The 135238-nt window shown below is 43.1% G+C and overlaps 6 protein-coding genes and 1 pseudogene across 11 annotated transcripts; 3 read left to right on the plus strand and 4 right to left on the minus strand.

The window, feature by feature from the left end:
* The first annotated feature begins 309 nt into the window (after positions 1-309).
* On the plus strand, positions 310-11897 carry LOC109901475 (serine/threonine-protein kinase MAK-like). The gene is made up of 5 exons (XM_020497473.2): positions 310-423; positions 9155-9300; positions 9487-9625; positions 9832-9939; positions 10110-11897. The coding sequence occupies exons 2-5, from the start codon at positions 9155-9157 to the stop codon at positions 11319-11321; spliced, it is 1605 nt and encodes a 534-aa protein (XP_020353062.2). The 5' UTR covers positions 310-423; the 3' UTR covers positions 11322-11897.
* A 2894-nt stretch (positions 11898-14791) lies between these two features.
* On the minus strand, positions 14792-17585 carry LOC109901748 (uncharacterized; annotated as a pseudogene).
* A 4357-nt stretch (positions 17586-21942) lies between these two features.
* On the minus strand, positions 21943-48410 carry si:dkey-199f5.8 (beta-1,4-galactosyltransferase 3). The gene is made up of 7 exons (XM_020498198.2): positions 48047-48410; positions 30223-31546; positions 29454-29689; positions 26198-26385; positions 25849-25971; positions 25560-25664; positions 21943-25336 (listed from the first exon to the last, which is right to left on the minus strand). Exons 2-7 carry the CDS (start codon positions 30509-30511, stop codon positions 25099-25101), a joined length of 1179 nt encoding a protein of 392 aa, XP_020353787.1. The 5' UTR covers positions 30512-31546; positions 48047-48410; the 3' UTR covers positions 21943-25098.
* Positions 48411-49779: 1369 nt separating this feature from the next.
* Positions 49780-63408, minus strand: psmc4 (proteasome 26S subunit, ATPase 4). Its single transcript, XM_031786655.1, has 10 exons — positions 63287-63408; positions 62399-62497; positions 58952-59138; positions 56897-57043; positions 56537-56740; positions 56215-56382; positions 51350-51426; positions 50928-51096; positions 50453-50508; positions 49780-50239 (listed from the first exon to the last, which is right to left on the minus strand). The coding sequence occupies exons 1-10, from the start codon at positions 63320-63322 to the stop codon at positions 50126-50128; spliced, it is 1257 nt and encodes a 418-aa protein (XP_031642515.1). The 5' UTR covers positions 63323-63408; the 3' UTR covers positions 49780-50125.
* A 9384-nt stretch (positions 63409-72792) lies between these two features.
* On the plus strand, positions 72793-94590 carry scn1ba (sodium channel, voltage-gated, type I, beta a). 2 transcript variants are annotated; one of them, XM_031786660.1, is made up of 6 exons: positions 72793-74580; positions 82776-82942; positions 85569-85806; positions 90299-90440; positions 90629-90700; positions 90985-94590. In XM_031786660.1, exons 1-5 carry the CDS (start codon positions 74529-74531, stop codon positions 90693-90695), a joined length of 666 nt encoding a protein of 221 aa, XP_031642520.1. In that variant the 5' UTR covers positions 72793-74528; the 3' UTR covers positions 90696-90700; positions 90985-94590. The 2 variants fall into 2 exon arrangements, with proteins under 2 accessions (XP_031642520.1, XP_020353061.1); XM_020497472.2 differs by lacking the exon at positions 90629-90700.
* Positions 93740-129881, minus strand: LOC109902109 (protein Aster-A). 5 transcript variants are annotated; one of them, XM_031786656.1, is made up of 22 exons: positions 129592-129881; positions 128793-128985; positions 124411-125556; positions 115905-116121; positions 112890-112910; positions 111960-112044; positions 111736-111839; positions 111296-111391; positions 108112-108192; positions 107677-107795; positions 106990-107299; positions 106258-106414; positions 105194-105340; positions 102512-102633; positions 101962-102104; positions 101301-101404; positions 99801-100019; positions 99436-99514; positions 99014-99025; positions 98600-98707; positions 96477-96597; positions 93740-96346 (listed from the first exon to the last, which is right to left on the minus strand). In XM_031786656.1, exons 3-22 carry the CDS (start codon positions 124884-124886, stop codon positions 96245-96247), a joined length of 2823 nt encoding a protein of 940 aa, XP_031642516.1. In that variant the 5' UTR covers positions 124887-125556; positions 128793-128985; positions 129592-129881; the 3' UTR covers positions 93740-96244. The 5 variants fall into 5 exon arrangements, with proteins under 5 accessions (XP_031642516.1, XP_020353782.1, XP_031642517.1 ...); XM_020498193.2 differs by lacking the exon at positions 99014-99025 and having other exon boundaries at positions 129592-129880; XM_031786657.1 differs by lacking the exons at positions 128793-128985; positions 129592-129881 and adding an exon at positions 127488-127596.
* A 1477-nt stretch (positions 129882-131358) lies between these two features.
* si:ch211-225p5.8 (sodium channel subunit beta-1) lies at positions 131359-134796 on the plus strand. Its single transcript, XM_031786661.1, has 7 exons — positions 131359-131596; positions 131736-131796; positions 132137-132303; positions 132584-132821; positions 133226-133400; positions 133634-133688; positions 133911-134796. The coding sequence occupies exons 2-6, from the start codon at positions 131751-131753 to the stop codon at positions 133677-133679; spliced, it is 672 nt and encodes a 223-aa protein (XP_031642521.1). The 5' UTR covers positions 131359-131596; positions 131736-131750; the 3' UTR covers positions 133680-133688; positions 133911-134796.
* Positions 134797-135238: the final 442 nt, after the last annotated feature.

Here is a 135238-nt window from a genome sequence, read left to right on the forward strand (position 1 = left end):
TTGTGCGCCGCCTTATGGGACTCCCAATCACAGCCGGTTGTTATACAGCCTGGATTCGAACCAGGGTGTCTGTAGTGACGTCTCTAGCACTGAGATGCAGTGCCTTAGACCGCTGCGCCACTCAATTTATTGATTATAGAGGCTTAATTTGAACTTTGTTGTCTGGCTTCTACATATAACCACAGTTTTGTCAGTACAAATCAGATGTACTCACTCCCCATTCATCCTATACAAACATGCGCCTGGCACATTTTCTCTATGAATGACAGACCACATTCTCTGTCATTTCCAAAGAAATGGGCATGACTACTTTAGGGGTGGGGCAGAGGAGATGTAAAAAACACAGACAGCTGTGATCTCTTATGTTTAAACCTGACGCACCAAGACAGCAGCCATTCCTGAACTAAACTGACAGAGGTTGAGGTAAGGATATTTTAATAGAATTTGATCTTAAAGTCCAGGTAGCAGATAATGGACATCTGGTGCTGTATATTAATTTAACTTATATAGCTACATGGGTTTAAACTAGAAATATTCTTTGTTAGCTTACAATTGTACAATTTATACACCAAGCATATAGAAACCACAGACTGCTGGAAAGCCCCAAACGCAAGATTGTAATTTCTATGACTCACACATTGTTGGAACATATTGCCTGTAGCCTACTGTACATGGTAACCTGGTACGTACCAATTGGCACATATGGAAAACGGCTGTGAGGATTTTCCTAAAATATTCACAACATAATACAATTACAATCTTTATATAATAAAAAATATAATTTCATCAATAACATGTGGGAAACCATATTTGAGTAAACATTAGCAATCCAGCAGCAGATAAAACAGAAAGTGAATTCTCTCCTCCATCTCTCCCAAGTTTTAGCTTGCAGCTATCATTGTCTAGGGTTTAAGATATTTACTAGCCCATACCAGTGACAAACTTATCTATGTTATCGGCATATGGCAGTACACAAACAAAATCTAGCTCACTTATTTTGGCAGTTAGAAAGAAATAGCCGCAAATTCATTCAGAAATAGAGGAAGTGGATAGCTAGCTATAGCAAGCTAACGTTATCTGCTGCCTCTTCAACAATAAGCAACTGTGCCTATATTGATCCTAAGATCAAAAAATAAACTTTTCTATGGACCAAAATGCACAATTGACCCCTTCAAAGAAAGCATGGCCCCGAGGCTTCTCCAAAATGCCACCCAATCCGCGATCTGATCCATGGACGAAGCATCGTATTTCAGTTTAGCCCGCACTCAGCATGCCACATAGAACGACCAAATAACCGCAACCGCAAACACCTTGAAAACAACTTTTTCCCATATTTAGATGGAAGACCTGAGCTAAATGCCGTAGCTTCTCAATAATGATATAGACGCCCAATTCACCTGCCTCATTTTGAATCCCACTTTGTATAAGTTTTCATTGACTGTGTGACGCTGACCACAGGGCATTGTAGGATTGTTTCAAAGTTAGAGCAGATTTGGATAACAGAAACAACTTTTAGAACAGCATTACAATATTTGAACAATTGATTTTAGAGTTTGTAATTTGGGATTGTTTTTGGGGGGTGCTTTAAGTGACTCTTATATATGCATTTCTGGCATTAAGAAATAGGTGCTACACTGTCTATAAGATTATACTAACTGTATTTGATTAACTTCCCACTTATAACACATTAAAATAATCAACTTTTCTTTTGTAAAATAGAACAAAGGAGATGTTGTGTGTTGTATCAGTATCCAATTAAATGTATGTCATGTATAGAGGATTGCAAATGTTATTGCTCTATTCTAGAGGTGTCAATGTAATTTTCCAAATGTGGCCATTTCTGTGAAGCCAATGTCAAGAGAGCTGCACATTGCTTGAGGAAAAAAGGACATTTTCAAATTCTGCGTATTTACATGCTCAAAGTTGAGCAATTTCCTCTTTGTTGGAATAGTATGAGCTCTGAATTTAGTATTCGAATGTGTTGTCATTCCCAACATCAAATATTTTCATATAATTTTAGTATTGGGAATTAGGGGACAAATTATATCTGATGGCAGGCCACGAATGGTCACTGAAAGGTATCTACCTCTCTTGATATACTAATGTCTCTCCCTCAGACAGCTTTGCTCCTATTCATCATCTCTGACTTTTACATTTCTAATTCCTACTCTTGCTTTTTCTTGCTGTGACTATTGCTCTGTATCTTTCTGTGTCTCTGTGTCTAATCTATATTGATACTATGTGTCACGCCCTGACCATAGAGAGCTGTTTATTCTCTGTTGGTTGGGGCGTGATAGTGACTAGGGTGGGTCATCTAGGTGAGTAATGTTTTATGTTGGCCTGGTATGGTTCCCAATCAGAGACAGCTGTTTACCATCTCTGATTGGGGATCATATTTAGGTAGCCATTCTCCTCATCGTGTTTGTGGGATCTTCTCTACAGTTATTTGCCTGTGTGCACACCAGTAGCTTCACGTTTTGTTTGTGCTTTATTGTTTTTGTTTGAGTTTCGGTTTCCGTTTATTAAAATATGTGCAATCATTATAATGAACGTGACACTATGCCAATGAATGACAAATGGTTGACTCACAACACAGCATGTGACTTTGTAGTTTGACAACATTTGACTGTGCTGGCATAAATAGGGTACTGTACTATCAGGGATCTGGGAATTCCTCAATTAGTGTTGTTTGGTTTTGAATGGTTTAGAATACCAGGTTAGATTTTCAACAGAACGTCCACCTTACTATGTGAGAAACTGTATGTGTAATTCTTCTGATCTACAGTTGCAACACTGTTTGCTTTAGTTTGTAGTCAACAGACACACCCTTCTCACCCACTTCATTATCATCTTTTGTTTGGAATTCTCTCTTTGTCTTTGTAACTTTGTGAAAATTGACTCTGTAGGGTGTACTTACCGCAGAGCACCATCTGTTTGGAGCCCCACCAGTTTCGCAAAATTACCTGTTTTGCATGTTATTTTGGCATTAATACATGTCACATATCAGTTTGCAAACAATGTAAAAAAAAAAATCACTGAGTTAATAAAGCCACATACAAACATGGTCTCTTTTTGCTTTCTTGAGTAAGGCAGCTCCAAAATGCAGGTGTTTCAGCTTAGCTCAGTGCTTTCAGTGGTGGTGGGGCAGCTAGCGGAAAATAAGGCGAGTACGGGTTGGTAATGTTCTCTAGTTGCGTTGTGATTGGCTCAGTGTTCTGTCACTCATGGGTACACTACATAACCGCAAAATCTACGGGGAGAGCTCAAAATTCAAGGTGCTTGGGTGCTGCCATAGAGTTATATTAGAGGTGGCCATCCAAGAAGGGTCAAGGTTGTTAGCAGTTGATGTTATTCTTCAATACCACAAACTCCAAAGCAAATCAGGGGGAGAAAAGTAGGTTTATTTGAGAAGGACAAATCTTAGACGTTATGTTGAGCGTTAGATGTTCAGTCTCCCTTGTCCTCAGCTTTTCTCCACAGAACAAAGGAACACACACACACACACACACACCCCCCCCACCCTAGCCTGGGGATGACCAATCAGAAGTCCTTGCAGTACAACTGGGACAATAGCCAAATAACAAGTATCCTGCCCCAGACTCAATGTTGTACAGAACGTCGCACACGTAGCTCTGAGTTCAGGAGTGGCATTCCACAGATTCTAAACAGCTGTTGAACTGAAACCCAACTCCTATTTACAATTCCCTGTTGACCATTAGTACTCTAGTTTTAGTCCTCTCATCCTCTGCGTTGTGTATTTATCTTCAAAATATTCTTATAAGGTCATTGGCCACAGATAAAATTACATCAAATCCCGTTATATCTACAGTAGCTTTGGACTGATCATGTCAACATCATACTTTCAAAAATAGCAGTCATCATTATGTATCAATTATGAAGAGACATTATAGATAAAACATATCGGAGCTTATTGGCCATTGGACATAAACATTACACAACAAGTTTGAAATCGCAAATTCAACATTGAGTAGTTTGGAAGGAATCAGTAGCTAACTGCAAGCATTGCAAAGCAATCACTAGCCTTCTATTCAGTGGAGTGGATGTGTGGTCCAAGTCTGGGTTTAATGGCTTATTTTCCAAGCTTAAAAGGATAAACATTCAACATTTGCCATGCTGTCAATCCAGAGATCAAGACAACTGGGAACTCTGACTGAGAAAATTAGTTTTGAATGGTCATCCAACTCGGATTTCCAAGTCGGGAACTCAAGCTTCAACCTGAAGATCACTAACGGGATGATTCAACATTTTTTCTCCAGTTGTCTTGAAATCCATAGAATGCCAGACTTTGATGACAAAGTTTATGACAAAATTTACCCACGAAGGACCGCCGTGCCACCTTCCACTTCAAGTTAGCACAAGAACGTAAATTCAAAAATGTCTTGTAATCTGCTACATAAATTATGTTATATGCCAGGGAGATATGTATACTGTAGCTAAGAAAGTAATACTAAGTGTATGTTGTGTAGTAAGCTGTAAGTAGCCCATGTGCCTCACCCTAATAATTTGGTCCCTGTTCCCCTCATAATTTAGCCTAATGTTCTGACTTGGTGGTGCACATGTAGCCTTTAACCTGTTTTTTGATAAATGTTATCATTGAACATTGTAAGAGCTTTCATTGTCTGCTTATATGCCCCCTTTATTTATCCTACGGTTCTGACTTGGTGTACAGGGAGAATACTGTAAGAATGGTTCATGTTCTGAAATCTGGTGCTGTACATTTCAAAAGTGCTGAACAAATAGTTATATTGACAACGTCCGGCCAGGCTCGCTCATTAATGTCTTAATCGAAATTACAGATGGCCTCTTATCCACTCTTCATCCCCTTATGCCATAGCGTGTACATCTCAATTGTCAGTAGAAACCATATTTGTTTAAGCAAGTCATCCATATCAGGTATGTTTTTTAAAAGGCAGTGAATGAGGTTGAATTAACTGTTTCTCTGCCAGTCAAGGCTCCGCTGATAGCCATGTGTAGCGGTGGTAAGGTGTTGGGACTGTAGTTGGGACAACTTTATGTAGGCCCTAACAGTTTGTGGGCACCGTTTGTCACCGTTATAGTCCAATTAATGTATTGTTTAGTTGTGTAGTGGATTTGCTGGCATCCATCTAAAATAAATTTGGGGAGTTTGCCCCACCAAGATTTACATGCTAAAATCGCCACTGCAAAAATAGTATATGCCTCGCACACTTTCTCTGTGTATGACAGACTGACCACATTCTCTGTCATTTCCCGAGAAAGGGGCATGATTACTTTAGAGGTCGCACTGAGGAGAGGTTAAAAAAACACCCAGCTGTGTAATTTTATGTTTACACCGGACACAGCAAGACAGCAGCCATACCTGAACTAAACTGACAGAGATAAGGATAATTGAATAGGATTTGATCTTAAATTCCAGGTAGCAGATAATGGACCTTATCTGACATTAATGTAGTTGGTGCTGTATATTAATTTAACTAAAATAAATGGGTTCCTACTTGAAAAATGATTTATTAGTTTACAGGTTATGCAACCCGCATATAAAAATTGTAATTGTTATGACTCACACATTAGAATAACATATTGCCTGTAGCCTACTGTACATGGTAACCTGGTACACACCATGTGGCACTTCCTTTCACTTAGTTATGGAAAACAGCAGGTTTTTTTTTCCTCCAAAATATTCACAACATGTTGACACAATTACAATCTTATTTCAGCAATAACATGTGGAAAAACATTTGCGTGAACGCTATCAAGCCAACAGCAGACGAAACAGAAAGTGAATTCTCTCCTCCCTCTCTCCCCAGTTTTAGCATGCGGATAACACTGTCTAGCTGGTTAGGTTTAAGATATTTATTTCCCATGTATAACAAGCATGAAGTTAATCAATGTTGCTTTTGTAAAATAGAACAAAGGAGATTTTGTGTGTTGTATCAGTATCCAATGAACTCAGGTTAGTGGCATCTTAATTGGGGAGGACAGGTTTGTGGTAATGGCTGGAGTGGAATGGGGGAAGGGTATCAAGTACATCAAACACATGTCATTCCATTCACTCCATTCAATCCATTATTATGAGCCATCTTCCCCTCAGCAGCCTCCACTGAATTAAATGTATGTCATGTAAAGAGGATTGAACAAGTTAATGCTCCATTTTAGAGGGGTCAATGTAATTTGCCAAATGTGGCCATTTCTGTAAAAGCTAATGTTAGGAAAACTGCACATTGCGGGAAATAAATGGCATTTTCATATTCTGCATGTTCATAGTTGAACGATTACCTCTTTGTTTGAATACTGTAGCGTAAGCTCTGAATTCATTATTGTAATATGTTGTCATTCCCAACATGATTTAAAAAAAAATCATTGTAGTGTTGAGAACAGAAGTAGGGGCCACATTATATCTGATGGCAGGCCACAAATGGTCACTGAAAGGTTCCAAAATCATGGGCATTAACATGAAGTTAGTACCCCCTTTGCTGCTATAACAACCTCCACTCTTCTGGGAAGGCTTTCCACTAGATGTTGAAACATTGCTGCGTGGACTTGCTGCCATTCAGCCACAAATAATAGAAGGTCAGCATCCCGGAGTCGCCTCTTCACTGTTGACGTTGAGACTGGTGTTTTGCGTGTACTATTTAATGAAGCTGCCAGTTGGGGACTTGTGAATCATCTGTTTCTCAAACTAGATACTTTAATGTACTTGTCCTTTTGCTCAGTTGTGCACAGGGACCTCCCACTCCTCTTTCTATTCTGGTTAGAGCCAGTTTGCGCTGTTCTGTGAAGGGAGTAGTACACATCATTGTACAAGATCTTCAGTTTCTTGGCAATTTCTCACATGGAATAGCCTTCATTTTTCAGAACAAGAATAGACTGATGAGTTTCAGAAGAATGTTTCTGGACATTTTGATCCTGTAATCGACCCCACAAATGCTGATGCTCCAGATACTCAACTAGTCTAAAGAAGGCCAGTTTTATTGCTTCTTTAATCAGGACAACAGTTTTCAGCTATGCTAACATAATTGAAAAAGGGTTTTCTAATGATCAATTAGCCTTTTAAAATGCTAAACTTGGATTAGCTAACACAAGGTGCCATTGGAACACAGGAGTGATGGATGCTGATAATGGACCTCTGCACACCTATGTAGATATAGAAAATCAGCTGTTTCCAGCTACAATAGTCATTTACAACATTAACAATGTCTACACTGTATTTCTGGTCAACTGAATGTTATTTCAATGGACAAAAAATGCAGCTTTTCTTTCAAAAACAAGGACAGTTCTAATTGACCCCAACATTTTGAATGGTAGTGTAAGTATTCAGACCCTTTAGTCAGTACTTTGTTGAAGCACGTTTGGCAGCGATTACAGCCTTGAGTATTATTGGGTATGATGCTACAAGCTTGGCACACCTGTATTTGGGGAGTTTCTCCCATTCTTCTCTGCAGATCCTCTCAGGCTCTGTCAGGTTGTATGCAGAGTGTTGCTGCACAGCTATTTTTAGGTCTCTCCAGAGATGTTCGATCAGGTTCAAGTCCGGGTTCTGGCTGGACCACTCAAGAACATTCAGCGAGTTGTACCGAAACCATTCTTGCATTGTCTTGGCTGCGTGCTTAGGGTCATTGTTCTGTTGGAAAGTGAACCTTCACCCCTGTCTGAGGTCCTGAGTGCTCTGGAGTAGGTTTTCATCAAGGATCTCTCTTTACTTTGCTCTGTTCATCTTTCCCTCGATCCTGACTAGTCGCCCAGTCCCTGCCGTTGAATATCATCCCCACAGCATGATGCTACCACCATCATGCTTCACTGTAGGGATGGTGCCAGGTTTCCTCGCTTGGCAATCAGGCCAAAGAGTTCAATCATGGTTTCATCAGACCAGAAAATCTTGTTTCTCATGGTCTGAGAGTCTTTAGGTTGCCTTTTGGCAAACTCCATGCGGGCTGTCAAGTGCCTTTTACTGAGGAGTGGCCTCCGTCTGGCCACTCTACCATAAAGGCCTGTTGCAGAGATGGTTGTCCTTCTGGAAGGTTCTCCTATCTCCACAGAGGAACTCTGGAGCTCTGTCAGAGTGACCATCAGGTTCTTGGTCACCTCTCTGACCAAGGCCCTTCTCCCCCAGTTGCTCAGTTTGGCCGGGCGGCGAGTCTTGGTGGTTCCAAACGTCTTCCATTTAAGAATGATGGAGGCCGCTGTGTTCTTTGGGACCTTCAATGCTTTAGGAATGTTTTGGTACCCTTCCACAGATCTGTGCCTCAAAACATGCCTGTCTATGAGTTCTACGGACAATTCCTTTGACCTCATGGCTTGGTTTTTGCTCTGACGTGCAATGCCAACTTATATAGTCAGGTGTGTACCTTTCCAAATCATGTCCAATCAATTGAATTTACCACAAGTGGTCTCCAATCAAGTTGTAGAAACATCTCAAGGATGATCGATGAAAACAGGATGCACCTGAGCTCAATTTTAAGTCTCATAGCAAAGGGTCTGAATACTTATGTAAATAAGGTATTTATTTTTTCTACATTTGCAAAGATTTCTCCAAACCTGTTTTTACTTTGTCATTATGGGGTATTGTGTGTAGATTGCTGAGGATTTGTATTTGTTTAATCCATTTTAGAATACGGCTGTAATGTAACAAAATGTGGAAAAAGTCAAGGGGTCTGAATACTTTCCAAAGGCACTGTATTGCTACTATGCCAACGACACATAACACAGCATGTGACTTTTTTGTTCCTGTGTAGAGTTTGACAACATTTGACTGTGCTGGCATAAATAGTGCTAACAGGGATTTAGGAATGCCTCAGAGTTGGTTGTTTTTTTATGGATTAGAATACCAGTATGATTTTCAACAGATTTTCCACCTTACTATATGATACACTGTCCGTAGAATTCCTCTGTTCTACAGTTTCAGCACTGTTTGCTTTCATTTGTAGTCAACATGCACATCCTTCTCTCCCACTTCATTATCCTTTTCTGTTTGGAATTCTCCCTTTGTAACTTTGAGAGAAGTGACTCTGTAGGGTGTACTTACCGCTACTTACCCTAACAATAGTAATATGATAAAATGTTATGCAGAGGTGAATGCTTTTGTTGTTTTTGGTCACAATGTTTAACATTTCTATTGGATGTTGACCTCACTGCCCACTCCCCACCAAACCCCTAGATGGCGTACTCCACCCAAACTCTTGCTGCTGGCAGCTTTGGGAAGGTATACAAGGAGAAGTACAATGACACCTGGGCTGCAATCAAGAAGGTGCCACAACACTTAATCAATAGGAGAGACCTGGAGAGAGAGTGTCAAGTATACAAGTGAGTGTGACAGACACTGTGCTATCATGGTATGTTGCTAAAAGGTGATGACGTCAGAGATGGTGTTGATGAGGGCACTGATGAAAAGTGCATTACAGAAGTGCTTGGTTTAACTGTAGTCCAATGCCTCTCATAACCCTTTCTCTCCGTTTTCTTTCACACCCCCTCTGTGACCTGGGACACCAGAAAGGCAATTCATCCTAACATAGTGAAGCTTCTGGGTAATCCAACACTCAAGGACTCTAAGTGGATCATCCCCATGGAGTTCATCTTTGGAGAGGAACTGGAGACAACCATCTTCAAATCACAAAAATCAAAAATACAGGTAGGTCTATGGATCCCACTGCTGCCACAAAACACACATGTGACAGTGTTGATGAAAGTTCACATAGCAAAACGTTTGTCTGAAATATCTGATTTAACAAGTATCTATGCCTACAGGATTTTCAGGGGGCCTTCCCAACTTTATTAAAACATTTCTATGTGCAAGTTAACTCATCGGTTGATAATCAAAGCCTTTATTCCCCACAGTTGACTCCATCTATAAAGGCCACCATCATCACAGGCATGTGTGAAGGACTGCTTCACCTACACAGCAAAGATATTGTCCATCAGGACCTCAAGCCCGAGAACATCATGGTGAGAAAGGCAATAAAGTTGTTTTTGTTGTTCTGATGTTGATCATTAATGATGCAAGACTTTAGAAGCAGTTGTCCATCTGTTGTTTATCACTATCACATTATCACTGTAAATAAATAGACTAGATATAAAACTATATTTCTCCACCCCTCTCAAATGATCTCTTCCAGGTAGAGCATGATTCTCACAGAGCTGTGATCATTGATATGGGACTGGCCAAATTCTTCCGCAATGGCCTAAATTCTGCCATGGATATGGGCAATGAGGCCTACTCTCCACCTGAGGTCCTGCAGAGGAGGGGCCAGAGAGATCAGCGCTCGGACGTGTGGGCTATGGGTAAAATCATTACCGAACTTTATGCCAGAGTCAGGCTGTACACCCCCAGTGTCTGTCCAACTAAGATCCAGGAGATCCTCAGTCTCCAAGGCCAGCAGTACTGTAATGCTGTCTGTAGGATGGTGCAGAGAGACCCCACAGTGCGGGCCACCATGGCCGGAATCATGCCGGAGATACAAAGGGCAGGGATAGATAGCGGTGGTGGCAACACCGGGGGGGGGGAAAGAGGACATCTTCTGACACCCTTTCCTCACACTCAGGTAAAAGACACCTTGCCACATCCTCAAGCTCCTGTACAGCACTCACTTTCTCCATCGAGATTTGAGTGTGCAGCTTTTCCAAAGCCTGAGGTCAAGACAACACTAAGTCCTCAAGCTCCTGTACAGCGTTCACCATCTCCATCGAGATTTGAGCGCAATGCTTTACCACGGTCTGAGGCCAAGCCACTAGTGGGGCCTCCTGCGCGAGCGCCTTCTCCATCGAGATGGGAGCGTACAGTTTCTCCAAAGCCTGAGGTCAAGACGCTAGTGCGAGCTCCTGTGCGAGCGCCTTCTCCATCGAGATGGGAGCGTACAGCTTCTCCAAAGCCTGAGGTCAAGACGCTAGTGCGGGCTCCTGTGCGAGCACCTTCTCCATCGAGATGGGAGCGTACAGCTTCTCCAAAGCCTGAGGTCAAGACGCTAGTGCGAGCTCCTGTGCGAGCACCTTCTCCATCGAGATGGGAGCGTACAGCTTCTCCAAAGCCTGAGGTCAAGACGCTAGTGCGAGCTCCTGTGCGAGCACCTTCTCCATCGAGATGGGAGCGTACAGCTTCTCCAAAGCCTGAGGTCAAGACGCTAGTGCGAGCTCCTGTGCGAGCACCTTCTCCATCGAGATGGGAGCGTGCAGCCTTGCCAAAGACTGAGTTGAAGTTTGAGGTGAAGACAACACTGCAACCACAACCCATACAGCGTTCACCTTCCCCGTCAAGATGGGAGCGAGCAGCCTTGCCAAAGCCTGAGGTCAAGAACTCACCAACTCCCCTTCCAAAAGGTAGACCATGGTAATACTCTGGTTCCATCAGGCATAGCTCAACCCAATCAAAATGTCATGAAACAGCTTCTCTACGAAGAGGCCTTGAAGGGTCTCCCATGCCCACTCCCAACAACAGGCGCGGTGCGAATCCGCCGTTATGAGCAAAGGAATGGGAAAGTGGAGACTTGGGAGCAAAAGGAGGTGGAGACTGAAGGAGGGAGGATAGTCAAGTTTGAGGATGTGAAGTTTAACAAGAAGTCGTAAGTAGGTTATTGACAGTTTGTGAAATAGTAGGGAGTTGATTTGACTCTGCTTCTCCAGAGCAACAACAATAAAAGTTGTATTGCACTATTAAGAAGGAAACCTGAGGTTGAGTAAGCATTCATGAATGATGTTGAAGGACTATATCACTTTACAGTATTGCTACAATGTTGCACATCTGGTTAGGTGCCAGTTTGCAGAGGAAACTGGAGTCAAATAACTATCTGTGAATGTTTCTGAAATCTCATCCCTCTTGCAAATCAGTTTTATCTTTAGCTTGATATCATTCATTTGACTGTGAACATAGTAAAAAACAATTAAGAATTAAAGTCATCTTTTCACAAATATATGCTGTGTTATCGAGATGGTGGAAAAATTGCAAGATTATGTTATAATACTTTTATTGCATCAAATGGTTGTTTTATGCAACAGAATAGAGTATTCTTAACTATTGTGTGTGTGTGTTCTACTGAGGATGTACCTCTGGGAGATAACACTGACAGGAGATTTACCATGTCTTTTGGGTGATAAAACCTAAAGAGCATTCCAGAGCACGAGTTAATGTTTCTGTTCTATATGGTACCAGGGAGAGATGGTTCCAGTTTGGAGTCGGAGGGCCAGACTCTCTATACAATGAAAATGGCCTCTTTTCAAGACTTTGTCAACCAAGCTGTGTTCAGCTCCAGACAGGGTATCCCACTCACAGTTCATCCACTTCATCCCGTCAGAAGGAACTTCAACACAGGTGTTTGAGTAATAATTTTTTGGGTATTAATCACTGTATTAAGGCCAGTCTAGACTGTGCAGACTTCATTGAGAGAGGATAATTTAAATCAGAAATACAGTATCACATTGTCCTTGACAATGCATTGCGGTGAGCTCGATCTTCTGGTGCAGGCACCCTGGACAGTATATCCACATCACAATGAAGTGAAAGTCAAGTTATACATCAACTGAAGCAAACTAAAGAGCACACATACAGACATGATAACACAATATCATGATTTGATTATAAGTCACTGCATGAACTGTTAAAGGGCACATGGTGCATATCAGTGGTGGTCGTGCCATTTTAGATCAGGGAAGACGTTATTTTTATTGCTATTACAGCATATTGAATGACTGTCATTCATATTCCATTCACCCAGCTCAATGTAATATCAATAGGTTTAGGCTACTACATGATAATAAAATGTTCCCTATAGCCATCATGAGGTTGCTACAACTTAGACTACGAATAATAGTTTACAATATAGGTGCACACAGGCCGAGAGAACATTTTGTTTAATCAAGGTGACAGAAAGTGACACATTCAATACCACCTTGCACACTCTTGCATGCATCTAGGTGATCGAGGGTGTAATCATAAGTCCAAACAGTTTCAAACGAGAGTTTCTAATGGACAAATTCAGGTATTTTTATTCAAATTTTGTTCCATTTGCTTCCGTTTAAGAATCGGCGAAATGAATACACCCCTGATCACCAGCAAACACGGTTTACTTTCATATCCGCCACATACAAACGGCATGATCACTTTGCTCATTGTATGATTCTATCTCGCATCTACGCACTCTCTTCCTCTCAACCTTTTCCTTTGCTTGTGGACTTCATTGTGACCAGGCAAAATAATATTTCCAAGTTAAACCTTCATACCATAATCACTAACCACTATACTCAGCCTACATCGTTGTGTCACCATATTAGCTAACATCATAGTCAACGTAGCTACTAGAACTAACGTGTTAGAAACCCACTAGATTCATGCAGTACAGCAAGCAGTTTAGTAGTTACACCGATGGGCCCGGTGACAATAAATCAATCCAGTGTTGCATAGCCATAGCCAGCTAACTAACATAGCATTCCTCTCTGTTTAACACAGGTGTTTGAGTAGGCTAAACTAGCTATCTGTATTCACTAGCTAAGTAAGTGAAAGTGGGAAAAAAATATATTAATCTCTCTTGCTTTTCCTTCATTTTTGACAAAATTATTTTGTTAACTGTTCAACAATTGTCATTCTCTCTCTTTGTCAACTACTCACCACATTGTATGCACTGCAGTGCTAGCTGTAGCTTATAGATTCAGTACTATACTTATTCTCTGATCCTTTGATTGGGTGGACATGTCAGTTTATGCTGCAAGAGCTCTGATATGTTGGATAACGTCCTCCAGAAGTTGTCATCTTTGGAAGGGGCTAAAAACCATGAGCCTCCTAGGTTTTGTATTGAAGTCAATGTACAGAGGAGGATGGAAACTAGCTGTCCTCCGGCTATACCATGGTGCTACCCCAGAGAGTGCTGTTGAGGCTACTGTAGGCCTTCATTCTCAAACAGTGTTTTAATCAATTATTTGGTGACGTGAATATATTTAGTAAACTTTTATCTAAAAATAACAACTTTAATGTTCCACTATTAAACATTTTCTGAAATTCACTGAGGAGGATGGTCCTCTCCTTCCTCTGAAGAGACTCCACTGGTGCGTATAGCGTATGTCTAATTAATTGGTACACAAACACTATAGCATGCTTCAGCATTTTCAAATGTGAATTCATAGTGGTCTATGTGTGGTTTTCTATACATTCCTCTCATCTAATACAAATCTAACCAAATAAATTTTTTATTGTCATACGCTTCGTAAACAACAGGTGTAGACTAACAGTGAAAGTCTTACTTACGAGCCCTTCCCAACAATTCAGAATACAATAAAACAATTAAAATTATTATAGAAAAAATTAACATGAGAAATAAATACAAAATTAGCAATGATAGCTTGGATATATACATTGCGTACCAGTTCCGAGGCGATGTGCAGGGGTACGAGGAAATTGAGGTAGATATGTACATAGAGGTAGGTGTAAAGTGACTAGGCAACAGGATAGAGTGTGTAAGTGTGTGGCAAATGTGTGTACGTATTATGTGTGAGTGTGCATATGTGTGTGTGTATATATGTGTTGAAGTGTCAGAGTAAGTACAGTACCAGACACGGCAGTTGGAAACAAAAATCTCAAATTTGGACTCATCAGACCAAAGGACAGATTTCCACCGGTCTAATGTCCATTGCTCGTGTTTCTTGGCCAAAGAAAGTCTCTTTTTCTTATTGGTGTCATATAGTAGTGGTTTCTTTGCAGCAATTCGACCATGAAGGCCTGGTTCAAGTAGTCTCCTCTGAACAGTTGATGTTAAGATGTGTCTGTTACTTGAACTCTGTGAAACATTTATTTGGGCTGCAAGTTCTGAGGTGCAGGTTTTTTTTCTTTTGGAAAAGTTTTATTGGCACAATTCCTTTAAAAACAGCTCATACATTTTTTACATAATTTATACACATAAAAACGGCAACAAAGCATAAAACACAGCATTTGAAAGTTACATTTAAATTTGTTAAAAAGTACATGTTGTTAAAACCAATGAAAACAACCATGAATAAAAGTACTTTCCTTGTAAAAACATCAAATCTGCAAAAGCCATTTAAAATGTGTACTAATGATCTAACAAAGCTAAAACATTTTTAAGACATGAAAAACATGTTAAAAAGCCACTTTGTTAAAAAGCTGTCTTCAGTCCCTTGTACAGGAGCGGGGTGAGTCTTTATCAAGCTCACCTCATCCTGCTCTTCTGAATAGATTATCGTCCCGTCCTTCGGGGCCCAGAGGAGATCCCTCCCCTAGGCGCATCGCCTTAGGCGCCGCAGCGCTGTCAGGCCGTGGCCGCCGGGACCTAGGGTGTTGTGGGGGACCCTTCGCCTGGGTTTGAGGCCCCCTTCCTTCCGTACCACCCCAGGGCTTCCGTGGCTACCATGGCCACTGCCTGGGGGGTGGTCTCTACATTTTTCGCTACCAGCAGGTTACGGGAGGACCACAGTGCTTCCTTCAGGCACGTGTGGGTGGGCCAGAGCTTGGTGAAGGTCTTCGATGGAATGGGCCTTCGGCCCACCCCATACAGCACGAGCTGAGGTGTTAGGTCCTCCCCTGCTGGCAGACACGAGGTGATCAGGGGGCCTGCTTCCTTCCACAGGTCCCTGGCGGCTCTGCACTCCCAGAGCATGTGCCTCACCGACTCTTCTTGGCCGCAGCCTGGTCGGGGGCACGCGGATGTCCTCGCCATGCCCCGTGAGTGCATAACGGCCCTGACCGGGAGGATCTCGTGGGCGACCATCCAGGACAGGTCACGATGCCGATTCAGGAGAGCAGGATGGGCCACGTTGCGCCAAACCGTTGTGGGCTCACCTATAGCGAGCCCGCGCACTGGACATACTGGTTCCCGATCCTGCACGAGAGAGAAGAGAGCGGTGTTTTGTTAAGACCGTGACTGTTTCTTTTTCTAGTTTAAAATGTCTTAAAAACTTCTGGAGCTGGACGTAGGGCGGGGGTAGCAGGAAAGAGACTGGGGCTCGCAGGTCGACTGGGATCAGCCTCAGAGTCCTGAGGTAAGATCCCAGCAAGAACCGTGCGAGGGCCTGAGTCTTGTTGTTGACCGGGGAGGTGGCAAGAGTCAGATGTAACGCTGTGTAGCGGCTTCCCAGGAACAAGTAGAGGTCAGGCAAGCCTTTCCCCCCCTTGGACCTGGGCCTCTTGACCACCTCCCTCCTCAGCCTCTCCCACTTGCCTCCCCACAGGAAGTAAAAAAGCATTCGCTCCAGGTCTAAAATACTCCTTCGAGGGGGGATAAAAACAGAACTGATTAATAAAAGCACAGGCAAAATCACAGAATCACTGATTAAAACCTTGCCCTCAAAAGTCAGCTGTCGTAGTCCCCAAAAACCCAGTCTCTGTCTTACAGTCCCCAGGATTCCACTCCAGTTACCGCTCCCTCCTCCCCCCGGTCAAACTTTATCCCCAGTACCCTTATGTCCGTCAGTTTAACTGTCAGAGGTAGTCTGGTCAAGTCTGGGTCTACCCATGGTCCGAAGAATTGGGCCTCTGTCTTGTCTCTGTTCAGTCTCGCCCCAGAGTCCTGTCGACGGATAAAAGGTCGGTACATAAAATGTTGACGTCGTCCATGTAAAAGACGCACTTGGCGGTCATCCCCCCACTCCCCGGGATACCCACCCCACTGATCCCTTGATCCCTTCTCAAGACCTGTGCCAGTGGTTCAATACAGGCCACGAACAGAAGAGGAGATAACGGACAGCCCTGATGGACGCCGCAGTGTACTCCCACTGCTTTTGACAGATGCCCATTTACAAGGATTTTGCTGGTGATGTCCCCGTACAGCAGTCCCACCCAAGCTAAGAAGCTGTCCGGGAAACCCATTTTTTGCAGTACCTTAAAGAGGTACTGGTGCGAGACCCGATCAAAGGCTTTTTCCAAATCTAAATTTAGGACTACCAGCCGCATGTTTCTGTCTCTCGCATAACAGATGGCGTCTCGGATCAGTATCAGGCTGTCCGTGATCTTCCTTCCGGGCACGGCACAGGTAACTCTGATGAACTTATCTTATCCTCTGCAGCAGAGGTAACGGAGTCTTCCATTCCTGTGGCGGTCCTCATGAGAGCCGGTTTCATCATAGTGCCTGATGGTTTTTGCGACTGCACTTGAAGAAATGTTCAAATGTTCCGTATTGACTTCCCTTCATGTCTTAAAGTAATGATGGACTGTTGGTTCTCTTTGCTTATTGAGCAGTTCTTGCCATAATATGGACTTGGTCTTTTGTTATTTGTGTGTGTCATCAGTATGCGTGTGTGGGCGTATTTAGTGTGTTTGTGTGTGTTGGGGTGGTAGTGTAAGTATGTGTGATTATGTGGGTAGAGTCCAGCGTGTGTGTGCATAGAATCAATGCAAGAGAGTTAGTGCAAAAGGGGTCAATGCAAGTAGTCTGGGTAGCCATTTGATTAGCTATTAAGCCGTCTTGTTTAGCAGTCTTTGGGCTTGGGGTTAGAAGCTGTTCAGGGTCCTGTTGGTTCCAGACTTGGTATACTGGTACCACTATTTTGAAGTAACAGAGAGAGCAGTCTATGGCTTGGGTGGCTGGAGTCTTACCATTTTTGGGGCATTCCTCTGACACAGTCTGGTATGGCTGGCAGGGAAGCTCAGCCCCAGTCATGTACTGGGCCGTACTCACCGTCCTCTGTAGCGCCTTCCAGTTGGGTGCCTTGCAGTTGCCATATAAAGCCGTGATGCAGCCAGTCAAGATGCACTCAATGTTTCAGTTGTAGAACATTTTGAGGATCTGTGGGCATCTGTCTAACGTCAGATCTGGCATAGTAGGATTCGATCTTAGTCCTAAATTGACGCTTTACCTGTTTGATGGCTCATCGGAGGTCATAGCGGGATTTCTTATAAGCGTCCGGATTAGTGCCTTTAGCTCAGTGCGGATGTTGCTTGTAATCTATTTTTGCTGGTTGGGGATTGTATGTACAGTCACTGTGGGGATGATGTCATTGACACACTTATTAATGAACCTGGTGACTGATGTGGTAAATTCCTCAATGTTATGTTAGCAAATTTGTTGAAAATGAAATACAGAAAAATCGAATTTACATAATTATTCACACCCCTGAGTCAATACTTTGTAGAAGCACCTTTGGAGGCGATTACAGCTGAGTGTTTTTTGGGGAAAGTCTTCATGAGGTTTGCACACCTGGATTGTACGATATTTTCCCATTATTTTTTAAATTCTTCAATAACTATACTAAAAGGAAACTAGTATATACTACCGTAATGAATGTAGTGTTTTTGTGGATTGTAGTATACTGTAATATTTACTGTAGCGTTTTTGCGGACTGTAATACACTAATGTTTACTGGAGTGTTTTTGTGGACTGTAGTATTAACTGGACAGTTTTTCAGACATTAATGTAATATTTACTATACTGTTTTTGTTTTATTATCTTTGACATACGGTGCCTTCGGAAAGTATTCAGATCCCTTGACTTTTTTACTCTAAAATTGATTAAATAGTTTCATGTCATGGCTTTAGAAGATTCTGATAGGCTAATTGACATAATTGAGTCAAATGGAGGAGTACCTAAGGATGTATTTCAAGGCCTACCTTCAAACTCAGTGCCTCTTTGCTTGACGTCATGTGAAAATCAAAAGAAATCAGCCAAGACCTCAGAAAAAAATTGTAGACCTCCACAAGTCTGGTTCATCCTTGGGAGCAATTTCCAAACGCCTGAAGGTACCACGTTCATCTGTACAAACAATAGTACGCAAGTATAAACACCATTGAACCACGCAGCCGTCATACCGCTCAGGAAGGAGACGCGTTCTGTCTCCTAGAGATTAATGTAATTTGGTGTGAAAAGTGCAAATCAATCCCAGAACAACAGCAAAGGACCTTGTGAAGATGCTGGAGGAAGCAGGTACAAAAGTAGCTATATCCACAGTAAAACGAGTCCTATATCGACATAACCCGAAAGGCCGCTCAGCAAGGAAGAAGCAACTGCTCCAAAACCGCCATAAAAATTGCCAGACTAGTTTGCAACTGCACATGGGGACAAAGATCGTACTTTCTGGAAAAATGTCCTCTGGTCTGATGAAACAAAAATAGAACCGTTTGGCCATAATGACCATCGTTATGTTTGGCGGAAAAAAAGGGAGGCTTGCAAGCCGAAGAACACCATCCCAATCATGAAGCACGGGGGTGGCAGCATCATGGTGTGGGAGTGCTTTGCTGCAGGAGGGACTGGTGCACTTCACAAAATAGATGCCATCAAAGTTGTTGCAAAATGGCTTAAGGACAACAAAGTCAAGGTCTTGGAGAGGCCATCACAAAGCCCTGACCTCAATCCCATAGAAAATCTGTGGAGAGAACTGACAAAGCGTGTGCGAGCAAGGAGGCCTACAAACCTGCTCTGTCAGGAGGAATTGGCCAAAATTCACCCAACTTATTGTGGGGAGCTTGTGGAAAGCTACCCAAAACATTTGACCCAAGTTAAACAATTTAAAGGCAATGCTACCAAATACTAATTGAGTATGTGTAAACTTCTGACCCACTGGGAATGTAATGAAAGAAATAAAAGCTGAAATAAATCACTCTACTATTATTCTGACATTTCACATTCTTAAAATAAAGTGGTGATCCGAATAAAGTGGTGATCCTAACAGGGAATATTTAATTGGACTGAATGTCAGGAATTGTGAAAAACTGAGGTTAAATGTATTTGGCTAAGTTGTATGTAAACTTCCGACTTCAACTGTATGTATCGGGTTTTCATTTTTAATACTTTTGTAAAAACGTTAAAAAACCTGTTTACACTTTGTCATTATGGGGTATTGTGTGAACCCTGCTGAGGATTTTTTTTTAAATACATTTTAGAATAAGGCCGTAACGTAACAAAATGTGGAAAAAGTCAAGGGGTCTGAATTCTTTCCCAAGGGACTGTAGAAGTGGAGGCTTTCTGCTTCAGGAAACCTTCAGCAGAAATAGTAAAAACACCTTTTCTATAATCTGTAGCTATGTAGGACTGGGGTCTAAACAGATTGTTCAGCACTTTTATATAAACTGTAGGGAACACAATATATCATCTCTACTTGGTATGTTGGTTTCTCACATATGGGTGGCACAAATTGCGATATGGGGGAGGGGAATTGGCAGTGTATATGCAAATGAAATACTGTAGTTGAAAAAGTGTAGTGTTTTTGCAGACATTACTGTAGAATTGAATACAGTGCTTTTATAGTAAGTACTGCAGTATTTGATATAGTATTCTACAGCATTCTATAGTAAGTACTACACATGATTGAGGGATACTACAGTGTGTAGTATAGTATTGTACTGTATATTAGTTTATTATCGTATTCTATCGTAAGTACTATAGTCTTCTATCGCAAACTGTAGAATTTGTACATGTGGGTCGCTTCTTAAAAAGTATGGTCTGCAGATTATCATGAGGTATTCTAACTCAGGCGAACAAAAACTTGACTTTCATAACATTACAGATCGCGAACCAGCTGTTGTTAACAGAGACACTACCCAGCCTCCTGCCATCTTGCCCGGGTCTGCTCTCTGGTCTTGACGATGAAAAACCAGCGAGATGTATATTGTCCATGTCCTCGTTCAGCCACGACTCTGAGAAATATAGGATATTACCGTTTTCAGGTCCCGTTGATAGGAAACTCGAAATGAGCTCATCCAGTTTTTTATCCAGTGACTTCACAATTGCCAACAGAAAAGGGGAGGGATGTTACTGTTAGTTTCAGTTTTTGTTTCATCCTGCTTATTTTGGTGAAAGGTCCTCATTCATTATCTTGGAGAAGGATCATTACATATTCATGCCATACGATAATCAATTCATCTATTTAAATGTTGATCAAACCACTTGTGCGTGTGTGCATCCAATCCACTGTGTACCCATTCAGGCCTTACAGACCCCCTGACCAGAAGCAGACCTTTTCCCTATGTATGGATAGCTAATAAGATGGGAAACGCCACCTTCCTGGAGCCATGACCATATCGTGTACACATCCATATTATCCTTTCAGATCTAAAAGAGGTGTCTAGGGGTGGGAACAAAGGATGAGTCTCAAACCAACCCCTTGCCCTATTGCCTCCCCCAGATTAGAATGTAGCCTATCAGTGAGCAGTGGTGGATAATTCTTGACAAGTGGCAGAAGCTAAGGACTGGCTTGAACAGAGCGATTCTGAGCCACCCTTTGTATCAGTATCCATGACAACACCTATCTAGGTATGTGTTTATATTTTAGGGGGGGGGGGGGGGCGCTACTGGTTACATAAGGTTATGAGTGTTTGTGAAATAGTGATTTGACTGCTTCTCCAGAGGGTGGGCCACTCCCCTTAATCTGACATGTTTATGGAGAGGGGGCGAATATTATATGGGAGGTGGGATTAAGGAATCTAATCATTCTAATGTCCAGTGAAACGATACATATCCAAAAGTGACAATTTACCACTACAGTAGACAAAATAAAATAATTCAACAATAAATGCTTTCTTGCATTGGCAAGCAGGAAACATTGGAGTGAGTTAAAAGTTGAGTAAGGATTTAGGGATGATCTTGAAAGTACTATCACTTCTTCTAATGCTACATCATGTTACAGTATGGCTACAATGTTGCACATCTGGTTAGGTGACAGTGTACAGAGGCAATTGGAGTGAAAAAACTATCCGTTCTGGGAATCTTATTCCTCTTAAATCAGTTGCATCTTTAGCACCTGTACATCATGGATCTCTAACCCTGTTGCCCTTGTAAAAAGCATTTGTTTTGTATAATTTATGACAAGAAGTTGTTACTCTTAAGAATAAGTCACTTTCCACAAATAGATTGTGTTATATCCTCTTTACAACTAGCCTGGCTGACGCGACCCACGTGACTACACAGCGAAGAGCTGTGACCGAGAGCTGTGTTCGCCAGACTATTTACAATAGTGTACAAAATGGCCTCTTGCAAGACAGTTAACCAGAGCCATGTTCAGCAACAGAAATGGTAACACACTCAGTTTATCCACTTCACCAGTGTTTGACTCATCTTTTTGTTTATTAATCGTTGTATAAGGCCACTCTGGACTGTGCAGACTTCATTCAGAGAGGAGGAATTAAATCAGAAATACAGTATCACATTGTCCTTGTTACATTTTCAATGCCCTGCGGTGAGCTCCATCTCCTGGCGCAGTCACCTTGGACAGCATATCCACATCATAATGGAGTAAAAGTCAAGTTATACATCAACTGAAGCAAACTGAAGAGTACAAATAGACATCATATGACATAACAAACCACTGCATGAAGTGTTAAAAAGTACATGGTGCATGTAGCATACGTCTTACGAATCACTACACAAGCATACACTGTAGCATGCTTCAGGAGACTCCAATGTGAAGTCATGTCAGTGGTCTGTGTGTGGTTCTCTGTACATCCCACTCATCTAATACAGGGTCTGTGTGTCATGCATAATCAGGCTTCATATGGAGTAGAAAAGGTAAAGACAGCCTACATAGTGAAGGTCATCCAAGAGATTCCTAGATCAGATAGTAGCACACACACACACAAAACTCAGCATACCCGGAGTAAGTGGAATCCCATCTATTCCCATGTCAGCATGCATCCGCCAGCACAACTATCAGGCGTCCAATGCTTTCTCTCTAAGCCATCTTTGGTTTCAGCCAAGTGGCACGAGTCCTCTATGTGATGCACACACAGAGGTTCAATTCCCAGTAGGGATCTAGGTTAAACAATCATATTGGTCAGGGGGTCGAGACTGTGTGCAAAGAGGAAAGTCAGAGGACAAGCCATGCAGTGAGGAGGACATTGCACTGGGGAATTCTAGGGGTGACAGATTTTAGACAGCACAAAATGAAAGAATGGCTAGTGGGGTAATGCTGTAAATGCTAACCCAGTGTACCTATATCAATCTTTAAATCAGTGGTTCAGCAGAATCAGTACAACCAATGAGTGTACTACACAGTCTACAGGCATCAGTTCAAACCTTTCAGCCAATTTAGAGTATGGAGATAGATCCCAAGTCTCTGACTATGGAGAGTCCACTAGGACTTGAATCCCTCAGTTTTAAGCTACATTGACAATCATAAGAAACCAACATAAAAGCTCCATAAGGTAATGAACAATAACATAAAACACAAATGGAAAAGACAAACCACCATTCTGATGTGAATATAGCCAGCCCACCTGAAGGTAGTGCATTGACCATTTCACCCGCACCTATTCTATTTGACACAAGGCAAAATGCAACCCCACATCAATGCAATCTAGGGGTTGAAGGAGATAACTGGAGAAAAGACACATTCTGATTGTAGCGATAAGATGAAACCCAACCATACCAAAAAGCTGTGCCCGAACTGTGAACCTACTGTGAGAAAATCCTTCAATAAATCAGCCTGATATTCAGGGCCTGTATTGTGCATGTGCCTCAGACTAGGTGTTCTGATCTAGGATCATGGTTGCCTTTAAGGTCATAATGATTTTGATATGAACACAGAGAACCTGATCTTAGATCTGCACTCCTACTCAGACGATTTATGAAGATTGGGCCCAGGGGGTGACTACCATGCTAACTGCAAACAGCACATACCCCTGTCAATATTCAGGAGAGCAGCTTCACTTCGTATAATATTCAACTGTAAAATCAGTTACATATGGGTCGTTCCGAAATTAGTGCCAGTTACAAATATTAAAAGCCTGTTATATTAAGTGAAGTGCCCTTTAATACTGACCACATGGGAACCTTTTATAAATCTGATTTAATGTGAATAAAGACCATTTAAACTGCCAGATTTCAGCATTTTGACATTTCCCTCTAAGCATCCTGTGACTTCTAGGAAGATTTTAACACACTTAATTTGAAAGCCCTAGTTATTTTGTTGCTTTGACAAAGTCATTTCTGAAGAGTTCATTATTTCATGTGATTAGTGATTCATTTTAAAGTAAAAAAAACGAAAAACGAACTGAACTCTCGTTTAATATGGTGAAATTCCTTTGTATGGTTCTACTCTTTTTGGAATTTTCTGGTGTTTTTTTTTGTGGAAAACAGAGCCGGTTGAACATAACATAATGTTTGAACAATTTAATTTGCATTAAATTGCCCCTCCCTGTTGCACACACACAACAAGCTTCCATTTCCTCTGTCACAAGGGGATTTATGGCTGATTTAACCCTGTTACGGTCAACCCTGTTACTTACTATGGTCATTTATTTCATTTAACCTCAAGATGGGAAAACGTGTTTTGAACATGTGCTTTTTATGGCAGATTGTTAAAATTGGGTGAAACAAGTTTTACACTACTCAAAAAAGGCACCTAATTGGCAGAAAGACCCATATGCTATTGCAATATCAGTAGCATAAAATGTTTTTTCATTTATTTATTCTATCCCCTAATCTCGCTATCTATCACTAGAAACCGTTTCCATTCATAACTCTCAACCTGAAGTTCTACTAAAAAGGAAAAATAGAACAAGACAGGTGTTCTAAGGCAACGGGGGTTTTCGGCAGCGATATAAAAACTCATAGAGTCCGTCTTTTTTCCTCTCCTCTACCATAAGTCCCTTTCATAGAGTCAAAGTCAGTGGAGTGGTGAGATATAGCTGGAAAATCAGAACTAGGGTGGAGAATGCTACAGTAATTCATTCAGACAGACACTGACAGACAAAGCCTCGGCCCACAGATTCTATCTAGGCAGTGGAGAGCATTGGTCTTCAAGTTCAGAGTCTCTGCTATACTATTGATAAAGTTTCAGTTGAGAATGCTGATTGGATCAGAGGAAGGAACAGAAGGAAAAGGCATGGCCTCTAGTCCAATAGGGGGAGCCACCCACCTCTCCCGACGAAGTCAGTTAAGAACTCATTCTTATTTACAATGATGGCCTAGGAACAGTGGGTTAACTGTCTTGATCAGGGGCAGAACAACATATTTTTACCTTGTCAGCTCGGGGATTCGATCTAGCAACCTTTCGGTTACTGGCCCAACACTCTAACTACTAGGCTACCTGCCACCTGTAGGCATTGATATCAGTTGAAGGGTGAAGGCAAAGAAAGGAGCGCTTTAAGGGCCCAGGGCCCCTCTGTCACATCCCTGCTCCCAGGCACAAGTTAGGAGGGGAGAGTTGGCGGCAGGAGGGTGGGGGATGGGAGTGGAGTCCAAGTCAGTGGTTCTGTTGGAGCTTGGTTAGAGGTTTGGCGGGAGCTTCGACCGGCGGCTTTGCTGGGGCTTTGGCAAGGATCTTGGGGGACGGAGCCGTGGCATGCAGGCCTGCCTCTGTGCCGATGTGCACAGTGATGTTGGTGTAGAGGGGGAAGTAGTCACGTGACAGCACCTCATACTCCACCGTGTTCATGCCGTCCAGCTTCCACGTCTGACGCGTCTTGGCCAGCATGTTGAACCTAGGGGGAGGAAGGGAGAGGTTAGTGATGGACTATGGGTTTATACAACAGACCTCGGTCTTATTCGACAGAGGGCAACATTCAGAGGTAGCAGATGGAAATGTACAGATAGGCAGCATATTCTATTTAAAAGAATCTGAACTTGTCACCCTACTGAATGGACCCCAGCCATACACAAACACATGCATGCAATGCACACACGTGTGTCAGTCCTGTACCATACCTCCTGGGGTTCACGTCGTTTCCCTTGTCCAGCTTGTGTTTGATCATCTTGTATCGGCCCACCTTCACCGATGGACGAGAGATGAACATCCCTCCTAGGGATACTCTGAGAATGGGAGAGAGGGATCGGAAAGGAATTTTAATTGAGTTATTATAAATTCTAAATAATAGGGTTATTCAGTGTCTTTAAATTGTATCATTTTGTTAGACAGAACAAACCACAATGGGTCCATAGCTCAATGAATTGGCTCAATGCTCCACCCCCAAAACTCCCAAGGACCCCCTCTCACCTGACTCCAATGTCATCGTCCTCTCCTCCCCAGCCCCAGTAGTTGTTGGGGAAGCCGTTCATCTTCAGGTAGTGCAGTGGAGACAACGCTGACACCCCTCCAAAATACATCTTGTATGGCAGCCTAGGAGAATGACAGCAGATTCAAATAAAAATGAAGGATCAGATAAGGAACAAGTGAAATCAGAAATGAGTGAAGCCACACAATGAAAGAACTAGAGTATTCACAATTAAAATGGAATACATTGTGTTGAATAAACTTGTGAAAATCCAAGAGAGACTTACAGTGAAAATAGGAACTAATAAACCATGAGGGGAAAAAGAAGCCAAAATAAAGAGAATAGACTGACTTGTATCCAAACTTGTCCATGGCGATGGCGGTGTGCTTGGGGTTGGCGTCGCACATGTAGGTGTTGCGGTCGTCCTCAGGGATGAGGTCCACATCATGGAAGAACAGGCAGTCCCAGTCCTCCTCCCGCATGGCCTCTCGGAACCCAACGTTCATCAGCTTGGCCCGGTTAAATGTGTAGTTACCAGCCTAAAGAGGGACAACAGACAGTTATTTATTTTTAGAGACCCTTATGCCAGCAACAACCGAAAAATATTCAATCTTGACATGGTTTCTATACAAATAACAATAGGTTATTCAATATGAACGTTCAGTATTTCCCCTAGGATTTTTTTTAGCAGCGGTGGCAAGGGTAGCGGGGTGCATTGCTGCAAGTGGTAGCGCAATGACATGCTAGCTGTTCCCATAGACTTCCAGTCATTGAGCTAATGACTATCCATTTAAAAGCTCATCTCAGCAGAATGATAGCTAGATAAAGATATACATGGCAAAAAGTATGTGGACACCTGCTTGTCAAACATTATACAATCATGGGCATTAATATGGAGTTGGTCATCCCTTTGCTGCTATAACAGCCTCCACTCTTCTGGGAAGGCTTTCCTCTAGATGTTGGAACATTACTGCGGGGACTTCCTTCCATTCAGCCACAAGAGCATTAGTTAGGTCGGGCACTGATATTGGGCGATTAAGGCCTGGCTCGCAGTCGACATTCCAATTCAATGTTTGATGGGTTTGAGGTCAGGGCTCTGTGCAGGCCAGTCAAGTTCTTCCACACTGATTTCAACAAACCATCTCTGTATGGACCTCGTTTTGTGCACAGGGGCATTGTCATGCTGAAACAGGAAAAGGCCTTCCCCAAACGGTTGCCAATTAAGAAGAATTCCCTTCACTGGAACTAAGGGGCCTAGCCCAAACCATGAAAAACATCCCCAGACCATTATTCCTCCTCCACCAAACTTTACAGTTGGCACTATGCATTAGGGGTCAGGTAGCAACCGCCAAACCCAGATTCGTCCATCAGACTGCCAGATGGTGAAGAGTGATTCATCACTCCAGAGAACGCGTTTCCACTGCTCTATAGATGATGAACTGATTTGTTGGAAAGGTGGCATCCTATGACGGTGCCACATTGAAAGTCACTGTGCTCTTCAGTACAGGCAATTCTACTGCCAATGTTTGTCTATGGAGATTGCATGGCTGTGTGCGCAATATTATTTCATCTGTCAGCAATGGGTGTGGCTGAAATAGGCAAATTCACATCGAAGGGTTCTCCACATACTTTTGACCATTTGGTGCATAAATCATATTTGGGCCCCCGCTGCTAAATGAATATAGGGTAAACACTGACGACGGTGGTTCCATACATGACAATACATTGACATAGTGTCCATACAAAAATAATGGGTAATGGGGTTAACCCGTTAAATATATGGAGTGTGCGACTTCATTTTTATACAGTTTACTCTCTGTTACTGGTCTCGTAAAGCTGACCCTAGGCAACACAGGTCTGGTTACAATGTCTCTGTTGGCATAGAGGAACTACGTCACTGCCTAGGTTACTACTTTATCTGCTTGAATAAAGCCACTGCAAAAAGTTTTGCCTGCAAACTTTGGTTTTGAATCGCACCGTGGATCGCATTAGTGGAAACAAAGACTGGTCTCAGGGCTGGTTGTAGCTACATATTTTCAAGTCACGTCAGGGACAATTTTTACATTTTAGCTAACCTGCTACGTTAATAATGCTCCTAACCTGCTATGAAAAGTCACTTCCTCTTGTCAAACCCAGCAGACCTGCCCTGAGAGCAGTGAAATGATCCACTAATGATATACAGCGCTCTGGCATGTCTGCATCGTGATTTGTTGGGGGGAGTGTCCGGAAGTATATATTTTTTCCCCTTATCGACAGGCATTGAATTACTAGTTCCTCTATGCCAGAAGAGTCCATAATTGAAACCAGACCCTAGTCACCTGCAACTATTCAACATGGAAATGAATTGTGTCGTCCTCATACAATGAAATCAATAGTCTGATCATTTACAGTACAACGGATCACCTGTAAATCGATACAATAGTACAGCATACTCAAATGGTTTAATAATATTCACAAAATTAGGATTTAAAACATCTCAAGAGGATTACACCTAATCCATGACAAGATATGACATTTGAGAGCATCACTGAGGTCAATAGAATGAGTAGTATTTGTCCCTGTGGTTCAGTATGTGTGCACGTGTGTGTGTGTGTGTGTGTGTGTGTGTGTGTGTGTGTGTGTGTGTGTGTGTGTGTGTGTGTGTGTGTGTGTGAGAAAAACTATGACAGCTGAAGACATGCAGATGCTTGAACTGCTACTAGCCTGCATTATCTTGTTTGAGCTGAGTGCAATCTGGCACTGGTTATGCAAAAATACTGCACACATGCAGAGTCATGAATAAATGCTTTAGACATGATGCTGTAACATCTTTCTAATGACAAATGCCTTAGCGTCTCAAAATTAAGCTGGCTCTAACTTGGTAGAGGTTGGCTTGGCATTCATATGTTGCAGGTAAACAACAAGCAGGCAGTGACAACTTGACTAACAGTGTGAGGGTAAGACAACGTGCATGTTTAATGTGTAAGCAAAGTTGTTAAGAAGATTAAATCTTTCAACCACAAGGCTGTGTGTGATTCCATGGTTAGGACACCAGAGCGTGGTTTTGATCTAGGCTGAATGTATACTTGGCCTCACCACTACAGCTAGAAGGTAGTCCAATTGAATATGTTTGTATTGTAGGAAGTGTAAAGAACATCTTCATACGGATAGGCTGTGTTACAGATTGCACAATCAATTGATAACATTCATGTTGTCTTTAAAAACAGCAATCAGCAGTTGAAACAATAGTGTTTTTCACAAACCCATTTCGGTAAAAGGCTGAAGGATGGGGCTAGAGAAGTGTGTAACCACTCCAATTCATAGAGGTATGGATGCAAGGACTGACCATTCATGACAAAGTTTTAACCATGTTTTGAGGCTGAACAGTGTTTGTTTACATTTACTTTGTTTACAAACATTGGAGTAAACCAAGCTTATATTTTCGGTTCTCATGGAGTGTGCCAGTTGAACTAAGCTCATGAGGTATTTATAAGTTATATTGTTCCAAGAATCAAAATGGGTACATCTTCATTTATACACCAAAAAATGTATGTAGCAACTGAAGATTGCCCCTTTAAAAATTAACCTTCTAAGTGTGTGTGTGGCTGCACATATTCATATACACCACCTGGTGGATGACGTAGATGCCGTAATTGAGCTGCTGTCGCTGTAGGAATGGGTGAAGGTAGTAGAGGAGGAACTTCAGGTGGTGCTCCCGGTTTCTGTGGGGAATTATTATGGCGGTGCGGTGCCGCGCCTCACAGTCAGGCGGCCTGTAGCGCCCCCCACGGACCACCAAAGGATTCTTCCGCGCCACTTGGGCCAGTGTCAACCCGGAGGGGAAGATGACGTGGATTGGTCCACCTGAAAAGAGAAACGGGGTGAGAGGAAGCCAGATGTCATAACGGCATTTTATTGCTATACCTATATCAGCCAAGGTTCCACCATATCATGTCTACTTCTGGTAACTATCCCAGAAATCCTAGTTGAAGGCCTCCCGGAATCACAACAGAATAAGCAGGAAATACAGAATTCTCCAACCAGGATTTGGCTGATCTGGTCAGATCAGTAGCTAACTAGCAAGGACAGTGGCATGTGTGGAATTATTTGGAAATTCCCTTCCACAACAAACCAACTGAGGCTTTCTGACTGCCCACATTTCACATGACGTTTTCTGGCACACTAATCAAGTATCTGAGCCACTTTATTTTTACGAGAAAGTATTGTTCTTGCGTACATTATAAAAATAAAAAAACATTCCCTTTTCAGTTTCATTCTGAAGAGGGAATGAAGTAAGAGATACAGGGGGAGGGCTGGATAACTGAAGACAGTGGCTGGTGAACTCAAGAGAAATAAGATGGGGCTGCCAGTTCTAGGACTTGTGTGTGTGAACTCACCTATCAGGGGAGACGTCTTGGGGCAGTAGGGCATGTCCTCGCCCCTGCTGTGGTGGGCCTTGGCCAGGAGGGACAAGTTGGCGTAGACGTCACCGCCCGTGTGATTGCTTGCGTGGAGAGAGCCGGCACCGAACGTCCCCGTCGCAGTGGTCTCCAGCTTGCGGAAAATCCTGATGAAGTATGACACTCGCTTGTGGTAGCCCTCGCGGGACAGCAGCGCCATGACAACCAGCTGGACACCCAGAAACATGAACAGGTAGCGCCATTTTGACTGTAGCCACGTCGCCATGTCACCGGCTGTGTCACAACAAAGGACCTTGGAGAGCGGTTTGGTGATATGTTTGGCTTCGTTAGTCTTAGCAACCTACACTAGAGGAACGCTGTGGTTGGGTGAAATACGGGGTGGGATTGTCAAGTTGGTACGGGGGTGTATGTTTTTACTGTAAACCCGTGTGCACTGTCAGTACTGTGCAACTGTATGATATGACAAGTGCAACAGGCAATGGGTGCAGAGGTGTATGAATGAAAAGTGCAAAATCCTTGAAATGTTTCTTATAGATATTATTTTCAGATATTGGAGTGTAATATGAAGTTAGATCAAGTTTATAGTAAAAGCACAGTGAGAAACCAAGAAAGGCACTTTGGTTTAGCTGATCACTGGAGAAGCAAAAAAAGGAGGCAAAAAAATATCCTGAATAAAAATGTTTTTATTTCAACCTCTTGTCCCACCACAAGTTGAGATGTGTCAATCTCCAAAGTCTGCTGGTGGCCCTCTGGTTCATTGATGGCGTGTGGTGGCTATGCCAGCCCAACATCATGCTATTAAAATTCCATCAGTGTCCCAACCACCACCACAGCTCGTTTGTTTCCAGTAAAACGGCTGACTGGGTGCTGTTGTGCTGCCTTGTGTTCTCTAGCCGCTACTCTCATGGGGGCCCTCTAAAGAAAAAGCCACCAACAACAAAGGGAGGATAGGCAGCTGTGTAGGCCTCTATCTTTTACAGGGGATTATGGTTTCATTTGGCTTGACAAGGTTGGCTGCCTAGAGTGGTAGGAAGAGGGAGTGGACCAAAACCAGTACAGTGGGAGGAGTGGTCAGGGTCTGGCTGGGTCTGTGTGTGTGTGAATGTGTATGTATGTGTGTGTATTAAGGGGTGTGGGGACGGGGCAGACAGAGAGCAAAGAGAGAAAGGGGGCGGTCCGATGGCGACTGCGGCTATTGTCCCATTCTGACTGACGCACTGGGCTGAAAGACACTTCCAAGGGGAAGGGGTCCACCGGGCCTGACAGACAGGGGCTCGGACCAAATCACGAGAATGGTGCTCTGAAAGACAATGAGAGAGGTAGGTGGTTAAGAAGTTGTTACGATTTAAATCCTATAAAACAATCCATTCTTGCTGCTAGCATCTTTCCCAACTAGACTAACTGTTTACCACAAATGATGCACAGCCGGAACAAAACAGTTTGTTTGTTTTCAGCTAAACAGAGCCAGGAGGATTCAGGCATAACAGGGGCTCCAATACGGACGCCTTCGTCGACAGACCACTGAAAGCAACCGAGGAGCGGAAAGAAACATGCTCATAGAAACTGGAGGGTCGTTCTAGCGCTAGGTACTACTACTACGACGACTACCTCCTCAGACAGACCATAGAACGATCGTGGGTCGTTAAACGGTCCTGCTACTTGTGCTCACGTAATCCTCTGTCCTTGCGATGGCCGTTGGAGAATACCCGACACGCCGGCACTCATGGATCAATTAGCGCTCATTAAAGACGCCAGCCTCAGACTAACTCTAATCCTAATCCCACATGGAGAGCCCAGAAGAGATACAGAAAACAGGATGAGAGTCAACAGACAAGAGTGTGTGTGTGTGTATATATATATATATAATAATGATATATGTAGCAGGGTTTCTGATAGCTGGCTTTTGGCCGTAATAAAAAATTATAAATTGAAACACTGATAAATTAAATTACTGAATTGTTGTCGTACATCCCCCCCCCCCCCACACAAAAAAAGAACTTGGCATGCTCTTTAGCCTATTCATTGATGGTAAAACATTTGACCAGTCATGTTTATTGGTCTATGGGTTAACTTTCATAATTCGTAGAATTAAATTGTATCATACGCACAGCATACAGATACAGCCTTTTAGTGGAAAATCTGTTAAGTAGCACTTTTAAGCCCAATCATTGCACAAAATGTCTTAATGCAACCTGTTAAATAGTTTTTGGCCACAATTAAAAATATATATTTTATACACACACGGTCAAAAGTTTTAGAACACCTACTCATTCAATGGATAAAAAAAAGAAGTACATTGTAGAATAATAGTGAAGACATCAAAACTATGAACACATATAGAATCATGTAGTAACCCAAAAAAAGTGTTCAACGAATCTAAATCTATTTTATATTTGAGATTCTTCAAAGTAGCCACCTTTTGCCTTTATGACAGCTTTGCACACTCTTGGCATTCTCTCAACCAGCTTCACAACATTCTTCAAGGAGTTCCCACATATGCTGAGCACTTTTTGTCTGCTTTTCCTTCACTCTGCGGTCCGACTCAATCCCAAACCATCTCAATTTGGTTTAGGTAGGGAAATTGTGGAGGCCAGTTCATCTGATGAAGCACTCCATCACTCTCCTTGATAAAATAGCCCTTACAGCCTGGGAGGCGTGTTGTGTGTCATGTGTAATTGTCCTGTTGAAAAACAAATGATAGCTCGAACCAGATGGGATGGCATATCACTGCAGAATACTGTGGTAGCCATGCTGGTTAAATGTGCCTTGAATTCTAAATAAATCAGACTGTCACCAGCAAAGCACCACCACACCTCCACCTCCATGCTTCACGGTGGAAACCACAGATGCAGAGATCATCCGTTCACCCCCACCACGTCTCACAAAGACATGGCAGTTGAAACCTCCAATTACTCCAATTTGGACTCAGACCAAAAGGACAGATTTCCACCGGTCTAATGTCCATTGATCATGTTTCTTGGCCCAAGCAAGTCTCTTTCTTTTGGTATCCTTTAGTAATGGTCTCTTAGCTGCAATTCAACCATGAAGGCCCGTTTCAAGCAGTCTCCTCTGAACAGTTGATGTTGAGATGTGTGTGTTACTTGAACTCTGAAGCATTTATTAGGGCTGCAATTTCTGAGGCTGGTAAATCTAATGAACTTATCCTCTGCAGCAGAGGTAACTCTTGGTCTTCCATTCCTGTGGCGGTCCTCATGAGAGCCAGTTTCATCATAGCGCTTGGTTTTTGCGACTGCACTTCTTGAAGTACTTGAAATTGTCCGTATTGACTGACCTTCATGTTTTAAAGTAACGATGGACTGTCATTTCTCTTTGCTTATATGAGCTGTTGCCATGATATGAACTTGGTCTTTTACCAAATAGGGCCATCTTCTGTATACACCCCCAAACCTTGTCACAAAAACTGATTGGCTCAAATGCATTAAGGAAATAAATTCCACAACTTAAGGCACACCTGTTAACTGAAATGCATTGCAGGGGACTACCTCATCAAGCTGGTTGAGAGAATGCCCAGAGTGTATAAAGCTGTCAAGGCACAGGGTGGCTATTTGAAGAACATCAAATATATGTATATCTTTTTTGGTTACTACATGATTCCATATGTGCCATTCCATAGTTGATGTCTTCACTATTATTCACTACTGTTATTATACACTATTAGAAAATAGTAAAAATAAAGGGGCGTAAAAAAAAAAGATGATCAACTGGTAATTGAAGCTCGCTTCCCATTCAAATGCATAGGCAACGGAAGGCAGACCCCTCGACTTTCCAAATTCTATTACAGCATTATAAAAAAATAAAAATGGAATTCCCCCCCTAATTTCACACACAATACCCCATAAATGACAAAGTGAAAACAGGATTTAAAAAATGTTTGCAAAATATATAATAACTTATTTACATCAGTATTCAGACCCTTTACTTTGAGACTCGAAATTGAGCTCAGGTGCATCCTGTTTCCATTGTTTCCACCTGTGGTAAATTCAATTGATTGGACATGATTTGGAAAGGCACACATTTATATAAGGTCTCAGTTGTCAGTGCAAAACCTAAGCCATGAGGTCGAAGGATTTGTCCATCCACAGGTCAAAAAGTCTGCAGCATTGAAGGTCCCCAAGAACACTGTGGCCTCCATCATTCTTAAATGGAAGAAGTTTGGAATCACCAAGAAACACTTCCTAGAGATGGCCGCCCGAACAAACCGAGCAATCAGGGGAGAAGGGACATGGTCAGGTAGGTGGCCAAGAACCCAATGGTCACTGACAGAGCTCCTCTGAAGAACTCCACCAATCAGGCCTTTATGGTAGTGGCCAGACAGAAGCAGTGAAAAGGGCAAATGACAGCCCGCTTGGAGTTTGCCAAAAGGCATCTAAAAGACTCGAAGACCATGATAAGCAAGATTCTCTGGTCTGATGAAACCAAGATTGAACTCTTTGGGCTGAAAGCCAAGCGTCACGTCTGGAGGAAACCTGGCACCATCCCTATGGTGAAGCATGGTGGTGGCAGCATCATGCTGTGGGGATGTTTTTCAGCAGCAGGGACTGGGAGACTAGTCAGCGTCGAGGGACAGATGAACAGCGCAAAGTACAGAGAGAACCTTGATGAAAGAGTGGGGCGAAGGTTCACCTTCCAACAGGACAACGACCCTAAGCACACAGCCAAGACAACGCAGGAGTGGCTTCGGGACAAGTCTCTGAATGTCCAGCCAGAGCCCGGACTTGAACCCAATCAAACATCCTGGAGAAACCTGAAAATAATTTAGCTGTACAGTGATGCTCTCCATCCAACCTGACAGAGCTTGAGAAGATCTGCAGAGAAGAATGGGAGAAACTCCCCAAATACAGGTGTGCCAAGCGTGCAGTGTCATACCCGAGACTAATCACTACCAAAAGGTGCTTCAACAAAGTACTGAGTAAAGGGTCTGATGTAGTTGTCATATTTCAGTAATGTAACACATTTGCAATTTTTAAATTTTTAAATGTTTTTGCTTTGTTATTATGGGGTATTGTGTGTAGATTGAGGGGGGGGGGGGGGACAATTGAAATTGAATAAGGCTGTAATATCATAAAATGTGTAAAAGTGTAAAGGGGTCTGAATCCTTTCCGAATGCACCGTAATTGCTTGAATCCTGAACGTTTTACTACATATCAGGCATGTTTTAGCTTGCTTTAAAGTAGCCTAGACAAAATCTGACCATATCCGTGGAGGCAATTATTTTATACAGACATCCACATGCCATTGAAACTAGTAGCCTATTTCTCTCATGTGCTATTGGTCATCAACCTTGTTTCATTGTCTGGTAGCCAAATGCACAATCGCACGTTGTCTTGTGTGCATTGCTGCACTAATAATGTTAAAGGGGGGGGGGGGGGAATAGGTTTATACATTTTTTTAAACTAAAATGTTCTCATCCGTTGCATCAGATTCATTACTTTTTAACATTGTTCTATGTAGCCTAGGATTTAGGATCCATCATCCCACAACTGTCCCAGAGTCTGTTTGGGCTATTTCTTTCAGCAAGCTGACCAATGAAATAGGTCAACTTTTGTACTATGGTGGATGGTAGATGGAGCCTATATCAAAAGGCAGCACATCCATAAGTCTAGGGGAAGCTAAGCTTTCCTTAAATAAATATATTTAATTGCCAAAATTATGTAGCCTTATTACCATACTCCTCTCCAGAAATAAAATAATTCAAAATAGGCTACTAAAGTATGATTTGGCCACAGAGGATCATTAGCTGAACCGAGCCGTAAAAAAACCATTTGTAGGTCGTTTTAAAATCGCATCGCCTACAGTCGGAAGGAAAGGCAGCCCGCCCAATACCAAATAGATAATTTCAGATCAAATGTTTCATCATATGCTCCAAATACAGCAGGTGTAGGACTTCATCTTGAAATGATTACTCACGTGCCCTTAACCAACAATGCGGAGTTTCAAAAAAGTATGAAAAATGTGCTAACTAAAAGGAAAAATGATTGTTGAGTTGCGACAGTCAGTGAAAGGTAGGAGCCCAGCCAGGGATATCACAATATTTCAAAATACAAATTGAGGGAAAATAGCGTGGAAAGCAAATGGCTAATGCTGTAAAGACAATGAAAAGACTAAGCTGTTTTTTAGTTGAGCGAACAACAGTAGACCCATAGCCTAATCTTATTGGGACCAGTGGAGAGCATCAGCCATATCCCTGGTGAGTGTGCACCGTGCATATTCACTCTCATTGTTGGGTCACTGCCACTTAAGTTTTTGGTAAATCCTCCAGATGGATGTCATATTTATACACTGCTCAAAAAAATAAAGGGAACACTAAAATAACACATCCTAGATCTGAATGAATGAAATATTCTTATTAAATATTTTTTTCTTTACATAGTTGAATGTGCTGACAACAAAATCACACAAAAATGATCAATGGAAATCAAATTTATCAACCCATGGAGGTCTGGATTTGGAGTCATACTCAAACTTTGATGTAATGTCCTTAAAACAAGTCAAAATGAGGCTCAGTAGTGTGTGTGGCCTCCACGTGCCTGTATGACCTCCCTACAATGCCTGGGCATGCTCCTGATGAGGTGGCGGATGGTCTCCTGAGGGATCTCCTCCCAGACCTGGACTAAAGCATCCGCCAACTCCTGGACAGTCTGTGGTGCAACGTGGCGTTGGTGGATGGAGCGAGACATGAGGTCCCAGATGTGCTCAATTGGATTCCGGTCTGGGGAACGGGCGGGCCAGTCCATAGCATCAATGCCTTCCTCTTGCAGGAACTGCTGACACACTCCAGCCACATGAGGTCTAGCATTGTCTTGCATTAGGAGGAACCCAGGGCCAACCACACCAGCATATGGTCTCACAAGGGGTCTGAGGATCTCATCTCGGTACCTAATGGCAGTCAGGCTACCTGGAGGGCTGTGCGGCCCCCCAAAGAAATGCCACCCCACACCATGACTGACCCACCTCCAAACCGGTCATGCTGGAGGATGTTGCAGGCAGCAGAACGTTCTCCACGGCGTCTCCAGACTCTGTCACGTGCCCAGTGTGAACCTGCTTTCATCTGAAGAGCACAGGGCGCCAGTGGCGAATTTGCCAATCTTGGTGTTCTCTGGCAAATGCCAAACGTCCTGCACGGTGTTGGGCTGTAAGCACAACCCCCACCTGTGGACGTCGGGCCCTCATACCACCCTCATGGAGTCTGCTCAAACGGTCAGAAACAGACACATGCACATTTGTGGCCTGCTGGAGGTCATTTTGCAGGGCTCTGGCAGTGCTCCTACTGCTCCTCCTTGCACAAAGGCGGAGGTAGCGGTCCTGCTGCTGAGTTGTTGGCCTCCTCCAGGTCTCCCGATGTACTGGCCTGTCTCCTGGTAGCGCCTCCATGCTTTGGACACTACGCTGACAGACACAGCAAACCTTCTTGCCACAGCTCGCATTGATGTGCCATCCTGGATGATCTGCACTACCTGAGCCACTTGTGTGGGTTGTAGACTCCGTCTCATGCTACCACTAGAGTGAAAGCACCGCCAGCATTCAAAAGTGACCAAAACATCAGCCAGGAAGCATAGGAACTGAGAAGTGGTCTGTGGTCCCCACCTGCAGAACCACTCCCTTATTGGGGGTGTCTTGCTAATTGCCTATAATTTCCACCTGTTGTCTATTCCATTTGCACAACAGCATGTGAAATGTATTGTCAGTGTTGCTTCCTTAGTGGACAGTTTGGTTTCACAGAAGTGTGATTGACTTGGAGTTACAATGTGTTGTTTAAGTGTTCCCTTTATTTTTTTGAGCAGTGTATTTATATATAACATTAAAAAAATTCCCCAGGACCTTTCAAATAGTTAGTAAAAATCCAAATAACTTCACAGATCTTCATTGTAAAAGGGTTTACACGCTGTTTCCCATGCGTGTTCAGTGAACCATAAACAATCGATGAACATGCACCTGTGGAACGGTCATTAAGACAAGACCAGCTTTCAGAAGGTTGGCAAATAAGGTCACAATTATGAAAACTTAGGACACGAAAGAGGCCTTCCTACTGACTCTGAAAAACACCAAAAGAAAGATGCCCAGGGTCCCTGCTCATCCGCATGAACGTGCCTTAGGCATGCTGCAAGGACGCATGAGAACTGCAGATGTGGCCAGGGCAATAAATTTCCATGTCTGTACTGTGAGAGGCCTAAGACAGAACTATAGGGAGACCGGACGGACAGCTGATCATCCTCGAAATGGCAGACCACGTGTAACACCTGCACAGGATCGGTACATCCGAACATTGCACCTGCGGGACAGGTAAAGGATGGCAACAACTGCCCGAGTTACACCAGGAACGCACAATCCCTCAATCAGTGCTCAGACTGTCCGCAATAGGCTGTGAGAGGCTGGACTGAGGACTTGTAGGCCTGTTGTAAGGCAGGTCCTCACCAGACATCACCGGCAACAACGTCGCATATGGGCACGAATCCACTGTCGCTGGACCAGACAGGACTGTCAAAAAGTGCTCTTCACTGACGAGTCACAGTTGTTTTACCAGGGGTGATGGTCGGATTCGCGTTTATCGTCAAAGGAATGAGCGTTACACCGAGGCCTGTACTCTGGAGTGATTTGGAGGTAGAGGGTCCTTCATGGTTCGGGGAGGTGTGTCACAGCATCATCAGACTGAGCTTGTTGTCATTTGTGGCAATCTCAACGCTGTGCGTTACAGGGAAGACATCCGCCTCCCTCATGCGGTACCCTTCCTTGCAGGCTCATCCTGACATGACAATGCCATCAGCCATACTGCTCGTTCTGTGCGTGCTTTCCTGTAAGACAGGAATGTCAGTGTTCTGCCATGGCCAGCGAAGAGCCCGGATCTCAATCCCATTGAGCACGTCTGGGACCTGTTGGATCGGAGGGTGAGGGCTAGGTGCCTTGGTGGAAGTGGCCAGAACCGGCAAATCTGGTGCAGTCCATGAGGAGATGCACTGCAGTACTTAATGCAGCTGGTGGTCACACCAGATACTGACTGTTACTTTTGATTTTGACCCCCCCCCCCCTTCCCCTTTGTTCAGGGACACATTATTCAATTTCTATTAGTCACATGTCTGTGGAACTTGTTCAGTTTGTCTCTCAGTTGTTGAATCTTATGTTCATACAAATATTTACACATGTTAAGTTTGCTGAAAATAAAACGCAGTTGACAGTGAGATTTCTTTTTTTTTTTGCTGAGTGTGTATATATATATATATATATATATATATATATATATATATATATATATATATATTTCTGCTAATGTCTCCAGTCATATCAAGTGCATGAAATAGGTTTCCCATGCAAAAAAAAAAAAAAATTATCCGATATAGCTAAGGCCTCTACACCATACGCGCTCAGCCACACATTGAGCAGTCAGTTATATTATTAGCCTAAAGGACTATCCAGTCACATTACGAATAGTAGGCTATCTTACATAAGTCTGCAAATGCGATGACGCATGGAATGCTTTATTATGTTACATTTTGATGGTGAAAATGTGCTTCTCCAAACTTGAAACTCATGCTCTGCCTATGCATAAGCTAGTGATTTTTGTTAGTTTCTCATCTTATTGGCTGAGGAAAAGTAAATGTGGACAGTTATTCTAACATCTTCAAATTGCACGGTAAGGACACACGTCCTTGCATCCTCAATTAATATTCTCTGTTAAGATTATTATTAATATTACCATATTCTAAATATGAATGTCATTCTGAGCACCGTGGGTGGTCGCCCTAATCAGGTTAATGCATATGGGTTTGGTACATTTCTCAAATGTCTGGTAAATTAACGTGCTGCTGGTCAAAATGTCCGGCGCCACATTTTCAGAACGGAAACCCTGATATGGGAGTGTGTGTGATCTGCAACTGTGAGCACATCAGTTTCAACAGCTCGCCCCCTTATCCCGCCTTTTCAGCTTCAATACTCCTTAATCCCCAGTCAAGTCACCTCATACTCAGAGGAAACAAGTTCATTAAACACAGAGAGAAATGGAAAGACAAGAGGGTGCGAGCACAAAAGGAGTCTGCAAAATGAGGAGATACTGGACAGGAAGAAGAGAGCTAGAAAGAGGGAGTGAGGAGAGGAAGAAGAGTTATTGTTTTTGCAACTGGAAATATGAGCAGATGAAGGTTGAACTTCTCAGGTCAGTCCTCTCAAATAAGTGGCCAGCAGCATCATATAGACAGCAACCATATAGGTGTAGTGGCTATATCCTTAGAACAAACATGATACCATTCCTTTACTATGGTTTAAATGCATACTATACCACCGTATGTCCAATGTCTACTGCAGTTTCACAGGTGTTTACCTGAATATAATCAGCTGATCAACAGGGTCTGTATAGTATCATTCCAGCCCGGTTAAGGCTCTCGGGGCTATACCGACTTGAAATGGGATATAGGGTTGCTGCCTGGGATATAGTGTAGAAGAACAACTTGGCAGTTGGCACCTCTCTTGACAAAGCCAGGGCCTTGCCTTCTTAGCATGCATATAAAAAGAGCCAGTGACTTGATTTTGATGCCCCTGTTCCTTAGGCTATGTGATGTTATGTGAGGGAATCTGAGAATGACAAGAGGAGAGGGAGAGAGGAAGCAGAGAGTAGGCCCATGGCAAGTGGCTAGTTTCGTTTTTCCCCCTCGTCTCACCAGCGTTCAATCCAGGCTACATTCCCTCTCGAGTCTCGACATTTGAAAGTCAAAGAGGTAGAACTGGCATGACAAGCTCATGCAGGCCCGAGTCAGCCAAAACAAACATCTTCCCTCCGGTGTTCTTTCACCTCCTCACATCGCCCCTCTTCAGACTGTGCAGCACACGCTTTAGGCTGAGTGATGGCAGCTATGAAAGATTACAGGTCAGATATGGGACAATCCTTTTCTGCCTGGAGCCATAAATATTACATGTATACTGTATGTACACATGCATACTCGCACACACTGGAATGGATGCGAGAATAGTAGTCAGCGTGGGGGCCGAGGGAAGAGAGAGAAATGGGGAGGTGGGAAAGTGGGGCAAAGGGAGAGCGAAAAGTATGCGAAATGTATATAGAAATCTGTCAGTGTGGCTGGTTATTCAGGATCCCACGCATGCGTGGCCCATAGCCAGGCAGCCAGCCGGTCAGGCACAGGGGACCCACTGAGAGACAGGCAGTCCCGGGGAGGGGAGCAGTCAGCCAGCTCAACAGACTGCTGGGAAATATAGGACGACGCGCCACCCCCCCTCCAGCAAAAAACAAAGACAAGGCAGAGCATTAGGAGAGGAGAAGAGAGTGGAGGAAAGTGGAAATATGTAGCCAAGTACTTGAAAACATCTGGTGTGCATCTGTCCCAAAGGAGAGCTGCAGAGCAGCAGCGGGGGTGTAAGAGTGGGAGGAAGAGGATGGGGTAGAAACAGTTGATAGGCCTTGCGTTAGAGTCTGCCGCCTGTGAATCAAAGCCTTAACCCGCCGGAGCAGAGCGGGATGCCAGACACAAAGAGAAGGGTGAGGAGGGATGCCATTTTCGGCTGATTAGGGGAATGCGTACTATAGCCATCCATCTATCGATACATTCATACATCAGCTGTGCAAGATTGTGCTCTCCAGCTTTAACCTTGTGTTCTCTGTAGTCTGCAAATCTGCTCCAATATAGCTTTGGAACTTGGGCAGAAAAGGCCATCAAATCCTTGCACTCTATTCAGAATTATTCAGTTCTCGGCACTGAAGATAGGCTCCACTGAGAGTCATGTAGACTTCTGCAACGTTTCACCTCAGATTGTCAAAAGAACCTTACCAACATATCACCTGCCGCCAGCGTTCCATTACAAAGCAAACTGCCACAAATACTATACCTGTCAAGATTGTCTGATGAAGTTACTGGTCTGAACAAAGCTAACAGAAACCATGTGAGGGGAAAGAGTAGACGAAACAGCTCTCCACCATCAGCTCACTACCACTCTCAGGTGTAAGGTGACGACACAACAAGCTATCCGTATTCAATTACTAAACTGATCAACTGAAATCCTTGAGGATGGTTCCTGACTCCTGAAGATGTGATATAGGCTAGCCTAGGACATGAGAAAACTTAGGCTCCTTCCCAGAGTCTGTGGTATCAACATAAGAAAAGAGGCTTGAGCCAGACTAGCTTAGTTTGCACTGCCCTGAGCATCAATATGCACCAGAAAATGTGCTTCGTGACAACAGCATTATCTTTACTTGACTGCCAAGACGAGGGAAAACTGTTTATACTTGAATAACCACTTAATTTATACAAAGGCCAAGCCTATATTCTAAAAAAATTAAAATCCAAAGTTACAGTAGCTAGCTCTTCCAACTAAACAGGTCCAGGCAATTAAAACATTAGCATACACAGTGTGAAAAAGTGTCAGCATATTAATGAGGCCTAGCGCCCTTGTCATAGCAACCCACGGTAACACACTGGCCATTCATTGTCAGTGCAGCTGGTACATGTCTCTTTAGCTGCTCCCTCAGGTCTGAGTCCACTGGGACAGGCTCACTGCTAAAGAGAAGAAAAAAATCTCTATAGCTTCTTCTGGTTCTCCTTCACCGTTTGCTGCTGCTTGGGTAGTTACTAGTTTGAGTAGTTTCCATAGTGCAGAGTTCATTTGTGGCTCGAGCACACCACACACCTCTGGGACAGCCCTCATTGCAACCGTGATGACAAGCTGCACGGCTCAGTAGCTAAGCAATGACAACCATAGGGACCAACCAGAAAAAACTGAGGATAACCACGTAAACATATAACAAAAACAGCGCTGAGAGTCACACAGACACATGAACGGCGAATGTGTTGCCTTTCCACCACTACTATCATTCCAGAGTTCTGGGCAGAAAACAAATAGATGGCAGCCTGGGACAGATTCAACATCATTGTTAGATTGTGTTGGGGCTTGCCCTGGTTGGACAGAAAGGGAACAGGGTCAGCAATGGATCCAACAAATAGGAAGGCTAACACTAATGAAACAGCCACAAGTATCAACAGGAACTGACATAACAGGTTGCCTTATCACCTGGGGCAAGTGAACTGAGTAGTCGTGCAAGTTGAACCTGCTCTGTGGTTGTTCCATTGGGCAGGTGACAGTTTATACTGAAAACCACACAACATAAAAATGTGTGGTTCTTTCATTATGTTATTATTATGTTAAGACAGAATATTTCATTTCTGCATGCAAGTGATCATATCTGACAGGCAGCCAATAGCCTACTCCTTACTTGGCTAATGGGCAAGTACACTTCAGACCTTAAAGGGATAGCCTTTTATCTACTTCCCCAGAGTCCCATGAATTTGTGGATACCATTTCTATGGCTCTGTGTTCAGTTGGAAAGTTGCTAACTAGCATTAGCACAATTGCTAACTAGCATTAGCACAATTGCTAACTACGGTTAGTGCAATGACTGGAAGTCTATGGTAACTGCTAGCATACTAGAAGATACCATAGACTTTGTCATTGCGCTTTCGCTAGTTAGCATTAGGTCACAAAACTACCTCCAACTTCCTTCATACTAGGTGGCATTCTAGCCTAGTGGTTAGAGTGTTGGACTAGTAACCGAAAGGATGCAAGTTCAAATCCCTGAGCTGACAAGGTACAAATCTGTCATTCTGCCCCTGAACAGTTCCTAGGCCATCATTGAAAATAATTTGTTCTTAATGGACTAGTTAAATAAAAGGTTAAAAAAATACTGGATGCAGAGACATAAAAACGGTATCCATGAGTTGATCTGACTCTGGGGAAGTAGATGAAGGGCTTTGTTGCCAAAATACTGAAGGGTCCCTTTAAAAAAGGTGTCCTATACCTGTTGAAATTAATTTAATGATCACACTGGTTGGCTGCTTGTGTAAACAAGCAGCTGTATGTTGTTAAAATCCTGTTTTTGCATGTTTAACATCAAACTGTAGGCATCAAAGCCCAAATGGGTGAAGCATGTCATTGCAGTCTCATCCACAAACGGAGAGACACCTCCAAATAGCACATTGCATGCATGTCTGTACAGACCAGAGCTCAGTAAGTTTTTTACGTTCTGGAACATTAAATTGGTCATAAAACGGTGCTGTACTGAACAACCAGTTGAAAAACAGGGAGGGGTTGGGTTGTGGGTTCAGGAAAAGGGCTTTAAATACATAACTTATTGCTTCAAGTCACACCCTCCAAAACAGGAGCAAACGTACCTCAATGTCTGTTCAAGAACGTTTTGGGGAAACGTGTCGTTCAGTACAAACAGTTATGCGACGTAGCAAACGTTCAAGCGAACTGAACGCACCAGAACAGGATTTCAAAAACTCGGTCTTGGGGTCCCCCATAGGTGCACGTTTTGGGTTTTGCCCTAGCACTACACAGCTGATTCAAATAATCAATGAGTGATGTGTTGGTTATTTGAAATCAGCTGTGTAGTGCTAGGGCAGGGGGGGCAGGACCAAGTTTGGAAACCCTGTGACAGAAAATAGGATCTAGCTGTTCAGCAGACGTCTGCGTTGGTAAGGTCAGGCTCTTATCCCATAAACACTGTGGTCTAATGTTAGAGCCAGAATCCACTCAGTCAACCTGCCAGCTCTTGTGACGAGGTCTTTGTGGCTATTTTTCCTCACTCTGGTAACTATTTAAAAACAGAGAGGAGAGTAGGGAGGAAGGTTTGCCCAGCTCAAATGATGCTGCCCAAAGCAAACGGATTACAGAACAGGTGTACACCTTCAACAGATGGTGAACGGCCATGGCTGGGCAAATATAGAACGCAAAAAGACTTGATTACACAAACCACTGTTGTTTAAGTTACATTCACACCCTCCTAATCCTGTTTGCAGAGGGGCTGCTAGATGAATCTATAACTCTACACAGGACACTCCTAAACCTTGAGTATACAAGTCTTCCATCATAGCTGGTTGATTTTGTAAATACGGGCACTTTTGGATGTTAAATGTTTTTTAAATGAAACCAACTGCTTTTTATCTCTGAATATTTTCTTCACTATCTGGAAACAAGATCTAATAGTGGCTGAGACCATACCATTTAAAGAATAAACATTTTGATTGGTTTCCACAAATACCCGAGGGTTAATGTCATTACCAGCACATCAAAAAATTTGCTATTTTAGTTAAAGAAAATTACAGAAATTGTGCCTAAGGGTTTATATAACATTTAAAAATAAAATGAGTTTTTCACCATTTAGAAGATGATTACATGTATTTATCATTGTCATGTCTAAATGTCCATATAGGCCTTGATGATACTCAGAAAGATGCATTTACCACATCAAAATCGTAATATTTTACATTATTTTAGGAATGATCTTAACAAGCATATAAGGTTCACATATGGCAAAAGTAATCTATATCAATTCTAATTAATATATCTTTGCCTCATATGTACTGTAACAGTAATGACACTGGTGGAAGTGGCATTTCATGAAAAATACCATTAAACATTTTAAATGTCACAGTTGTACATGTTTAATTTTGTTGAAGATATAGAACAGACCATTTGTTCCGATTCATCCCAAAAGGTGTTTGATGGGGTTGAGGTCAGGGCTCTGAAGGCCAGTCAAGTTCTTCCACACCAATCTCGACAAACCCTTTCTATATGGACCTCGCTTTGTGCACGGGGGTATTGTCATGCTGAAACAGGAAAGGGCCTTCTCCAAACTGTTGCCACAATGTTGGAAGCACAAAATTGTGTAGAATGTCATTGTATGCTGGAGCGTTAAGATTTCCCATCACTGGAACTAAGGGGTCTAGCCCGATCCATGAAAAACAGCCCAAGACCATTATTCCTCCTCCACCAAACTTTGAAGTTGGCACTATGCATGGGGCAGGTATCGTTTCAAGCATCCGCCAGATTCGTCTGTCGGAATGCCAGAAGGTGAAGCATGATTCATCACTCCAGAGAACGTGTTCCCACTGCTCCAGTGTCCAATGGCGGCGAGCTTTACACCACTCCAGCCAGCGCTTGGCATTGCGCATAGTGATCTTATGATTGTGCGGGGCTGCTCTGCCACGGAGACCCATTTCATCAAGCTCCCGACAAACAGTTATTGTGCTGACATTGCTTCCAGAGGCAGTATGGAACCCAGTAATGAGTGTTACAACCGAGGACAGACAATTTTTACAAGCTTCGGCAATCGGCGGTCCCATTCTGTGAAATTGTGTGACCTACCACTTTGCAGTTGAGCTGTTGTTGCTCCTTGATCTTTCCACTTCACAATAACAGCACTTACAGTTGACCAGTGCTGCTATAGCTGGGCATAAATATGATGAACTGAATTGTTGGAAATGGTTGCATCCTTTGACTGTGCCACATTGAAAGTTGTTGAGCTCTTCAGTAAGGGCCAGTCTACTGTCAATGTTTGTCCATGGAGATTGCATAGCTGTGTGCTCAATTTTATACACCTTTCAGCAACGGGTGTGGCTGACATAGCAAAATCCACTATTTTTAAGGGATGTCTACATACTTTTATGTATATATAGTGTATGTCCTTGTCCTCTCCTTGGTTGATTTAGGGGACATCTCATGGAATAAATAATTAGTCAGTAATAACCATATTAAGTCACATAAATAGGATGATTGAGGTATTTTGATGTCTAACACAATACAAAATATAATGGTCTAATTTAGCAAACGTGTCCAATTTCAACTTAAATTATGATCATATGTAATGTCTTTTCAGGTCTTAAGGTTAGTAAAAATGTATGTACTAATACCTTGTCATTACCACCACATGCTTTCCTGAACATCACAGTTCATTATGTGGTGGTAATGACATTTTTACATAAATAGCAGGGATTCAGTTGAATAGCTATCATACAATGTATCCTAAATACATAAAATAAAAAGGACTACATAATTTGTTTAAAATTATAGACTACTTGGTAATGACATTCAATAAAAATATATTCTCAAGTCATATTTACCTCTATTTTTCTATCATTTCCAGGCATCAAAATGTAAATTCCCTCCATGTGCTCCGCTTGTCACTATTCATATAACGTTACATAGTAACCAAGCACGCACACACACTTTTGAAAAAACGTTAATATAATTTGCTTTGTCGCGGTGGTAATGACAAAATACTTTTAAAAAATGTTTACACAAAATATTCTTCTAAGAGGTAGCAAATGGCTTATGCACATATAGTTTTCAGTTGACTTAAAATCCAGACATGTTTTAGTCTTAACTTAAAGTGTGTTTAATAAAATAAAACATTCTTTAAAATCTGACCATAACGTATTTGCTAAATCCGTCATTGTAAATAAGAACTTGTTCTTAACTGACTTGCCTGGTTAAATAAATCAAATTACCCAGCTATTCCCTTGGAATAAGAATTCCTTGCTTGGTCACGGACATGAACAGATGCAACAATAGCATGTAGCCTACAGACAGAGACACACACACACTATGGTGTCCAGTAAACTAATCAGTTTTTACATTATTAGACCATTCAAGTCTTACTTTAGATTTTGTACGAGTCATGATGATGTAACCAAAGACTCCACCATTTCTGGTGTAGCCAACTTACCTGGGCTCGAGCCTTGCCTAAACAACTATTGTTAAAGCGGCCACAATAAATACTTAACATTTTAGATAGACAACGTTAGCTACGCACCAACTAGCAACTGTGACGGAGAAACAAGCTGTAAAATACGGCAAACTAACGCTAACTCCATTTCATTCTACTTTGCTAGCTTGCTAACGACTAGCTAACTTATTTCATACACTGGCATGATTTGTTAACGTAACGTTAGCTGGCTATCTAGTTAGCATTATTAGCTAGATACACAAACTGTGGCCAGCTTACCAACTAAATGCAGGAAATTGTGTTTACCAATCCAATCCTGTTGTTCGGGGATAGCGTAATGGTTCCTTTACTAATTTATTCCAGGCAACGACATTGTTAAACATCACTTTCACAATTCGAGTTGCACCAAGGTTGCGTTTCGAAGTTGAAATGCAGTTTCTTCAGCCGCACTTCACATGTAGAATTAGTACAGGAAGTGATGTACACAGATGTTTGCTGTTGCTTGCAGTAATGAATAGTATGGTCGGCAGAGACTTTAAGAGTTAGTTTAGCGCACGTCCACCCTCTTCGTGCTGTATGCATGTCCTGAATTTCAGCACAACTTGCTAGTTTGGTTTCACAAGAATGAATGCGCCCGCAATACAATTGAATGGGGTGACGTTGAGTACCCAGTGACATAACCATCCTTTTGTGTTATGGCTTACTGAACATAGAACGAGGAAAACACGATATGCTTGACTCGATGAGACATGGCAAAGATAAATGACAGAAATTGTGTTATACAAATTACTTGTGTTTATTTAGACCTACTACTGTATCTTTCGTACACGTTCTGAGTTGTGCTTTTATGTAATAATTGTACTTGTAAGTATCGATTTTTTACCAAATGGTACACCCAAGCTGGGAGACAAAGTATTCTATTGTAATAGATGTGTTCTAGATTCTAGAATGGTGCATCACTCATCTCTGTTGACAATCAAGTGTAAACAAATTGTAGTCAAAGCCAAAGTACTGACTTTTTGCCATATTTCAACAAAACATTGTATTTAAAAGTTAAGGAATTATTTTTTTCCACGGTACTTCAGTATTCAAAGTTATGCGACTGGGTAGTTGTTAAATGTTGGTTAAGTTACTGGTCCACTGGCAGCAGTTAAACTAAAGCCATGAAGCGGTTACCAAATTGAATTGCTTTTTCATGATCAATAATGTATCTAAAACTAAATATATTTCTGACAAATAACTACATGCCACTAAGGTGATGGATTGATCCTCAAACTGTATGTTTATGGAAAAATAAATAGTTATGGCCATTAGTGATCACAGACAAATTTTAATTTGGTTGTCCAAAGCTTTCTTCAGAATGTCCAAGCTTCCACCTCACCTTCCTCCATTCCATCCCTGGAAGCCCCAGTCCACCTTGGATGCTGTAGTATCAGCAATGTGGCGCAGTCTCTGCCCTGGTCAAAGGATGCTACCAAACCATGATCTGGGACCAATCTTCACCAAGCTGTCACAGGACCTGGAGTCTGCAACCATGCCCCTCTACACCAACTACTTTGACCCAGTCACTGACCACCTGCCCAACAGTTTCCCATTGGGACACAAGTGGGTACTATTCCATTTGATATACTTTTACTATCTAAACCAAAATCTTACCATTGATAGTAAATGTCTATCTCCAGAGAGCTTGACTGACTAACAGAAAGCCTTTCTCCCCTTGTGGTGTAAGGCTGAACTTCAACCTGAGGCTGAACTGCTTTGACTCATGGGCAGACCCAGAGAGAGAGAGGGAACGAGGGAGAGAGAGAAGCCACCATGTCCCCTCTTACGGAGGACCCCGCATCAGTGGTGCCTGCCTGTCTAGACTGACTAGGAACGGAACGCCAAGCGAGAGTAGAGGATCTATGACCAACAGTCAGTTTATCTATCAAATGTATGGCTACCACTGCAGGTGACCCTGGGCATGTTAGAATGTGTGTCTTGTCACAAGAAAAATAAAGACAGATTATGCATACTTTTCTTACATTTTTATGGAAAACTTATTTTTAGAGTACTGTTTTATCAGTGAGTACATTACAGGTACAAACTCTATGCCATTATACTAGCTACAGTCATACTTAAGAACCTGCAGAGCACATAAAAATACCCTCCATTCACTATGTGTGTGTTCAAGTTTGGAATCACAGCCCCTGAGTTGACAATGGCCCTTTAGTAAATTAAGCAAAATTCAGTCCAAGGTCAATGTTAGAGTCTGTGAAACCACAAACGGACAAGGTAGTACAAACACACACAAATCACAAAATGTGTCTAAATGCCCTTTTCTTTTTTTTAATGGAGAAGTGGGGGTGGGGTTACTTTCTACTTGTAGAACTCATGCTCCTGCTCATCCTTCTTGATAACAGTCTTGTAGGCCTTCTCAAAGTCCTTGGCCAGGACGATGTACCTATTTTCACGGACAGCCAGCATGCCAGCCTGAGTGAGAGGAATGAAAGAATTATAAGCACATTTATCCGAGCGTTTCCACTTCTCACACCAACGACAGGTGATGTAACAGAGGATATTTAGTTGTCTTTGGAACAAGAGTTAGTGAACGCAATAACTTGCTACTCTTTGACATTGGGTCTTTTGAAGTAGGTTGACCCCCCCATGGAAGAATTCCTCCCAACAGTACGGGGTCCCACTCACCTCCTGGCAGATAGAGTTGATGTCTGCTCCGGAGATCTTGTCTGGTCTGGCCACATCTACACACTGGTTAAGGACAACCGCAAATACAAACTCATACGACACTGAACAATGTAGTGTTCTTTCGGTTACTTAGCAACCAAGGGACGTTATGGGAAAGTGCATTAGACTATACAAAGAAGACATTCAGGTAGAGTACTAAAAGTCATGGTTCATTTGACCTTTCATTGAGAATATTGTTCCAGATCAGAGCCATATTCAAGGAGGTAAATATTTAATGAAATCTTAAAGCACACAATGAACCGGACACAGAAAAGGATTTGTGCTCCTGTGCCTTGATCTGAGAAGGAAACTATTGCATGATGCCGCTAGGTTTTTCTTGACACATTGATAGAAAGTTAATACAATGCACACCTGCACCCATTAACACACACACACGTCATGAGAGACTGTTGTAGGTAGGGCATAATAAGGATACAGTCCTCCAGGTCCACCTCCTCAGAGAGGTTCATCTTGCTGGTGATGGTGGAGAAGACCAGGCGTTTCTGCCGGCGGTCAGGTAGGGGAAACTCAATCTTTCTGTCCAGACGGCCTGGGCGCAGGAGGGCGGGGTCCAGGGTGTCGGCCCTGTTAGTGGCCATGATCACCTGACAACAGATCAAACAGAGGCAGGAAGTCATATGACAAAGGCTTAACCAGAGGCTTTAAGACCCATAGTAGTACATCACTCACTGTATAGGTTTAGCTTAAGAGTGACTACATTTCTTTTTTTACATATTCTCAATGTGACACACAAGGTTAATACAAGTTAGCTGCATTAATCAGACTACAACCTACAATAAGCCCTAGAGACAGTATGTCACAGAGGCAAAGCCCATAGCGCTCTCACACTACGCTCACCTTGACGTTGACGGTCTGGTCAAAGCCGTCCATTTGGTTGAGAAGCTCCAGCAGAATCCTCTGCACCTCCCTGTCCGCTGTTTGGGAAGGAGAGAATACAATGAGGGATTATCAATGTCAGGGTTCAACCACACCATTAACTGCTTGGTCTTATTTTCAGTCCTAATAATCAATCCCACTCAAGATAATAAGGCCACAACCAAGTTTGTCTCAATTGTAGATCTCTGTGAATCTGTTTGCCTGGATGCTTTAAACAATGATGACATTTACCGACATCTTTACAGGTAGTTCTGTTTTGAAGGTAAATTCCGATTCCCAACTCTAACCTGAAGTTATCTGCAACTACCCTGTCCTTAAAAACCCTATCTAACTCTATGGTGGTGGCAGTCAAAACAAATCACTTGGCCACACAAAAATATGAAGGTTATTTATTTCCCCATTGCGCAACTTGATAAGCTGACGGACCATGGGTCTGTTGTGTCCTTGTGTCTCCATCTGGGCCAAGGATAAACCATAGCCTAGCTAACACTCACAGCAACTAGGGGGCCTTTACAGAAACATGTTTCACCTGCTTAGTTGAGGCCGATTTGGACATTGTTTGATTGAAATACTGCAATTTAAAACGCTCAAATGTGTGTTGGCATGACAAGATCCAGGGTTCGTACAGACAGTGGCAAGTCAAATTCAATGACTTAAATATTTTTCCAAGCACTAATGTTTAATTTTAAGGACAATCAATTCGTACTAGTCGCCACCAGATGGCAGTATATCACCACAACCTAAAAAAAACCGTAGTAGTCATCACTACCTTACAAGTTCTACTCAATAACGCATTGTTTCACGAGATACGTAAGTCAGTACTGATGATTTTGTAATTTGACTACCGATGAGCAGAGTTTTGGGAGATGAATACTGGTGAACACACATTTCCTATTCGCATTACTACCAACTTAATTACTTTTTTTATTTGGGCCTTTGGGAATCTACTAGTTAATAGCTACGAAAAAGAGTCTTGCTTCTGACCGGCAGCTTTAGGGTCGCCGGTCGGGTGGGCTGTGTCAGAAAAAAACGATAAGTAAACGGCCACCAGAACAGCAGGAGCACAGCTGCCACTTGTCTTTCCCCCTTTATGTGGCTCTTCAGGGCCGATTTACCCGTGCTCGCAATGTCAAAGTCTGACGCCTTTTTTGCACCTTACATGGTGTCAGTTGGTTGGGTCCAGTGATGTAGTGGTAAAAAAGGTGGGTGAACTATATTGAAAAAATATATAAAACGCAACATGTAAAGTGTTGGTCCCATGTTTCATGAGCTGAAATAAAAGATCCCAGAAATGTTCCATACGCACAAAAGGCCGACTTGAATCAACATTTTCCCGGCATTCTAGCCATCGAAGTGATGTTTGACGGCATCCAAACATGCGGTTCTGTACCTAACTGGATGAGGGGCAGTGTGGATTGAATGAGCAAGCTCCCCTGGCAACCACAGTGTGAAACATGTGAGGAAATACAACTCTGTAGTCTGTCTGGAAATTAATTCGCAAGACCAATACATTATTATATTTTATATTTTTCATATCCAACTTCCGGCGCCGACAGAGATGGCCGCCTCGCTTTGTATTCTACGTGTTATTTCTTACATTGGTACCCCAGGTAATCTTAAGTTTTATTACATACAGTCGGGATGAACTACTGGATATAAGAGCAATGTCAACTCATCATCATTACGACCAGGAATACGAATCTTCCAAAGCGGATCCTCTGTTTTGCCCACCACCCAGGATAATGGATCAGATCCCAGCCGGCGAACCAAAACAACAACGCCGTAAAAGGGGCAGACAAAGTGGTCTTCTGGTCAGGCTCTGGAGACGGGCACATCGCGCACCGCTCCCAAGCATACTACTCGCCAATGTTCAGTCTCTTGACAACAAGGTTGATGAAATTCGAGCAAGAGTAACATTTCAGAGAGACATAAAAGACTAACGTTCTTTGATTCACAGAAACATAGCTCACTCGAGACACGCTATCGGAGTCAGTACAGCCACCTGGTTTCTTCACACTTCGCGCTGACAGAAACAAGCATCTTTCTGGTAAGAAGAGGGGTGGGGGGGGTATGCCTTATGATTAACGAGACATGGTGTGATTATAACAACATACAGGAAATCAAGTCCTTCTGTTCACCTGAATAAGAATTCCTCACAATCAAATGTCGACCGCATTATCTACCAAGAGAATTCTCTTCGATTATAATCACAGCCGCATATATTCCCCCCCAAGCAGACACATCGACTCTATGTAAACTGTAAACCACATATCCTGAGGCTGCATTCATCGTAGCTGGGGATTTTAACATGGCTAATCTGAAAACAAGACTCCCTAAATTCTATCAGCATATCGATTGTGCTACCAGGGCTGGTAAAACCCTGGATCATTGTTATTCTAACTTCCGCAACGCATATAAGCCCTTCCCCCGCCCTCCTTTCGGAAAAGCTGACCACGACTCCCTTTTGTTGCTCCCAGCCTATAGACAGAGACTAAAACAGTAAGCTCCCAGACTCAGGTCTGTCAACGCTGGTCTGACCAATCTGATTCCTAGCTTCAAGAATGCTTCGATCACGTGGATTGGGATAGTTCCGCATTGCGTCAAACAACAACATTGACGAATACGCTGATTCGGTGAGCGAGTTGATTAGCAAGTGCATCGGCGATGTCGTGCCCACAGCAACTATTAAAACATTCCCAAACCAGAAACCGTAGATTGATGGCAGCATTCGCGCGAAACTGAAAGTGCGAACCACTGCTTTTAACCAGGGCAAGGTGACCGGAAACATGACCGAATACAAACCGTGTAGCTATTCCCTCTGCAAGGCAATCAAACAAGCTAAGCATCAGTATAGAAACAAGGTAGAGTCGCAATTCAACGGCTAAGACAAGAGGTATGTGGCAGGGTCAATCACCAATTACAAAAAGAAAACCAGTCCCGTTGCGGACCATGATGTCTTGCTCCCAGACAGACTAAACAACTTCTTTGCTCGCTTTGACAATACAGTGCCACTGACACGGCCCGCTAGCAAAACCTGCGGACTCTCCTTCACTGCAGCCAACGTGAGTAAAACATTTAAACGTGTTAACCCTCGCAAGGCTGCAGGCCCAGACGACATCCCCAGCCGCATCCTCAGAGCATGCGCAGACCAGCTGGCTGGTGTGTTTACGGACATATTCAATCAATCCTTATCCCAGTCTGCTGTTCCCACATGTTTCAAGAGGGCCACCATTGTTCCTGTTCCCAAGAAAGCTAAGGTAACTGAGCTAAATGACTACCGCACCGTAGCACTCACTTCCATCATCATGAAATGCTTTGAGAGACTAGTCAAGGACCATATCACCTCCACCCTACCTGACACCCTAGACCCACTCCAATATGCTTACCGCCCCAATAGGTCCACAGACGACGCAATCGCAATCACACTGCCCTAACCGATCTGGACAAGAGGAATACCTACAGTGGGGCAAAAAAGTATTTAGTCAGCCACCAATTGTGCAAGTTCTCCCACTTAAAAAGATGAGGCCTGTAATTTTCATCATACGTACACTTCAACTATGACAGACAAAATTAGGGAAGAAAATCCAGAAAATCACATTGTAGATCATCAAGGACAACAACCACCCGAGTCACTGCCTGTTCACCCCGCTATCATCCAGAAGGCGAGGTCAGCACAGGTGCATCAAAGCAGGGAGCGAGAGACTGATAAAAGAGCTTCTATCTCAAGGCCATCAGACTGTTAAACAGCCACCACTAACATTGAGTGGCTGCTGCCAACATACTGACTCAACTCCAGCCACTTTAATTATGGAAAAATGTATGTAAAAATTTATCACTAGCCACTTTAAACAATGCCACTTAATATAATGCTTACATACCCTACAATACTCATCTCATATGTATATACTGTACTCGATACCATCTACTGCATCTTGCCTATGCCATTCCGTACCATCACTCATTCATATATCTTTATGTACATATTCTTCATCCCTTTACACTTGTGTGTATAAGTTGTTGTGAAATTGTTAGGTTAGATTACTCGTTGGTTATTACTGCATTGTTGGAACTAGAAGCCCAAACATTTCGCTACACTCGCATTAACATCTGCTAACCATGTGTATGTGACAAAAAAAATGTCTTTGATAAACACATTTGATCATAATCTGTTCTATCAATTAAATATATATTTCTTTTCTCCCCAATTTCGATCTGGTCTCATCGCTGCAACTCCCCAAAAGGCTCGGGAGGCGAAGGTCGAGTCATGCGTCCTCTGAAACATAACCCGCCAAACTGCGCTTCTTAACACCAGCCCACTTAACCCAGAAGCCAGCCGCACCAATGTGTCAGAGGATACACCGTCTGAGGTCAGCCTGCAGGAGCCCGGCCCGCCACCAAGAGTCGCTAGAGCGCGATGAGACAAGTAAACCCCCCCCACCGTCAAACCCTCCCCTAACCCGGACAACGCTGGGCCAATTGTGAGCAGCCCTATGGGACTCCCGATGTTGTGTGACACTCGGGAGGCCCTCTCCTCTCATTTTAATCCCAAGTACTTTTCAAGTACCAACTTGACAAAATGTCAGATTTTCAAAGTTCTCCAGTACTTGAATTTCAGAGTACCAAATTCAAGTACTTTAAGCACCCTGTGAGAACCCTGAAGATCACAGGTAGAGACATTTGATATCAGGAATGCCAATCTGTAAATCTGCTCTATTTTGCTTGTCTTATTGGATTTGGCTGCTATGTACAATGCTAGTGATTAGCCAATGACCAGTCCATAGCCTATTCTGTGCAGCTGATTTTAAAAGGTACACAATGGCTCATACCTCCAGTCTGTGCATCAAAACGCTTGGTAGCGATGGCATCGATCTCATCGATGAAGATGATGGCGGGTGCGTTTTCCTTGGCCAGCCGGAAGACGTCACGCACCATGCGGGGGCCCTCGCCCAGGTACTTCTGTACAAACTCCGAGCCTACCACGCGGATGAACGCCGCTGAGAGAGAGAGACCAAGATATTAAATCAAATGCATTGGTCAATAACCAAATATTGATATGGTACACTTGACAATTTTTTGCTCCCAAAAAAATGACATTGTCTAATCACCTGTGCATCCTATAGATAATGGTGAACATGGTGAATGGCCTACCTGTTGTGTGGTGAGCCACAGCCTTGGCTAGCATGGTCTTCCCACAGCCAGGAGGCCCATACATCAGAACCCCCCTGGGCGGGTCAATGCCAATCTGTTTGTAAAGCTCAAAGTGTGTGAGTGGAAGCTCCACTGCTTCCCTCACTTCCTGCTTCTGGATATCCATCCCTCCGATGTCAGCATACATCACATCTGGCTTTTGGTCTGCACGGAGAGATACAGGAAAATGGTATCAATGAGTGGACTATGCATGTAATGTATGTAAGCACGCATGAATGCATGTTTGTTCCACTCATGACTGTTCAATATATATTACAAAGGGATATGTATACCAGGGGGTAGAATAGTGTGCATGTGTACCTGATGTGAGCATCATGATGCTGCTGTCAGCCTCTGGGGGGAGCACATCCACCAGGGCATTGCTGTGCTTGTGCAGGGCCACCGACGCATTGGGCTTCAGCAGCTCTCTGTCAATGGTGCTTAGGATACGCACATAGTAGTTTGAGCCTGAGTCAAGGAGAAAAGGGGGTGGACAGAGACAGAAAAGGGGGTGGACAGAGACAGAAAAGGGGGTGGACAGAGACAGAAAAGGGGGTGGACAGAGACAGAAAAGGGGGTGGACAGAGACAGAAAAGGGGGTGGACAGAGACAGAAAAGGGGGTGGACAGAGACAGAAAAGGGGGTGGACAGAGACAGAAAAGGGGGTGGACAGAGACAGAAAAGGGGGTGGACAGAGACAGAAAAGAAAGAGGGGGAAATGTCATTAGTGAATATTAGAGCCACATGTTTAGCATTACAGTAAGAATGAGGCATTGGTGTTACTGTGCAAAATATGAGTGCTTATGGGTGTGGCTATTAGAGAATGAACAATATGGATTTTTTAGGGGCCTATTTTAGGCAGATATACAATATCATAAAATTTCCAAAAGACAGCCATGTATGCAATAATGCATCAATTTTAAAAACGACCAATAAATTTGACTTTGTTTTTAACCAAACTAAATAACATAATAGTAATTGTATTTGAATGGTAAATGAAGATGTCATAGGCATACTCACAATACAGGTGAATCCATATTCAATAGGAGTGTGTGCATGCATTGAGTTTTTGAGCTTGTTTTGGCTGGTCAGTAGAGTCTATGGCGCTTTGTTTGTCCTTCATTTTGGACTTAGAGTATATTAGCCAACTGATCAACAACATTCGCATGAAAGTACCATGCCAGCATGTCACGCCTGTATGGAATGACATCATATAGGCACTGCTGTTAGTTTGAGAAAATAAAATAACATCTATTTAATGCAAATGGGACAAAGGAAACGTTATGATTTGTGATCACGGATGTTTACGAAACTAGAAGTTGTTATTTTCTGGGATCGGGAAAAAAGTATTCTCTCCAAAGAACTCAGGACGAAATTTGAAACAACTCAATTGGCTATTCTAGCTATCTGTCAAGAAATGGGTGGGTTATAACTGCTACATTTGGATAGAGCGAGGCTGTAACTCCACTCCCTTTCACATCTCTCATATCACTTGCTGCTGTTTACTGCTACTATGATAAATACACTGTTGGTCCCACATATCGTGAGCTGAAATAAAAGACCCCAGAAATGTTCCATATGCACAAAAAGTTATTTCTCTCAAAAGTATGCACAAATTTGTTTACATCCCTGTTAGTGACCATTTATCTTTTGCCAAGATAATCCATCAACCTGACTGGTGTGGAAAATCAAGAAGCTGATTATACAGCTGTCTCAAGTTGAGGGAGGGGGAAATTGGCATGCTGACTGCAGGAATGTCCACAAGAGCTGTTTCCAGATAATTTAATGTTAATTTCTCTACAATAAGCCGCCTTGAATGTCATTTTTGAGAATTTGGCAGTACGTCCAACCGGCGTCACAAACGCAGACCCCGTGTAACCATGCCAGCCTAGGACCTCCACATCCAGCCTCATCACCTGCGTGATTGTCTGAGACCAGCCACCTGGACAGATGATGAAACCGTGGGTTGACACAACCGAAGAATTTCTGCACAAACTGCCAGAAACCGTCTCAGGGAAGCGCATCTGTAATTTTGGTCACCGTGTCAATTAATCTGTTTTTCAATAATGCACCTTTCTGTTAGAGGATGACCAAGCCTGCCGCTGCTGATTGTCCCAGTTAGACATTCATCCGCATTGTGCAGTGCTCGTGGCTCAGGCAGTGAGTGGCGGCTGGCATAGAAGCAGTATTGCTTTGCAGCGGGACTATCAGCAAAACCGATAGAGAAGGGCAGATAGACTAGAAAAGTGCCAATAAAAGGGCCAATAATCGGACCGATATATCGACTCGGACTCAAGTCTCCAGTCTCTGGAGGCAACAACCAGAGGCTTACCTACACAATCTATGTGAGGTCAGACAAGAGTAAAAATACTGTACCTGTGGTGGAGCCCACGATGGCTGTGTTTTGGTCCACAGCCTCCAGGAACTGGCCGATGACCAGGGGGATACTCTGTATCCTCTTCACCTCCTCCTGGGCGTGGAGGAACTCCTTCTTCAGGTTCTTCTGTTCATCTTTGATGTACTCCTCCTGCACCTCCAGAAACTCTAGCTCCTGCTGCAGCTTCTACAATAGTAAAGGAGAGGGTGGGAACAGTGTCATGGAGAATGTATGTTTGTTGATGAATCATGGTGAACCAATTTTTTTAAATCATATTACTCCAGTGCTAGCCTCTACACTGGCTTCCTGTTAAGGCAAGGGCTGATTTCAAGGTTTTACTGCTAACCTACAAAGCAATACATTGGGTGCTCCTACCTATCTTTCCGATTTGGTCCTACCGTACATACCTACAGGTACGCTATGGTCACAAGATGCAGGCCTCCTTATTGTCCCTATGGGAGGCACACAGTACTACATAGAGCCATGACTACACTAAACTCTATTCCACATCAAGTAACTGACACAAGCAGTAAACTTAGATTTAAAAAAACATCTTATGGAACAGCAGGGACTGTGAAGCAACAACCATTGGCACAGGTACATGCATACACATACGATAAAATACACATGGATTTAGTACTGTAGATATGTGGTAGTGGTGGAGTAGGGGCCTGCAGGCACACAGTGTGTTGTGAAATCTGTGAATGTATTGTAAAAAAAAAAAATATTGTATAAACTGCCTTAATTTTGCTGGACCCCAGGAAGAGAAGCTGCTGCTTTGTTTAAATACAAGGTGAACGGAAAGGCACTGGAGCGACAATCCGCCCTTGCCGTCTCTGCCTGGCCGGTTCCCTTCTCTCCACTGGAATTCTCTGCCTCTAACACTATTACGGGGGCTGAGGCACTGGCTTACTGGTGCTCTTCCATGCCGTCCTTAGGAGGGGTGCGTCACTTGAGTCACTGACGTGATCTTCCTGTCTGGGTTGGCGACACCTCGAGGTTCGTGCCGTGAGGGAGATCTTTGTGGATTATACTCGTCCTTGTCTCAGGATAGTAAGTTGGTGGTTTGAAGATATCCCTCTAGTGGTGTGGGGGCTGTGCTTCGGCAAAGTGGGTGGGGTTATATCCTTCCTGGTTGGCCCTGTCCGGGGGTATCGTCGGACGGGGCCACAGTGTCTCCCGACCCCTCCTGTCTTAGTCTCCAGTATTTATGCTGCAATACTTTGTGTCGGGGGGGCTAGGGTCAGTCCGTATATCTGCACTATTTCTCCCGTCTTATCCAGTGTCCTGTGTGAATTGAGTATGTATGCGCTCTCTCTCTCTGACTTGAGCCCTAGGTCCATGCCTCAGGACTCCTTGCTGTCCCCAGTCCACCTGGTCGTGCTGCTGCTCCAGTTTCAACTGTTCCGCCTATGGAACCCTGACCTGTTCACCGGACATGCTGTTTTCAACTCTCTCTCTACCGCACCTGCTGTCTCCAACTCTGAATGATCGGCTATGAAATGTCAATTGACATTTACTCCTGAGGTGCTGACATGTTGCACCCTGTACAACCACTGTGATTATTATTTGACCCTGCTGGTCATCTATGAACGATTGAACATCTTGGCCATGTACTGTTACAATCTCCACCCGGCACAGCCAGAAGAGGGCTGGCCACCCCTCAGAGCATGGTTCCTCTAGGTTTCTTCCTAGGTTCCTGCCTTTCTATGGCATTTTTCTGAGCCACTGTACTTCTACATCTGCATTGCTTGCGGTTTGGAGTTTTAGGCTGGGTTTCTGTATAGCACTTTGTGACATCTGCCTATGTAAAAAGGGCTTTATAAATACATTTGATTGAATTAGTGCTTTCAGAAAGTATTCATATCCTTAGACTTATTCCACATTTTGTCTGAATTCAAAATGGATTAAATGTTTTCTCAACAATCTTCATAACCCAATAATAAAAGTCAAAACTTTCATAAAAAATGTTTGCAAATATATTGAAAATGAAATATGTCAATGTTATATTTCTGTAAGTATTCACACCATTGAGTTAATACTTTGTAGAAGCACATTTGGCATGGATTACAGCTGTCAGAGTCTTTCTGTGTTAGTCTAAAAGCTTTCCACACCTGGATTGTGCAACATTTGCCATTTTTTATTTCTTTTTTATTCTTCAAGCTCTGTCAAATCATTGCTAGACAACCATTTCAGGTCTTGCCATATATTCAAGTCAAAACTGTAACTTGGCCACTCAGGAACATTCACTGTCTTCTTGGTAAGCAACTCCAGTGTAGATTTGGCCTTGTGTTTTAGGTTATTGTCCTGCTGAAAGGTGAATTAATCTCCCAGTATCTAGTGGAAAATAGATTGAACCAGGTTTCCTCTAGGATTTTGCCTGTGTTTAGCTTCATTCCATGTATTTTTTTATCCTGACATGATGCAGCAATCATTATACTTGAAAATACAGAGTGGTACTGTGTTGTATTTGCCCCAAACATAAATTTGTTTTCAGGAATAGGGTAATTGATTTGTCACATTTTTTGCAGTATTAATTCAATGCCTTGTTGCAAACAGGATGCTGCTTTGGAGTATTTTTATTCTGTACAGGCTCTCGTTTTCACTCTGTATATTAGGCTAGTATTGTGGAGTAATAACACCATTGTTGATCCTTCTTCAGTTTTCTCCTATCACAGCCTTCAACTCTGTTTTAATGTCACCATTGGTCTCGTGGTGAAATCCCTAAGCGGTTTCCTTCCTCTCCGGCAACCGAGTTAGGAAGGACGCCTGTATCTTTGTAGTGGCTGGGTGTATTGATGCACCATCTAAAGTGTAATTAATAACTTCACCTTGCTGGAAGAGGTATTCAATGTCCGTATTTGTTTATCTACAATATGTGCCCTTCTGTGCAAGGCATTGTAAATCCTACCTGGTCTTTGTGGTCGAATCTGTGTTTGAAATTCACTGCTCAACTGAGGGACCTTAACGATAATTGTGTGTGAGGTACAGAGACGAGGTTGTCATTCAGAATTCCTGATAAACACTATTATTGCACAGTGAGAGTCCATGCAACTTATGTAACATTTTTACTTCAAAACTTATTTAGGCATGCCACAACATAGGGGTTGAATACATGACTCAATACATTTAATCTTTTCATTTTTTATTAATTTGTTTAAAAAACTCCAAATATAATTACACTGACATTACAGGGTATTGGGTGTAGGCCAGAGAAAGAAAAAAAAGCTATATTTAATACATTTTAAATTCAGGCTGTAACAACAAAATGTGGAAAAAGTAAAGGGGTGTGAATACTTTCTCTAGGCACTGAAATAGTTAACACCTTTACTGTGATTGAAGAAATCACAGAAAGGGCCTGTATGATTTAAAGTGCTTTTCTTGTTGTGCTGACATAAATAGACCTCAACAGTCAAGCATAGACAGAAGCTGTTCCCAGTACAGACCTTATATCTGCTGTAAAGGTCTTCAAGATCTTCTGGTTCTGGGGCCAAGAAAGAAAGCCCCGTCTGGGGTCGTGAGTTCAGCATGACAGGCACTTCGTCCTGTGTAGACATAAGACAACACAAGCATTTACACAAATTCGACGTTGTAAGCATAACCCCAAACATGTGAAAACGCTGTAGCAAATGTTAACGTTAGCTACTAGCTAACTGTTTGTGGTGTTGTTAGCTAGCTTGTTAATTTACTTGCCTAATGATGGGTGAGAGATGACCGATAGAAAAAGTGAGAGGAACGGATTGGAAGATATTTCAATCCACAACACTGTTTCAGTGCTGTTCCGTAAAGGATAAGTACGTTGCCGCGGTAGGTAACGTTAGCTATTCATGTTGTGAGTGTAGTATTGGTACGCTTGAAGCTACAACAAACAAAATAACAAGTCAACGGCCGGCAGCTAAGGTTAGTTAGCTAAGTTAACAAATCAGATAACCGAATGTAGAACTAGTTAAGTAGTTAAATAGCTAGCGCGATAAATTAGATTGGATATGACGGAGCCTATTGTAATGTTAACGTTAGCCTTTTCTAAATGCCTTATTATTATTAATGATTAGCCAAGGCAGATGTCAGCTAACGTAGCTACACCAAAATACAAACGTTTAGCTAACTGGCTAAAGTTGCCTAGCATGCCAGTTGAGATAGCATGTTAGCTTACATGACAGAGCATTTACAGTGCCGTGAATGAATTGGCACGTTTAGATGGATGACGGACGAATTAAATGTATTCAGAGAACACTTTAAATTAAAGACAGTACGTTTTATGTTGTCTGTACTTTTTAAAGTGTTGTATAACCAAAAACAACGGTAAAAATGTACACAGTCAAAATGAATCATACCTGAATTTTTTCAACAGTTACTCCAATGTCCTCCATGTTAAATTCCTTATCATGCGACGTACTGACGTTCTACGTAAGGACCCAAGCGACATTTGTGGGATTCATGGGTAATGAAGTTTCTGTGGACAAGCATTATCAACAAATGCAAATGAATTGAGAGATTGCTCCACAAATACAATGATTTGTGTTCTTCGGAGTAATTTGTTTTCTTAACCTTATAGTAAGCAAACACCCTCACATCACTATGAATAAGATGAATAGTAATGATAGATATGATGGACAGCAGGTGAATGACTGCTCACGCTCTCTTGAGCAGAATCCTAGTTTTATGTACAGAACAGTTTGGCAAATTATGTTGACAGTGACGTTCAATAGGTTAGGTGAGGTTTGTGTATTTCCTGACAGTTAGCTGGAAGCTATAATAGGCTGTATGACTCTACTGCTGCTGCATAGTCTGTTGCACCTTTCCTCTGTTGCATTGCTTTTCATTTTTGTCTTGTATTAAATCTGTCCACAGATGAAAAAAAAATGCTTTATACCAAATCTATCACAACGACATTGTTGTTTTCGATAGATCACTGTCCCCCATAGGCTAAGCTTCCCATAAAGGCAATTAAATTAAAATTGGGTTACCAGGTAATAATGGGAAATAATTGCAATCCCTGGATTGGGAAACATATGTTAACATTGCCAAAGCAAGTGAACTAGATAATAAATAAAAGTGAAGTAAACAATAAAAATGAACAGTAAACAATACATCGCTGTGATGGCACTGTGGTATTTCACCCAAAAGATATGGGAGTTTATCAAAATTGGGTTTGTTTTCGAATTCTTTGTGTATCTGTGTAATCTCAGGGAAATATGTGTCTCTAATATGGTCATACATTTGGCAGTAGATTAGGAATGTAACAATAGTGCTAGTAGAGTCTTAACAGAAACAAGGCAACCGCTCAAGAGCACACGAATAAACATGAAACCTAAGCAAAGATACAGGCCAACTGTGGAACCTAATTAACAAGGCAACCAGGTGAACAGAGAAAGTAATTAAACACAGGTGAATCCAATAAGTAATAATCAGGGTAACCTGGAAACTAGAAAACAGGGTAAGGGTGCCCTCCAGCGGTAACCTAAGGTAACAACAACCAAATAACAGAAACTGTGAAGGAAGTGCAGCTCAGTTTCCACCTAATTTTGTGGGCAGTGTGCACATAGCCTATCTTCTCTTGAGAGCCAGGTCTGCCTACGGCAGCCTTTCTCAATAGCAAGGCTATGCTCACTGAGTCTGTACATAGTCAAATCTTTCCTTGAGTTTGGGTCAGTCACAGCGGTCAGGTATTCTCTGTTTAGGGCCAAATAGCATTCTAGTTCGCTATGTTTTTTTGTTAATTCTTTCCAATGTGTCAAGTAATAATATTTTTGTTTTCTCATGATTTGGTTGGGTCTAATTGTGTTGCTGTCCTGTGGCTCTGTGGGGTCTGTCTGTGTTTGTGAACAGAGCCCTAGGGCCAGCTTGTTTAGGGGACTCTTCTCCATGTTCATCTCTCTGTAGGTGATGGCTTTGTTATGGAAGGTTTGGGAATCACTTCCTTTTAGGTGGTTGTAGCTGCTTAATTCTGCTCTGCATGCATTATTTTGTGTTTTACGTTGTACACAGAGGTCATGTTTGCATAATTCTGCATGCAAGAGTCTAAATTTGTTGTTTGTCCCATTTTGTTAATTCTTGGTTGGTGAGCGGCCCCAGACCTCACAACCATAAAGGGCAATGGGTTCTCTAACTAATTCAAGTATTTTTAACCAGATCCTAATTTGTATGTTAGATTTTATGTTCCTTTTGATTGCATAGAAGGCCCTTCTTGCCTAGTCTCTCAGCACGTTCACAGCTTTGTGGAAGTTAAATGTGGAGCTGATGTTTAGGCCAAGGTATTTTTTTGTTTTTGTGTGCTCTAGGGCAGTGGTTCCCAAACTTTTTATAGTCCCGTACCACTTCAAACATTCAACCTCCAACTGTGTACCCCCTCTAGCACCAGAGTCAGCGCACTCTCAAATGTTGTTTTGTGCCATCATTGTAAGCCTGCCACACACACACTATACAATACATTTATTAAACATAAGAATGAGTGTGAGTTTTTGTCACAACCCGCCTCGTGGGAAGTGACAAAGAGCTCTTATAGGACCAGAGCACAAATAATAATATTATAATAATTAATCATTTTGCTCTTTATTTATCATCTTACATATAAAACCATATTTGTTCATAAATAATTGTGAATAACTAACGACAGGTTAATGAGAAGGGTGTGCTTGAAGGATGCACATAACTCTGCACTGTTGGGTTGTATTGGAGAGAGTCTCAGTCTTAAATCATTTTCCACAATCAGTCTGTGCCTGTATTTAGTTTTCATGCTAGTGAGGGCCGAGAATCCACTCCCTACATAGGTACGTGGTTACAAAGGGCATCAGTGTCTTAACAGTGCAATTTGCCAAGGCAAGAAACTCTGAGCATAGCCCGATCCAGAAATCTGTCAGTGGCTTCTGATTAAATTACATTTTTACAGAACCGCTTGTTGCAATTTTGATGAGGCTCTCTTGTTCAGATATCGGTAAGTGGACTGGAGGCAGGGCATGAAAGGGATAACGAATCCAGTTGTTTGTGTCGTCCGTTTCGGGAAAGTACCTGCGTAATTTCGCACCCAGCTCACTCTGGTGCTTCGCTATATACATTTGACATTGTCCGTATGCTTGAGTTCATTTGCACACAAGAAATCATACAATGATGGAAAGACCTGTGTGTTGTCCTTGTTAATGCAGACAGAAAAGAGCTTCAACTTCTTAATCATAGCTTTAATTTTGTCCCGCACATTGAATATAGTTGCGGAGAGTCCCTGTAATCCTAGATTCAGATCTTTCAGGAGAGAAAAACATCACCCAGATAGGTGTGAGAAACTCGTCATCATGCAAGCGGTCAGACAAGTCAAAATTATGGTCAGTAAAAAAAAACATGTCAATACTTTCCCCTTGATAACCAGTGCACTTCTGTATGTTGTAAAAGTGTTAAATGGTCGCTGCCTATATCATTGCATAATTCAGAAAATACACAAGAGTTCAAGGGCCTTGCTTTAACAAACCGAACCATTTTTACTGTATTGTCCAAAACCTCTTTCAGGCTGTCAGGCATTCCCTTGGCAGCAAGAGCCTCTCGGTGGATGCTGCAGTGTACCCAAGTGGTGTGGGGACAACTGTTTGCACACAGTTTACCACTCCACTATGTCTCCCTGTCATGGCTTTTGCGCCATCGGTACAGATACCAACACATCTTGACCACCAAAGTCCATTTGATGTCACAAAGCTGTCCAGTACTTTAACAATATCCTACTATGTTTTCCTGGTTTCCAGTGGTTTTCAGAAGAGGATGTCTTCCTTAATTGACCCCCCCATAAACGTAACGGACATATACCAGGAGCTGTGCCAAGCCCGCCACATCTGTTGACTCATCCAGCTGTAACGCATAGAATTCACTGGCTTCTATGCGAAGCAGTAATTGTTTCAAAACATCTCCTGCCATGTCACTGATGCGTCGTGAAACAGTGTTGTTTGATGAAGACATTGTCTGTATAGGTTTATGGCCTTTTCCCCCAGCATTGTCCAAGCCATATCCACGGCAGCAGGCAGAATTAAGTCCTCCACAATAGTATGGGGCTTGCCTGTCCTAGCCAATCGGTAGCTCACCATATAAGACACTTCTAGCCCCTTCTTATTAATAGTATCTGTTGCTTTTATACACGTCTTACTACTCGAAAGTCGTCTTTATTCTCACTCAAAAAACCCTGTGGCTTATTTTTCAAATTGTCATGTTTCGTTTCTAAATGTCTGCGCAAGAGTGAAGGTTTCCTGCAAGAGAGTAACGGTTAATGTGATTGGATGCTAATTATTTGACTAGGCTACCTATGTTTGACATTGTGTTGTTATTACGCTGAACTCTAGATGGTTTCATTTTATTTTTGGCAGTGAAACAAGGCTACTCAGGCGAGAAAAAAACCACACCCAAATGTATTTTTTATTTGGTGTACCCCCGACGGCATGGCGCGTACCCCAGTTTGGGAGTACCTGCTGTAGGGCAATGGTGTCTAGATGGAATTTGTTTTTGTGGTCCTGGCAACTGGACCTTTTTCTGAACACCATTATTTTTGTCTTACTGAGATTTACTGTCAGGCCCCAGGTCTGACAGAATCTGTGCAGAAGATCTCTCTCTCTCTCTCTCTCTCTCTCTCTCTCTCTCTCTCTCTCTCTTCTCTTGTAAGACTTGCCATTCTACTTTTTGCCTTCTCTATCCTCCTGTGTGAAAACCCCAGCAGTGTTGCAGTTCTTGCCACACTCAAACCAGATGGAGAAATGGAGAAAGAAAAGAAAGAAAGAGGGAAAGGATATGGTCAGAAATAAGGAGATACACTTCAAGACCATACATGGGGGGAGATGCCCCCGACATGAGATCCAGGAAGAGAAATGGTGGTTGGAGGATAACGAGGAACAGTTGAAGAAAAAATTGAACAAGGGAAGACAAAAATGGAATTAGAAAGGAAGGTTTTAAAAGAGACACAGGATCTAGTGAGGAACAAGAAGGGTCTTGATAAACGGTGCAAACTGTTGTGTGAAAACCCCAGCAGTGTTGCAGTTCTTGCCACACTCAAACCAGATGGAGAAATGGAGAAAGAAAAGAGAGAAAGAGGGAAAGGATATGGTCAGAAATAAGGAGATACACTTCAAGACCATACATGGGGGGAGATGCCCCCGACATGAGATCCAGGAAGAGAAATGGTGGTTGAAGGATAACGAGGAACAGTTGAAGAAAAAATTGAACGAGGGAAGACAAAAATGGAATTAGAAAGGAAGGTTTTAAAAGAGACACAGGATCTAGTGAGGAACAAAATGCAATTGTGTTTGTTGTCCGTAGCTTATGCCTGCCCATACCATAACCCCACCGCCACCATGGGGCACTCTATTCACAATGTTGACATCAGCAAACTGCTCGCCCACATGACGCCATACACATTGTCTACAATTGTGATGCCGGTTGGACGTACTGCCAAATTCTCTAAAACGATGTTGGAGGTGGCTTATGGTAGGTAACAGCTCTGGTGGACATTCCTGGAGTCAGAATGCCAATTGCACACTCCCTCAAAACTTGAGACATATGTGGCATTGTGTTGTGTGACAAAACTGTGCATTTTTGAGTGGCCTTTTATTGTCCCCAGCAAAAGGTGCACCTGTGTAATGATGTTGTCTTATCATCTTCTTGATATGCTACACCTGTCAGGTGGATGGATTATCTCAGCAAAGTAAAAAATACTCACTAACAGGGATGTAAACAAACTTGCGCACAAAATTGGAGAAAAATAAACATTTTGTGGATATGGAACATTTCTGGGATCTTTTATTTCGGCTCAACACTACATGTTGCATTTATATTTTTGTTCAGTGTACATAACATGTCAAAATGTTGTAATAAATGAGCAAACTAGACAAGAGGATCATGGGCAGCACTCACTTCAACTCCATTTTCACAGCCTAATTGTAACCTACCCAATGTCCGCATGCTTTTGCTTCAAATGTATTACAATGATTGGATGACTTTGGAAGTGTCAGTAAGCAACTATTTCATCCATACCTTCAATTGCAATAGCCTACTTTATTACAATACTTTCGTCATTCAGTGATATTTATTCACACGGTAATTATTTATGGATGCATTCGGTTGTGGTTAAGAAAAGTGTATACTTAGTGGTGGGCTATGCGAAGAGACATGCCTTGCCAAGTTAAGAACTGGCAGGAGGATGGTTAACAGGCCACTACAGCAACCATCAAGAGTTTAAGAGCATAGTGCGTGCCAAAGCTGCCTCGGCCTTACATGCTGACCAAACCGCGTGCATGCGTGCATTTGCGCACAAATTGATTTTGTTCAACCACACCAGACACGATCAGGACACACAAAGCAAACTCTGAACCAATTATATTAATTTGGGGACAGGTCAAAAAGTATTAAACATTTATGGCAATTTATGTTTAGCTAGCTTGCTACCTATAAATATTGGGTTGTTATTTGACCTGAAATGCACAAATAAATCCTCTACTTCGACAATTAATCCAGAGAAAACGGTAAACCGAATGTGTTTCTGTCTCTCCTCCTTCCTTCAGGCTTCTTTTTCTTCTTTGGACTTTATATGGCTGTTGGCAACCACCTTTATGGTGCATTACCACAAAGATGAACTGAGTGTGGACCTCAGTTCATCTTTCAATCACTCACGTGGGTATATGCTCCTAAAAACAAATGTGTCACTGGTGTAAAGAGGAGTAGGCAGTCGCAGGTTAAGAAATACTGAATTTATTTAAGCACCATAGATTAAAGCATGACGAAACCCAAACACTCTTGTGCTCAAAATATATCTTCATAAACGAAAAGGCACAGGGCGAACCCAAAGTGCAAAATATAAAGTACTCAGGAAATAGGAGAGATTCCTCTCTAGAAAACAAGTAACATTTACAATGACCGACAAAGACAAATGGCAGAGGGAGTATATATATATATATACAGTGACAGAGTGGGGATTGGAACCAGATGTGTGTAATGAGGCACGAGGACTGCAGATGTGGCCAGGGCAATAAATTGCAATGTCCGTACTGTGGTATGCCTAAGATAGCGCTACAGGGAGACAGGGCAGACAGCTGATCGTCCTCGCAGTGGCATACCACGTGTAACACCACCTGCACAGGATCGGTAAATCTGAACATCACACCTGCGGGACAGGTAAAGGATGGCAACAACAACTGCCTGAGTTACACCAGGAGCTCACAATCCCTCCATCAGTGCTCAGACTGTCCACAATAGGCTGAGAGAGGCTGGACTGAGGGCTTGTAGGCCTGTTGTAAGGCAGGTCCACACCAGATATCACCGGCAACAACGTCGCCTATGGGCACAAACCCAACATCACTGGACTGAGCGTTACACCGAGGCCTGTACTCTGCAGGCCTGTACTCTGCAGCGGGATCGATGTGGAGGGCCCGTCATGGTCTGGGGCGGTGTGTCACAGCATCATCGGACTGAGCTTGTTGTCATTGCAGGCAATCTCAACGCTGTGCGTTACAGGGAAGACATCCTCCTCCCTCGTGTGGTACCCTTCCTGCAAGGCTCATCCTGACATGACCCTCCAGCATGACAATGCCACCAGCCATACTGCTCGTTCTGTGCGTGATTTCCTGCAAGACAGGAATGTCAGTGTTCTGCCATGGCCAGCGAAGAGCCTGGATCACAATCCCATTGAGCACATCTGGAACCTGTTGGATCGGAGGGTGAGGGCTAGGGCCAATCCCCCCCGAAATATCCAGGAACTTGCAGGTGCCTTAGTGGAAGAGTGGGGTAACATCTCAAAGCAAGAACTGGCAAATCTGTTGCAGTCCATGAGGAGGAGATGCACTGCAGTACTTAATGCTGCTGGTGGCCACACCAGATACTGACTGTTACTTTTGATTTTGACCCCATTTATTCAGGGACACATTCTTCCATTTTTGTTAGTCACATGTCTGTGGAACTTGTTCAGTTTATGTCTCAGTTGTTGAATCTTCATACAAATATTTACACATGTTAAGTTTGCTGAAAATAAGCACAGTTGACAGTGAGAGTACGTTTCTTTTTGTGCTTAGTTTAGAAGGCCGGCAACACCCAACGCCTGAGCTGGACAGAAAGGGGAGCCAAAGCGAAGGCTGGTGTGCCAGTACACGCTGGCAGAAACGCAGCCCACTCCCCCGACCAGTCCTGACAGTAACTACGAAGGTACGTACCCAGTTCCTGATTTAACCTTTCCACCTGCCCATTTGATTTGGGACGGTACCCGGAGGTGAGGCTGATCGTGACCCCCAGTCATTCCATGAAGGCCTTCCAGACATGGGAGGTGAACTGAGGACCACGGTCAGACACGATGTCCTCCGGGATCCCGTAGTGCCGGAAGACATGAGAGAAGAGAGCCTCCGTGCTTTGCAGGACCGTAGGGAGGCCAGGCAGAAGAATAAAATGACAGGCTTTGGAAAACCGGTCCACAACGACCAGGATGGTGGTGTGCCCTTCTGAGGGGGGAAGATCTGTGACAAAGTCCACAGAGAGATGGGACCAGGGTCATTGTGGAACCGGCAGCGGGTGGGGTTTGCGATTGGGAAGGTGTCTAGGTGTCTTGCTCTGTGCGCAGGTGGAGCAGGAGATGTAAACCCGGACTTCCCAGGCCAAGGTGGGCCACCAGTACCAGAGAGACTGTCGATAGTCCGGGCTATACCCGAGTGCCCCGACACAGGTGATGTGTGGCCCCAGGTGAGGAGATGGTCCCGCACATCAGAGGGCAAGTAGATATGCCCCTTGGGACAGTGGGCAGGTGAGGGCTCCTATCGCAGGGCTCGACGGATGTCCGTGTCCACATGACAGGAGCAACAATGCGGGAGAGGGGAATAACGGGTGTCACTTCCTCCCTCCAATCCTCTGTGTCATGCACCAGGGACAACGCATCGGCCTTAACGTTCTTTGATCCCAGCCTGCAGGAGGGTAAAGTCAAACCTGGTGAAGAATAGGGCCCACCTGGCCTGATGCGGGTTCAGCCTCGTCGCTGCTTGAATGTACTCCAAGTTCCTGTGGTTCGTCCAGACAAGGAAAGGGTGTTTAGCACCCTCCAGCCAGTGCCCCCATTTTTTCAGCGCCTTCTTGACGGCCAACAACTCACGATCGCCCACGTCGTAATTCCACTCCGCGGGAGACAGCTCCATGAGTAGATGGAGTTTAGCTGGCGATCCAGTGCGTTGGGAGAGAACAGCCCCTACTTCAACCTCGGAGGCGTCCACCTCCATGATGAAAGGCAGAGACAGGTCAGGGTTTAGAAGGCCGGCAACGCCTACCGCGTGAGCTGGACATGAGGGGGAGCCAAAGTGGAGGCTGGTGAGATGGCATGCTCCTAAAAATCAATGAGGAGATGGAAGAAGCAGAACTTGCAGCGACTGATGAGAGCAGTGTGGGTGCAATGATTGAATAACATGTATGTGCAAATGTATTATGTAACGCTCGCCAGTATGTTACATACATGTTTAATGCTTTTTGCCTGTCCCCAAATTAATATAATTGTTTCAGAGTTTGTTTTGATATTTCAATCTGCGTGTCCTGATCGCATCTGGTGTGGGTGAACAAATTAAATTTGCGCGCCATGGCGGACGCACGCGCGGTTTGGTCTGCAAGTAATGCTACAGCGCATATGTATTGGCTCTGATTTGACCATTTTACACTTACTATAGGCCTATACAGTATGTTCGAGAAACACACGTGGATTTTGCATGGGATGAAAACAGCACATTAAATCATTGTTGCCATCACAACAACATCCACATACCTCTCCGATCCTCCCTCTCCATCCCACTGCTGCAATACACTACTCCTCCCATTCACCTCACTCCCCAACCTCTCTTAGCGCTCCCGGTCCCAAAGAGTGATATAGCCTAAATAGGCTGCAGCCTTCCGAAGACCATGTAATTTCGCAGACTCATCCGTGTTCTCCTCGGCGCTCTGGTCGCCTATTCAATAGCAAATTATGTTGAAAAATAGCCTGTTCGTAGGCCTACTGTGGATATTATTTGAAAGTGCCTAGAATGGGATTTTTCGCTTTTTATTTGTAAAACTCTGTGCCACGTTTTACTCGCCGCAGCAGATCTCTTAAACGCACGGACTTGCCTGGGAGGCAACAGTCGTCCGAAAACCTTGGAGTAGACGCAATGGAGAATATAATCTAAAGAGGAACACATGGGGAAAGAAAATAAGGAATAGGAGGGCACCGTACATAACGACAGATATTGCTCATAAACGCAGCGTATCTTTTTATAATGTGAAGTGGCCAGAATCAGAGAAAGGCACGAATTTTATTCGGTTTTTAATGAGACATTTTGATTAATTAATTTTGTGCTTTGTATAGTCATATCCAATAATATACCGGAATGTAGCTTTGCAGGGTATGTATATGACCACTGCTATAATAACAAATGGTAAAACGTTAGATAGGTCAATAAGGCCTATTGTAAAGTTATTTCTACATGCCTTCTTGGCCACAATCACCCTCAATTGTTGTGTATGGAATGACCTGTTATCCTGACCAAAAGGGATTAGTGTTACCATGCAGGAGTGTATTGGTATGAACAAGAACAAACATGTAAGCACTAAGAAGGCCTACTGTAAGTCCTCTGGATAAGCGCATCTGCTAAATGACAAAAATGTCATGTAAAAACCTCAATTATCATAAGTGTTGTGGAATGATGTTTATTTTTGCAAATATAACACTTTCTTATGTTGAATGGTGCATTGCATCTCTCAAACTCATTGCACAATTATCTGTCTTCCGTGAAATGCACAAATTCTATCAGACACACTAATGTTGTCTTCTAAATTTCTGAGCCTAAACTCAACATTTCTTCCCGAACAATCTCATCAGAAAGAATCATTGATCTTATCAGCTGCTAGTCTATTCACCACATGTTGCTTTTTTTTCTGTGCACACCCAGTCACATTGCCAACCAACGCGTCCAGATTAGAAATAGTTGAACAAAAGCTTTAAACGAGCAGCCAGGGTTACTGAAACCGAAGGCGCAGGGCATTATTTCTTCATCATTAGTTACTGAATACGGTTGTGTGGAGACTGTGAATTCTGTAGACTATCAGCTGGACAGGCACCAGTCTGATTTAGAACAGAGGCCGGTGAGGTAAGGAGGAGGCTGCTTATTCCTGACGCTGAAGGGGCACTGACAAGGACTCAGCCTAGAGCTGACATCTACCTCACCTGGCCACTCGCCCCCCCCCCCCCCACACACAGGGACACCCCGTAGGCCGAGCACCAGCTGAAGAGGAGGACGTAAAATGTACTCTGACTGTGAGCTGCGTCTCACCAGAAGAGGTCCTGCCTCAGATCTCCTCCCCCAGACTGGTTGAGACGCTCCAGTTGTGTTTTGATACTTTCTCTTGAGTTTTTCTTTTACTCATCCTCACTGGAGTGAGAGAGTGAAGACATTTTGAAAACCCAGAGGTTTTTGCTGTGGGAGCACCTTTACTTGGAGTAGCTGCTAATAGACTGAGACCTCCAGTCTTTCTTTGTCTTTCCCTGTCTGTGGTGTTTGTGGTGTGTGTGTGAGTGCTTGTCGGTTGGCATCGGTGAGAGCCGTCTCCCTTCCCTCCATCAGGATGTTTGCAGTTCAGCTGCTGCTGGTCCCGCTGGCGCTGTGGGCTCTGCAAGGTGAGTGGGCATTGGGTGGTTGTCACAGCCACAGTCCAGTCTTCACTCTTTGTCTGCTCTTAAAGGGGCCAATAAGCATAGGGGCCCATTACTGTGTGCATGATCAGCTTTTGAGAGGAGAAGGGTGTGTGAATCTTTTGTTGGTTTAGCCTTAGTTACAGGGACTCGGACTGCTGTTGTTACACTGATTGTTAAATAATAGATATACAGTATATTGAATGTCCTGTGCACTGTTTAACCAAGCTTTCCTTCCCATTAACTGCAAATGAATAAGACCAGTGTGTACTTCTGTGTGTGCGTGTGTGCATGCGTGTGTGCGTGGGTGGGAGTGTTCCCTCATTTTGCCGGATTGCTCACTAAAAGCCTAAACCAGCTGCTCTTGTTTTCAGAGCGAATAACGAGATGAGATGAGGCCATGCGTTGGAGTTAAAATTGAGGACTCAGTAGCGGCAGCATGGAACAGTCTAGCACAGTGTAGATTATTACCTGTACTCATTGTTGCTTAATCGGTCACACAAGCCCACTGTGTCTACCCACCTAGCATCATGGAAAATAGAATGGACTGTGCTGTGAGGTGTACTTCACTATGGTTTGCATACATCAAATATATTACAGTATGCACAAATGCACATAATGCACATAATGCACTCTGAATCCATATTACATGTACAGTGCTGTGAAAAAGTATTTCCCCCCTTTCAAATGTTCTCTCCTTTTGCATATTTTTGATACTGAATGCTATCAGATCTTCAACCTAACCTAATATTAGATAAAGGATAAAGCGAACCTGAGTGAACAAATAACACAACAATGACATATTTCATTTATTTCATAAACAAAGTTATGCAACACCCAATGCCCCTGTTTGAAAAAGTATTTGCCCCCTTACACTCAATAATAACTGGTTGTGCCACCTTTAGATGCAATGACATCAATCCAATGCTTCCTATAGTTGAAGCTGAAGCACAGCTGGGTCATGTACGTGATGAGTCCCGTACTGCAGTCCACAATAAGAACCTCATACCAACGGTCAAGCATGGTGGTGGTAGTTTGATGGTTAGCAGATGTTAATGTGAGTGTAGCGAAATGCTTGTGCTTCTAGTTCCAACAGGGCAGTAATATCTAATCTAACAATTCCCGACAACTACCTAATACACACAAATCTAACAAGTAATCTAACAATTCCCCAACAACTACCTAATACACACAAATCTAAAGGGATGAAGGAGAATATGTACATATAAATATATGGATGAGCGATGGCCGAGCGGCATAGGTAAGGTGCAGTAGATGGTATAAAATACAGTATATACGTGATATGAGTAATGTAAGATATGAAAACATTATTAAAATGGCATTGTTTAAAGTGACTAGTGATCCATTTATTAAAGTGTCCAGTGATTGGGTCTCAATACAGTATATACATGTGATAGGAGTAATGTAAGATATGTAGACATTATTAAAGTGCCATTATTTAGAGTGGCATTGTTTAAAGTGACTCGTGAACCATTTATTAAAGTGTCCAGTGATCGTGTCTCAATGTAGGCAGCAGCCTCTCTGAGTTAGTGATTGCTGTTTAGCAGTCTGATGGCCTTGGGATAGAAGCTGTTTCTCAATCTCTTAATGAATTCTGCTCTGTATCAGAGAATTCTACAGGAGAATGTCACACCATCCACCCGTGAGCTGAAGCTGAAGTGCAGATGGGTCATGCAGCAAGACAATGATCCACAACACACAATCAGGTCTACATGAAAATGGTTCAAAAGCAACACATTTTAAGTTTTGGGATGGCCTGGTCAAAGTCCAGACCTAATCCCAATTGAGATGTTGTGGCAGTACTTGAAACGAGCAGTTCATACTTGAAAACCTACACATGTCGCTGAGTTATAGCAGCTCTCCGTGCAAGAGTGTGTCAAAATTCCTCCACAGCGATGTGAGAGACTGATCAACAACTACAGGAAGCATTTGGTTGCAGTCATTGCAGCTAAGGGTTGTCACGACCAGTTATCAAGCGTTAGGGGGCAATTACTTGTTCACAAAGGGGAATTGGGTGTTGCATAAGTTTGTTCATTAAATAAATGGAATAATTATATATTTTTTGTTGTTATTTGTGAAGTCAGGTTCCCTTTATCTAATATTAGGTTTTGGTTGAAGATCTGATAACATTCCGTATTAAAAATATGAAAAAAATAGAGAGAATCAGAAAGGGGGCAAATACATTTTCACAGCACTGTAGTAGCCTTTACAACCTCATTAGGCAATGCAGGAGGCAAGGTATAGAAAAATGCTCTTGGAGAATAAGGTCCTGGTTTACAATGCAAATGCCCCAATTGGTAATTTGGAGAATGTCCCCTATGGTGCAATTCATACACACCTGTACCTGTGTAGAACTGTGGAACAGAGTCATCCATCTCTCCCCAATAAAATATGTTATAAATAGGGCAAACTGGCCAAACTGACCCCCTATGTCATGTTTCCCCAACTGGTTCATTGTTGGACATAAACGACCATAAAATCCCAGGAAATCAGCTCCAAGTGATGTTAATTTTGGAAATCTGTTCCCAAGTGTTCCCACGCATAATAGAGACACATGTGATTGTATAAAAATGTAAGTATGGTTTGAAATGATTATGTTTTAGTCAAATATTATACACTGTATATACAAAAGTATGTGGACATCCCTTCACCTTTGTGTATTCTTTGTGTATTTGGCTATTTCAGCTACACCCGTTGCTGACAGGTGTATAAAATCGAGTACACCGACCATGCAATCTCCATAGACAAACATTGTCAGTAGAATGGCCTTACTGATGAGCTCTGTGACTTTCAGTGTGGCACCGTCATAGGATGCCACCTTTCCAAAAAGTCAGTTAATCAAATGTGTGCCCTGCTAGAGCTGCCCCGGTCAACTGTAAGTGCTGTTATTGTGAAGTGGAAATGTCTAGGAGCAACAATGGCTCAGCTGTGAAGTGGTAGGCCACACAAGCTCACAGAACAGGCCTGCCGAGTGCTGAAGTGTTTTATTTCACATTTATTTAACCAGGTAGGCCAGTTGAGAACAAGTTCTCATTTACAACTGCGACCTGGCCAAGATAAAGCAGAGCAGTGCTGGGAGGAGGTGGGCAGCTGGGAGGAGGTGCTCTTATTCTCCATGAACTTTACTGTGTCCCAAAACTTTTTGGAACTACAGGATGCAAATTTCTGTTTGAAAAAACTAGCCTTAGCTTTCCTAACTGACTGAGTATATTGGTTCCTGACTTCCCTGAAAAGTTGCATATCACGGGGGCTATTCGATGCTATTGCAGAACGCCACAGGATGTTTTTGTGCTGGTCAAGGGCTGTCAAGTCTGGGGTGAACCAAGGGCTATATCTGTTCTTAGTTCTACATTTTTTGAATGGGGCATGCTTATTTAAGATGGTGAATACAATAAAGGAAGCATTTCCTTAAATGGGGGATTTAGGGAGAGCTTATCCCCCCCAGCCATCCTCTGTCCCCCTCTAACCCTGCCCCTGTAAACGAAACAACAGCTACCACCACTCGTTGTCCCAAATGTAGGACACACAGTGTGCCCACCATGTCCCCATCTAAACCTGCCCCCGTTAGCAGTACCGCGGCCCTCACGCTACCATCTGTAGGACACACAGTTTACCCTCGCTGGCAGAACTACAGCCAAATCTCCTAAAATGATGTCAGTGCATCAAAAGAATGGATGGATGGAGAGAATGGAGAGTTTCTGCACAAAGAGAGCTGCAGAGTGATGGAGGACAATGAGACCATGCTAACAAAAAACGTTTTTGAGAAAAAGGTAGAGGGAGAAAGAGCGAGAGAGAGAGAGAGAGAGAGAGAGAGAGAGAGAGAGAGAGAGAGAGAGAGAGGTTGGGGTGGAGGTATGAGCGTTATGCAACAGCACTTCTGCAACGGGTAAATAAAGCAGCCTGTCTGTCTGCTGGACCGGCCGGGCCAAGTGAGGGCAGCCCAAAGAGAGACAGGGTCTGGCGTGCTGTGCACATCTGTACCCATTCAGGGAGAGGAAACGAGAGAGGACAGACAATGGGTGATGATAAGGACAGACAGAATCTTCAAAGAAGCCTGGTCTTCAAATACAGTAGATGAGAGTGAGACAGGTAGATAAGAGTGAGACAGGTAGATGAGAGTTGGACAAGCAGATGATTGAGACAAGTAGATGGTGAGACAAGAAGACCAAAATGGGCCGATCTCAGTTTTTCCCCGATATGACTAAACTGCATACTACCTGCCTCGCTTGTGTTTGCTGTTGACAAGAGTGTAAAACATAAAGACATATCAAAACTAAAGATTGGCAGCCTTGAGGAATCCTCGCTGTTAGAGTGACCATCCTCGCTGTTAGAGTGACCAGCACAGGCCCATAGACCCATAGCCTGTCAAATGGATGAGCAGGAATTGCTAGAGTACGAGGTCAATGTTAATGCCATACTGGAAGTGGCAAGTCTTCTTCATATCTTCAATTAAGATTACCATAATTTCTTCACTTGCCCATTTCAAATAGCCCTCCCAAAGGCTTTCCTGATTGATGGGCTCAAGTTGTGTGTGCTAGCATCTTGGGCATGATGACTGTAAATGGAAATGCAGCAGCCATCATTCAAATCCTTGCAGTTGTGGATCTGGTTCAAGCTTCTCCTATGTGTTCAGAATAGCCTCAAAATGAAATATATTATTCAAATCTGTAAATTTGATGGAAGGTGTAATCTATCCGTTTAATCTAATCCACTAATCTGGACCATGACCACATGTTCTAATTGCACGCACACACACACACACACACACACACACACACACACACACACACACACACACACACACACACACACACACACACACACACACACACACACACACACACAGTGAATGGAGTGTTTTTATAAGCTCTTTGCACGTTCTTAAGTATGTTTTACTTGACTGTAGCTACTATAATGGCAGAAAGTTTGTACCTGTTATGTACTCACTGATAAAACAGTACTCTAAAAAACATTAAAGAAGTGTTCCATTAAATGTAAAAAAAAGTATGCATAGCCTTTATTTTTGGATTGAACTAAAATATTTGTTTCGATCTAATTACAACAATCGACGAGACAAGAGAAACAACCCAAGACAAACACATGCCCAAGGTCACCTGCAGTGGTAGCCATACATTTGATAGATAAACTGACTGTTGGTCATAGATCCTCTACTCTCGCTTGGCGCTCCGTTCCTAGTCAGTCTAGACAGGCAGGCACCACTGATGCGGGGTCCTCCGTAAGAGGGGACATGGCGGCGTCTCTCTCTCCCTCCCTCTTTCCCTCTCTCTCTCTGGGTCTGCCCATGAGTCAAAGCAGTTCAGCCTCAGGTTGAAGCTGTTCACACACACAAACAGCCAGCGTATTGGGCCTGGAGACAGGGAGACCAATGAGGAGGGAGGATAGTGCTCCAAAGTGATTTCCTGATGTGTGTGTGTGTGTGTGTGTGTTCGCTCTCTTTCCCCAAACTGATAGAAGTCCCCAGACCACACTTCAATGTACAGTACTATGGACACAACTCCTTCCCTGGAGATTCTAATTCAAATATAGAAAAGTCGTAGGGGGTGTCAATAGGCCATTTTCAACACAGATCCAAGAATTCTTGCATCCTCAAATGCGACGCTGGTCTAGATGTGTCCATTCCTCTGAGAAAATGAATGTGACAAACAGTACATTACACGTATTTGTTACTATGGAAAGTTTCTTTCTTGGTTAGTGTCCAGGGACATGCCGTGGATGTTTGCTATTTCCCCAGGTCGAGGGTGTGTGTGTGCATCTCCACTGTGAATGGGTGGTAACCTTGTCATGGAAACTGACTCTCTCTCTCTTAATCTCTCTCTCTCTCTCTCTCTCTCTCTCTCTCTCTCTCTCTCTCTCTCTCTCTCTCTCTCTCTCTCTTTCCTTCGCTCTATAGATTCCTCTTTCATTCTCTCTATTTCTCTCTGTCCCTCCTTCACTCTACTGTAGATCAGTCTCTTTTATACTTTCTCTCTGCTTTTTCCCTCTATCTATCTCCTCTCTGGCTCAGAGAATGACCATCCATCCATCCTCTTGCAATCCCTTCTGTTCCTAACAGTTGTCTTACCAACATCAGTCTGTAGGGACTGACTGATAGACAGCCTTTTCAGGGACTGAACTACAACTCACCATTTTGTATTGTTGCATTCAGACTGAGGGCATTCAGTAAATTGATATCAAAGGCTAATCCCCCACACTGCCTCCTCTCCTAATCTAATCTGCAGTTTCTGGAATATTAGTTGCATAAGGCGAATCTCTGCCCAACCGTCAACAGATTACGCAACGGATTTGGATATTGTGCTCTGTGTCTGTCACATTACCGGAAATGAGTTTGCAGAAGGTTGATGATAGGTCGCTGAGTCTGCACTTTGTTTGGATGAGTCTACACACTCTGCATGTTCTGTTCCTCTCGCTGTCTCTGCTATGAACAGCCGGCAGCAGCATCCACTCCTCCCCACTGTGCCTCTCTCCTCTCCTCTCTTCACTCCTCTTCAAACAACGGCCTGCTACTGTTTGTGTACTCTATAATTACACTGCACTGTGTCAGTTTTCACCACTCTCCCTCTCTCTCTCCTTCCTCTGCTGTCTTGCAGCAATGGTGCATCAGCATTATCTCCTGTCTTGCGACCTCCCCCAACCCCCTTCCAACTCTCTCATTTGCTGGATGATATGGTGGTAGTGTGAAATGTGACAGTGTTGTGTCCTCATGTCTGTGTTCCTCCCGGGTCTTTTCCTTTCTGAGCAGTCAAAACCAGCCATCTCTGTCCCCTTTCTCCACGTCTCTCTGCATGGGCTGTCTCCCGATCCCCCCCCCCACACCCCCCATGTGGAAGTAGCTGATGTGATGAAACTGTTGTGATGTTAACTTTCTCTCCTCCTCCCCCTCTCTCTGCAGTGAATCAGCAAGCATTACGCCTGTCCCCTCCTCTACCTCTCCTGGAAACGGCTGTGTTAACTCTCTCTCTCTTTCCTCCCTTCCTCTGTTTCTTCCTTTTTCTCTGCAGTATTCTCTCTCTCTCTCTGTCTTCATCTGTATAAGTATTCAGTGTTGCAATATTTCTATCAGAGAGTTCTCACATTGGTGCATATCAGGTAGTATATTATGAATGGTGACTATGAAATTCAACCAAACTATGTATTGGTTTATTTTCAAGTCACTTTCCATCTGACCACCTGTGCAATGTGTATCCTGTCCCCTTCATCTCATTACGGTTGAACAAAAAAGCATCGCCAGAGGTCAAAGCTGAAAATAGCACGAGATCATTGGTTGAGAGCGATGCAGGTTCAGATGACTTTGTGGAAACCGCAGGGTGCAGTGTGAGAAAGAAACACTTGCAGTTACAGGTGTGTTGCTCTCGGCCGATGTACAGTATGTGACATTATGGCATATATAGACTTATGCGTCTATATATGCAAATAGCTTACTTATATATACCTCGCAGTCAGGCTGCAAGGAGACTAGCGTCGCTCACTGCAATCTGTTTATTTCCCCTCAATTTCTACATCCAGGTCACTCAATCGACTCAATGAATCTGAAAAAAACAACACAACTGACCAAAACGACAACCAAACGTATATCGAAATTATGAGTGGAAATAAAAAAAGAAAATAATTTATGCTCTGATATTGAAAAAAAGACAAGCATGCTATGAGCGATAGGAGCAAGCACGCAAAACAAAAACTCGGAATTATATCATGTCCATATCATTGTCATATTATCTGCCAATTCAATTGATAAGCATTAGGAGACAGTTTGCCTGCAATGTATTGAGACAATATCACTAGTGCGTTGGCCTTGTGTCAGCCTGTTCTCAAGCCATCGATCAATGAACAAGGGTCAACACTATGGCTCTCAGGCCTACTTCAGATTTACTCGTACACTACACTCCATTTTTTGTGAACGTGGTTATATTGACCAACCGTTTATAGTGATCAAATTATCGTGCTGCACGGATGTGAGGTGTGCACTCCCACTGGGCACAGACGTCAATTCAACGTCTATTCCACGTTGGGTCAACATCATTTCATTGAAATGACGTGGAAACAACGTTGATTCACCCAGTGGGCTGTAAAGACAAATATCCATGGCTAGCACCAAATATCCATGGCCAACTGTATGTTTGTTGTACTTTATCTCTCCTCAGCGTCTCTATGCCATGGAGCGTGTGTGGAGGTGGACTCTGACACTGACGCAGTGGTCAATGAAGGCTTTAAGCTGGGCTGTATCTCCTGTAAGATGAGGGGCGAGGTGCCCGCCGAGGCCACTGTTGAATGGTCCTTCATGCCCAAAGGGGAGAGCGAGTTCACAAAAGTGAGTAGACACGGCTCCTCCTCGCAAAATGTGCACCTGTTCACTTTCCTTCACTGATTTGATAGGAAATGACTGGTAGAAGAAATATGGTACTCCCACTAGCCCATGACTGCACCAATCCAGTGATTTTAGATCTGTGGGAAGTAGTGAATGAGTGCACACTTCAGGAGAAAATAGATATTGTTGAGACACACCTTAGATTCTCCACACTTTGCCTAACTAACTATAGCTGGTTGACCTAACTAACTATAGCTTGACTAGTCATGATGTATTGCTTGACCTAACTAACTATAGCTTGACTAGTCATGATGTATTGCTTGACCTAACTAACTATAGCTTGACTAGTCATGATGTATTGCTTGACCTAACTAACTATAGCTTGACTAGTCATGATGTATTGCTTGACCTAACTAACTATAGCTAGGCTACTCATGATGTATTGCTTGACCTAGCTAACTATAGCTAGGCTACTCATGATGTATTGCTTGACCTAGCTAACTATAGCTAGGCTACTCATGATGTATTGCTTGACCTAGCTATCTATAGCTAGGCTACTCATGATGTATTGCTTGACCTAGCTATCTATAGCTAGGCTACTCATGATGTATTGCTTGTTTGTTTGTTGCTTTTGAAGCGCTTAGATTTTTATGAAAACCTCTATAGAAATGTAATACATTATTTTTATCATTCAACTTTGCACTTGCGCACTCACCGACATGGATTTTAAAGGATTAGATTGGTGTTAACATTGGCTAGAGGGAGTTTCCACCACTGTTATATCCAGGACAGGGAGTGTGCAAGTGCACAATAAGTGATCCCTCCCAGCAGAGTTTAAAAAGTGTCCCCATTCATTCTGTGGGGATCGACCCCATGAGGGGTCAATGAGGTAGCCAAGCAGGTTGACTTGTCTGTTGTATCAGCAACAAAGACAGGTCTTTTAGTTTCAATTTGGATTGTGAAACGAGGTGTCATAAGCAATTCATGAATGGGAGAGCCCCACTGAACACAATGACTACCAAGTCATCACATCAATGGGTGCTGTACAATGGAGATAGATCATTTTAACTTATTCAGTAAAGACAAAACAGTAAGTAAGACAAAACACATCAATCAAAACAAGCATGTATACATTTAGTAGGCAATTTCTATGTCAGCAGAACAGGTAGTCTTTTCTCCAGTGAAATGGGCGCTATCATGTATCATGAAAGAGCATCACTGCCATGTAAATCATGCAATGCTGTCAATAAGAGATTGTCTTAAATATGCACACTGGTCTAAAACGGATTCACCCCTTAACATCCAAACTTTTGTTTCACAGTTTCCAAATATTGTAGTGTCAAACCAGGCAACTGGCTGGGGCCACTCCCAGCAGGAGCCCTTGTTGAGGCTGTATTAGTCAGAGCCTGCCTGCACCACTTCCTGATGGGATCTCTCTCCTCATGTATGCGTTTATGTGCTGGAGCGATTTAACGGCTAATGGCCGCCCTGTATTGATGTTGGAACACACTCCTTCCTTGTAGGGAAACGTGTGTATGTTTACATCTGACACAGAGGAAAACTAAAACCATCTCTTATTGATAGCAATAATTGTTATACACATGCATGATGTTATAGACATGTATGCTGTATCAGGAAAAACACTGCAAATTATACTTAAATTGATGTAAAAGTACTTGGAAGTTTTTTTTACTCCATTCATTTTCCCTAACACCCAAATGTACTTGTTACATTTTGAATGCTTAGCAGGACAGGAAAATGGTCCAATTCACACACAATTATCAAGAGAACATTCCTGGGCATCCCTAATGCCTCTGATCTGGTGGACTCACGAAACACATTGCTTAATATAAGGAATTAGAAATTATTTATATTTATAGCAATTACATTGACTTTTGATAAAGTATATTTAAAAGCAAATACTTTTAGACTTTCACTCAAGTAGGATTTTAATGGGTAACTTTCACTTGAGGTATTGTCTCTTAATGTATCTTTACTTTTACTCAAGTATGACAATTAATTGGGTACTTTTTCCACCACTGCTTATACTGTAATAACCAAACTGCTTTAGAAATCACTTCACCCTTTTTTGAAATCACTCCATAATCAAATCATAACAGAACCAAAGTGCCTGATTGAGCACTTAGTCAAGAGATATGAGCCCTTGTTGATGCAGAACATTGGTGCTTTGACAAAAGTGCTGCACAGATTTCATCCAGTAATGTAAAAATTATAATATCCTAATATGATCTGCCCAGGATGAGTGTGTTGGCTCACCAAACTCATATAAATCAAATCCTAGCCTAGAATAAAAACTAAGTAATCTTGTCCAAGCCAGAATAGCAGGATCCTATCTCCTGTTTCTGTAGCTCACGTGAGGCAGCTCGATGTACAAGTACACCCCTGGACAGGATGCTAGTCTATTGCAAGGCCTTTCCCCAATACATCTCCTTAATGCTTTAACAGTCTTTGGTATGAGACAACCAAGGTTAAAACGGCCTACCTTCCAATCTCAGGGCATACGCTCTAACAACAAGGCCAATCCTAACTGATATGCTCCAGTTAACAGCATATTAGTTTGGATTGCAAGCTCGTATTTCTCACTTTCCCCCATTGTGTTTTCCTATAGATCTACAGCTACGAGGACCTAATGAGCGACATTCCGGACGAGCGCTTCTACGAGCGTCTGGACTGGAACGGCAGCAAGAAGACCAAGGACCTGCAGGACGGCTCCATCTACATCCTGAACGTGACGTGGAACGACACGGGCACCTACCGCTGCATCTTCAACCGCACCCTCACCTTCACCTCCTACGAGTTCCACACCAACGCCACCAAGATTGTCCAGCTCAATGTGGTGCCAAGACGTAAGGCTTTGGCTTTAGGGTTCACAGGGTTAAGCTTAGGTCTAGACACAAACGAACACATGCAAACGAACACACACACACACACACAAACAGTATAGTAGACACACACCCTCCTCTTGGGATAGGGGAGAGGGAGAGAGGAGGGGAGGGGAGGGGAGGGTGGAAGAGAGGGAAATAGTACACTAAGATCACCCTCGTGAAAGTAGTGCCATGACATAGGCTTACTTACACCCTGCATGGGGAGGGGGAAGAGATGGAGGGGAGAGAGGGTGCTGGGGAAGGGGGTGGGTGGGGTAGAGGGAGGGAGGGAGGGAAGGAAGGAAGGTTAGAAGAGAGGATGAGAGAGGACAAACACTCGATGTCCATGCCTGAATTGACAAAAATTGCAGTATTGTCAGAGCGGATGATGGGTTATGCATGGGTTATATGATTTTGATTTAGGGTCAGGGTTCGATAGCCCATGGTAGATTGGACCATGTTTCAAAATGGAAGCATTGATATCAAAATCAAGGACATATGACAGAGGGACGAACAGGAAACAGTCATACAGCTCATTATCTATACAGCTGTTGATGGATGGTTAGTAGTAGTAGCCCTGTCACAGAAGCGGTCACAGCTGTCATTAACGCTCATATCTCCCAATCCAAAGGCTCAGCCACAGCCACGCCAATGATTGTCCAACACATCACTATCAATGACAGCTGGCCATTAAGTAGATACTGTATCAAGAAAGACATACAGTAGACATGTACATACAGAGACAGAGACAGAGCCTTCAGAATGTTTTCACACCCTTTGAATTTTTCCAAATGTTTTTGTCACTGGCCTACACACAATACCCCATAATGCGAAAATGGAATCATGTTTTTGTCACTGGCCTACACACAATACCCCATAATGTGAAAATGGATTCATGTTTTTGTCACTGGCCTACACACAATACCCCATAATGTGAAAATGGATTCATGTTTTTGTCACTGGCCTACACACAATACCCCATAATGTGAAAATGGAATCATGTTTTAAAAAATGTCTACAAATGAAATAAACATTAAAGCTGAAATGTATTGAGTCAACAAGTATTCAACCCCTTTTCTATGGCAAAAGCCTAAATAAGTTCAGTGAATATTTGCTTAACATGTCACATAATACGTTTCATGGACTCACTCTGTGTGCAACAATAGTGTTTAGCATGATTTTTTAATAACTACCACATCTCTGTACCACACACATACAGATAATTGTAAGGTCCCTCGGTCAAGCAGTGAATTTCACACACAGATTCAACCACGAAGACTAGGGTGGTTTTCCAATGACTCGCAAAGAAGGGCACCTATTAAACTAAAAAAAGCAGACCTTGAATATCCCTTTGAGCATGGTGAAGCTATTAATTACACCTTGGATGGTGTATCAATGCACCCAGTCACTACACAGATACAGGTGTCCTTAATAACATCGTTTCCAGAGAGGAAGGAACCCACTCAGGGATTTCACCATGAGGCCAATGGTGACTTTAAAACAGTTAGTTGAAGGCGGTGATAGGAGAAAACTGAGAATGGATCAACAACATTGTAGTTACTCCACAATACTAACCTAAATGTCAGAGTGAAAAGAAGGAAGCCTGTGCAGAATAAAAAATATTCCAAAACATGCATCCTGTTTGCAACAAGGCACTAAAGTAAAACTGCAAAAAAAAGTGTGGCAAAGGAATGAACTCAATGTACTGAATAAAGTGTTATGTTTGGGGCAAATCCAACACAACACATCACTGAGTACCAGTCTTCATATTTTCAAGCATGGTGGTGGCTGCATCATGTTATGGGTATGATTATTCTCGGCAAGGACTAGGATTTTTTTTAGGATAAACAGAAACGTAATAGAGCTCAGCACAGGCAAAATCCTGGAGGAAACCCTGGTTCAATCTGCTTTCCAACAGAATTCCCTTTTCAGCAATAACATAAAACACAAGGCCAAATATAATTGCTTACCAAGACGTCATTGAATATTCCTGTGTGGCTTAGTTTCATTTTTTACTTAAATCGGCTTTAAAATCTATGGCAAGACTTGAAAATGGCTGTCTAGCAATGCTCAACAACCAACTTGACAGAGCATGAAAAATTTGAACAATAATGGGAAATTGTAGAATCCAGGTGTGCAAAGCTTTTAGAGACTTACCCAGAAAGACTGTAATGTAGCTGTAATGAGGTGATTCTAACATGATTCTAAAGGTGATTCTAACGTGTATTAGAATCTGTATTTCATTTTCAATAAATTTACTAACATTTCTAAAAACAAGATTTCACTTTGTCATTATGGTGTATTGTGTCGACGGGCAATACATTTGTTTTTATCCCATTTTGAATTCAGGCTAGGGGTATGAAAACTTTCTGAAGCACTGTACATACATACATACATACATACATACATACATACATACATACATACATACATACATACATACATACACTACCATTCAAAAGTTTGGGGTCACTTCTTGTTTCCCATGAAAACAGACATGAAATGATTTGCAAATTGAATAGGAAATATAGTCAAGACGTTGACAAGGTTATAAATAATGTTTTTAAAATGAAATAATAATTGTGTACTTAAAACTTCTCTTTCGTCAAAGAATCCTCCATTTGCAGCAATTACAGCCTTGCAGACCTTTGGCATTCTAGTTGTCAATTTGTTGAGGTAATCTGAAGAGATTTCACCCCATGCTTCCTGAAGCACCTACCACAAGTTGGATTGGCTTGATGGGCACTTCTTACGTACCATACGGTCATGCTGCTCCCACAACAGCTCAATAGGGTTGAGATCTGATGACTGTGCTGGCCACTCCAATACAGACAGAATACCAGCTGACTGCTTCTTCCCTAAATAGTTCTTGCATAGTTGGAGCTGTGCTTTGGGTCACCTCTTCAAGATCCCTTTTACCCTGTACAAATTGCTCACTTTACCACCACCAAAGCAACCCCAGACCATCATATTGCCTGCTCTTTCTCAAACTAGACACTCTAATGTACTTGTCCTCTTGCTCAGTTGTGCACCGGGGCCTCCCACTCCTCTTTCTATTCTGGTTAGGGCCAGTTTGCAGTTTGCTGTTCTGTGAAGGAAGTAGTACACAAGATTTTCAGTTTCTTGTCATAGACTGACGAGTTTCAGAAGAAAGGTCTTTGTTTTTGACCATTTTGAGCCTGTAATCGAACCCACAAATGCTGATGCTCCAGATAATCAACTAGTCTAAAGGCCAGTTTTATTGCTTCTTTAATTCAGCACAACAGTTTTCAGCTCTGCTAACATAATTGCAAAAGGTTTTTCTAATCATCAATTAGCCTTTTAAAATTATAAACTTGGATTAGCTAACACAACGTGCCATTGGAACACAGGAGTGATGGTTGCTGATAATGGGCCTCTGTACGCCTATGTAGATATTCCATAAAAAATCAGCCGTTTCCAGCTACAAAAATCGCTGAAGCTGGAGACTTATATTTCTCTTACCAACTTTAAACATCAGCTATCTGAGCAGCTAACCGATCGCTGCAGCTCTACATAGCCCATCTGTAAATAGCCCATCCAATCTACCTACCTCATCCCCATATTGTTTTTATATGCTTTTCTGCTATTTTGCAGACCAGTATTTTCTACTTGCACATCACCATCTGCTCATCGATCACTCCAGTGTTCATTTGCTAAATTGTAATTACTTCGCTACTATGGCCTATTTATTGCCTTACCTACTCACGCCAGTTGCACACACTGTATATAGACTTTCTTTTTTCTATGTGTTATTGACTGTACACTTGATTATTCCATGTGTAACTCTGTGTTGTTGTTGTTGTTTATGTGCTTTACTTTATCTTGGCCAGATCGCAGTTGTTCTCAATTAGCTTACCTTGTTAAATAAAATGTAAATATTTTTACAACATTAGCAATGTCTACTCTGTATTTCTGATCAATTTGATGTTATTTTAATGGACAAAAAAAAATGCTTTTCTTTCAAAAACAAGGACATTTCTAAGTGACCCCAAACTTTGAACGGTAGTGTACATACATACATAGAGACCTACTGTACTGCTTTAATGGACCTGCATTTGGATGAATGATTTTTCTCCTAAAGAGAGGAGAGGTCAACGACTTCCAAGAGCTAAATAGCTTTCATAATCCTAAGTAATCTTTTAAAGGCTTCCACAAAAGGTTGATACAATGTCTCTAGAATGTTGGGTTTGGCAGCAAGCTTAGTCAGCTCACTTGCTACTTGAGGTCATTCCACCAGTTTTAGTTGAGATTAATGTTGACCTTGAAAAACTGGGCCATTTACAGTGAAACACTGAACCCTTGTGGATGTCTGGGGATAATTGTACCATTATGTTTTCCAGGAGGCATCAGACATTCAGAAGCCTGTACATTTTCATTTAAATAGCTTCTAATTAATTAATAATTAATTAAGCCCAAGGCGGACTCTTTCTTAACCCCTCCTCTCATTCTCTAGTGACCAGGGGGATAGCGTCCATCTTGTCTGAGGTGATGATGTATGTCACCATCATTGGGCTGCAGGTATGGCTGGTGGTAGAGATGATTTACTGCTACAGGAAGATATCAGCACAAGGCGAGGAAGCATTGAGAGAGAGCGCGTGAGTAGACACAAACACACAGCTCCAATTCATCGCAGACACCTGCGCACAAGAGCACACACTTTTTCCTCAATCTTCCTCTGAAAATATTATTTTCTTGCCATGTCATTTCCTAGCTAAAACTGCTACTTTCTAACTGCCCCCCTCTCTTATTCCTCACCTTCTCTCTCTCGGTCTCTGTCTCTCAGGGCGGAGTACTTAGCTATAGCTTCGGAGAGTAAAGAGAACTGTGCAATGGTGACAGTGACAGAATAGCACTGGTAGGTTTCCCCTACTAACAATCCATAACTGGACTCTTGGCCGTTGGTTGTCTGTTCTTTCCTTTACTCCTATTCTGTCACTGATGAGAACTCATATCAGCACCCAGAACCAAATCACCTACATTTGAATTTTAAAAAGGGATTGTTCAGGATTTTATAACTTGATATTGGATGGTTTCTTCCCCTAAAATAAATCCAGGAGAAACGTCACCTTTAAGGCAGTCACAAGAGACTAGTGGACTCATGGCATCTCCATGTTTTCTTACACATTGTCTTCATTTCAGGTTAAAGAATGGCTCCAAACGACGAATAGCTCTCGATAGCCCTTCGCCACTTCACCCCTTCTTCCAGACTTCCATCATGACACCATCTCATTACCCCATCCAGGAGGAGCAGCCAAGAGGCTTGTCCAGAGAACAGATGGATGAGAAGTGAAACAGCCAATGAAAAAGGACTTGTGTTGAAAAGCAAATATACAGCACGAGTGTACTATCGAGCAGTACTATAATATCAAGGAGAGTTGTAAATACAGTACGTGTGCTTAATTATGCAATCCAAAATACTCATTGTAATACTGATACATTATAATAAAGTTAGTTCATACATAGCATTGTACATTAAGTAGAGCTGCATGTTTACTGATGCATCATAACTAATGGCATTAATGTTTCTTAAAGGGTCATTGTCAGGATTATAAAAAAGTGTGCTTGTATGAGAGCAATTAGAGGTTAGAACTGCGATCTTGCCCAATGGCTTTAGTAGCCTGTCTTGATCAGACCTTCCATGGCTATTTATGCGCAGGTCCAGACTAGCCTAGCGGTATATTCAAAAACATTCTAAGAAAACTTGAGGTTATGCATTCAGGTGAATGAAATGAGTACCCTGAGGAGTAGTAGCATAACACGGTTGACTAGCTGGGAGTAATGGATTGTACACACCCAGAGCAACTATTTCCGTTTTGACAGCATCGGTCTACCTGTTAAAAAGGTTCATGCTTTATTTGCTAGATTTTCCTTATCATATTTACAACAACCAAGGGCTTGTGATATTAGCTACCATTTTACTGCCGTGGGAAACTACCATAATTTGTCCAGTGTGCCTAGAGCAGGTATGTCTGACTGGTCAAAGACCAATCCCTACGGAGCAGAATACAGTGAGCTGTAATTGAAAGAAATACTGGACATCCCTGTCATTCCTATTCGGCAGTCAATTCTGTATTATACCTCCAGGGGCAGCATAACACTGCCTAATGTGGATTGCAATCTTGCACACATACTTTCTTGTACAATTTCATTGGGATCTGGGTTTAACTACTAAGGGGTCTGGGTTTAACTACTAAGGGGCCTGGGTTTTCTACCTTTGAAGTACGGAAAAGTGAAAGAATAACTGCCACAAAAGTGAAATTTTTTAAATTAATGTTCAAGAGTCGAAATTCCCTTTAAAAGTCCTTGAAGCTGGTTTGGTCAGATTAGAGATTCTAGTCACCTTTCACAGAACTTCTACATTCAATAGCGGAATATATGTTGGGAAAAAAACAACAGGCTTATCATAGGGAATAATCGACTTCTGCTGTAATTTAAAATGTTCACTGAAGAGAGCTGATCCAGTACACACTACTGTGGAAATGTTGCTTGCCAAAACGGTCAGCTTTATACCTTAAATATAATTGTCATGTGAGAATGGAGTAGGCTTTATGTCTGGTTTATTAAATCAAAACAATTTCTACCTTGTCAGATTTCTATATTTGGGGAAATGTTTGTGGGAACTTTTCAGGTCTCTGACAAGACCCTCTTTCACACGCACACAGACAGACAAAGACAGAGAGACAGACAGAGTGTAATAATACAATCTGAAGAGCATAAAGGCAACTGAAGTGTGGGACAGAAATGGCCTGTTGTTCTGGCATGCAGTCACATGTTGTTTGGCTGTCACTGAGCTGTGGCTAACCTCATGATAGAGTACCTGACTGGAAACTGGTGATGCAACATTTCCAGGGAACTGACGGGCTCACTGGAAGTCAGGAGGATCAGATAGCAGATAATGTAGTCTGTTGACCGTGGCGTTGACCATGACCGACTTCAGCGAGTGTCAAACACAAACTTTCCTTATGACCTTTTAAAACCACTCGTATTAAATATTTAATTGACAATTTCAAAATGTACTTTAACATAAGGTACAAGGTGCCTGAGGGTGGCCTTTACAGTTAAGGGCTCTATCCTCTGCACATATACCTTCTCCTCCTCCCCCCCATTCGAGCTTTGACTCGACTGATAGCTACGTTGACGGGAGAAAATGTACTTTCTATACCTGTGATATGTGGTTGTCCCACCTAGCTATCGTAAGATGAATGTACAAACTGCGTCTGCTAAGAGTCAAATGTTTAAATTTTTTTATGTATCCTAGCGACTACCAGCCCTACATTGCAATCCCCTTCTCTCAGTCTCCTCTTAATTTCATACCATCTCTGTTAATAAACAATAAAAACACAGGAGAGTTCAAGTTGTCTCCCTTAAAAAATAAAAAAATATAAAAACCCGACAAGGTTTGAAATTCTCCATGAACTAACTGACGCTCAGTGGGTACAGCATGGCGCTTGCAACGTCGGAGCAGCGGGTTGGATTCCCGGGACCACTCGTAGGGATAACGAATGCACGCATGACTACGTTGCTTTGGGTAAAAGCATGTGCTAAATGCCAGATATTATGCTGATATATTATCTAAGAGGGGAAGCAGAACAGGTGGGAGTCACCCAATAACCGCCCTTAAACATATAGATATAGCAGGTGAATTAATGTCACAGGAAATGATCATAACAGTGTCTTCCTGCTCCTTGGTAATGATGTAGGCCAGTAGTACAAATGTATTTGTAGGTCAATTGACAGTATCGATCTACATGGACTTTGTCTGAAGTCGCTGTCATTGGCAGACATCTAAATCAATTAAATGCTTTGCCTGAACAGGTCAAACCAACAGATCAGCTTGAATTTGGACACGCTGGGAAGTCAGAAAGATGACATAATTACACAGACTGTTTTGAAATACTTTTTTAGTTAAACTTTATGAAAATGGTTGATGACACACGCACACTTTAAAAAAAATAACACTCCGATGAGTTGTTGCATATTTTAGAACTTTTCATTTCTCTCCAGGGCATTGTGTACAATCAAATCTTTTACAGTACATTTGCTCCCCCGACACCCCCACCCCACTTTCCTCCCTGAACCTAATAAATACAGTACATCCTTTGATCACTCACTGTTTGGCCGTGCACAGCAAGGCTCACACACTTACACAGCTGACTTACTCAGTGCACAGGCAAGACACGGAAGGAGTAGGGGGGGGGGGGGGGGGGGGGGGGCAGTACAACGATGGCAGAGAGAGGAAGAGTGAAAAAGACAATAGGAGGGGAGATGAAAGGGAAAATAATTAGGAAAATATGGTTTTTGATGGAGTGAGCGGGAATCAGAGGTTGGGGGAGTGAGCAGAAAATAAAATGAGATGACCCTCCGACAAACAAAAACAAGAAGAAACAAGACAGACTACAAAATAAAGATATAAAATGAAAAGGAACAACATATAAACATCAATAATTTGAACTCACAAAAACAATACTGCAATATTTCCCTTTATCCAGGCCTACACTTCTGGTTGGTCCTTTTTAAGTCCAGCCCAGTTTACACTAGAAAGTCACTAGTTTATTGCATCCCTCTGTTTACCTGGTCTACAAAGTCTGCGTCCCAAAGGGCACATTATTTCCTATGTAGTGCACTACACTATAAAGGGAATGGGGTGCTATTTGGTATGCAGAGCCTGGGTCTACAGAGTACAGTCAGTAACCCTGAAACACTTCAAGTCCAATCCAATAACACAATCAGAAGTTGACCAAGTGCGAAAAAAAAAAGAAGAAAAAAAAAAAGTATCCGACAAAAACAAACTCAATCATACTCATCTTAATAATACCAAATGTAACAGTGACAATGTGACATTGAGGACACTCCTTTCTAATACACATATATCTCCGTCTTCTTGTCCAACTCCAGATCTTCGCTTGCTTGTCTCATTTTGCCCTAAAAACACACTTTAATGATATACTACTTTTTACACATTCAAAAGTAGTATAAAAATCACCAAATATCCTTATTGCTATGACCAGTAAATATAAAAGATTAACTTAATAGCTCTTTCTTGGTCCGCGCTGAAGCATTAACACAGAGCATATAGGGGGAAAAGAAATTACTCGTGTTGAGAGCGGGACAGGACTTTTCGAAATCAAAGTCGTACTAAATAAATACTGGAACGGTCTGGCGCGCACACTCATCATTCGCTCGCTCGCAATTCTTGACAACCCAGTCACCCTCAAAGACAGCTAACGATAAAAACGAGCTAGTAGAGGATTTAGGAGTCTTTTTGGATTATTAACGTCTAAAAATAAAAAATAAAGTATTGTTTGGAAATGATTCTCCAATAGCAGATCAAGTCTAAGATGGAAGCTGCTGATCCCAGATGGAGAGAATGAGAGAGCGAGAGAGAGAATGAGAGAGCGAGAGAGAGAATGAGAGAGCGAGAGAGAGAATGAGAGAGCGAGAGAGAGAATGAGAGAGCGAGAGAGAGAGAATGAGAGAGCGAGAGAGAGAACGAAAAAAAAGTGTTAGAAACAGGAGACTTTCTGTAATCCATCAGAGCTTTCCCCTCCCTCGTCATGTGTCCCTCATTTCCAGAGGCTCAAGGGGGACTTAGCTGAGCGGACCCCTCACACCGAGGCACATAAGTCCCCTAGGCTGGCTTCAGCTGGGAACAGAGCCATAGCTGTTTATCAGGGCTGGGAAAGCTCCCAATTTCCCAAATGTCAGAGTCCATCCATTTTGAAAAGCAAAGTTAAATCTGGGTTGGCCCATTTTGAGAAATGCAGTCGGTCCAAGTCAAGTCAGTCCGTTATGAAATGCGCTGGACCGGAGTCTGTCCATTTGAAACGCAGCAGCAGGGCTGCACATGTTGAAATGCAGTAGATCGTCCGTTTTCTTTTGAAAATGTCTCTTGGATTCTCAGGCAGGGGATATGTTTCAAGGTGAGCAGCGTGGTTGGTTGCATGTGAGGAGCAGATGGTACTATACAAACTGGCCAGCCTTTAGCCCTGACTGTGGGAGATATGGTTGGCTCACCGTGCTATGTTATTGCTGTAGTCCTGAAGACATTCCCAGTCTGTCTGGGCGTGAGAGAAGGTGGGACTTTGCCATTGCAGGTTACTCAGACTGAGGTGTGGGGAGTTATGGGTAGTGTAGTACCCCAAAGGTCACTCACCACCCACCTCATTGCAGGTTGCTCAGACTGAGGCGTGGGACCCCCCCCCACCCCCACATCTCTCCCTGTCTGTTTTGAGTAGAGAAGCAGGAGCGGAGCTTGGGATCGGGTGAGAGAGAGTGTCACTCTCCCTGATTGGCCCAGTTGGACCCTCCCCCTCTGGCCACCTCCACCGTGGTTCTCGCCCCCCGTGGTCCATTCGTACCCACTTGAGGGCTTGAGGTTGGAGGGTGGAGGGAGGGAGGATCAGTGCTCAGTGAGAGACTCTGAAGTGGGGTTCGAGGGGGGATCCTGCTGGACTTCTGGAGTGACGACGCCTCGGTGGAGCTTTTCCAACGACTGTTTCATCTGAGAGAGAGGACAGAGGAGGCTAATGTCATTACGACAGCCATGATGATGACTAACAGTGAAGCCGTTTGTAAGCCTTAGGGAACGCTTCGTAAATGATGCGTGCACATGCTTGGACACATACACACACCTGGTCTAGCAGAGTGACTGAGGATTGGAGGATCTGTTGCCATTTGCCCAGCTGGGCCTGGTGGAACTGTCTCTGGAGCTGCAACACCTGGGCCCACTCTCCTGCCGACTGGGGTAGAGGACTGGATGGAGAGAAAGAGGAGAGAGAGAAGAACAGTTAGTTCACATGCTAAAAATGCATCTTTGGTAGTAAGTAATATCCAATGAAAGTGCTGGTTTGTTCTTGAGCAACGGAAGAGAACAAATCATAGAACAAAACAGAACAGTGGGAATCAGAGGTGCATTCGGTTCTAGTTTAAATCTAGTTTTCAATCAAATAGAGAACAGGAAGCCTCCTGGGTGGCGCAGTGGTCGAAGGCACTGCATCGCAGTGCTAGCTGTGCCACCAGCTCCCAGGCGCGATCGGGAGGTCCATGGGACGACGCACAATTGGCCTAGCATCGTCCGGGTTAGGGAGGGTTTGGCCGGAAGGGATATCCTTGTCTCATCGCGCACTAGCGACTCCTGTGGCGGGCCGGGCGCAGTGCACGCTAACCAGGTCGCCAGGTGCTTCCTCCGACACATTGGTGCAGCTGGCTTCCGGGTTGGATGTGCGCTGTGTTAAGAAGCAGTGCGGCTTGGTGGGTTGTGTTTTGGAGGATGCATGTGTCATGACGTTGGCCTGGGGGGTAGGTTTATGACAGTCATAAATACCTCTTCCCCCCTTCTCCTCTCTCTACCCTACTGAGGTTACATTTGCAAAACCCTTGGTTAACAGAGATTCTGGGAACATCAGTATGTGGGGGAAAATGAACTATATTCTGATAATCCGACCAATGGAACATATGCGGTGGTACTTAATGAATATGATGTCAGTTCGGTTGTCATCTGAGACATTCTCCTCAATGATATGACATAACTCTGTGTAGACTTTCCACTGTAGAGTTTATCGGATTCACATGGAATTGTTGTTCAATTTAAATGTTTGAATATGAAATTATTTGTGATGAATTTGTTATGGGATGAAATGTGATTTTAGCTTAGTTCCGAGGATGTGAGGACGACGGTCCGATGTCAGAATGGTTCAGATAATAACTACAGAACGAAGCCACATCAGCGTTAGCTTGGTAGCGAATGGTATGAACTTTGAACTCTTATTCACTACAGAAGTGATACCTCCTAGCTGTTGAGTTAGCAACAGCAGATGCAAACAAGGGTTAGGAAGGAACAGACAGAATATCCCATCTATCACCCAACAATGTTACTACAACGTATGCAATTGACAACCAGAGACATTCTTCAAAGGACTCGGTTTGGCAACACGGCCTTCCATCTACCACCAACCTACCGAAGCGCAGCTCAGAGTAAATATTTATTGCATTTTCCTTTTCCAAATGGATGGTAATTTAGAATGCATAAGATACTGTATTTACGATAGCACAGCTTCTTCCCTTTGTTCCTCAGTCTTCCCGCTCTTTCACTCTAACCCAGCCCCTTTTCTTTTGTGTAACAAGCTGTCATATCTGTTCTGCCCGCTAGGGACGTTTTCCTTTATGACGTAATTTGTAATCAAGTTATGATTTAATTATGTGTATGTGTAATTCTTTGTGATTAGTTTGGTATTTAGTAAATAAATAATTAAACCCAATTTTGTATCGCTGATTCAAGCCAGGATTCGTGCAGATAACCAAGAATTTACAACTTTCAGATGAGACTGAATTAAGGTGAGGATTAATGTTGACTGCTATTGATGTAAAATATTACTAGGTCTTTAAGAGTTTATTCGGAAGATAACAGCTCAAAAATATTATTTTGTGGTGCCCGACTCTCTAGTTAATTACATTTACATGATTAGTTCAATCAGGTGATATTAATTACGGAGAAATTATTTTATAGAATAGCATAACATCACTTAATCTGGCATAGCCAAAGACACGACACATGGCTTTCGATCTTCGTCTCTCCCGAATCCGTACGGGAGTTGTAGCGATGAGGCAAGATAGTAACTACTAACAATTGGATACCATGAAATTGGGGAGAAAAAGGGGGGTAAAAAAAGAAGAAAAGAAAAGGAGAACAGGACAGTGTCCTCTGATGGGTAAGTAGTAATGGCTATAATATAAAGATGTATCCTGGTTTGGTTACCTGTCAGACAGAGAGAAGGAGTGCCACGTCTCCAGTGTGTGTGCAGCTCTCTCCAGAGAACACAGCTTGTAAAACAAGAGCATGTTGAGGGCCACCAACACCACCAGACTAGAGGAGAGAGAGAGGAGAGGTGATAAGACAAAACAGCATGGAACGAGAGAGAAAGAGTAAATGTATTGACGTTAGTATGGGCCAAAAACGGAAGGAGCGAGACTGGGTTATGAATAAAGGGAATATGAGAACTCGAGGAGGAATGGAAAAGTGGTTGCGCACCTCAAACTGTAACACAGCACAAAATGTTTTTGGACAACAAAGCATACTAGACCATCAAATGACAGCGCAGACGCCACAACGCCGAACAGTCATTCAACGAGACATTGACGATGTGACACCCAGTCTCTTATTATACTGTACCTGACACAGATCCTATGCACATGAAGCGATAGAGAGAGAGAGAGACAGTGGGAGGCTGTCAGTAAGCAGAGGAGATATTAATTTTCATTGACCCCCCCCCCCCCAAAACACTGACGACATGGACTACAGAAACAAAGAAACAAACATTCAGACTCATTTGTCACATACTGTGGTGATTACGGTAATGCTACAGGGATGAGAAGTCCCCAAAAACACTTTCACAATCACTCACAAAAGGTCCAATCCCAACTTGAGTTTAGTGTAGGTTATGTATTGATGTCAATAGGAGGATTGTGTGAAACGTATCTCAAGTATGGATTCATCCTAAAGCTCATACGCTGGACAAGATTAGGCCATTGATAATTCCCTTAGGGGAAACGATCAGTGTTTCTTTTCACACACGCCGAGAGGTCAGAACTCACATGAAGCTGACTATGAGCAGTATGGTAGAGATACTGTTGCCTCCGCCACGCGACCGCTCTCCGTGCTTGTACTGACCACCTGGTCAAAGGGAGAAACGCATTACTTCCTGCCAGAAGAGCCTGGATGCAGTTCCAAAATCACACCAGCAGATGTCAGAGTATAAAGCAAAGAGGAACACCAGTGGCATCTGACATTTAGCTGTATGACTCATCAGAAACCTGGAGACAAATAAGTTTGATTAACACATGAGGTAATCGTTGAACTCTGCTTGACAATCTTTTATATGGGTCTTATTTATCAGGTGTCAAACAGAAGAATATTAACTGATGCATCTCCTGACGCCACCACGACCCTGTTGACTCACCCGCCTCTCTCCGCTCCTCTCCTATTCCTCGGTCCCCGCGCTCTCCACCTCCCGCGCCACCTCCCTCTCTTTCCCGGTCCGCCAGGCGCCGGGAGCAGGTGCGTTTGCGTCGCCGCAGGGCCGGGGGTGTCTTGGCAGAGTCTGCCCCCACCACATCCCCAGAGGTCACCACTGACACCTCAGACTGGAGCAGGGTCTCCAGCTTACACACCTCACTCTCTGATAGGGAGGGAGAGAGAGACGGCGACAGAGAAACAGAGAGAGACAGAGAGAGGGAGGGAGAGAGACAGAGGGGGAGGGAGAGAGACAGAGGGAGGGAGAGAGACAGAGAGGGAGGGAGAGAGAAAGAGAGAGACAGAGAGGGGGGGAAGAGACAGAGAGGGGGGGAAGAGACAGAGAGGGGGAAGAGACAGAGAGGGGGGGAAGAGACAGAGAGGGGGGGAAGAGACAGAGAGGGGGGGAAGAGACAGAGGGGGGGAAGAGACAGAGAGGGGGGGGAAGAGACAGAGAGGGGGGGAAGAGACAGAGAGGGGGGGGAAGAGACAGAGAGGGGGGGAAGAGACAGAGGGGGGGAAGAGACAGAGAGGGGGAAGAGACAGAGAGGGGGGGAAGAGACAGAGAGGGGGGGAAGAGACAGAGAGGGGGGGAAGAGACAGAGAGGGGGGGAAGAGACAGAGAGGGGGGGGAAGAGACAGAGAGGGGGGGAAGAGACAGAGAGGGGGGGAAGAGACAGAGAGGGGGGGGAAGAGACAGAGAGGGGGGGGAAGAGACAGAGAGGGGGGGAAGAGACAGAGAGGGGGGGGAAGAGACAGAGAGGGGGGGGAAGAGACAGAGAGGGGGGGAAGAGACAGAGAGGGGGGGGAAGAGACAGAGAGGGGGGGGAAGAGACAGAGAGGGGGGGGAAGAGACAGAGAGGGGGGGAAGAGACAGAGAGGGGGGGGAAGAGACAGAGAGGGGGGGGAAGAGGAGGGAAGAGACAGAGAGGGAGGAGAGACAGAGAGGGAGGGAGAGAGACAGAGGGAGGGAGAGAGACAGAGAGGGAGGGAGGGAGAGAGAGAGACAGAGAGGGAGGGAGGGAGACAGAGAGGGAGGGAGGGAGAGAGAGAGACAGAGAGGGAGGGAGAGAGAGAGAGAGACAGAGAGAGAGAGAGAGAGACAGAGAGGGAGGGAGAGAGACAGAGAGGGAGGGAGAGAGACAGAGAGGGGGGAAGAGACAGAGAGGGGGGAAGAGACAGAGGGAGGGAGAGAGACAGAGAGGGAGGGAGAGAGACAGAGAGGGAGGGAGAGAGACAGAGGGAGGGAGAGACAGAGGGAGGGAGAGACAGAGGGAGGGAGAGACAGAGAGGGGGGGGAGAGACAGAGAGGGGGGGAGAGACAGAGAGGGGGGGAGAGACGGAGAGGGGGGGACAGAGACATAACCAGAAAGAGGTAAGCAATAAGAACACAGACACTACTTTATCCCGAGTAGGAGAATAAGACTACAATGTAAGTCAGTCTCACCCATGTGTCTGTAGTACTCCTCGATGCCACTCCAGGTGTTCTTCTCGATGAGCGCCTTCACCAGGCTCCACGGCTGCTTCTTGTAGCAGATATCTGACGACACCCTGCAGACACACAAGCAGCCACAACTCAGAGTCCATCACACTGTAACCAGTAAGCCATCCCTGAAGCACTCTGCATCACTAGACATAATGCACATACCTGGGATCCCCAACAGAATTAAATAGAACGTATTATATAACAGTATTATATGACATCTCTAAAGGGATCACACGGTTCACCAACGACAGAAGCTAGAAACGTATCATAATGAACACCGATCCGCCACTCGTGTGATGGCGCCGACAGACCTGGCAGTTCTGCTTCTAGCATTTCGCTACGCCCTCAATAGCAATCTGCTAAATATGTGTATGTGGCCAATAAATCCAATTTTGAGTAAAACTTGCACCTCTTAGAACAGTTTAAAAAGGACACTTCATCCATATCGGGTGTATTTTATGTGACGTAAGAACATAGTTCACCTGGTACATACAACATTTAGTAGGTTAGCACACAAAAAAAGTTGTTTCAAACAACTAAATGTTTCTATTGCCATTTGATCTGCACAGGAGACTCATACAGGCCTTCTTCAGTGTGCTGGGTGGTGAAAGTAGGTATATACCGGAGTCTGCTCTTGTTCTTGTTGATGGCGGTGAGGCAGTAGCGGTGCACGGTGTAGAAGTAGTCCTGGTAGGGGATGCCCGAGGTAATCACCTCCGAGTCCACCACGTAACACTCGCCCGGTGCACTGTTCTTAAACAGCGTCTGGATGGAGCGAGGGAAAGAAAGGTGTCAGCGTTAGCGAATGAACTACGGGGGTGTGTCTCGATCCTCAGAAGGCGAGTCAAGTCTTGTTCTCCAACTCAGTGGAGACTCCCAACTCCAACGTCTCCGTGCCGTGACCTAGATTTTGTGTTGTGTGAACCGGATATTCAAACCAGAACATGGGAGGACAATGGAGGCTGGTGTCACTTTAGAAATCGGAGGACAGGCTCATTGTAATGGCTGGAATTAAATGAATGGAACCCTATCAAACACATCAAATCTATATGTTTGATCCGGTTCCATTCAGTACAATGAGCCAGTCGTCTGATTTAACGTGACACCAGCTACCACTAATGTTGACCAAATGTTTTTTAAAACTGTAAAATCCAATGTGCTGACTGACTGACCTGAGTTTCCACTACGGGGGCGGTCTTGGGGCCCAGGGGGTTGTTGATGGCGATGGTGTAACTCAGGATCCGGTTGGTGTTCCCAGTGCAGCTGTCCTGCTGCCACTCGCGAACTGACAGGTCTGAGGGGGACAGAGAGAGAGGACAAGGAAAAGAATGAGGGAGGGAGTGAGTGTGTGTGAGGGAGAGCGAGAGAAAGTAAGTGAGAGAAATCAAGAGAAAGGAGGAGTGAGAGGACAGAATGAGAGGAAGACAGAGGGAGAAAAGCGAGAGGGACACAGCACCGCTTCACAGAGGGAAATGCACTAATTAAAGCCACACAATGTCCTCAAAAGCTGGCAGGGGCACAAACCAGGGAGGCCACCAACCAACTCCACGCCTCTATGGCAGCATCTAATAAACAACAACTTTAGGGAACTGTGCTAAGAACAACGAATATGCAGAGCCCTGTACTGCTTCTCTCAAAACAGACAATAGCATACATGTCAGGTGTTGAAGAAAAGAAAAGAGAGCGAGAGACAGATGGAGGAAGGTTAACACAGCGTAAACAAACACAGTGGACTGCTCATTAGCGCTACAACACACTGGCCTATGTCTGAGGAGAGGGGAAGGAAGGGGGCGGAGGGGGGAGACCCTGACCGCATCCCAAATGGCACCCTATTATTCATGTAGGGAATAGGCCAGGATGCCATTATTTGGGACAGCTCCAGTCTAAGCACTAGGAGGATAATAACAATCATTCCATCCCCGTACATGACGACAGCCATACTGCGTGGAGCAGCAGAGACGTCCTACAGATGAGCACCAGTGTATCAGGAGATAGTCGGTCGGGTGGAAGAGGTGGCAATGAGCGTCTCACACAGTAACACACAGGCCACATCCCAAGCGGCACCGCATTCCCTAAATAGAGCACCACGTTTGACCAGGGCCCTGGTCAAAGGAAATGCACTATATACGGAATAGGGTGCCATCTTGGACGCAGCCCTAAAGTTTACTGTACAAGCCCTGGAGGAGTGGACTTTAGGAAGGGCTGATCAGTCACATGGAATGAACTAAGCATTTAGCATCCTATCGTGTTGTAGCCTATCCATGTTTCTAGGCAGACTATCACTAGTACTGGGAAACAGTTGTGTGTACAGGAACAATGTACTCTAGGAACAACCTTTCTACTTAAAAAATGTAAGGAGATATTTGGAAAGGGAATGAAAACAGAATGAGCAGAAAGGGAGAGGGATCAAGAGGAACAAAAATGAGAACGTTGCAAATGCCAACCATGTGTAAGATCAACAAAGAGAGAGTGTGTGTGTGTGTGTGTGTCTCTGCGTATGTACAATGGCTTGCGAAAGTATTCACCCCCTTGGCATTTTTCCTATTTTGTTGCCTTACAACCTGGAATTAAAATAGATTTTGTTGAGGGTTTGTATCATTGGATTTACACCATTAAACACCATGCCTACCAATTTGAAGATGTCAAATATTTATTGTTTGTTTCATGATAAAAATAAGAAAACCTGAGCATAACTATTCACCCCCCCAAAGTCAATACTGCAATTACAGCTGCAAGTCTCTTGGGGTATGTCTCTATAAGCTTGGCACATCTAGCCACTGGGATTTTTGCCCATTCTTTAAGGCAAAACTGCTCCAGCTCCTTCAAGTTGGATGGGTTCTGCTGGTGTACAGCAATCTTTAAATCATCCCACAGATTCTCAATTGGATTGACGTCTGGGCTTTGACTAGGCCATTCCAAGACATTTAAATGTTTCCCTGTAAACCACCAGTGCTTCTTTAGCAGTATGCTTGGGGTCATTGTCCTGCTGGAAGGTGAACCCACGTCCCAGTCTCAAATCTCTGGAAGACAAAAGGGTTTCCCTCAAGAATTTACCTGTATTTAGCGCCATCTATCATTCGTTCAATTCTGACCAGTTTCCCAGTCCCTGCCGATGAAAAACATCCCCATAGCATGATGCTGCCACCACCATGCTTCACTGTGAGGAGGGTGTTCTCGGGGTGATGAGGTGTTGGCTTAAAGTGGTCCTATGGACAGCTCCTTCAGGGTCATCTTTGGTCTCTTCATTGCCTCTGATTAATGCCCTCCTTGCCTGGTCCGTAAGTTTTGGTGAGTGGCCCTCTCTTGGAAAATTTGCTGTGGTGCCATATTCTTTCCATTTATTAATAATAGATTTAAATGGTGCTCCGTGGGATGTTCAAAGTTTCTGATATTTTTTTATAACCCAACCCTGATCTGTACTTCTCCACAACTATGACCCTGACCTGTTTGGAGAACTCCTTGGTCTTTATGGTGCCACCCCTTGCTTAGTGGTGTTGCAGACTCTGGGCCCTTTCAGAACAGGTGTAAATATACTGAGATCATGTGACTTAGATTGCACACAGGTGGACTTTAATTTGACAAATTATGTGACTTCTGAAGGTAATTGGTTGCACCAGATCTTATTTAGGGGCTTCATTGAAAAGGGGGTGAATTCATATGCACGTGCCACTTTTCCATTTAGAATTCATTTGCAGTTTTGGAAACAAATAATTTAAAAAATTTCACTTCACCAATTTGGACTATTTTGTGTATGTCACATTACATGAAATCCAAATAAATTTAAATATGAAACAATATGAATGTGTATGTGAAGAACAGGTGTGAGAGTGTGTACACGTTTGCGCTGTACGGACCTGTGAAGTGCCGCTGGGAGAAGAGATGCTGGATGAAGTGTGTGTCTGCGGAGAAGAGCAGGTCATGCAGCTTGTCCACGCTCATGCGCACCGCCATGTTGATGTGCAGCCGGCCAGCCAGGTCCGCACAGAACGACTCCACCTCGTCTGGACGGGGACAGAGTTACACAGTCGTCACGACTATAGTCGAGATACCACAGGTGAGATCAAGTCTAATCATCAGAATTTCTATGATAGATTTTTTAAATGTTATATACCCCCAGGATTTGTTGCAACTGCATTGACAAACGGGGCCTAGATAAGCTGGCTTGCCAATCAACTTCAATTCCAGTGTCAGATGAAATGGCTTTTCAAGTCAATTAAATATAAAAACTTTCAGCGATAATGGGGAGGATAATGTCCTTTTTGTTGACGAGAGACACAGTTTAACACAGTTCTGTTTGAGCAGAAGAGAACTGTAAAAGACTCCCCACTTTACAGGCCTCAAAGTAAATACATTGTGGTTGCGAACACGAGCACAGTTCAGACTTCTGTAACGTGAACGTTGCACTTGATCGGTCAAATCAGTCACTATATATTGTTTTTCTGCTCCTAGTACTCTGTCATCTGCTAAGTGAATGCTGACGTCTCGAGTTTCTCTTGAGTTTTGCCTTTAATGCAGCAAGTAACAGTCTGTTCTCAGGAGAGTCCATGACTACAGTAATGTAGGTCCTACTAGACTACTATTATGGTATCAACAGGAAGGGAGTATTTGCAGTAGCTTCAACTGGCGTTCTCTTCTGCATCTTCTTACACTAATCTGAGAAAAAAGGATAGCTGAAAGCAGAGGAAACCAATCGCTTTCACCTGTCACCTTCTTTCAGATTAGTGGGAAGGAAGGAAAGGAGACGAGGAGAGAACCACCCTATGGACTATTAGAATTTCACCTTTGTGAAGTGTCTACAATCCCATGTTTCCCTCTCAAATCTCCCACGTCTGCATCAGATTAAAATGTATTTTCTATGTTTGCCTAAACGTAAATGTTTTTCCATGAAACTACTCTCCTGTGGGCTCCAGGAACTCACCCTCTTCCTGTGTGTCTGAGGAGTTGCTGGGGTCAGTGGGCAGCTCGTCGTCGTTGGTGAGCTGGTCCAATGAGGAGAGGTTTCCCAGGCTGGTGGCAGACGGGGGCATCATGTGATTGGCAGACTCCAACAGGAAGTCCCCGTCCTCCTCCACATACTAGGAAATGGCATGCGAGGGGAGAGAAAGGGGTAGTTAGTTACCACACGCCGTGAGGTCATTATGGCAGAAACACACACTAACACAACAATCCCAACACCCTCACATAACTGAGGAGCCTTGGAGGACTAGTACAACCTCAAAGCCTCTCTACTCTGCCCTGGTCAGACAACAACACTGGCTCTTTTAGGCACAGCATGGGCCACGTCCCAAATAACACCCTATTCCCTATATAGTGCACTACTTTTGACCAGGGCCATAGCACCCTATTCCCTGTAGTACACTATATAGGGAAGAGGGTGCCATTTGGAACACAGCATTAACATTACATCCGGGTGGCCGTTTAGAGCCAACAAGCGACTCTGATCTACTGGGGTATATGTATCCTATCAAGATCAACCACGGAACTATCTCCAAAGTCAGTTCAAAGTTATATACACACACCACACGCCCCCCCCACCCCACCCCGCCTCCCGATGCCCTGGGTCATATTCACTTAAGACAAAGTTTTGAAACATTTTACCCTAATGAATATGACCCTGTAGTTCCCTGGCATGAAATCAAATAAAACTCACGAAAGAGGCAGCAGCTGAGGCGGGGGCAGACAAGGAGGCGGTGTGTGTGGTGGAGGGAAGGGAGCTCTGGGAGCTGGGCGGGCTGGGGTCCGGGGGGTCAAGGGAGGGGCTGCCGGGGATGTCTACGGGGATGTCTACGGGCAGACAGGTGGATGAGGAGGGAGGAGAGGAGCCCAGACCACCGCTGGCTAGGAGGGGGCCACTGGGGAACAAGGCTGCCATGGAGGAGGGCGAGCTGCCCAGAGAAGCTATGGCCCCCAAGGAGCTGAGGTCCAACAGGTCAGAGACAGAGACCGACTCTTCCACTGGCCTGAGATGTGGTGGGGGGATGGAAGGAGGGGTTGAACGATACACAAAGAGACAGAAAGAGAGACAGAGAGAGATGAAGGGGACAGAAAAAGGGCAGTACAGGGGAAAGAGGGCGAAAACGAGAGAGAGAATGAAGGACGGGAAGACAGAGGAGAAAAAGGAGAAAGAAACAGCATGATTAACAATTCACAATCCCAGGAGTGGCTTTTAATTGAAGGGATCGATAATCCAGAGACATCAAAGTTAACGGACGAGAGTTCTAATTTAATGGACAACGTCAAACTAAATGGTTGCGTGGACAGGCTGCATGACCTGCTCTTCTCCGCAGACTCATACACTTCAGACTTTTTCTCACACACAGCGAACATATACACTCACAGTAGACCGTTAATGTGCTCGTCGGTGGGGGAGACATAGTCATCATCTTCACTGGTGAGGCCCAGCTCAGTGCCGTAACACTGATGGACGATGTGCCACAGCTCCTTTGGGGACAGAGGCTGAGGGGAAACAGACATTAACCATCTCAATAACTTCTTGAATTTTCCTCTTGTAGGACATTAAAACGCCAATCAATAAATCAATCATTCAGTAACCGATAGTTTTGGTCAGTGTTTTATGCATTTTGGGTCCAGTTGCATTATGTTATATTTCATCACTGAATAGTTATATTATCCAATAAACGACATAAATAATATTGTTTGCCCGCCCCTCTCAGTATTTGGAAGTGCCTTTGTTCCGGCACGGTGATCTATATGCCCATTTAATGTCACACTGGCAGGAGTGTGAGAGCTGGAGGTGGGAGGAGGTGGGTACCTTGTCCATCAGTGCGTTCTGCCACAGTCTGAACATCATCATGTAGCTGCGGTCCCTCGCCCCGAAAGACGTGAAGAAGTGCTGGATGAAACGACAGCGAGAGAGAAAGAGAGCAAGCAAAGAGGAAAACAAATACAGTGAACGATGGAATGATAGTGGTCATTGCTATTGATTTGGCTTGTCAAAAACAATGACAGAAATAGTTCATTTTACCATGATAAAAAAAAAAAGAAGTTGTTTGACAGTCAAGCATTGGAAGCATCTAAACCAGTGGTTCTCAACTGTTTTTGCCTTGGGACCCAAATATGACAATTGAGTCGTGACCCAATATAATGGAATGTTGATCATTACATTTTGTAATGTTGTATTGTAGCTGCCTTTTTGGGCAGGTTTCACTTGCTAAATAGACTCTCTCAATTGTGGTATTAAAAGGAAGTACACACAGCCATATTAACTGAGAAAACATTTACCAATTGAAGAAAATAAGCCATTTAATTTTAGACCACCAATTCAGGAGTGGGGTGTAATAAATGATCAGACTCAGAACATAACATTATTGGACTGGTTTTGATGTCAATGAAAAGTAACACATACCAGTGTTTAAAATAGAAAAAAAACACCATCATTAAGAATTCTTAATGATCAATTACAATGTCATGTCAGGTTGTCAGGTTACACAACCTTGACTTCTTTTTTTTTTTTTTAAAGGTGTACATTTTTAACTAGATCACTAAAATGTAATATGAAAATCTGAATGAATTAACAATAATAATTAACATAGTGAACAATAAGTAATTAACCTGTTTATTTAGTGTGTGTGTGTGTGTGTGTAGGTGTGGCCTATCAGTGGGAAAGCTGGGGGTGTTTCTTTAGTTTGATAAGTTAATTTATTATTGAAATCTGGGGTGATGGTTGACAAGGCAACTCGGAGGTCATGCTGGCTGTCCAGTTTTTTTCTGATTTTAGTTTGTTTTCAGCACTGCCATTGCAGAGAAGCCACTTTCAGACTGATCGGTACCTTGATTCTGATTGCATGACAAGTGAGAGCAGGATACTCTACCATTACGCTCACCAGAACTGTCATTTCCGGGAAGCGCATGCTCAGTCCACGATCAAATGACAGCTCCACCAGCTGGCATCTCCGTTGCTTGGCAACGTGATGTTTCCCATCTCCACTCGATAGGGGTCCCCGTATCCAGTCATCTTGTCTCCTGTTCTCCTCCGGGAAGTTGTCGCAAAACTTTCCCTGCAGCTTGACAAGATGCTATTAAACGGTGTGTCGCCGTGCGGTTTGTTGATCGGATTCTGAATCTTGAAATCAGCATTGGGAAACATGTTCATCCCTCCCGTTAGAAACATGATTTGCCAAAACGGCACGCTTCATCTTGAAGGCTTCCACTTCGTCCCCCTGTACAAATCGATTGTGCCTCCTCCCTTGCATTGACACATTGAGAAAATTCAGATAAAAAATATCCACCAGGTAGGCAACCTGCGCGAGCGTTTCCTCACAATCGGAAAGTTCGGGCAGAGGGGACTTGTTTACCAAAAGAAACGCAGCAATCTCTGCTCGAAGCTCATAAAAGCGACCCAACACTTTACACCTGGAAAGCCAGCAGACCTCTGCATGATAAAGCACCTGATGGTTCTCCCTCCCCATATCCCTGCAGAAAGCCTGAAACACCTGCTTCTCCTAGAACTCTTTTTGATATAGTTGACACGCATGATCACATCCTGGAGTGTGGCGTGGAGCTCAGGCACCATGTCCTTCGCTGCCAACGCCTCCCTATGTAGGAAGCAGTGGTTTCACGTCACACTCTGTGCTCTCTCCACGATCCACTTTGCTACCCCGGAGTGCTTTCCCGATAGCAGCTGCCCCATCAGTGGTCACACCGACGCACCCATCCCAGGCCAGTCCCACGGAGCCCAAGTGCATATCCATTGTGTTAAAGACAGGCTTTGCAGTGTTGGTGGTGGGCCAATCAGCACTTAAAAAGAACTGCTCCTAAAAGTTATTATCCCAGGCGTGTCTGACATAGACCATTAGAATTGCATGTTGAGCCAAATCTGTAGATTCATCAAGCTACAGGGCGTAATGGCCATTTGGATTTCTGCCGTATTATGCCCTCAGACATGTCCTGGATTCTCCTGTCATTGGATAGGGGTGTGGTTTTCAAGTTGGTTGGCGGCAAACTCTCCCAAGATTTCAGTGCACATCTCAATCGCAGCAGGGAGTATGAGATCCTCTGCGCTGGTGTGGGATTCTTTGTACTTAGCAATGCGCTGGGCCTCAAGGAATGATGCGAAGTGCCTTTTCTTGTACCGTGCATAGGTGCTTCAATTATTCTTGTGAGGACTCCAGATATTTCCTTCTTTTTTTGTTTTTAAGTCAGCCATCTTATCTTTGTCTTGGATGCTTGGTGTCCAGATCCAATTTCATTTTGGAGGGGTTTCAAGCTCTCATTAGCTAACAGCTCGTTGCATAGGACGCACTGCGGTCCACACTCACCCTGCCTGTCTTATATGTAAAACCATATTTGATGGGGGAGGTTTTTTCTCTTCTTGACAGGGACCAGGTTGTCTGCCTTGGTGTTCATATGGGATGCAGCAATGGATGAAGAGGGAGCTGCACGTTTTAAAAACTTGTCCATGATTTTACTCTGATGGCTAGCCGACATGAGTTAAATGACAGTTAACTATGCACATGTGCAAGGCCTGCAGAACAGACCTGCATAGTTAGCCGTCAATCAAGCTAGCTGTCAAAAGATCTGTATTATCTAAGTGGACGTGTCACATTTAAAACAAAATAACAATCTGTCATTTCATTGGATCAGTGTGTGTGTGTGGGAGGGGGGTGAGAACGTTATTGGATTGGTCAGCGAGTGAGCGCAGGGCGAAAACCCTCCGAATCCGAACGTAGCTAGCCATTTCACCACTGCGGACACACTGCGCGTGTAAAGTCAGCAGCAGTAAGTGCTGCAGCGGTATCCTTTCAAAATAAACCTCTCGCGACCCTCCCCCCAGTTGACAATCACTGAGCTAAACAATACGTATACTGTCTACAAGAACCTACCATAAAAGTGAGTTTCCTTTACATATCATTGATGCACCTGTTAACTACTGTTCTTCCACTACTCTGAACCGTCATAGTAGGCTGTGTGACTGAATATCGAGCCCCTTGGCTCACCTTGTCGTGGTCGGTGCTGATCTGAATGGCGTTGGGGATGACCTTGGCAGTCTTCTCCTTGGTCAGGGTGGTCACATCTTTCAGCAGGATTGTAATCTGAACAGAACAGGAGGGTTAGTGTGCGTCTCTGTGTGTGTGGAGGGTTGGTTCTTCTATCCTTGTGGGGACCTAAAATCTCCCAAAGTCCCCACAAGGATAGTAAAACAAAGGACTTTGGGGGATTTTTAGGCCCACACACACACACACACACACAGGATTAAGGCTATTTAAAGCTCAGATGTTAGGTTTAGGGTTACAATTAGGGTAAGGGTAAGTGGTGAGGTTTAGGCTTAGGAGTTGGGTTTAAGGTTAGGGAAAATAGGATTTTTATTGGAAATCAAATTTAGGTCCCGACGAGGATAGAAGAACAAAAAGAGTGTGCGCGAGTGTCTATAACTTACAGTGGTTTCCCAGCGGAAGATATTGCTATAGAAGCAGAGCCAGTTCTCTGACAGATAGAGTCTCCCCTGGAGTAGAATGTCTTTCTGCAGCGCACATGAGTAGTCTGGGGAGGAGAGGAAGATGTTGGAGGAGAGACGTCAGGCTGACAAAGCCACAGCATCGGCCCTTCACTTCCACAGTGTCAGCACAAAGTACGTGTTTGTGAGTGTCGCGCGTCACTCACCCACTATGAGGCGTTCCGTGTCTGGCAGCTTCTTGAAGAGTTTACGGAAATCCTCATTGCGCTGTTTATAAGTTGGACTGAGAACCTGAGAGAGAAAGAAAGATTACTTTGTTGCTCTTCTATGCTTTATCAAATATAATCTTGCAGAACCAGTCTTGCAGAACCAGTATGAATATTGTATATACATCGAGTTCCAAAAGTATTTGGACAGTAGCAATGTTGTTTTGGCTCTGTACTCCAGCACTTTGGATTTGAAATGATTCAATGACTGAGGTTAAAGTGCAGACGGTCAGCTTTAATTTGAGGATATTTTCGTGCATATCAGGTGCTGTTTAGAAATTACAGCAGTTGTTGTACATAGTCTCTTCTCCCCCCCCCAATTTTAGAGAACCAAAGGTATTTGGACAAGTTCACTAATATGTGTATTAAAGTAGTCAAGTGTAGTATTTGTTCCCATATTCCTAGCATGCAATGACTACATCAAGCTTGTGACTCCCAACAAGACTTTACTGACAGTCTGCACTTTAACCTCATAGTCAATGTATAATTTCAAAATTATATGAGCCAAAAACAAAAAATGTGTCACTGTCCAAATACCTTTGGACCCCACTGTACATCTGGCATGTGAGATTACATCAGATACTGTGTCCCTGAAGTAAAACCGACAGGCTGAGTAGGTAAATGAGAAGAACACTAAGGTGACTGAACAGTTAAATCACCTAAAGTTCAAAGCTGGTGAAATGGTTAAATGAGGGAGGTGGCAATTTAACAGAAACCGTTTTCGGCATCTGTTGGTGCCATTTCACTGTTAAGTGCCATTTCATACTGTACTGTGCACTCCAACCAGGAAACACTGGAGCTACCATCAGCAGAATAAAGTGCACCGGAGTGTGAGCCCCTGATGAACAGTTCCTTGAAGTGTATACTTACATTGTACCAGCTCTGCATTTTCTGCAATGGAAAGAAAGAACAGCAGATAATCAGTGACGAACAGCATGCAAAAGGTTTCTCCATCATTAAACAGTAAATGTCGAGTCTTATCTATTTTGACATTCATGTAGTTGCGGAATAGGTTAAAAAGGGACACTGCGGAAAAACTAGCTATTAGGCCTGTATGGCATTCCTTGATGTTCTGGTCATTTATCAAGCTTGGTGTGTGTTTCTATCATCTCTGACATTCCTGCGTGTTAAGGTCTGATGCAGACGTTTTTATCTTAATATTAAATCATTTGTGTAAAAATTAAGTACCTTACTGTGATTTTTTTTTTTACCATTTTGATTCAAAACAAACAAAAATTGCTTCTTCGCAAAAAGCAATTCCTTAAGCAAGAATTTTTCTAAGACTCTAGGAGTGGGGAGGGAAAAACTGAAAACGAACTGCTATTGTTAGAGGTTTGGAACTCCATCCCACCAAAACAGGTTGAAATGCCAGATGGTCTTTTCAAACAGCTCTTACACTAAAATGGCATCATCATCATCATCATCATCATCATTTTCACAATATTTTTCCAAACTCATGTGGAAATATATATATACACTGCTCAAAAAAATAAAGGGAACACTAAAATAACACATCCTAGACCTGAATGAATTAAATATTCTTATTAAATAGTTTTTTCTTTACATAGTTGAATGTGCTGACAACAAAAATCACGCAAAAATTATCAATGGAAATCAAATTTATCAACCCATGGAGGTCTGGATTTGGAGTCACACTCAAAATTAAAGTGGAAAGCCACACTATAGGCTGATCCAACTTTGATGTAATGTCCTTAAAACAAGTCAAAATGAGGCTCAATAGGTGTGTGGCCTCCACGTGCCTGTATGACCTCACTACAACGCCTGGACCAACTCCTGGACAGTCTGTGGTGCAACGTGCCACGTTGCACCACAGACTGTCCAGGAGTTGGTCCAGGCGTTGTAGTGAGGTGGATGGAGCGAGAAATGATGTCCCCGATGTGCTCAATTGTATTCAGGTCTGGGGAACGGGCGGGCCAGTCCATAGCATCAATGCCTTCCTCTTGCAGGAACTGCTGACACACTCCAGCCACATGAGGTGGCATTGTCTTGCATTAGGAGGAACCCAGGGCCAACCGCACCAGCATATGGTCTCACAAGGGGTCTGAGAATATCATCTCGGTACCTAATGGCAGTCAGGCTACCTCTGGCGAGCACATGGAGGGCTGTGCGGCTCCCCAAAGAATTGCCACACCATGACTGACCCACCGCTAAACTGGTCATGCTGGAGGATGTTGCAGGCAGCAGAACATTCTCCACGGCGTCTCCAGACTCTGTCACATGCTCAGTGTGAACCTGCTTTCATCTGTGAAGAGCACAGGGCGCCAGTGGCGAATTTGCCAATCTTGGTGTTCTCTGGCAAATGCCAAACATCCTGCACAGTGTTGGGCTGTAAGCACAACACCCACCTGTGGACATCGGGCCCTCATACCACCCTCATGGAGTCTGTTTCTGACTGTTTGAGCAGACACATGCACATTTGTGGCCTGCTGGAGGTCATTTTGCAGGGCTCTGGCAGTAATCTTCCTGCTCCTCCTTGCACAAAGGCGGAGGTAGCGGTCCTGCTGCTGGGTTGTTGCCCTCCTACAGCCTCCTCCACGTCTCCTGATGTACTGGCCTGTCTCCTGGTAGCACCTCCATGCTTTGGACACTACGCTGACAGACACAGCAAACCTTCTTGCCACAGCTCGCATTGATGTGCCCTCCTGAATGAGCTGCACTACCTGAGCCACTTGTGTGGGTTGTAGACTCCGTCTCATGCTACCACTAGAGTGAAAGCACTGCCAGCATTCAAAAGTGACCAAAACATCAGCCAGGAAGCATAGGAACTGAGAAGTGGTCTGGTCATCACCTGCAGAACCACTCCTTTATTGGGAGTGTCTTGCTAATTGCCTATAATTTCCACCTGTTGTCTATTCCATTTGCACAACAGCATGTGAAATTTATTGTCAATCAGTGTTGCTTCCTTAGTGGACAGTTTTCCAATTCCAATTCCATTTAACACTGTGGCCGTGTCCAAAATCTAGATGTCAAAGTGCACGACAGGTCTCCTCTGCAAAAAGGTCCATATTAATGACAGATTCTTGAGTTATCTTCGAGTAATTCTGACTATTTTGAGGAAATGTATACTGGCTACGGTGTGTCAAAATGGACAAACAGTACTATTGCTGCTTTTTTCTAGTTTTTCCAGCCAAGGTCTTTTAAGGGAGTGTGCGAGCACACTCGTTCGGTTAGCTGAGTTTAGCTAGGCGTCAGCCGAACTGAAGCATGCTGACGCCATTACTTAAACTCCATACTGTGTACTAATCGTACCACATACTATTTCGAACTTACTGTTTAGTAAAAACAAATGCAGTAAGCAACAAATATCAGCATACTAGGCATCCTACGGATAATGTATCTAATGGCAATTGCGTTTATTCCCTTCATTCATACATTTTGGCACAGTGCATCCCATCAGCTGATTATCAGCTGTTGTCAGACACACGTGGGCCTCGAAAGACTATTCTCTTCCTCAATAGTGTTCATTGAATTCTACTAGATTAAATTCTGAAATGAGTATGACATCCTGACATTTAAAGCACTACATTTCACATACTATAAAAGTTACTTTTCGACCCTTCCCAAAACGCCTACTATTTATTATGGGTATTCGGACACGGCCAATGACTACTGACTGTGTCGTCATGTCTGTCCTTATCTCTAAGCAGGGCTGTATTCAGCAGGACACATCGGTGTGGAACGTTCAAATAGAAATATAGTATAGAAAGACACAAATTCCTCTCTGACATGTAGACAAAGGAATCACGTCAGCTCTATTCATGACATTTCTGTCTGCAACACTCCACCTCCTTTTCCTACTGAATATGGCCCCGGTATATTGTGGACATAACTAAATGAGAGTGGCATTAGACGGGGCACCCTTACCTTGGCGTTGCGGCTGAAATGGCGTGAGGCGACGGGGTATGCGGAAGCGGCGGCGGAGGGCAGGGGGCTGTCCGAACCTCTCCTTTCCCCACTGCGCTCCCCCGGGCCACCCTCCACGTCACTGGTCCTGCTTCCACCCCCACCACTACCCCCCAGCACCCGACGGCGCAGAGAGGGGGAGCTGCCAGGGGTGCTGCGTGGAGAGTTACTGGCGGTACTGAAGAGAGAGACAGAAGAGGAGGAGAGATTAGTGGTAGGCTAAGGGAAAGAGTATAGACATTCATGTTCATGTCATCATCAAGATTTCACAGTGGCCAAGGATGTAAGTAGTTAAGCCCATCTGGCCATGATGGAAAGGATGGAAGAACTGTGCTTTGTATTTAGCTAAAAACACACTAATCACCAACCACTAACTCTAACCTTTCTCCCAACTGATTGGTGGCGATTAGAGCGGTCAGACACGGTCCATTCCTATATAGCCCATATCTCCTACCTGTGGCAGTGCAGTGGTATGAACCTTGTGGATCCTTCCTCTACCATCAACATAAATGGGGGAAAAAGCACTGCTTGGTAATACTACAGTAGGTAGGTGCTGTTTCTCAATTGATCTTATTTCCAAGGCACTGGAGCAACAATGAATACGCCTACATGAAACACATTAGGGCAGAAAATGTTCAATGGAGGTTTTTATGAAGAGCACTTTTATCAAGTTAGGTGTGTAGTGTGCTTACACAAACATGCTGTTGTCTTCCTTATAGTGAAAGCAGACATTCAGAACTTAAAAGACAAGGTTAAACCTATATTGCTGCCATAACATGTGCAGCTCATGTTCAGAGTTCAGGTATGGCCCCATAAAAATGGCTGTATTGATGCCATAACAAAAGTTTCCATGGTTGCAGACTTGCGCTTAATTTGCAGTTTGGTGAAAACTGACAACCGCCTTCGGTTTTGACTCTTACAATCATATCGTACTAACTAGCTATAAACACACACAAACAGTCTCTTTCAACAGACACTGTGGTCTACTGTGTGAGCTCATTTGATCCTTTTGTTCATCTCAAGCAATAACTGATAGCCCACACACAGACACAGAGTAATCCCTCCACTGTATACAGCCACAAGCATTTATACACTACCACCAACCTCTAGATCATATTGTTCACCCCTTCTTTTGCATCTGTTTCTATTTCTCTCTTCATGCACCTTCTGTTTCTCTTTTCTCAGTGTTCCCCTCTTCTTTTTTCCTATCCATAGCCTCAGTTCAGTCAGCTTCCCCTTCTCCATTGCAGTCTCTCTTCCCTTTCCTCTAACTCTTCTCTCATTACTGCCAAAACCACACTGGTCCAACTGTCGGTTGTCATGGTGACCTGAGGGAAGGGGGGTGGACTAGGGGTTAATATCAGCATTATCGCCAAGGTAACAACCCCCTTGTGAAATAACCCACCAATAGTAGCTGTGATTCTGAATAATGAAATCATAAGAATGAGCCAACACTTGTGGCGATGCCTGCTGCCAGATTTGTGCATTCAGAAATGTTCTCAAGGCACTTTATCCATGTACAGTACAGTAGGGTTTCCCAAACTAGGTCCTGCCCCCCAAAAAATTGTGAAAGAATTAAATGGCAATGTAAAATACTGTCATATAATTATACAGTTAAAAGGTTTTATGCACTTTTCGGTATAAATAGCCTCTAAAATATAAATAGACCATAAAAGTAGAAATGTGTGTTTTTCTGGGAGGCTGAGAGTGCTATTATATGATACAATATCAGTAGGCCAACTTGTTACATTTACAACGTGTCTAAATCCTATCATCAACTGATTTCAGACAGTGTATGTATGGCTGTGGATTAACTGCATTGTGTGAATGGGATGTCACAATATTGGCAGTTGATTTGACAAATTAATGGAATCATTCCTCTAAAAAAGGCTGGCTGGCTAGCTAACATACAGTGCAGATAAATTCTTCAAATTCACAATTTGAAATATTTTTTAATCACAGAAATAGCAAACCATGGTTGACCAACTCCCTGACCAAAATGGTTTAAGTTTATCCCATCCTAAGAAGGTTCATGTCCTTTCTAGTATTCTAATTCTGTGGGGTGTGACCCTTCAAATACGTCACTGGTGTAACCCGAACCGGACATTATCGTGCTCGTGTCAATCTGTCAGTGAGTTTACAAACGAAATGTAGAGATGCAAATGACTGTCAAATGGAACTACCACAATCTTGCATATTTTATTTAGAGCTCTGTTTTTGAAAGATTACTTTCATCCAAGCACAGCCTACTGTAAAATGAGTCGCAAAATGAACGCTACCACCATCCACAGCGCCTGTCAGACAACAGAACGTAAACAACGATAGAATGTAACTCCGTGAACTCGCGCTGCCTACGTGAGATATGAATTATACAAGCACAATAACAGATGCTGTCAGAAATTAGCCAAATCAGATCGCTGATTTCAGACTGCTATAGACGCACACGTATGGCAGGCACGGTGTTCCGAAATTGCCATTCGAATCAAACGACGTTCATATCCTTTCTACCAGTCCATCCATCTTTCAATTGGCAATCACTGACTGCCCACAACCACTGACCCCCCCCCTCCCCCTCCCCCCCCCCCCCCCCTCCCCCTCCCCCCCCCCCCCTCCCCCTCCCCCTCAGTTCCGCATCCACATGGATACGAGTGTAGCCTATACCTTTAAAATACGAGGACAAACAGGCAAAACATTTCCATTTGGAGGGCAGACTGCCCTATTACGTAAATAATAATATTGCCACTTACTCTACCATGTCATGAGGTGTTTTCAATTTGGACGTGATGTCCACACGCTGCTTTATAGTATCTGTATCACTTGGGCACCGGTCCTGTGTGCACAGCGCCGAGCCAGCCGACGCTACACTGTCCATCCGATGCCTGTTTTGTCGGATATAAAAACGAGCACTTCATGTGCGACCTGTTTCACTTCCCCATAACCAACATCCTCCCCTCGCAGGCAGGTAGCCCGAACTCAACCAGTCTCCTATTCTGTGTCTGGGCAAGCTAGCGTTGACAAGCTGCGCCCATAAGTAATCCGTTCTGAACACACAGGCAGCAGAGAAAGGGGGGAGGAGGAGGCACAAGAGAGGCCATGCACAGTAGCAGTGCACTCTTAGGAAAAAATAAATACAAAAAGGTGCCATCTAGAACCTAAAAGGGTTCTTCAGAGAACCCTTTGAAGAACCCTTTTTGGTTCCATGTAGAACCCTTTCCACAGAGAATTCTGCATGGAACCCAAAAAGAGTTCTACCTGGAACCAAAAATAGTTTTACATGGACAGCCAAAGAACTCTTGTGGAACTTTTTTTTCCTTCTAAGAGTGTAGCGTTGAACAGAGAGCCAAATAAAATAGGTTTTTAGAGTATTTGTGAGTTATTTTAAAATCAATAAAAGACAGTATTGGGAAAGGTTATGAAAGAGGAGAAAATGCAAGCATGAATTAGGGCCAGTTGTAGACAGATTATATATAGGCCTAACATGTTGTAATACCAAAATATCACAGCCATTTGCTAACATGGTTTATCACACTGACTGTAATTATACAGTGCTAAAACAGTGCTGCCCGCAGTGTCCACCTGGCTGAAGCCCACCCATTCCTTTAACCCTCAATCGCTCTGTCCATCTCTGGATTAGAGACCCACTGAGTAGGATACATCATAATCCATGCTGTACAGATCCCCCTTCTCTCGCTCGCTCCCTCTGTAATCTGCTTTTCTGAGGTCCAGGAGTGCCTGCTGTAATCTCTTCAATTCATAGGGCGGGCAGGAGGGGCGGGGGGTGAAGAAGGGAGCAAGAGAAAGAACGAGAACGTGAAGACGAGTGAGGGGGCAAAGAAGATGGGATGCTCAAATCTGGTCCCTGGACCATTCAACAGAAAGTCACTTACCAAAGAGCAGTGGTTGCACATCATTGATGTGGAGAGATCAATGTTCTTTGGGCTAATTAGATGAGTGGTGTTTTAGGCCTGTGCGCCACACATTTTTCAGGTGAGGCCCTGTTCCAAACTATCTAGCAGAAAAATGTCTGAGTGGCAGCCTTTCTGCTGAGTGGGAGACCTGAGCCAAAACTCATTAGTCAACATTAATCCAAACATAAATATGATGAACAGTGGGCGACGCCAAACACCTCAAATATAGGCTACAGAGAGACAATGGCCTGGCCTGCAGACAATTGATCTGCAGTTGTTTTTGTGTGTCGGTGGATTATCAACTGGGATTATGTGGCCAGCAGAGAGGGGAATGGGGGGGACGGTACAAAGGCAATTACTCAATTAGATATCCGTCTGCGAAGCAGGTCAGGCCTAAACACACAGGGAGGACATGCATCAGCTAGTGGTTTTCCCTTCACCTCAGTTAACCCCACTCTGCAAGTAATGTTTGACGAACTGTTGACTAAAAGAAACAGCCCAAGGGTGAAGAACATATAACTAACCTACTTTTTTTTATTTTTTTATTTTATAAATGTGATGGATTTTAGTTGTTCAGCTTCAAGTGTGCACGCAACAGTGGTGGAGCTGGCGAAAACATGAACCCCTCCCCCCACCCACCATATTACTGTCATCCATCCTCTAACAGATTATGGAGAAATGTTACTAGGAAACTTACACGTCACATTTGTCTTACATTAACACTTTGTTAAACAGTCAAAGTGCAATCTTTAAGATGTTAACTGACTTCATGACTGTGGTGCTGAGATCTGATAGCCAACTGTTCCGTGTTAGGCTATTTACTAGCCTTATATTGGAAGAAGTTGCCGCGCCATCGCTCAGACTATCGCTACAATTATGCTACTGCTTAGACAGTTGTGTGGTTGTGCAAGTGACTGAGGTCTGATCACCACGGGAAAGTGCTTTTAAGCCACTGAGGAATCCAACATGGTCTCTGATAGATAAACACACCACACAGCTGTCCCCAACCAACAAAGTGTTGGGGTCTGACAAAAGGAGCCTATAGACTGTAGCCTCTGAGGTTTAAGGTAGAGGTAATATCACAGGTAGACTAAGGCTAATATTTAGCCTAACTACCAAGTCTCTACAATAGAATGACTGGGAGATGTGGCTACAGAGCATCTTGTAGGAACATGTCTCGCATAACATATCTCGCATTTCTCCACGTCAGACTGCTTCACACACGAGTTGTTGGCCTCCGATTCAAATCAACTGCCGCCCCCACTAAACACCCTGAATACTCGACTGTATTATAACTCATTATTTGCATTAGAATCCTTCCAATGCAAATTGTTATTCAGATCCCCATGGAAATTAGCCATCTGTTGAGACCACCACAGCAGCCACGCAGAAGTCATTAGCCTAACCATAACTAAAACGCCTTCATTGGCCTTAAATCATCCGTTCCCGTCAGGGTGTGGCTGTCAATGGTCAATTATTCTCATCTACACTGTGGGTTTCTTTCATGCAACAGGACAAAAACAATGGTAACCAAAAGATATTAAATGAACTGGCTAGTGTTTTAATGATATCAGAATATTGTGCCTCATTGTATTAATGCGTCCAGGCTAAATGGGAACGAGTCCAAATAGTCTCAGGCCTAATAAGTTCACGTGTCCTCTCAAACAGAGGGTCAGCAAAAAAATATTCTAATTTAGAGTCAGTGTTACAAAACACTGGAATGAAACAGAAAATGCCTGGATTTCACCACAACTTAATCAATGAAGTGTTGATGACAAGATGACCATCATTCACAGCAATGGCCTTTTCCGAACTTCAACTGTATATGCAACAGAAGTTTAAATGTATTTGGCTAAGGCCAACTCAGTTTTTCACAATTCCTGACATTTAATCCTAGTAAAAATTCCCTGTCTTTGGTCAGTTAGGATCACCACTTTATTTTAAGAATGTGAAATGTCAGAATAATAGAGATAATTATTTATTTCAGCTTTTATTTATTTCATCACATTCCCAGTGGGTCAGAAGTTTACATACACTCAATTACTATTTGGTAGCATTGCCTTTAAACTGTTTAACTTGGGTCAAATGTTTTGGGTAGCTTTCCACAATATGTTGGGTGAATTTTGGCCCATCGCTCCTGACAGAGCTGGAGTAACTGAATTAGGTTTGTAGACCTCCTTGCTCGCACATGCTTTTTCAGTAATGCCAACACATTTTCTATAGGATTGAGGTCAGGGCTTTGTGATGGCCACTCCAACACCTTGACTTTGTTGTCCTTAAGCCATTTTGCCACAACTTTGGAAGTATGCTTGGGGTCATTGTCCATTTGGAAGACCCATTTGCGACCAAGCTTTTAACTTCCTGACTGATGTCTTGAGATGTTGCTTCAATATATCCACATAATTTCCCTGCCTCATGATGCCATCTATTTTGTGAAGTGCACCAGTCCCTCCTGCAGGAAAGCACCACCACAACATGATGCTGCCACCCCCATTCTTCACAGTTGGAATGGTGTTCTTCAGCTTGCAAGCCTCCCCCTTTTTCCTCGTTTTACTGTGGATATAGATACTTTTGTACCGGTTTCCGCCAGCATCTTCACATGGTCCTTTGCTGTGGTTCTGGGATTGATTTGCACTTTTTGCACCAAAGTACGTTCATCTCTAGGAGACAGAACGCATCTCCTTACTGAACGGTATAACGACTGCGTGGTCCCATGGTGTTAATACTATTGTTTGTACAGATGAACGTGATACCTTCAGGCATTTGGAAATTGCTCCCAAGGATGAACCAGACTTTTTCTGAGGTATTGGCTGATTTCTTTTGATTTTCCTATGATGTCAAGCAAAGAGGCACTGAGTTTGAAGGTAGGCCTTGAAATATATCCACAGGTATACCTCCAATTGACTCAAATGATGTCAATTAGCCTATCAGAAGCTTCTAAAGCCATTAAATAATTTTCTGGAATTTTCGAAGCGTTTTAAATGCACACTCAACTTTGGGTGTAAACTTCTGACCCACTGGTATTGAGATACAGTGAATAAGTGAAATAATCTGTCTGTAAACAATTGCTGGAAAAAATTACTTGTGTCATGCACACAGTAGATGTCCTAACCGACTTGCCAAAACTATAGATTGTTAACAAGAAATTTGTGGAGTGGTTGAAAAATTAGTTTATGACTCCAACCTAAGTGTATGTAAACTTCCGACTTCAACTGTATATATAGCCATTGATTCTTGACGATTATAACTTATGTCGTACCCCATCAGAACTGATATTAGCTATAAAAAAATGTTTTACTGTAAACAATGTAAAAGCAAAAACTAAAATTTTGTCCTTATATCCATAGCTCGGTCAATTAATTTCAAAGCGGTTACATTTATCCAGGCCCATCCCTTAGCTTTTTACCAAATCAGAGGCGGGGTGGCCACTTTGTTATTGTTTCAACTAATTAATATAGCTTTAACCACTTTATATAGAAAATACAGGCAGTATAATTTAGGTGTAAAATTATGTCAGAGGTCTATCTAAGTAATGTTTCATTAAAACAAAACAAAAACTGGTAAATGAACAGGACAAGGGCACTGCTGTTAATGTGGAGCAGAGGAACACCCTCTGCCTGCCTGGATGGTCCTTTAACAGGCTCACCGAGGACACTGCAGCACCACCAGAGACCCCCTCCAATTGGACAGAGGTGACATCATCAGACAAAGCGTGGGCTCCTATTGGCCGGCGGTGATGTCATGGATTCTAAGCAGGATGAGCGGTGCACACAAACCCGCCTCCCTGATCCTTGTGAATGACCAAGCGGAGGTCTCTCTCTCTCTGCTACAACAGATAGATCTCTCATTTTCCCTAACATTTCCTTTAGCGTACTCTCTTTTCAGCCTCATGCCTTTGTCTTCATATGCTTATTTCTCTCCCTCAATTTTACAATTTATCTAGAATAGAATTTAAGATGCAGGCTTACTTTAATTATGGCGAGGTAGCACCTTTAATATTGTGACCTGGGCTAATGATTTTGTTCTCTGAAAGATTATAAGAGCATAATAAACATGCTCCTCTGCCTGCCTGACCAAATCAAACTGTGACATAACCCAGATTGGAGTTCACCAGGACTTTAACAGCATAATCTGCCCTCTGTGGTTTTAGTACTTAACCAATAAGCCCTCTGCTGTGCCCTTTCTAAATAGTTGGCTTGTGGTGTGCCATTACAGAAAACTGTATCGCTGTCAAACAACAGTGCCATTTATTTTATCTGTGACACACCATTATCAGTCTCCTCATCTTATCTAATGTAATATCAGTGAAGTATGTAGCCTATGAATTATCATTTAACCTAATGCTTAGATATAAAATGGACTAAGTGCCTTAAGTTACAGTTCCCTGATTCAGTACATCACAAGGCCATGAACCAATGTGCTGCAACTTGCAGATAACTGAGCCCATCCCTAGATGGGAGAGCCTTGGGGGGGGTCTGAGGTGAGTCTTGCAGGGAACCTGAGGCCTCTGGCTGCCTGGCTGTCCTAGAGAGGAGAGAGATAGAGAGCAGAGCACTGACCTGCAGCTGTCCCAGTCAGATTCCCTGCTGAGCAGACTCCTGAGGGACCAGCGTGAGCGCCGGCCGAGAGACGAGCTACGTGACCAGGAGATGCGAGACGACGGGGGTAGCAAGAGGTCCAGGGAAGGGCCCAGGACTGTGTCCTCCACGTGGGGGGGCAAGAGGGGTGAAGGGAGAGGTGAGGGGCTTCCTTGAGGAGTAGCGCTCCCCTTCACCCTCTCCACCCCCTCCTCTTCAGTGACGTTCCACCGGGGTTTGGATGACTCCTCTTGTTCTCCATCGCTCCTCTTCTTGGTCCGGCCTCTGCTCCGGTGGGGGTGGGTGAGCCGGTGGCGGCGGGGAGGCCGAGGGCTGGGAAAGCGGGACCAGGCCTCTGTGTCTGAGGACGGGGGAAGGATGTTCAGCGTGGGAATGGGGACGAGCTGGGTCACCCCGCTTTCTGGTCCGGCGGTGGCCAGCACAGACATGGTCATCATTCTCAGAGCTTCTTCAGACCAATTGTTTTACTTCAAAACACCCCGATGAAGGCTTGCTGTGGCGAAGCAAATTATGCTGACACTAGGTCAGGATGTTGAGGAAGTTGGTCTGAGAAACGATCACAACTTCTGCTTTTTGGTACAAATCAATTGTGGACTGGTCTTAGACTGCTAGGCTAACATTTGTGAATGTACCTCATGTTTCCAGTGACGTCCAGATGGTGCAGTATGAAAGATGCCATTATGGAAGGCAGGTTTTATTCTCCATGGTAGTGCAGGGCATGACAGTACTACACTAGGTTATAGTCGTTTAGCTTCTCCCCCTAATTTCAGTCAATAATGTTGCAGCAGGAAACCAGGGTGGGACCCTTATTGAATTAAAAAAGCTAATACAACACAGTCTTCTCCCTCTCTAATATTTTCCAACTCTCCACCTCATGCTCTGTGCGTGGGGATCCTTTGCATCTTGTTGTCAGTATTCTGTAGTTTTGTTCCTCCTCTTCCGCAACTCCCCCTCTGTCCGATGTCTCCGTCTCTCCTTCGATGTGCCTGCTCTCCCTCTTACATTGAGCCAAGTTCACAGGCCGTGCAGTCTCACATTTGGTCTCATTATAGCAACGGTTGAACTTGCGGTGGGAGAGAACGATCTATGTCCCGCTGTTGCAGGGGGCTGAGGAGAAGAGAGACTGTAGTATTGGCTAACAGTCTAATTCTCCCTTAATAGACAGAAAAAAACTAACATTGTAGAAGATACATTTTCTGGACAAAAGATGATCCCAGTTAGTTTGATACATGTTATCTATTTCTATTGGTTTTGAGATCTGACCTCAAATGGTATCAGGAAGTACTGAATGACACAGACAGCTTGTTTTGAATTATTGATCGTCAGAGAGACAGATCGATGGAAGTTATGTATTCCGTGTCCAATATCAGTGGTGTCTGATTGCTTTTGATGCATCGTTTGGTTGGAAATTGCTGTGAGGCAGATTTTGCAGCTTTGCTCCCTTCTGGTATTAAGTCAGTAAAAGTGATTATAGTGCGCACTTGGAGTCAAATGATGAGAGATTACGCTATTAAAGTACTTTAAAAAAACATACACAATACGTACAACAATCCTTTATCCCATCTCAAAGATTAGCTCAAACACCCCAACAACACCTCCCATCCTTCAAATCTCAAGATCCAGCTCAACCACATTAACATCTCCTCTTTTCATTCTTAATGCTTCAATACGTAACTTTTGGGACGACCCGACAAAAATCACATAGGATGTCTAAGAAACGGTAGATCTGTGCACTATTTCTATGCTCCCCATTCTTAAGTTTCATTTTCTGCATTTTTTTACTTTTGGTTTTGTCCACCAGCTACAAACAGCTGAAAATACAATATTTTTGAGTATGAAAAATATATTTCAGCGGTTTAGATGGTACAATGATTCTCTACACTATACTCACTTGTTTTGTCACAAACTGAAATTAGGCTACCAACAAATGGCAGAGAGATTATAAGTCGACAAAGACAAAAATCAACTCTCTCAGCCAGACAGCACAGATGATGCAGAACATATGTTATATTGTCACAGACATGATAATATGTGTGTGTGTGCGTGTTTGTATCTATTGTCTAGCTTCTTTTGACCAATTTAATTTTTATAATTGTTTTTACCTTTATTTAACAAAGTCAGTTAAGAACAAATTCTTATTTTCAATGATGGCCTAGGAACATTGGGTTAACTGCCTTGTTCAGGGGCATATTTTTACCTTGTCAGCTCGGGGATTTGGTCTTGCAACCTTTCGGTTCAAGTCCAATGCTCTAACCACTAGGCTACCTGCTGCCCAGCAGGTAAGTGCAGGCACTAGTTTTAGTCAAGGCCCAAGCCCTACAGTGTATTTGGTCATCTGTTTACACAAGAGAAATCTTGGCATGCTCTTGTTTGCTAATCCATGGTAATACTCCTGTGACACTCTCGATCTTTGCTTCACACACAGCCATATCTTGTAAACTAGCAATAAAACACACCACAGAGATTCAGATGGGCTATAAACAATCATCAACAGCAATGACTTCCCCAAATCATGTTTACGTAGGTGCAATACTAACCTGGCTCCAGTCTTAAAAGTTATGATGACAAACGCATGGGTAAAATAGGATCATGGCATAGATGACAACAATTTTGTTCAGGCAGGGCCAAGAAGTTATCAGTTGGGTTGCTATTATTCACAACTTCAACGTCCTCACGTCAACTTCAAACGCTTTTCAATACAGTAACGTTAACCAGTCTGTATTCAATACAGTCTGTCTAGTTAGCTAACGTTAGATATCTAGTCTCTGGTCGGTACAATAAAAAAAAGACACTATTGTAACTAGTTAGCTAAAATTAGCCTAGCTTACTGTCTTGCCAAGCTTTCAATATCTTCAGAGCCTCTGAGGAAGTTCCCAACAAAGTGCTTCTACATCTCCTGCATTGATTGATGTTTGGGATTTTAGGCTTGGTTTCTGTCTAAGCACTTTGTGACATCTGCTGATGCAAAAAGGGCCTTGTAATTACATTTGACTGATTGCACAAAACAAAAACGGTTAACATTTGGATTCAGTTCCTACCTCCCATTTGATGAATTTCCCCCATTTCGATTATCTTGCTCGGCTTCAAAGACAAGCCGAGCGACAGTGCGAGGAGCGATATTAAAATCCACTTTTTCACAGGATCCCATCAGCAGCATCCTTTTGAGATGTAAAACCCTCCACTCCTGCTGCCAACACACCAGGCAGCTCGCCGAAATAGACCTGACTGACAAGATAGTTAGCTAGCTAACCAGACTTCCTTGCTAAATATACACGTAGCTAGCTACTGGTGGAACATAGAAGCAAACAACGTATTCTTTATTCCGACATATGCCTAGTTGAAGCGAGCTAACTGTTGGCTAGTTAGCTAACAAAACCATTAGCTAGTTATGCTAACGACGTCGTAAGCCAGCTAGCTTCGCACCGGGTAACGCGGTTCGTTGTCTGCTGGTCTGACGTTATAACTGGCTTGCTAACGCTAGCGACATTGCTTGCTGGGATTTATTGTGCTTTTATCTTGTTGTCTTAAACATCGATGATGCGTCTTATATGGGAAACTTTAATGATTCCCATTTTTGTGTCTACCACTTTTGGCTAAATATCTTCTGCAAGACAGAAAGCGACCGAAGCGGAATCTCAACAGAGGCAAACAAAAACTTTTAAGAAGGGGGCATCAACACTCATATATATTAGTATATTTCCTGACTGCTTCTAAAATGTAACATTATGTTCCGAAGCAACACAAATATCTAACTGTGGGTTGATTTTATCTAAATGCTTAAAATTTTTTGCTAAATAACAATACACTGTTACATAATAATTGTACATTATAACCCTTTCCCCAAAACATGTGGTACAGTCTGGTGATAAGAACGCTGGATGACAAATAACGGGTTCTCATGATGATGGGAAGCACTTTAAGCGAATCAAACGAAGCTCTATCCTAGTAGGGCGGGCTTAAAACTGTGACACTTTATTCAGCCACAGGTGACTGAATCAACGCCATCTCAACGATCAACACTAGAATAAAAAGTGCATGGCTAGCGCCCACAACAATCTGTGAATCTGTAATGCCTCTCAATTAATGACTTAATACCATGGGAGCTGTTTAAACCATGTCCGATAATGCAGATAGAAATGTATAGATGAAGGCCAGGAATAGACTTGTTGCGCCCTCTTGTGATTCAAGTGTGTGCAGTCACAATAATGATATGCAAAATAATGGACTTAAGCAAGCTTGAAATTTCACACAGAGGAAAAGTACAACTAAATACACATATTTAAATTATCATGAAACAACCTTGATATTATTGATTAATATAGGTTTATTAGTCCGGATCTCACCTTCATGAGGTAGGTCACAGTGGCCCACCATTGCTGCAAGGCTTGTGTGTGTATGCTGCTATCGGCAACTCTCTCTCTGAGCTGAAACTGATTAATTTCTGGCCAAGCTGAGAGATACGATATCCATGCAGTCGAATACTTTGCGGCTGCAGGCGCCTGGGTGAAAGACAGGTCACCTTGTTCTGGTAGAAGACTGAAAGCAAGAATGGGATATTGACAAGGAACAAGAGCATTTGGTTTCACCACTTGGGCATTCTATCAGAAACAACAGACAATACAGTAACCTATGTTTTATAATAATAATAATAATTAATACAACTGAGAATTTTAGTAGACTAATAAGATGTATGTATAAATGTATGATATTTAGGTTAATATGAAAGTGCAATGGTCAACAACAGGTCAATGTTTGTGTATGACATCTAGACAGGGGCAGAGACATGGACAGTGTTCATGCACGTGACAATATTTACTTACAATATGCTCTCTCTGCTCACCCTCGTTTCCATGTGTATGCATATATTGTATAAGTACCTGTGTAACTAGGCTATAACGTTGTTGTCTTAGCATTTACCTCAAAAAACTTGTGAAAAGTTTTTCAAGAAATAGACTGCTCAGTCTACATTTAGTCTACATCATGATTGATACTTCAGGGACAGATGGGCTACAGGGCTGTATGTAAAATGCAAAGAAATATCAAATCAATAAAATACGTTGGTATGTTCGTTTGTTACATTTAATATGTTAAATAAACCACTTTAAATTTAAACAAATCTATCACACTATTATACGTCCATACCTGAATAATGTTGCTGGTAGAAGCTGCTCCTCTCACAGGGGTTTATAAGTTTCACTCGAGCTTCAGTATTTCAGACTATTTCACGAGACAATTATTCTGGAGAATAGCCAATAGTGGTCGCAATTACTTTGCATTTTCAGAATTCCCTCTTTGGTTTACATCTTCGCGCTTCATGGCATTTTACATCCGGTTATAAACACATGGACAGCTCCAGTTCCATGGTGCCAACGACTCAACGAGAATCCGAGTTTATGCTTGCGCAAACCAGGTCACGGAGAGATGTGTTGCTGAACGCTTCCCTTCGCAGAATGGGGAAATAGAAACCAGATCTGGGCTAAAAATAAAAAAACACCAGCATGTGTGGTTTAGAATAAAGAGAGGGTAGGTGTGTGTGTGTGTGTGTCCTATACAGGAGAGGTGAAAGCAACATGACAAATGGATAGCCCCCCTCTACACCAACAGGCATCAGTTTTCATACACAAATGTAACTGTTTTTCTTGAGTCAATATTTGCTTTAAAGCTTTAATGATGTCAACCCTCAAGGTCTAAGTAAACCTGTGTGTGTGTGTGTGTGTGTGTGTGTGTGTGTGTGTGTGTGTGTGTGTGTGTGTGTGTGTGTGTGTGTGTTGGTGTGTGTGTGTGTGGTTACATCACATGAGAATGTCCTAGACATACAAACAAGACCTAGACGTTCCCTGACAGAGATGAATTGCATCTCTTGTTATTGCGCATATCAAATTACTGTACATCATAGAGCACATTTCATTAACCAGCTGAGATTTCATCACATAACAAATACATTTGAAAACATGTGAGGTAGACATGTTATTAGATCCTCAAAGGCTATCTGCTCCTTGGGTCTTTTTGTCATTATGTTGTCCTTCAGTCATCTGTTTTGTTGACCTTGCCTTCTATTGCAATAGCCTTGTGTTTCCAAGTAATTTGGCATTGAATGAACTTCAGATTCCTGATAACAGATATCTGATGACATTTGATACATCAACCCTGCCTGTGCATCAGACTGACAGTTTAAGAAAATGTTGCTTTTGCCAAGGAAGTTATTAGAAATATAATAGAATATAATAACTTCATTTTCCATCCCACTTCTGACACTACTAGGAAATGCCAACAAATGACAAATACATTCATGGATTGTTTGTGGTTCTGGAATATTATAGAGTTGTGCATCATGTGTGTCCTACAAGCAAACTATAGACAGGCACACATTTGAATTCACATACGCATGTCTGTATCTTGCCTCATTTGCTTAACAAATTTGACATCATGTCACATTTCCTGGTCAGTGATAGCGAACTGAATACTTATTTGTTGATTTTTTTTCTCTCAGCTTAGAGTGTGGACAAAATGTTTATCGAAATAATCCTCCTTCATAACCAAACTGTTAATTGGGCAATGTGCATTACAACTGCAGTTTCATTACTGCCTATAGGGTCCATCTATTCTCAGAGATTAAAACCAGAATGATCAGTGACAGACCATTCAATCAAAACCATAGGCCACTGAAAAAATCCAAAGAAAGAACAATTTAATTGATTGATAAAATAAGAATAGATTGTTGGTTAAAACAAAGCTGAATTAAAAACAGCCCCATATGGTAATTAGTTGGCTATGATTTGCATTAGAAAGGTTTGGTTGGCTTGGCTATCATGCAATAATAGTACATTGATTTCAACTTCTCTTTCGCCTTGGCCTGGGTGCGCTAAAACTGTTGGACATTCAAGACAGGCATGTATTCACACGGTCTAAAAATAGCATTGTAAAATACGAACTCATACTGTGTAGACTAGACTGTAGGCTGAAAACTGCATCGATAGCTTCTGTATCGTTATTATTCGCGTAGCTTGAGGCAAATTAATAAGTAATAGACTCCGATTAAGTGATAGAGATCATACATCAACTTCAATCCGTTTTTATCTGAACAGTTATCAATTGGAAATGTCAAACCAGCCCTGATTAAGCGGAAATCAGAACATGCCAGAATAAGGTGGGGAAAGTATTGATTAACAATGGCGAAGTTAACAACATAGCAACCTATTGGAAATTAGTTCACTTGTTTCATGCAAGGAGAAACTCCTGGGGAGTAAAGCAAGAAAATACATTTATTATATTCATTTGCTTGCAAGATTTTTGGAAGAAAAATGATACAACAGTTATTATCGTCACTCCTGGTCTTTGTTCTTTGTGGTAAGTTTTCCATTAAAAAAAGATAACGAATCAGCCTGCATAACACATTATAAGGCTATGGCCTAAGGCAAAAGTCAAGTGTGTACTGCTGTTATAAAATTATATGTAGCCGACAATATGCGTAAATATTAGCTTGTTTATTATAGTATACATAATTATAATTATCAATACGATGTATTGTTCCTGATCATGTTAGTGTTGTTGTTATTTATAACCCCACTGATCTTGGGCAAATCATCATGTCAAACTGCTGTCAAATTCCTTGCTCTTCTCTCTTCTGACCCCAACTCCCCACTCCTCTTACTCTTTTTCTGGCACCATGATCCCCTGGTTACTCAAGTGCCACATTGTCATGGGGGCTGTGCAGAGGTGGACTCCATGACAGAGGCGGTGGCCGGGGAGAGCTTCCTCATGGGCTGCATCTCCTGTAAGAGGAGAGAGGAGGTCCAGGCCCAAACCACGGTTGACTGGCACTTCAGAGCCACAGGAGAGGAGGAGTATATCCACGTAAGTAGGCCTACTACATAGTACTAGCTGTAAAGTGTATTATGTATTAATTAGTGTGTATTATGTCAGTGTATAATGTTTTTGTAAAGTGTAATGAGACTTGTTAAATACACTGTAAATAAAATGTGCCTTGACTACCAAGACAGTAGAAAGGCTAAAAATGACAATATGGAACAATTTGTTATAGAGGAATGCATGTGTAATACCATGGGTGAAATATTATGTAATTTATCATCTGGGAGTGTATAAACACTGTGTGGGTGTTCTACTTTCTTTCAAGATCTTTCACTATGACCACCCACACCCCAACACCCTCCACGAGGAATTTAATGACCGGCTAGAGTGGCAAGGAACAATGGGGAGTAAGGATGTACAGATAGGAGCCATCTTCATTCACAACGTCACATTTAATGACACAGGCACCTACCGCTGCACCTTCCAGCGCACCCTCTTCCTCCCATTGGATAATGAATATGTCACAGTGGAAAAGGAGGTGGAGCTTACTGTGGTGGCCGAAGGTAATGGGGATCCCTCCCAGTGAACAATGTTTCTACTATCTATTGCTTTTTAAATCAATCTCTCTTTAATGGTCTTTGTTGTGTATGTGACAAAGTCCTGAAGTTCTTCCTTCATGGTTTTCACAGTCTGACCACGCTGTATATTTAGACTCTTTTCCCTCTTAGTAAAAAAACAATGCATCTTATGTAACACATGTTTATGTGATGATAGGATGAATCCAAAAATACTGTTAATTATCCACATTTCCTTTTCTTACTTCCTCATCCATACCTATTTAAAAATGAGGCCCATTAACCATCTACTTAAAAGTACTCAGATTGAACTCTACATGCAAGCTATAGAAATGAATGTATACAGTAAAGTACACATGATCTCTGCAAAGCACTCCCTCTCCTCCTCCTAGCCAATCGGGAGCTGTTGTCGGTGGTGTCAGAGATCATGATGTACGTGCTAATTGTGGTGCTGCAGCTGTGGATGATCGTGGTGCTGATCCATTGCTACAACAAGATCTGGGCTGAACATGAGGCACGGGATGCTCGCAAAGCCCTGAGGGCCCAAAAACTGGCCCTAATAAAAGAGTGAGAGCCAGTCTTAAGTATTTGCTAATTTATACCTTATATACTGTACAAATGTACACACCATAGAGATTGTGTAATTTGTGAATCAAAGTATGTCTATGGTACATATTCTCCATTCTACTCTATACCAGATACTGTAACTTCACTTTCTATGTCATTATTTCTCTCTCGTCATCCCTCCATCTCTTTTGCTTCCTGACAATTAACTCAGTCTATTTTTTTTACATTTCCAGACCTTTAGACTCAAAGGACAATTGTGACGGAGTGCTTCTGGAGTGACTTGTTTCAGTGAGTTTGTTTTGAAATCCTCTCACATGATTGAAAGTGTAATTTTATATACTTGATTGTACCATAGATATGACTGTAGACCGCTGACTGCAGAGAATAAATTGAATTACTTTCCCCATTCTAAATTAGGACACAATTTACTGCAATCAAAAGCTTTTTTGCATTGCTATTCTTAAAGCAGATGTTCGATCTTGATGTATTTTGTTTGTGTGTATCTAACAGGTAAACATCAAAGGTGGAGAACCTTGTCACAAGCAACTGTTACCACTACACTACAAGGCTATTATATCATAGAAATAGAATTTGAATGTCTTAGCATAGTGTGTAACACATGCAGTTTACAATGTACTTGATTTACAGTACGAGGTAGTTGCAGCTGGTGTGAGTGGTGATTAGATTAACAGGTGGTGCCGAATAGCCTTAGTGTGTCAGCTCAAAAGAGAATGTCATCACGTGATGGATCAACAGTTCTGACAAAGCTCTGATTACAGATGGTTCCACCTGAGCTACATAGAAAGCTTTGGCAGGAACAACATAGGTCTCATCTGCAACCATGTTATTACAGATTTTTTAAATCGCTATTTTCACAAGTATGTGGTACATTTTCACAACTCTTAGAACAAAATACCAAACTGGTCACACTTGTAATGCAGCAAGTCTTTCATTCAAAACCTGTCATTGTCCATTAATTTGGATTATAAACATCTCTCACCACACAACCATTGATTCAAGTTTATTGTGAAATGTAATGAGAATTGGTTTCACAATATCTTTTCAATTTAGTTGTTTTAATTACCAGTTAAACCAATAGCAAACAATGCAAGATAAGGTGTTTCAAATCACCCTTAGAAGTTTTGAAAGTAATATGTTACAGTACTGTTAATTACAGTAGATTCACAGTTTTCACATTAGGCAATACACTTACAGTACCCAACAAAATTGACAGAAAATGTATCCAATGTGTGATCAAAGGTGTGATCAATGAAAACATCCTCTACAATCATTCATGCACATTAAAAAATATATATAATTGCAACATAGGTGTACTGTCTGTAATCAAATGTAAAATAAAATAAAACAACGTTTAGCATGCATTAATTTGCATCAAGCCTGTCTTGCACATTTGGCCAAAAATTCTCATCCACATCACAGTGAATGTCATTGTTCATGCATTGAGGTAAAAACATTTTGGTAAGGCAAATCCAAGCTTGATTTTGGTCTGAAATGACCATGCCTCATCCATGGCCAGAAGGAGGGTGGCACGCTCCTGGGGAAAGCGATCGCACACCTTCTACCAACCATGCTGAAAATAATTCCTCAATAGGGTTGAGGAAAGGAGAGTATGGGAGCAGGTATAGGGTCACAAATCAAATCAAACTGTATTGGCCACATACACATGGTTAGCAGATATTAATGCGAGTGTAGTTAAATGCTTGTGATTCTAGTTCCAACAGTGCAGTAATATCTAACAAGTAATCTAACAATTCCACAACAACTACCTAATACACACAAATCTAAGTAAAGGGATGCAATAAGAATATGTACATATA

Source organism: Oncorhynchus kisutch, linkage group LG13, assembly GCF_002021735.2.
Source record: "Oncorhynchus kisutch isolate 150728-3 linkage group LG13, Okis_V2, whole genome shotgun sequence".
NCBI classification, from domain to species: domain Eukaryota; kingdom Metazoa; phylum Chordata; class Actinopteri; order Salmoniformes; family Salmonidae; genus Oncorhynchus; species Oncorhynchus kisutch.

Excerpts from the sequence above, each read along its gene's own strand:
- LOC109901475 (XM_020497473.2), top strand. The coding sequence starts at position 9,155 with ATGGCGTACTCCACCCAAACTCTTGCTGCTGGCAGCTTTGGGAAGGTA. Across the intron at positions 9,301-9,486 it reads AGAGAGTGTCAAGTATACAA|AAAGGCAATTCATCCTAACA; the intron begins GTGAGTGTGACA and ends CTGGGACACCAG. Across the intron at positions 9,626-9,831 it reads CACAAAAATCAAAAATACAG|TTGACTCCATCTATAAAGGC; the intron begins GTAGGTCTATGG and ends TATTCCCCACAG.
- si:dkey-199f5.8 (XM_020498198.2), bottom strand. The coding sequence starts at position 30,511 with ATGGCGACGTGGCTACAGTCAAAATGGCGCTACCTGTTCATGTTTCTG. Across the intron at positions 29,690-30,222 it reads CAAGACGTCTCCCCTGATAG|GTGGACCAATCCACGTCATC; the intron begins GTGAGTTCACAC and ends TTCTCTTTTCAG. Across the intron at positions 25,665-25,848 it reads GACGATGACATTGGAGTCAG|AGTATCCCTAGGAGGGATGT; the intron begins GTGAGAGGGGGT and ends TCCCATTCTCAG.
- psmc4 (XM_031786655.1), bottom strand. The coding sequence starts at position 63,322 with ATGGAGGACATTGGAGTAACTGTTGAAAAAATTCAG. Across the intron at positions 56,741-56,896 it reads CATCATGATGCTCACATCAG|ACCAAAAGCCAGATGTGATG; the intron begins GTACACATGCAC and ends CTCTCCGTGCAG. Across the intron at positions 51,097-51,349 it reads ACCAGACCGTCAACGTCAAG|GTGATCATGGCCACTAACAG; the intron begins GTGAGCGTAGTG and ends ATCTGTTGTCAG.
- scn1ba (XM_020497472.2), top strand. The coding sequence starts at position 74,529 with ATGTTTGCAGTTCAGCTGCTGCTGGTCCCGCTGGCGCTGTGGGCTCTG. Across the intron at positions 74,581-82,775 it reads GGCGCTGTGGGCTCTGCAAG|CGTCTCTATGCCATGGAGCG; the intron begins GTGAGTGGGCAT and ends ATCTCTCCTCAG. Across the intron at positions 85,807-90,298 it reads GCTCAATGTGGTGCCAAGAC|TGACCAGGGGGATAGCGTCC; the intron begins GTAAGGCTTTGG and ends CTCATTCTCTAG.
- LOC109902109 (XM_031786656.1), bottom strand. The coding sequence starts at position 124,886 with ATGATGACCATGTCTGTGCTGGCCACCGCCGGACCAGAAAGCGGGGTG. Across the intron at positions 101,405-101,961 it reads AAGAACAAGAGCAGACTCCG|GGTGTCGTCAGATATCTGCT; the intron begins GTATATACCTAC and ends GTGTGTCTGCAG. Across the intron at positions 96,347-96,476 it reads CAGTCACTCTGCTAGACCAG|ATGAAACAGTCGTTGGAAAA; the intron begins GTGTGTGTATGT and ends CCTCTCTCTCAG.
- si:ch211-225p5.8 (XM_031786661.1), top strand. The coding sequence starts at position 131,751 with ATGATACAACAGTTATTATCGTCACTCCTGGTCTTTGTTCTTTGTG. Across the intron at positions 131,797-132,136 it reads CCTGGTCTTTGTTCTTTGTG|TGCCACATTGTCATGGGGGC; the intron begins GTAAGTTTTCCA and ends TGGTTACTCAAG. Across the intron at positions 133,401-133,633 it reads AAACTGGCCCTAATAAAAGA|ACCTTTAGACTCAAAGGACA; the intron begins GTGAGAGCCAGT and ends TTACATTTCCAG.